Source organism: Dromiciops gliroides, chromosome 1 (assembly GCF_019393635.1).
Source record: "Dromiciops gliroides isolate mDroGli1 chromosome 1, mDroGli1.pri, whole genome shotgun sequence".
NCBI lineage: Eukaryota > Metazoa > Chordata > Mammalia > Microbiotheria > Microbiotheriidae > Dromiciops > Dromiciops gliroides.
In genome coordinates, this window is record NC_057861.1 from 529,658,367 (window position 1) to 529,802,545 (window position 144,179).

The window sequence follows — 144,179 nt, forward strand, 5'->3', positions numbered from 1 at the left end:
ATGGAATATTATTATGCTATAAGAAATGATGAGCAGGAGGAGTTCAGAGAAACCTGGAGGGTCTTGCGTGGGCTGATGATGAGTGAGATGAGCAGAACTGGAAGAACATTGTACACAGTATCATCAACATTGAGTGTTGATCTACTGTGATGGACTATATTCTTCTCACCAATGCAATGGCACAGAAGAATTCCAGGGAACTCGTGATGGAAGAGGATCTCCAAATCCGGGAAAAAATAAAAAAGAACTGTGGAGTATAGATGCTAAATGAGCCATACTATTTCTTTTGTTTTTGTTGCTGTTGTTTTTTTTTTCTATTTTGAGGTTTTCCATCATTGCTCTGATTTTTTTCTCTTATAACATGACTAATGCAGAAATAGGATTAATGTTATTGTGTGTGTGTATATATCTATATATCTATATATCTAAAACCTATATCAGATTACCTGCTGTCTAGGTGAGAGGGGAGGGAGGGGAGGGAGGGAGAAAAATCTGAATTTGTAAAGCTTGTATAAACAAAGGTTGAGAACTATCTTTACATGTAACGGAAAAAAAATAAAATACTTTATTAATTTAAAAAAAATAAAATAAAATTCTAAAAAAAAAGAATTTAAGTTTTTGGCCTATTAAAAGAGTTTCTGGATGTGTGAAAGAAAAGTCAACGATGGAGTACAAAATATTGTATTTATTTAGTCATTTCCACTCTGTTTGACCCCTCTAGTGTAAACCTACATTATCTTATCCCTGCAATACTAGAGCAGGTGTGTAACTGGGGTCCCCCCCACCTTGAATCTCTCCCTACATGAGTCAGTCTCCTGAATCCATGCCAGATTATTTATCCTAAAATGTTATTTGCAATATACCATACTCCTAGTCAAATTTTCCATTTTTCATTGTTTAGAGGTTTAAACACAAACTCCTGGTGTCACATGTACACATCTATCAATGAAAATAACCTTAAACATATTTTTCCAAAGTCATATTTAATGCAGTGTAAAGGTGGATCAGTCATATTGGGCAACAAGCTTGTTTAGTGGATTGGGCAGTTGGCTTAGAATCAGGAAGACTCATCTTCATGGGTTCAAATCTCACCTCAGACACTTACTAGACATGTGAGCCTGGGCTAGCTACTTAACACTGCCTCAGTTCCAAATCTCTAAAATGGGCTGAGAAGGAAATGGCAAACCATTCCAGTACCCTCATGAAGAAAAGACCCAAAAGTGTCAAGAAGAGTTGGACACAACCATAACAACTCAACAATAAAAAAGGTGAAATCAATCCTGTTGTCAGATCTGTGGACCCACATGCTTTGTGACCATTGGCAAGTAATTTATCCAATTTTGCTAAAATTTATTTCTATAAAATGCAGACAATACTTGTTTTATCCTAACTCTTAAGGTTATTATGAGGAAAGTGCCATTGAAGTTTTAAAGGGCTAAGTAAACCTGAGGTACAGTGATGATCAGAATGAAATATCCTTCATGTCCAGGGAAAACTAAATGAAAAAATGCTAATATATACACAGTCCCTTGAGATGCCTGTATTTGTTTCCAGGTTGACCACATACTCACTGTTATCATTAAGAATGATCATCTCAGGGAAGCAAGGTGGCACAGTGGATAAAGCACCAGCCCTGGATTCAGGATGACCTGAGTTCAAATCTGGCCTCAGACACTAGCTATGTGACCTTAGGCAAGTCACTTAACCCTCATTACCCTGCAAAAAATAAAACCAAAACCAAAACCAAATGATCATCATTTCTGTACCTGTCAACTAATGGCATTCTTCTGGTTTTACCTTACCTCCTTCTTTGTTTCATGAATAGTGATCTTGGACTCCTATGACACTCCTTGCACTTGACCTACATTACCTTTTGTTTTTAGTTAATGTTTTGACTTATAAATGTCTTATTTTCATAAGAAGATTATAAGCTCATTAAAAGAAAAGACCATGTATTATTCTTCCTTTAAATCCCCTCCTATGTGTAGCTTAATATCATATTTTAGGTGACTTTCAAAAATGTTACTGATTGATAAATACAAATACAATACTACTGCTAGAGACATAACCAAAATAAATAAAAATAAAATTTATCCCCTGATTATGGTGGGACAGTGGTTCCAACATAATACAAGGAAGACAGCTAGTACACTATCTTTCTTTGGTTCTCAATAAATCAAGGGAAGCATGTCAGTATTGGTGATTGTGTGAAGCAGTCATTCACAGATCAGAATTCTACTTCATGAGAGAAGGGTAGGGTAAGAGAGTAAAGGTAGAGATGTGACATTAAAAAGACAATTAGCAATTTAGAAATTAACAGTTGGTGGCAAAGAATTCGAAATCAAGGGAATCCCCATCAACTGTGGAATGGCTAAAGAAGTTGTGGTATATGAATGTAATGCTTAAGAAATGATGAGCAGGTGGATTTCAAAACAACCTGGACTTACATGAATTGATACTGAGAGAAGTGACCAAAACGAGAACATTGCACACAGTAACTGCAATGTTGTGCTCTGGTCAACTATGATTGACATCTCTTCTCAGTAATACAAAGATCAAAGATAGTTACAAAAGACTCTTGATGGAAAATATTTTCCATATCCAGAGAAAGAACCATGTAGTCTGAATGCAGATCAAAGCATATTACTTACATTTTGTTTGTGGTTTTTTTTCCATGGGTTTTCCCCTTTTGTTCTTCTTTCACAATATGACTAATGTGGAAACAGGTTTAACACGATTGTACATGTGTAACCTATATCGAGTTATTTGCTGTCTTGGGGGAAAGGGATAAAAATTTGAAATTGAAAATCTTATAAAAATGGGTGTTGGGAGGCATCTAGTTGGCACAGTGGATAAAGCAATGGCCCTGGATTCAGGAGTACCTGAGTTCAAATCTGGCCTCAGCCACTTGACTTTTACTAGCTGTGTGACCCTGAGCAAGTCACTTAACCCTCATTGCCCTGTCAAAAAAAAAATAGGGGCAGCTAGGTGGCGCAGTGGATAGAGCACCGGCTCTGGAGTCAGGAGTACCTGAGTTCAAATCCGGCCTCAGACAATACTTACTAGCTGTGTGACCCTGGGCAAGTCACTTAACCCCAATTACCTCACTTAAAAAAAATATAGAACTAAAATATGGATGTTTAAAACTAATAATTAAATAAACAAATGATTAAAAAAGAAATTAACAATTTAGAAAATAAGTAAATTTTATTTTAAAAGAACCCCAAGTTTATACTAATAGATAAAGAAAAAGCTCTTGACTATGAGCAACACTCATTTCTGTTATAAAACAACAAACCTAAAGGAAATATGCATTGAAGGGATGTTTTTTTCATATTTTAACATCCATATATTTGAATACAAGAGGTAACATTACCTGCAGTGGAGAAATACTAAAACTTTCCTACAATTACTTTACTAAAGCAAAGATGTTTATTAGTTCACATAATTTAAAAATTCTATCAGTAAATATAAAAAGTGTAAACAAAATAGAAGACCAAACACTATCAAAGAGAGCATAAAATTATTCCCATTTTTCGGATTGCATTATGGATTAGTTAGGTAATCCCAGTGCTTCAGCTAGGAAACTGAGATACTGCCTACATTAAAATAATGATTTACAAAATAAACCCACAAAATAAAACAACAAAAATTTATATCATATCAGTCTATCTGTCAGTAGACAGAGGAACAATATGGACACAATTACAAAATACTCTTTGTACAAATAAAAACCAGATCTAAGTTATTGGAACAAAGTTAATTATTCATGGCTACACTAAGCCAATATGATAAAATTACAAAGTTACATAAATCAGTTTACTTATTCAGTGCCACCCCAATTACAGTCCAAAAGACTTACTTTATAGAGCTAAAACAACACTAAAAAAATTCATTTGAAGTTCAATTCAATTTCATAATCATTAAATACTTAGATCATGTTAAGAATTAAGCTAAGTGCTACAGATATGAATAAAAAAGAGAGTCTCTTTCCTCAAAGAGCTTACAATATAATTGGGGAAGAAAATACACAAAAGAAGGTGGAAACTGAGGGGGGGAGGTTGGAAGTAGGAGAGAAGGTACCCAGAATAGAAGCATGAGAATGATGGAGTAAAACATAGGGAGTATAACTGTATAACTGTTGGGATAAGGAACAAGAGATCAAGAATGTTCAGAGAATTGATGAAAAGAAAGGAAAGTCACTCAGCCTTATTTCAAACTATTCTACTATAAAACCATATTTGTAAAAACAATGCTTAGTATTCAGTTTAAAAAAGAGAGGTAGTGGGAAAATTAGGGACACAATATACAGAAACAAATGAGCCTGGTGATCATTTTTTGATAAAAACGAATATCTCAGATTTGGGGGCAAGAACTCAGTATTTGACAAAAACTGTTAGAAAAACAATGTAGCAGAAACCAGGCATATATCAATATCTCACATACCATATCAGGAAAAGCTCAAAATGAATCCACGATTAAGACACAAAGAGTGATATCAGGAACAAATTAGAGGAGTATGGACAAATTACTTTTCAGATCTAGGGATAGGGGGAAAGTTCATGATTAAATAAGAGACAGTGAGGTTGACAGAGGGTATGGCTAATATGGAAAAGTTTTGCATATATATATAAACATGTATTTTTAGGTACATAAAAATGCCCATATATGTATACATGCAAATCTGTATATGTATTCTCATATATATATATGTACATATACACACACATACATGCATATACATACACATATGTGTGTGTGTGTGTGTGTGTGTGTGTGTGTATATATATATATATATACATTGTAACTATTGGAATGAAGTCACCTGCTGGAAAGTTACTGTAGGAAAGCTCCACCATGAGGAGAAGGTGTCTGAGGGTAAGTCATGTGGTGAGTTACTTGGCATCAGGACGTGACATTTGCTCGTGGGTACTGTCTATCAAAACTAACAGCCAATCAACTTGAGGAGCCTTCCATTTCTGGGAAGAGGACATGAAGTAGGAAGCTGACGCTGGCAGAGGGGTTCTTCCTGTTTTGGTTCCTGACCTCACCATGGCAGGTCGGATGATGGGGTCTCTTAGAAATAGTTAGATTTTTACCTTTCTCTCTCTCTTCACCAAATTCTTATTCTCCTTAATAAATGCTTAAAAGTCTAACTCTTATTAAAGCTTATAATTTATTGGTGACCACTCATTAGATATTTTATACAGTATAGCTAGAATTTTAGCCCCTTACAGATGGCTGACCATGAAGAGGAAAGCTGAACCTTGATCTTCTGATCTTCCAGTTTGATAAGAATTTTCCCTGATTTCCCATATGCTTGTCTCTTTAAGTTTTAAATTGGCCATTAACTATATACTTTAACTCTTAAGTACTCTTAGCCTCCTGTTTTCAAGCCTTGCTCCCTTTTACGAAATGGACTGGAGTCTGTAGGACCAAAAAAATGTTCTAAATTTTACCTTTCTAAACCTATTCTCCTGGCTTTTCAACCAGGTCAAGATTGGCCTTGTGTTTAAGTTCGGTTCTTATGGGTTCAGTGTTCTATTCCTATTTTAATTTTTATTCTTACTTTTCTTTGAGTTATAGTGAGGAAATTTTTCAATTATAAGAAGGGGACTGATGATATTATAGAAATTAAGAACACTAAGAAATTTGTGAATTACAGAAAGGAGTGGAAGATAGCACATGTTATATCATTCAGGCATTCCCCCTTGAGAAAATAATTGCAGCATGGGATGCTTACAAGCTACTGATTCAGCCAGGCATGACAAAAGCAAGGCTTATCAAACTGTGTTTTAGGTGGCATAAAAAATATTCTAGCTTACTGGAAAACAAATGGTTAGAGAATGGATCTTTTGACTACTTAAGACTGAAAAATTTGCAAATAATCTTGCACTTTGAGTCCCCCCAAAATTTAATTTACTGGGACCTGTGGAATAAAGTCAGCAAGGAGCTTGTGCAGGAGGAGAAGGCAGCTTTTCCAAATTCTAACACTAAGTGTTGCTCTAATTTTGCATGCCTGGAGGCAGGGACCCAGCCTCTAGAAGCCTTTATTCCCCTAGCAGCAGGGGAGGGGAACTCAGGCCTGAGTTCAACAACAAGCCTGATTCTCCTCTCCCTCCTCTAGGGCCACCTCCAACTCCTCCTATGGACATGCCCCTTGATCTTCCTGCCAGGGAAGTCCAGAGATCTTTCTCAGGTCCTGATCTTGTGCATGCACACCCTTCTCTAGCTGCATTTCCAGCAAACAGCCTGCCCCAGCTAAGCTGTGATTCTGACTTGACCTGCTGTGGTTCTCCCAAACCAACCTTAGAAAACCCTTTAAATTCCAGATATGCTTGTTTTGTTCATAATTTTGTTAATCTGCTTTTGTCTTTAATTAGTAACCTTATAAAGCATTTGTATTATGAAAGGACTGACAGAGAAAATAAACAAGAGACACTTAAGCTGAATATAGATGTACAAGACAAGCCTCATCATCATAGTTCAAGACTGCTTCTTTTACCATAGAGGGGTACATATTTTGCAGAAATGTAGAAGTAAGCAGCAAGGTATTAATGACTATTGGGGATTTTAGATATCAGAATCAAAAATGTTCTAAATTCACTCAGAGAAATAATGTCAGAGGTCACATAGGATTTCTATGCTATTACATCTACATTTTGAAATTAATAGTATGGGTTTATTTTCACAGAGATTTTCATGCTGTTGAGATTGTGTTTTATACTTACTTTAATTAAAAAGGGGAAATATTTGTAAAAGCTTTTTACAGTCATTTGATCAAGTTTATATTTTGTACTAATCTTATTAATATTAAGTTCATATTCATTTAGATTTCCCTAGTTTGAATTTCATTGTCTTTTATTCTTCTATGTGTATTTTGTTGTATTCATTTATCTCTATTTTAAAACAATGCAAGATGGTTTGATTTCATAATACAATGTTAACTCTAGGAGTATTGCACTCCCATATTCTAAATTGTTTGTTTTCCAACTGATTATTTGATCAAACTCTATAAGGCATTTCCCTGGCAAATTGTTTGCCATGGCAAGTGTAAATTGATTCTAGAAGTATTATTTTTTTAAAAAGAGGGGAATATTTGCAAAAGATTTCTTTTTTTCTTTTCTCATATTTATGTAATCTAATTTATTATTGCCATAAATAGGGATATATTGTATAATATAACAATATGCTATTTGGGTATTTTAGATATTTAAAAAATTTTAGTTAAAAAGAAAAGTCAGTTCAAATGTTACATAAAGTTTTTTTTATGCTATTGCAACTACATTTTGAACTCAATAATATGGGCTTATTTTTGTAAAGATTTTTATTCTCTTAAGATTGTCTTGTGTTTTAACTTGTATTTAAATATGTTCTGATTTTTCACAAAAGTAATTGTATACTTAGTAAAAAAAGGGATATTATTTGAAATTATTGCATAATTGTATGTTATATTCTGAGTCAAGGTACATTCATATTTTTTGCGATCATTATTATCCTCAATTGTTAAATCCATATGAGACTTGGATTATGGGAATTTATCATTTAAGACATTAATTGCCTTTATTCTGAGTTATCAGATGCCATATGGCCAGGATGCCATCCAAATACAAGAGGACTACATGCAAGAGCGGATATTGAACTGTCGCATGAGGGGAGACATACATAAAGTCAAGGTATGGCTGAGGGAACAGCTATTGATGAACGTTGAGGTTGGTTTCTCTTGGTTTACTTTTTTTCCCACAATATTGTACAGATGGCTGGAAGTTTTCATCCCACCCATCTCATTCTATGCCCCCTCCTATATGCCTGATGCCATGGACATCTCAATCCCATGCATCTGATTAAGTCTGACTCAGTTTCCTCCAATATATTCAGTGGCATGGACATATATCCCATTCACCTATTTTAAGCCTGGCATACTGCATAAGCAGTATATATTGCTCAAGTGTGGGAATGTTCATCTCCCATGATTTCTCTGTTCTTTTATGGTAACCCCCATAATTATCTCAGGTGTCATGATAAATACAGTGTTGGTTTTGGCCTTGACATCTGTTACCAATTATATTAGATTCTTTAATTTCTCATAATGGCATGAGGCTGATTAGGCAGATGATGCAAAATGTGATGAAACAAAGATAAAAATTATTTTTTAAAATTAATATCACAGCAATTGTCTTCTTAATTTATCCTCCACAAGGGGGGACTATAGTCATATTAAGTTTTAGAGAATGTTTCAATTTTTATTATATGTTTCATATATAACAACTAAGACTCTGAATTCCCTTAGACATGTTTTTAAGAACTCTCATTGTTTGATTTGATTATTGACAAAGCTATTTTAAAGATGTGTTAAGCTCAATTTTGTAGGAAATTTTCCTGTCTGATTACCAGCATCCACACATCAACCCCTGAAAAGACTTCCATTCCATGACTACACCCAGAGGATATCCCAAGAATCATCTGAGAAAAGACTTTCAAAGACTTTAAATGAACAGTTTTGTTTTGTTGGGTTTTTTTCCCCTTCTGTTATTATATACACCATTTGTAACATATATTCTCTGCAGAGTCCCTCCCTCTGTAGGCAGTGTCAAAGCAGCAGTTCATGAGGGACTGCCCCTCTGGACAAAATTTCCCCTTTCTTCCTTTTCTGCATTGTTATTGACATATTGTTGGTTAGCATAGGGTATTATATTCTGTTGGGTTTTTTTTTTTTGAGGGGCAATGGGGGTTAAGTGACTTGCCCAGGGTCACACAGGTAGTAAGTGTCAAGTGTCTGAGGCCGGATTTGAACTCAGGTACTTCTGAATCCAGGGCCGGTGCTTTATCCACTGCACCACCTAGCTGCCCCTCTTCTGTTGTTTTTTTACTGTTTCATCAAGCAAACACTATAGTGTTCCTCAAAGAAAGAAAGGGGGGACTGTAATGATTGGAATGATGCCACCTGCTGGAGAGTTACTGTAGGAAAGGTCTGCCATGAGGAGAAGACATCTGAGGGCAAGCCATGTGGTCGGTTCCTTGGCATCAGGAAGTGACGTTTGCTTGTGGGTACTGTCTATCAAAGCTACCAGCCAATCAACTTGAGGAGCCTCCCATTTCTAGGAGGAGGACACAAAGTAGGAAGCAGATGCTGGCAGAGGGATTCTTCCTTTTTTGTTTCCTGACCTCACCATGGACAATTGGATGATGGGGTCTCTTAGAAATAGTTAGATTTTTACCTTTCTCTCTCTCTTCACCAAAATCTTATTCTTAATAAATGCTTAAAAGTCTAAATCTTTCTAAAGCTTACAATCTATTGGTGACCACTCATTAGATATTTTAGACAGTATAGTCAGAATTTTAGTCCCTTACAACATATACATACATATACATACACATACACACACACACACATATAAACTGTAAATAAAAATAAAATGGATTTAAAAACACAAAGGGGTATCATGTTTTGCATGAGAAGGATGACAGTTATACAGATCTTTGAATTTGCTGGAGGCCTTTACAGTTCCTTTGAACTCTGAAGTCACTTCATTATGAGATTTAAGGAAGAAGATGAACACACTTCTTTTTCTACCAGTAGTTGGAAGCTAGTAGTTAATTAGTACCTGAGGCTTCTTATTTGCTTTGGCAGGATGTCTCTAACCCTGGTCACCATCTGGGGTTTGGTCACATTGTGAAGCTTCCCTAGAGACTTCCTCCCATGTATGTGGATGACCAGAGAACATATGGTGGGCATTTCCCCGCTCCCTCCCAAAACTTTTGGTGTTTGCTTGCTATAGCTATGTATTGTAAAGAATTAATTGTTATTTGAGGGTTTTATGCCTCTGTGTGCACTGGCCTGGCGCTCTGCAAACCGCACGGTGCTCCTCTCCCTGGTTGTAGCCGTTGCCAGGGCTCTGGCACCTCACGTCATCACCACTCATCGATGCCTACATGGGCCTGGCAAAATTATAATGATTGGAAGCCTAGTGAGGGCAGTCATGTGACTGTCAGATTGGCCATCCCATTGGCTGGGACTGTGTGGGGTGTTTCTAGGTAGGGGAGAAGGAGAGAGGGCCTTTTTAGATATTTTCTGGGATTTCTGTGAGAATTGGACTTTATTACCTTTTGTGCTGCCATCCATATTTTATTTATTTTTTTTGGTGAGGCAATTGGGGTTAAGTGACTTGTCCAGGGTTACACAGCTAGTAAGTGTTAAGTGTCTGAGGCCGGATTTGAACTCAGATCCTCCTGACTCCAGGGCCAGTGCTCTATCCACTGCGCCACCTAGCTGCCCATGTAGGTGTCAGCGAGTGGTGATGACGTGAGGTGCCAGAGCCCTGGCAACGACTACAACCAGTGGGTGGAGCACTGTGCAGTTTGCGGAGCCCCAGGCCAGTGCGCACAGAGGCATAAAACCCTCAAATAACAATTCTTTACATTATGATAGTGCCTCATTAGTAGAAGCCAATCAGTCATAGATAGCATTCATATAGCATTTAAAGTTTGCAAAGCACTTTGTAGACATTAATTCTTTTGTGTTTCACAAGAAGCCTGTCAGGAATGTATTTTAAATATTATTTTTTTCCCATTTCTCAGATGATAAAGTTAAGGCTCAAAGATGATACATACAGAGCTTGGAGAGACTTTTGCACTCTGAGTCTCTCATTATTGAGGAGTAATGTTACATCCTGTGATGGAAAGCAAATTTTCTATGATTGTAAAGGCCATAGGTAGCAGAACTTGATTTATGCCTGATTAACCTTAGTTCACCTCTTTGTTCACAGTTCCATCACCCATGACTTTCCTATACTCATAAAGCTATTAATTGTCACAGGCAGAATTATCATATTTGGTTCCCAAGCACTAAGTGTACCACTTGGCACATACAGGCACTTGGTAAATAATTGTTGATTATTTCATCTGTACTTTAGGACTCAGTAAAACTTTAACTCTTCTCTGATTTTGTCATAACTATCTCTGATAAGGATTAAAGATGTTTCTTCATTGCCAGTATGTATTTAAATAGCTAAGATTAATTATTATATTCTGAATCTAACTGACCATCACAGGGTACCATGCATTTTTTTCCTACAAAAGTTTAATAAACATAAATTCTGTGATTTCAGAGATGAAGATTTGTATAGAATCCATAAAACTTCCTAGCTTGATCATAGTTTAATTGTTTGTCCCTTTATCTCCACCCCTTGTTTTGCAGCCTATATATTTCTTTCAGAATTTGTTAGGGAATTACAACAGCACTCAAAGTTGAGAACCAAGGGCAAACAAAGAGGAGGACAAGAGAAAAAAGTAAAAAGCTGCCTAGAGAGCATGACAATGGACATCATCCCAAGCTTAAGTGTTGGAACCTGGACACTCCTTGTTCTCTTCCTGACTCTCCTGTTTCTGTAAGTGAGAAGCTCCTTTCCTGCCCCCCCCCACCCCAAACCCCTTTACAATTTATCAGGGGATTAGGGCCAGCTCCACTTTTGACTGTCACAGGACATTTGACAATGACTGGTTTCTAGTTGCTTCTACTCTGCATAATATACATAAGGATATATTGGTTATACAGGATATTTACTGACCTTTTTAATATAAATGAGTTCACATTATTTAGTTAAGAAAATATCAGAAGAAAGCTGTAAACACTTTGATCCAAGGCTCTATTGTCTTTTACCAAAAGAATCAACTTTGAGGATAGTCTGTGGGCATTGCTCCAGTGATTGAAAAGCAAAGAAAACTCCTTAAAGAAACTTGAGTTTATCTCAACTGTTTTTCTTGTTACCTTTCCTATATTGTTTCCTATTATTTTACTTTTCCACAGTTTAAAAGCCATTTCCTTTTCTCCACAAAATTACAGCTCATTTGCTAATACTCATCTTGACCAAAATACTGTAGTCTTTTCTGTCAGCTGTGTTTCTAGAGATTATGTATAACATATTTCTGCAATCTCATTTTCAAAGGCTTTGGGGTAGGGGAATCTACAAAAGGTGAGCAATACTGTTCTCCATCCATCTCTTTTAACTAATCACTCTCCTGGAAAGAGAGGAAACTAGAAAACTGCTTGATGTGGTCATTGATACATATAAAAAATGGAAATTTCTGTGTACAAAAAAATACAAGTAGATAAATTATCTCTGGTGTGGCAATCTACACAAGTTGATGAGACCAAAGGATCTGTTCTGGAAGAGGACATGTAGAGACCTCACTGCAGTTATTGCATTTCCCTAAATTTCATCACTAGTTGTCTTTATTTTTTAAGGCTTCTGATGGCTTCAAGCAGTATCATTTAATTGTGCTCCTTAATATACAAGATTTTTGCACTTATTTTTTGTTTATTCCCTGTTATGTTGTTAGTTTATGACAAAATGGGACAGTGGTCACTGTTAAGTGTTAGTGGAAAAATTCACAGAGGAGCTTCATACATTTTAAAAAAAACTTTTTATTTTTTCCTGCAGCCTCTGAATCACACTAATTATGTCAGGCAACAGAGGATGATATTCATTTGCCCCTTTTGTTCCAGGATTTTCAAAATTCCCTCTAAGTGAATAGTGGAAAATTGATGCTAGTTTTCCATCAGGATTTTAAAAAGTGACTGAATAAAGTTCTATTATATTTGATAATAGGTGATAATTAGTTTAGGCAATTTTGAACTTAATATTTGACCCTAGTTTGTCTCTCAAAAATAAAGAACCAATAACTCTATTTTTATGTGCATAAGAAATGTAAATATTTTAAGTTTATTTCAGTGATACAGTCCTTCTAGAACAATTTCTCCATTAAAAGGTATAATCAATTTTGTGACACTTAAAGTGCATTGGCATATTGCTCTCCAAAATATTTTCTTGATTCTGACATCCCACAAATAATGTATTAGGGTATCTGTCTCTTCATATCCCCATCAAAAGTGGATATGAGCATTGGGGATACTTTTAGAAGGTTTTGCAATGTAGTCTGGTTTAAGGACAATGAATTCAAAGGCATCTACAAATGGAAACACATGAGGTACCTCACCATATTAATACCCTACACAGGAAAGCATTGTGGGATATTTCAGAGGCATAATCACCACAGACTCAACTCTACATGTTCTCCAAGCTGGGTCTGCAATGTCAGGTTGCTTAGAACAAATGAGTGAAGTTATGACTAAAAAAATAAACAAAAAAGATAAGAATTATTAAGAGACCAAGGATATCCAAGAAGTAAACCAAGAAGAGAGTAACTCTCATTCTCTCTCTCAGATTAAATAAATAAATCTAGATTATATATTGATTATATACTATAGATTACATAGGTTATATATTAATGTATGTATGTATATATAAAAGCAAAGCCTTGAAGAAAATCACAGCTTGTCCACAAAACCAATTATAATCCCTAGAAAAAACAATGCAAGAAGGGGGCAGCTAGGTGGCGCAATAGATAAAGCACTGGCCCTGGATTCAGCAGAACCTGAGTTCAAATCCAGCCTCAGACACTGGACACTATCTGTGTGACCCTGGGCAAGTCACTTAACCCCCATTGCCCCACAAAAAGAAAAAAAAAAGAAAAACAATGCAAGAGCTAAAATAATTTATATTAAAATAGTATTATAAATGAATTGAGAATGACAAAGAAAAGAACTGGAAAAGAAATGAGAGATGTAAAGGACACACTTGGAAAGACATTTAACTGTTGTTCATAAAGGGTTGTTATTGTTATTTCTCCTTTGTACTTGAAGAGAACCATGATCCTGAGGTGATATAATGGCATGCAGTGAATAGAATTTTAGTCAGGGAGGTCTGCATAAAGGGTACAAAATCTTGTCCAAGCAACTGCCTCCTTGAAAATTGGAATGTACCAAAAAGAAGATAATGATTCTATGAGACAAGAAGAAATATTAAGATAATGTCAAAAGATTAAAAAAAATAGAAGATATTATAAAGTCTTTCCCATAAAAAAAAAAAACTCTGACTTGGATAATAGATCAAAGATCATTTAAAAATAAGTGGATGAATTTAGTATTTAATTGGGGATTTTAATTTGTGAACTGATCCACCCATTCTGGAGAGCAGTTTGGAAGTATGCCTAAAGGGCTATAAAGCTGTGCATACCCTTTGGTCCAGCAATACCACTATTAGGTTTTTTTTTCAAGGGATATTATGAGAAAGGGAAAAGGACCCACATGTACAAAAATATTTATAGTTACTCTTTTTGTGGTGGCAAGTAATTAGAAATTGAGGGGTTGCCCATCAATTGGGGAATGGCTGAAAAAGTTGTGGTATATGAATGTAAGAATGTGGTAATGTATAATGTGCTGTAAGAAATAATGAGCAGGCAGATTTCAGAGAAACCTGGAAGGACTTGCATGAACTGATGATGAGTGAGATGAGAAGAATCAGGAGAACATTGTACACAGTATCAACAACATTATGTGTTGATCAACAGTGTTAGACTTGATTCTCCTCAGCAATACAATGGTCCAAGATCGTTCCAAAGGTCTCATGATGGAAAATGTTCTCCAAATCCAGAAAAAAAAAAGAACTGTGATTTTTACATGCAGATTGAACCATACTATTTCTACTGTTTTTTGTTGTTGTAGTTTTTCTTTTCTGAAGTTTTTCCTTTTTGCTCTGATTCTTCTCTCATAACATGACTAATGCAGAAATATGTTTAATGTGATTATACATTTATAACCTATATCAGATCACTTGCTCTCTTGGGGAGGGGGGAGGAAGGGGAGGGAGGGAGAAAATTTGAAACTAGAAATCCTATAAAAACAAATCTTGAAAACTCTCTCTAAATGTAACTGAAAAATAATAAAATATTTATATGGACAAAAAAGAATCAGTGGATTAAGACAGAGTCAAGATGGTGGAGAGAGGCCAGGAAGTTTCCTGAGTTCTCCCAAATTTCCATCAGAAACATCATTGAAACAAGTCTCTAAATGGATTCTGGAGCTAAAGGAAAAAAAGAAAGAAAGAGTGAAAATACCTTCTAGCTTAAGGTAACTTAGGAGGACTTCAGAAAAGGTCTGTCTCACTTGGGTAAAAGAAAGTACAACACAGTGCAGAGGGTGTCTGTGCAAGCTGGTGGGAGGCTTTTAGCCACAGCAAAGATCAGCAACTAAGGCCCCTTGGTCCTAGTTCAGCAGGCTAGTGGTATATCAGGCCTATTGGGAGGCCCCCAGCTCCAACACTAAAGGCAATCTGCCAGCCAAAGCATCCCCTACACAACAGATGCAACTAGGCTGGGCCAACCAAGCACAGGGACCAAGGCAAGCCCCTGAGGCTTCAGAGCAGAAAGACAGTGATCAGACCTCTGGCCCCCAGCAAAAGAAACTTGAGAGAGTGCTCCCTGTGCCTAAGAAGCAGAGCTCAACTTAAAAAATCACAAAATAGACTAAAATATGAGTAATAAACAGAAAAGGACCTTCACCATAGAAAGCTACTATTTTTTCCCCTGAAAGATAGTGCCAGTTTTGCTGGATAGTTGATTCTTGGTTTCATTCCAAGTTCCTTTGCCTTCTTGTATATCATATTCCAAGCCAGATATATTTACAAGTGATTTCTACCAAACATTTAAAAAACCAATTAACTCCAATATTATCTAAACTATTTGAAAAAATAGGTGAAGAAATTCTATAAAATTTCTTTTATGAGACAAATATGGTGTTGATAACTAACTAAGGAAGAGTCAAAACAGAGAAAGAACATTATAGACCAATTTCCCTAATGACTATTGATGCAAAATTCTAAATAAAACATTAGCTAAGAGATTACAGCAATTTATCACCAGGATAATATACTATGACCAAGTGGGTTTTAGACCAGGAACGCAGGGTTGTTTCATTATTAGGAAAATTATCAATGTAATTGACAACATCAATAACAAAACTAACCCAAATCATATGATTATCTCAATAGATGCAGAAAAAGCTTTTGACTAAACACAACAGCCATTTCTATCAAAAACACTTGAGAGCATAGGAATAAATGAAGCTTTCTTTAAAATCATAAGCAGTATCAATCTAAAACCAGCAAGCATTATATGTATTGGGGATAAGTTAGAAACATTCTCAATGAGATCAGAGATGAAACAAGAATGACCATTATCACCACTATTATTCAATATTGTACTAGAAATGTTAGCCTTAACAATAAAAGAAAAAAAAATTAATTGAAGAAATTAGAATAGGAAAGCAGGAAACAAAACTATTACTCTTTGCAGGTGATATAATGGTATACTTACCAAATCCTAGAGAAGCAATTACAAAACTACTTGAAACAATTAACAAGTTTAGAAAAATTGCAAGATATAAAATAAACCTAGATAAATCATCAGCATTTCTATATATGACCAACAAAGCTCAGCAGCAAGAGACAGAAATAGAAAGTCCATTTAAAATAACTATAGAAAATATAAAATATTTGGGAGCCCAGACAAATCCAGGAACTCTATGAGCACAATTACAAAACACTTTTCACACAAATAAAATCAGGTCTAAACAAATGCTCATGGATTGGTTGAGCTAATATAATAAAAATGACAATTCTATCCAAATTGATGTACTTATTCAATTCCATACCAGTCAAACTACCAAAAATATTTTATAGAGCTAGAAAAAAATAATAACCAAGTTCATCTGCAAGAACAAAAGGTCAAGAATATCAAGGGAATTGGTGAAAAAAATGGAAATGAAGCTGGCTTAGCTCTATCAGATCTAAACTATATTGTAAAAAGGCAACCATCAGGGGGCAGCTAGGTGGTGGAGTTGATGAAGCTTGGCCTTGGATTCAGGAGGACCTGAGTTCAAATCTGGCCTCAGACACTTGACATTTCCTAGCTGTGTGACCCTGGGCATGTCACTTAACCCTCATTGCTGCACCAAAAAAAAAAAAAAAGGCAACCATCAACATTATTTGGAAGTGGCTAAGAAATAGAGTGGTGGATCAGTGGAATGTTTAGGCACATAAGACACGGTAGTAAAGGAATATAGCAATCTACGGTTTGATAAACCCAAATATTCCAGCTTTGGGGATAAGAACTCACTATTTGGCTAAAACTACTGGGAAAACTAGAAAATAGCATGGCAGAAACTAGGTATAGACCAACACTTACACCACATACTAAATGATTTAGACATAAAGGGTGATACCATAGGTGAATTAGGAGAGGAAGGATTAGTTTACCTGTCAGATCTAGAGAACATTACAAAGTGAAAAGTGGATCATTTTGATTAAAAAGCTATTGCACAAACAAAACCAATGCAACTACAATTAGAATGAAAGCAGAGAATAGGGAAACAATTTTTACAGCCAGTCTTTCTGATAACAGCATCATTAATCAAAAATACAGAGAGGTGAATTAAATTTATAAGAATGCATATCATTCCCAAATTGAGAAATGGTCAAGGATATAAACAGGCAGTTTTCAGATGAAGAAATCAAAGTTATCTATTGCCATATGAAAACATATTCTCAATCATTATTGATTAGAGGAATACAAATCGAAACTACTCTGAGATATCACCTCAGGTTGGTTAATATGAAAAAAAAGGGAAAATGATAAATGTTGGAGAAGATGTAGGAAAATTAGAATAGTAATACATTGTTGGTGGAGTTGTGAAATGACCCAACCATTTTGGAGAACAATTGGGAAATATGTCTGAAGGGCTATAAAAATGTGCATACCCTTTGACTCAGAAATACCACTGTTAGATATGTATACCAAAGAGATCATATAAAAAGGAAAAGAACCCACATGCACAAAAATATTTATAGCTGCTCTTTTTGTAGTGGCAAAGAACTAGAAATTGAGGGGATGCCCATTTTCTGGGGAATGGTTAAACAAGTTGTGGTATATGAATGTGACAGAATACTATTGTGCAACAAGAAATGATGAGTAGGCAGATTTCAGAAAATCCTGGAAAGACCTACATGAACGGAAACTGAGTGAAGTGAGCAGAACCAGGAGAAGATTGTACATCATAACAGTAACATTGTGGCATGATCAACTTTGATAGACTTAGCTCTTCTTAGCAAAACAATGATCCAAGACAATTCCAAAAGACTCATGATGTAAAATGTTCTCCAGCTCTAAAAAACTATGGAGTCTGAATGAAGATCGAAGCACACAATTTTTACTTTGTTGTTATTTTTTCTTTCCTGTGATTTTTCCCTTTTGTTCTGATTCTTCTTTCATAACATGAGTAACATGAAAATAGCTTTAATATGATTGTACATGTATAACCTATATCAGATTGCTTGCTGTTTTGGGGAGGAGGGAGAGAGGAAAATTTTGAAATCAAAATCTTATAAAATGAGTGTTAAAAACAATTTTACATGTAATTAGAAAAGATAAATAGTATTAAGAATTTTAAATAAAATATATCAATGGAATATCTGAAAGTCATCAAAAGGAAAAAAGAACCCAGGAATTATATTTTAGGAAATCAGGAGAGAAAAATTCCCAGATTTCATTCAACTAGAGAGTAAAGTAAAAATTGTAAGAATTCACCAGACGGTTCTGGAAAGAAATGTCTAAATGAATACAATTAGAAATGTCAGCACCAATATGTAAGCGTTCCAAAGTAAAACGAACTATGGTAAACTCTAAAAAAGAAAGAATTTTGGGACTTCCAGGGGCAGAGCCAATATGGCAGAGGAAAGACATTAAAAGCACAGAGCTCCTGACACTATTACCCCCCAAACAGCAAAAAAACAATCCCTGGAACAGCAAACCACACAAAAAGATGGGCTGAAATTATTTTCCAGCCAAAGACAGATTAGAGGTGGCTGTGATGGACTGTGAGTAGAGTTCAAGCCCACAATAATGCTGACACAGTCCCCAGACAGGCTCTGCCAGAGAAACTTACCCCCGAGCTTCCAAATCAGCTTAAGCACCTGCATCTTCTGGAACTAACCTGATGGTCAGGTGAGAGGGCTGAATGCCTGGCTGGGAGGGAAAATTCAGGGGTTTCTGCAGGACCTAAGGAGTAATTTGGCTATCCCACCCCAGCAAGGAACAAGGAAGAAATCTTGAACAGTTGGAAGCCCAGGTTGGGGCAGGAGGTGGGAGAAAGGTTCATCAGAGCTAAGAAACATAGCACAAAAAGTTTTGCTGGCTGCTTAATTAGCAAGTTGACTTGAGGTTATCCTTGGACCAGAGAAACACCTGGGACCCACTGAAGCTTGGGACAATGTAGCTTGGAAATTGGGCCCCACTGTAGGAGGGAGTTAAAATTCAAATAAAAGACAGCAAGATGAGCAAGCAAAGGAAATTGAGAACTATAGAAAATTTCTTTTGTGACAAGGAAGATTGAGGTGCACCCTCAGAAGAGGATAATAACTCCAGGGGCCCTACATCCAAAGCTTCCAAGAAAAAATATGAACTGCTCTCAGGCCATCGAAGCTTTCAAAAGGGACTTTGAAGAGAAAGCATGAGAGATAGAAGGAATATTTAGAGAGGTGGAGAAAAGAATGCAAAGTGAAATAAGAACAATGCAGGAGACCTATGAGAAAAAAGTCATCAGCTTGAAAAGCCAAATGGAAAAGGAGATAAAAAAGCTTCCAAGAAGAAAATAATTGCCTAAGAATTAGGATTGAACAAATGACAGTTAGTGACTTTATGAGAAACCAAGACACAGTAAAGCAAATCCAAATGAATAAAAAAATAGAGAACAATATGAAATTTCTCCTTAGAAAAATGGCTGACTTGAAAATAGATCCAGGAGAGATAATTCAAAAATCATTGGACTACCTGAAAACCATGACCAAAATAAGAGTTTAGACAGTATCTTCCAGGAAATCATCAGGGAAAATTGCGCTGATATTCTAGAATCAGAAGGCAAAATATAAATTGAAAGAATTTGCCAATCACCTCCTTAAAGAGACACCAAAAGGAAAACCTTCAGGACTATTATAGGAAAATTCCAGAGCTCCCAGGTCAAGGAGAAAATATTTTAAGCAGCTAGAAAAAAGGAATTCAAATACTGTGGAGCTACAATAATGATAAAACAAGATCTAGCAGCATCTACATTAAAGGACCAGAGGGCATGAAATATGATCTTCTAGAGGGCAAAGGAACTGGGACTACAGCCAAGAATCACCTACCCAGCAAAACTGTGTATAATCTTTCAGAAGAAAAAAATGGGACTTCATTAAAAAAGAGGACTTTCAGGTATTTGTGATGAAAACACCTGAACTGAATGGAAAATTTGACTTTCAAATACAAGACCCTAGAGAAGCACAAAAAGGTAAATAAGAAAAAGAAATAATGAGGGATATTAAAAGATTAAACTTTTTACATTCCTACATGGGAAGATAATACTTCAAACTCATAAGAACTTTTTCAGTATTAGGTACCTAAAAGGAATACATTTAGACAGGGGACACAGGTCTGAATTGAATATGAAGGGATGAAATCTGTAAAACATTTGTTTTTTGTTTATCCTTGTTTTTTGTGGGGCAGCCAGGGTGGGGTGGCTTATATCTGGGGCTAGATGTGAGATCAAGGACTCCTGGTTCCAGGGCTCATGCTTTGTCCACTGTGCCACCTAGCTAACCCATGAATATATATTTAAAATTGTTTTGAGGGGTAGGAGGAATGTACTGGGGGAGGAGAAAAGGGAGAAGTGGACTGGGGAGAGGTAGCTCACATGAAGGAAACAAGAAAAAGCTTATGGAGGGGACCGGAAGAGCGGGATGGAGTGTTGGAGTGAGTAAATCTTACTATCATGAAAATTGGCTCAAACAGGTAATAACATACATACGCAAGTGGGTATAGTAATATATTTTTGCCCTGAGTGAAAGTGGGAGGGGAAGGAGATAAGTGGGTGGGAGGAGGAGAGGAAGGAAGGGCAGATTGGGGGAGGGAGCAGTAAAAAGCAAACACTTTCAAGGAAGGTGAAGATGTTCTGCATAACTACACATGCATGACATTGAATAGCTTGATTTCATAGGGAGGGTGGAGGAGGGAGGGAGAATGAAAATTTAGAATACAGAATTAGCTCAAAGACCGTAATCTCATCAGAGTAGGCTCAAGGAGGGAATAACACACACCCAATTGCAAGGAGTAATCTATCTAACCCTACAGGATAGTAGGAGGGGAAGAGAATAAGGAGGGAAGGGTGAAAGAAGGGAGGGCAGAGCAGGGAAGCATCAGTCAGAAGTAAAATGCTTTTGAGGAGGAATAAGGTAAAAAGATAGAAAATAGGGTAAATATCATGGGAAAGGAATAGGATAGAGGGAAATAGTTATGATCATTGCTTATAATGGTACCTACTTTGCTGGACTATTATGAAGAAAATACTTTGTCAAGTTTATGGTACTATATAAAGGTTATGATGAACAGGAAACTAGCAGAAAAACCTGGAAAGACCTACATGAACTGAAGCAGAGTGAAATGTACTATATAATGTGTGCTGTATAGTGGAAGATAATCTGCTGAGAAGCACATAGTTATTTTCAGTAATGCAATGATCCAATATAACTCTGATGACTTATGAAAGTTGCAATCCATCTCCAGAGAAAGAACTGATGGTATATGAAAACAGATTGAAACATAATTTTTTGACAGTTCCTTAATCTGAAGTTTTGTTTTTATCTGTTTTCTCTCACAATTTAGCTAATGTGGAGATGTTTACCATGACGACTCATGTATAACTTCTTTTGAATGGACTTCTTGGGTGTGGGGTATGGGAAGGGAAGGAGGAAGAGAAGTTGGAAAACAAAATTTTTAAAAAGATGATGTCAAAATTTGTTTTTACATGTAGTTTGGAAAATTAAATTCTAAACAGAGAAAAAAAAAGAAATTGGGCCAATTAATAACCCTACAATGGCCTCTAAGTGTTCAAGTGAAAGGAAGAGTCAATTACTGTGGCTAATTTCATTGTTGACTTATATTATGAAACTGCCATAGCCACCTCAACCTTCAGCAATCACCACTTTGATCAGTCAGAAGCCATCAACATTGGGGGCAGCTAGGTGGCACAGTGGATAGAGCACCGGCCCTGGAGTCAGGAGTACCTGAGTTCAAATCTGACCTCAGACACTTAACACTTAGTAGCTGTGTGACCCTGGGCAAGTCACTTAACCCCAATTGCTTCACTAAAAAAACAACAACAAAAACCCCCCCAAAAACCCAGAAGCCATCAACATCAAGGTAAGACCTTCCACCAGCAAAAGACAACCACTTAATGAAGGTTCAGATGATGATTAGCATTTTTAGGAACAAAGTAATTTAATTAAAGTATGTATATTTTAGACATAATATTATTGCATACCCAATAAACTATAATATAGCATAAAAAAAGAAAGAATTTCAGTGATGCGTAGCCACAGAAAGGATCTTGTTATATTTTGCAGCTAATATTAAAGAGGAGTAGAGGGTGTTGTATATGGTGTTCCCCTAAACAAATGACATGCACTTAGAACTAAGAATAACTTACTCAGTAAACTGAGTTTGATTATATTGGGAGCAAAAGGATTGATAATGAAATAGAGAACATCAAAGAATTCTTGAATAATAGACTAGATCATAGAAGAAACTTTAAACTGCAAACTTGAGAGAAAATAGATATATAAAAAGGTGAGCAATTGGAAATCAAGTCTTTTATGTATCAAGTGTTTGCATTCTAATTGGGTGAGGGATAGGATGCAATATCTCATAAGATTACTAATAAATGGACAGCACAATTTTTGTCTTTGGTCTTCTCCTCAACTCCAATGTCTTTGTATTTTTCTTTCACTTTACAGATATGAGACCTGGACACACAAGGTCTTTAAGAACCTGGGAATTCCAGGACCAACACCTCTTCCTCTCGTTGGAAATATTCTTTCTTATCACAAAGTGAGTTTCTATGAATTCTCATTTACTGGCTTTGGACAGTGGGAATAGCATTTGCTCATGGCTCAGGAGACTTGGGTACAAATATGAGCTCTGACCCTTATTCCCTATGAAACTTTGGATAAATCATTTTTTCCCTCTAGGTCTCAGTTTCCTTGTCTATAAAATGAGGGGGGTGGTCTCAGCTCAAGGGCTAGGATCTTCTGATCCTTTGTAAGACCTCCTGTTTCACAAATATGTTATTGTGCATTTCTCTTTAAGAGTTAGAGGATGGAGTATACAGAGCCTCTTCATTGGACAAAGGGCTTCATTAACAAGTGTTAGGGAATAAGAGTTTTACACTAAATTCTGCCTGAGTGATTCAGCCATTCATTCAAAGATAATTTACTTTTGAGCCCTGTGCCTTCAGTGCTCTTAGATAGTGACTAGACCTGTGATTTCATAGGCATAAGAATTCCCAGGTGAGTTAACTACTATTACCACTTGATTTTTCCAAAACTTCTGGTCTTAGAGTTACCTACACAACCAGCATGTATGAGAGGTATAACTAGAATCCAGGATTTCTTGGTTTTGAGGCCAGTTTTGAAAGATATCCAACTAACTACATAAAAAGATGTATCTCCATATGTTGACACATAGATAAAAGAGACTGTTTGTAAAGATTTAGATCAGAAGATATGTCATGTACTGGCAAGAAATATGGAATTTAGGGCAGCTAGATGGCACAGTGGATAGAGCACCGGCCCTGGAGTCAGGAGGTCCTGAGTTCAAATCCAGCCTCAGACACTTAACACTTACTAGCTGTGTGACCCTGGACAAGTCACTTAACCCCAATTGCCTCACAAAAAACCAAAACCAAAAACAAACAAAAAAAGAAATATGGAATTGATTCTAAAGACTTGGATTGGTGAGTCAGTGACAACCATTAGGGCAACCACTCACCTTTTCTGTGCTTCAATTTACTAATTATCTGATCAATTATTTTTGAGAATTAAATTAGACTCATTGAATCATGAAATGGATGTGAAATAGCTTCAGAACATGTAAGATAATCTTGAAAGTAAAAGGGATTTGTCAAAGGATTTCATCATCATAGTTATATTAGCAATAATCTTGTAATGAATGTTTAAATAATTTACTTTGAATGATACACTGTGCTAGCCATTAAACCAAAGATTCTTCATATGGGGAATATAAAATTTTGGGATAGCTATTTTTAGAATAATTGGTTTCATTTATATAACTATAGATTTTATTCATTAAATACATCATTTTGAGAGGGGGCCCATAGACTTTCCTAGACTACTAAAAAGGTCTATGACACTTAAAAGTTTAAGAAACTTTGAAATACATAGATTAAAAAAAACAAACATCCTAGATGACCTCGGGGAACCTATTGTCCAGTACAGAGCATGATATCTATTCAGATAATTGTATTATAAGTGAGAATATATTGAGAGCATAAGGGTATAGATGTTATCAACCCATCAGTTATAGGGTTTTTATTAAGTGCTTACTGTATTCTAGGCACTCAGTTACAATACAGTGAACAGAACACTCCCTACTTTAAACTAGCTTTCATAACATAGGGGGGGAAAGCATTTAAGTTAAAATGAAGAGAGCAGGGCAGCTAGGTGGCACAGTGGATGAAGCACCAGCCCTGGATTCAGGGGGACTTGAGTTCAAATTCAGTCACTTGACAATTACTTGCTGTGTGACCCTGCGCAAGTTGCTTAATCCTCATTGCCCTACCAAAAAAAAAAATGAAGAGAGCAAGCATCCTGGAGCAATGTCTTTTGGCTGGAGAGATCAGGAAAGACTTTATGGAAGTGATCACATTTGAGATGGGTTAGATGTCTATAAATACTGATGGGATTAGGAACCATGCCTTTCAAGCAAAATGAAGAAGATAAGAACAATAGCAAAAATTGCAATTCTTTTATATTTAACTTCCTAATGTAAAGCATACTTAACATTATTCATTATTAATCATAAAATTATTTTATTATTCTCTAGTTACATGTAGAGATAGTTTTCAACATTTGTTTTTATAAGATTTCTAGTTCCAATTTTTTCTCCCTCCCTCTCTTCTCTCTCCCCTCCCCAAGACAGTAAGCAATCTGATATAGGTTGTATATGTACAATCTCATTAAACATCATAACTATTTCCCTCCATCCTATTCCCTTTCCATATTTACTCTATTTTCTATCTTCTTTTACCCTATTCCTCCTCAAAAGTGTTTTACTTCTGACTGTCCCCTCCCCTGCTCTGCCCTCCCTTCTTTCACCCTTTCCTCTATCCTCTTCCCCTCCTACTATCCTGTAGGGTTAAAGAGATTACTCCTTGCAATAGGGTGTGTATGTTATTCCCTCCTTGAGTCCACTCTGATGAAATTAAGGTCTTTGAGCTAATTTTGTGTTCTAAATTTTCATTCTCCCTCCTTCCTCAACCCTCCCTATGAAATCAAGCATTTCAATACATCATACTTTTGCAGTTATGCAGAACATCTTCACCTTCCTCAAAAGTATTTTGCTTTTTACTGCTATCTCCTCCAATCTGCCCTTCCCTCCTTCCCCTCCTCTCTAACTCCCCTTATCTCCCTCCCCTACCACTTTCCCTCAGGGCAAAAACATATTACTATACCCACTTGAATATATATGTTTTTCCCTCTTTGAGTCAATTCTGATGAACCTTAGTTCACTCACACCCCCATTCCTTTCCCCGCTTCCCCTCCCCACTATAAGCTTATTTCTTGTTTCCTTCATGTGAACTACCTTTCCCCAGTCCATCTCTCCCCTCCCCCCTCCCCCAGTCTATTACTCCTACCCCTCAACCGTACTTTAAAGATGTCATCATGGCTTAGTTGGGTGGCACAGTGGACAAAGCACCAGCCCTGGATCCAGGAGACCCTGAACCCAAATCCAACCCCAGACTGAATACACCCCACCATGCCTGTCCCCCAAAGAACAAAATATAAATGCTTTACAGATATTATCCCTTCATATTCAGTTTAGAACTGTGTCTTCTGTGAATTACTTACTGAGGAAGTTCTTATGAGTTCGAAGTATTATCTTCCCATGTAGGAATGTAAACAGTTTGATCTTTTAATATCTCTCTCTTTTTCCTGTTTACATTTTTATGCTTCTCCAGGGTCTTGTATTTGAAAGTCAAATTTTCCATTCAGTTCAGGTCTTTTCCTCACAAATGCCTGAAAGTCCTCTTTTTCATTGAAGTCCCATTTTTTCCTCTGAAAGATCATACTCAATTTTGCTGGGTACATGATTCTTGGCTGTAGTCCCAGTTCCTTTGCCCTCTAGAAGATCATATTGCATGCCCTCTGGTCCTTTAATGTAGATGCTGTTAGATCTTGTTTTATCCTTAATGGAACTCCACAGTATTTGAATTCTTTTTTTTCTAGCTGTTTGCAATATTTTCTCCTTGACCTGAGATCTCTGGAATTTGGCTATAATATTCCTGGAGGTTTTCCTTTTGGGGTCTCTTTTAGGAGGTGATTGGTGGATTCTTTCCATTTCTATTTTGCCTTCTGCTTCTCGAATATCAGGGCAATTTCCCCTGACATTCTCTTGGAAGATGCTGTCTATACTCTTATTTTGGTCATGGTTTTCAGGTAGTCCAATGATTTTCAAATTATCTCTCTGTGATCTATTTTCCAGGTCAGTTGTGTTTCCAAGGAGATATTACATATTAACCTCTATTTTTTTATGCATTTGTATTTGCTTTATTGTGTCTTGGTTTCTCATAAAATCACTACCTTCCATTTGTTCAATCCTGGTTCTTAGGCAATAAGTTTCATCAGACAGCTTTTTTATCTCCTTTTCCATTTGTTTTTTCAAGCTGTTGACTTTTTTCTCATGACTCTCCTGCGTTGCTCTTATTTCTCCTTCCATTATTTCCTCCACCTCTGTAAACCTTGCTTCTATCTCTCCTACTTTCTCTTCAAAGTCCCTTTTGAGCATTTCCATGACCTGAGACCAATTCATATTTTTCTTGGAAAGTTTGGTGTAGGGGCCCTGAGTTTGTTATCCTCTTCTGAGGGTGCTCCTCTATCTTCCTTATCGCTAAAGAAACTTTCCATTGTTCTCAACTTTCTTTGATTGCTCATCTTGTCGTTTTTCCCTTGACTTTTAACTCCCTCTTACAGTGGAGCCCTACAATGTCCCAAGCTTTAGAGGGTCCCAGGTGTTTTGGTTTAAGGGAGGGCAGGTTTTCCTCTCACCTGGGCAGTTCTCTGGTCTGATTGTAACCTCAAGCCAACTTGTTAGTTAACCAGCCAGCAGAGTCCTGAGGTGGTTCTGAGCTTTAATAGGCCTGTGCAACTCTCCCACCTGGGCCTCCCACCTCTAAAGAATTCTTCATGGTTCCCTGCTGGGGTGGGATATCTGAATTCCTCTTCAGGTCCTACATACACCCCTGTATTTTCCACCCCCCAGGCCAGCCATTCAGCCCTCTCACCTGATGGTAAGCTTAGTTCTAGGAGACACTGGTGCTGCAGCTCATTCAGAAGCTGGGGGTAAGTTCCCCTTGCACATCATGTTTGGGGTTTGTGTTGGCATGATTGTAGAGTTGGATTTTGCTCACAGCCCAGTATGGCCCCCTTTAATCAGGAAAATCATCTCAGCCATCTTTTTGTTGGTTTTGCCACTCCAGGGCTTGTTTTATTGCTGTTTTGGGGGTAATTGTGTCAGGAGCTCTTTGTGTTTAATGTCTTTACTCCACCATCTTGGTTCTGCCCCTCAAGTCTGTCCCAAATTCTTTAATGTTGAAGCTGCCTTGGTCTGTGCAATCCTGAATGTGACTCCATGATATTTAAATTGTTTCTTTCTGGCTGCCTGCAGTATTTTCTCCTTCATCTGATAATTCTGGAATTTGGTACAATATTCCTTGCAGTTTTCATTTTGGGGACTCTTTCAGGAGGTGATTGGTGGATTCTTTCAATGAGTATTTTATCCTCTCATTCTATAATATCAGGGCAATTCTCCTTGATACTTTCCTGGAACATGGTGTCTAGACTCTTTTTTCTGATTTTGGCTTTCAGGTAGTCCAATAATTCTCAAAAATCACCTCTCCTGGATCTATTTTCCAGGTCAGCTGTCTTTCTGTTGAGGTATTTCACATTTCTTCCATTTTTTTCATTCTTTTGACTTTGTTTGACTGATTCTTGGTGTCTCATGGAGTCATTAGCTCCCATATTCCCAATTCTAATTTTTAAGGCATTGTTTTTTTCAGTAAACTTTAGTACCTCCTTTTCCATTTGACCAATTCCCCCTCTCCCCTTTGGATCAATTGTAGTTTTTAAGGAATTATTTTCTTCAGTCCATTTTTGTGCTTCCTTTTACAAGTTGTTAATTCTTTTTTCAGAATTTTCTTGTGACTTTAATTTCTTCTCATTTCTTTCCCCATTTCTTCATCTACCTCTTATCATTTGATTTTTAAAAATTTTTTTAAGCTCTTCTAAGAAGGCTTTTTGGTCTTGTGACCAATTCATATTCTCCTTTGAGGCTTCACATGTAGGCATTTTGAGAGTATTGTCCTCATCTGAATTTTTATTTTGGTGTTCTCTGTCAACTCAAAAGCGCTCAATGTTAAGGACTCTTTTCTGTTTCTTACTCATGTTGTGGCTTGTTTTTTACTCTTTCTTTCTTTCTTTCTTTCTTTCTTTCTTTCTTTCTTTCTTTCTTTCTTTCTTTCTTTCTCTCTCTCTCTCTCCCTCTCTCTCTCTTTCTCTCTCTCTCTTTCTTTCTTTCTTTCTTTCTTTCTTTCTTTCTTTCTTTCTTTCTTTCTTTCTTTCTTTCTTTCTTTCTTTCTTTCTTTCCCTTCTTTCTTTTTTTTTGACCAGCAATGAGGGTTAAATGATTTGCCCAGGGTCACACAGCTAGTAAGTGTCAAGTGTCCGAGGCCGGATTTGAACTCAGGTTCTTACTGAATCCAGGGCAGGTGCTTTATCCAATACTCCACCTAGTTGCCCCATATATTTTTACTTTTCAAGTTGATGTCTGCTCCTGTGGTAGAGGGGCCACTGTTGCAAGTGTCTTGTGCCGGAGCCAGAGCTTTCTCTTCTGAGGCCTCTGTGGCTTGTGGATTTCTCACCACCCTAGGTTTGCAACCTGTATGGGAATGATTTGGCCTAGTCATGCATGTCCTGTGGATAGTTCTCTAGGTGGCAGTTTGCCCTCTCAGCTGGTGTTGGTGGGTCTCACAACTGGCTTGGTGTACCACCAGCCTGCTGAACCAGGAACATGAGGCCTAATTTGCTGTTCTGTGGCCAAGAACCTCTTGGTGACTTGCTTAGACCCCTTCCATGCTGTTCTGTGCTGAGCTGTGCTATGCTTCCCTTTTGTTCAAGTGAGATCAACATTTCCTGAAGTTTCCTAAATTTTCTGAAGTTGGAAGATTGTGTCTCTCTTTTTGTAGGTTCTGTTATTTCAGAATCTATTTAGAGGCTTAATTTAATGTTGTTTTTGAGTGAAATTAGGGAGGGCTCAGGCAACTTCCTGTCTTCTCTCCGTCATCTTGGCTCAGCCCCCAAAATTATTCATTATTGAGAATTTATGACAATATTCAATTTTAAAACTTTTTTTTGCAGGGTGTGGCAAATTTTGACTTGATGTGTTTTAAAAAATATGGGAAAACCTGGGGGTGAGTATTCTAAGGAATCTTTTAATCATACCTGAACATTTCTATGGAGATCTATTTAATGTTACAGAATTCTAATTCAGGCCCATAGCATCATAACAGCTGCAGCTAGAATGATATTATCCTGGATTCTGTGTGTATCCCTTGTTTTAGTTCATTGATATGATAATATGAATGTTGAACAAATAAGGATATATGATATTTTGTGGCTACCATATAAAGAGCCTGCTGAACAATGCAGATACAAAGACAGAAAAAGAGTTCCTTGCCTGAATGAGCTTCCAGTCTATTGCACAATTAAATATGTAAAAAGAAAGTAATGAAAAAAAAGATTACCAGAAAAGTAGTAACATGTAGTTCAATGAGGGTAACCAATATTTCTTTGAGAATTAATTTTACTTCAAATGACTATAATTGCACTTTCTTTAATTTACTGTGTAAAATCTTATTAATTATGACCAATTAATTTAGACTCAATGAATTTATGATAATTCATATTTAGTAAATGTCATTATTAGTGACTATGAAGTGTTAATAGTGTGATTTTTAGGGGCAGCTATGTGGCACAGCTGATAAAGCAGTGGCCCAGGATTCAGGAGGACCTGAGTTCAAATCCAGCCCCAGACACTTGACACTTACTAGCTGTGTGACTCTGGGCAAGTCACTTAACTCTCATTACCCCACAAAAATGCATGATTTTTAGAAATATTAGAAATTTTATGTGATCCATGATTATACATGCAATTGCAAATTACATAACATCACATTAATCTCACTTAAATTTCTAAGAGTAACCAATGATATACAAGTTATCATTAGTATGGCATTGGATAATCTGTCATTCTGGACACTCTTATTAACTCTCTTAACTTCTAGAGATTTGGGGAAGGGCCCAGAATCCCCTGCAAACCTTAGCTCTTGAACAGTTACACAAAGGTTTTAAATTTAATAGTCAGCAATAAGGCACATGTTCCATAAAAAGGAATATAACTAAATAGTAATGAAAAGTGACCAACAAGAAAACATGGCTTTTATAAACTTTGAGCTCATTCAACCACAAAGAAACTCTAATTCACTGAAAAGTGATTTCATTGGAATTATGTCTGGGCAACTACACCTTGGTACACACATGGTTAGAAGGGATAAGTATATTGGGAGCAAATGTGAATGAGACATATATGTAGAGGGGCACCTACTGTCAATTATCATAGCTGTAAAAATACTTTGCTGATGTCACTGTGGCACTCTATTGGACTCATTCTCTGCCAATCATCTTCTACCACATCTTTTCTTTTTGTATTAAATCTTAATTATTATGGAACACCAAAATTCTAAATTTTATATTAAACTCTCAGGAAGGTAATCTATTGATTGGTCCTTTGAAAGCATGCCATGCTAACACATCTTTTATATTAGCTTCATAATCATTGTCATCCCCTTTAGGTCATTGCACTTGAGGAACAAGTACCCACAATGCTTCATCCTGAATACTTTTTATTATTTTAATCACTTCAATTACTTCCCAGGCCCACTCCAAACCAATTTTCCATTATCATTGATTCTGTGCTTCCAAAAAAACCCTCATTCCATCCTAATCCAACTTCCCTACACACCTGTAAACTTTCTGACCTGTTTGATTTTTACTTCCCTGATTTAATAGAAACATCACTCTAACCTGAAAATACCATATTCCTTAAAATGCTTTCTGCTCCATCTCTTGATCCCTCCAACCCCTTCTCACAGTGTTACAAGATGCAGAAAGCATATTTCTTAGTCATCACTGTTGTTTCCAGATCACTCTTATTTCACTTTACCTCAAATGCTTTCCCCTTTGTTATCTGCTCCCTTCCAAGTAACGTTTCAAACTTTTTCAACGATGTTGGTGCCAGGTTCATCATCTTCCCCTCTTCTCATGCTCTGCTCTTGGGAACAAAAGAACACTTCAGTTTACAGCCTGACCATGCATCTCCTCAACTTCTATAGTTTGAAAAAGCTCCTTCCCCCAACTGTAGCCATCATGTTTATACTTTTGAATGAATAATCTCACAAATACCAAAATCTAGTATAGCAATTCCACAATTTCAACTAGCTTTCTTTTATGTATCCTCCTCACTCCCCCTAAACCTAATAGTCCTCACTCTCATTTTACGTGCTGGTCCTTGAACCATTCCTATTTTTCTTTTCTTCTTTCTCCCCTTGGGTTTATTTGCCTCAGTACTTGCTTTGTATCCTATGTTTTCTACTTTATTTTTTTACTACCTTCCCTTCTAGTATCCATCAAACATTTTTCTTTTACCAGTCTTGGTCAATTTAGGCTGAATTCCAATATCAGGTTCCTCTACTTCTAATACATGAAAAAAGGCCAGTTTCAGCCAACAAAAATTCATGGTACATAACTTTAGCTGGAACCTAGGTAGCACAATGGATAGAGTATCAGGACTTAAATCAGGAAGGCCTATATGTTCAAATTCAGCCTCAGGCATATATTAGCTGTGTGACCCTGAGCAAGTTACTTAATCCTAGTTGCCTCAGTTTCTTCATCTATAAAATGAGATGGAGAAGGACATAGTAAATTATTCTAATATCTTTGCTTAGAAAACCCCAAATGGGGTCATAGGAAATGGACAGTACTGGGGGGTGGAGCCAAGATGGTGGAGGAAAGACTATGACTCTCACTGCTCTCAACAACCCTGTCCACGCGTGGGATAATGCCATAAGATAAAATCACAATTCCATAAGAGAACTCCTGGAGCAGCATAACGCACAAAAAAACAGATTGAGACTATTTTCCAGCCAAAGATGGCTTAATTAGGTGACATTGATCACCTGCTGTTCAGGCTAAGAGAGGAGCACTGTACATGGCACAGAACCAGCCCCAGGCAGGCCTCACCTCCAGAGACTTGGGAATCTTCAGCTTCATATTCTGAAGCTTGGCTCATGGACTGGTGAGGTGGTCCAGTGGTTGGGGGTAATAGCTGTGATCTCTGTTGCATCTGGGGTGAGGTGCCCATGTTCTGAACCAGAAAGCCAACTCAAGTGTTAGCCACCCAGTTGGGGAGGGGCCCAAGCATACCAAGCTTTTGACCATAGAGAATCACATTTCAATCAGACATCTGTTTCCAGGTCAAAGAGAAATGGGGTTGTGGTTACTTACATGCCAGGCAGGTTGAGAAGGATCCCAATAACACCTGGACCACACTGTACCTTGGAACAGTGCACCCTGGAAGCAGTACTTCATGTTAAGAAGGAGTTAAAAGCCAAGAAATAGGTGGTCAAGATGAGTAGGCAGAGAATAGAGCAGACCACAGAAAGTTTCTCTGGTGGGTAGGTAGACCAGAATACACCCTATACACCCTTAGAAGAAAATATCAAAGTTAAAGCTCCTGCATCCAAAGCTTACAAGAAAAATATGAATTTGTCTCAGGCCATGGAAGTGCTAAAAAAGCACTTTGAAGAGAAAGTAAGAGAGATAGAGGGAAGATTTAGAGGAAAAAATGGAAAGAGAAATAAGAGTGATGCAGGAAAGTCATGAGAAAAGTCAACAGCTTGAAAAGTCAAATGGAAAAGGAGATATAAAAGCTCTCTGAAGAAAATAATTGCCTCTAAGTAAATAACATGATCAAAATCATGTTTCCCCAGACCCTCATTAGAGGCAGTAAGCTCTCAGAAATCATAACAGTATACCTCTAAAAAACCCTCCAAATAATTCCATAAGACAAATCTTGGAGCAGCAAAGCCCACAAAAGAATGTCCTGAGATCATTTTCCAACCAAAGACAGCTTAGAAAGTCTGAAGGAGCGGGCTGCTGTCCAAGGGCATGAGTAGTGCCCAACCCCACAGTCATGCTGATAAAGATCCAGTCCTAAGCAGGTTGAGCCAGGGAAAGAGACCACCAAAGCCTCTGAATCAGCTACAGCACCAGTGTCATCTGGAACTAAGCAAATAGTCTGGAGAGAGGGCTTAATGATTGGCAGGGGGAGATTACTGAGGTCTCTACCAGTGCTGAGGCTGAATTGGGATTTTTCACTCCTGTTGGGAACCAGGAAGTAGGCTTGAGTAGCATTGGCCCAGGTTGGGGAGGGGCACAGACTTGTTGGAGGTAACAACTACAGAACAAAAAGTTTTTCTGTCTGGTTGATTAGCAAGTTGGCCTGGGGTTACCTATGGACCAGAGAACAGAATGGGCAAGTGAAGAATGTGCCCCTCCTTATATTATACCACCTGGAACCACCTGAAGCTTGTGATAGCACAGTCTGGAAACAGTAAAGGAGCTAAAAGTCAGGTAAAAGAGAGCTAAGATGAGCATACAGAGAAAGGTGAGGACCATAGAAAGTATTTTAGTGACAAGGAAGATCAACGTGCACCCTCAGAAGAGAATAGAAATGTCAGGGCTCCTACATCCAAAGCTTTTGATACAAATATAAATTGGTCTCAGGCCACAGAGACACTCAAAAATGACTTTGAAGATAAAGTGAGAGAGGTAGAGGAAAAAATAGAAAGAGAAATGAGAGTGATGCAGGGAGGTCATGAAAAAAAGTTAACACCTTGAAACACCAAATTGGCCAAATGGAAAAGGAGGTACAAAAGCTCTCTGAAGAAAATCATTGCTTAAAAATTAGGATTGAGCAAATAGAACCTAATGACTTTATGAGAAATCAAGACACAATAAAACAAATCCAAAGGAATACAAAAATAGAGGGCAATATGGAATATCTCCTTGGAAAAACAGCTGACCTGGAAAATAGATCCAGGTGAGACAATTTGAAAATTATTGGAATACCTGAAAGCCATGATTATGGAAAGAGCTTAGACATTATTTTCCAGGAAATCATCAGGGAAAATGGCCCTGATATTCTAGAACAGAAGGTAAAATAGAAATTGAAAGAATCTACCAATCACCTCCTGAAAGGGATCCCAAAAGGAAAACTCCCAGGAATATTATAGCCAAATTCTAGAGCTCCCAGGTCAAGGAGAAAATATTGTAAGCTGCCAAAAAGAAAGAATTCAAGTATTATAGAGCCCAAATCAGGATAGCACAAGGTCTAGCAGCTTCTACATTAAAGGATCAGAAGGCATGGGATATGATATTCCAGAGGGCAAAAGAATTGGAATTACAACCCAGAATCACCTATCCAGCAAAAGTGAATATAATCTTTCAGAGGAAAAATGGGACTTCAATTAAAAAGAGGACTTTAAGGTATTTGTGATGAAAAGACCTGAACTGAATGGAAAATTTGACTTTCAAATGAAAGACCCTAGAGAAACATAAAAAGGTAAACACAAAATAGAAATCAAGAGGGACATTAAAAGGTTAAACTGTATACATTCGTACATGGGAAGATGATACATCTAACTCATGGGAACTTTCTTAGTATTAGGGCAGATGATGGAAATAGGTTTAGGCAGAGGGTATAGGTCGGAATTGATTACGAAGGGATGATATCTGCAAAGTATTTATTTTTTGTTTGTCTTTTTTTGTGGGGTGTTTGGAGTTGGGTGACATGCCTAGGGTTGTGCAGTGGGTGAGTGTTTTCTGTCTCAGGCTGGATTTGGGCTCAGGTCTTCCTGGGTCCAGGGTGCGTACTTTGTACACTTTGTCACATAGCTGCCCCATGATGACATCTTTAGGGTAGAATTGAGGGGTGAGAGGAATGCACTGGGGGAAGAGGAGAGGAAGAATGAGGTGAAATCCCACATAAAAAAAACAGGAAATGGTTTATGGAGTGTGAGGAGAAATGGGGAGGAGCTGGGCAGTAAATGAACTTTACACTTATCAGAATAGTCTCAAAGACCTTAATTTCATCAGAATTGGCTTAAGGAGGGAATAATAGACATACTCAATTGAGTGGAGTAATCTAACTCTGCAGGAAAATAGGAGGGGAAGGGGATAAGGAGGGAAGTGCAAAAGAAGGGATGGCAGATTGAGGGAGGAGGTAGTCAGAAGCAAATCCTTTTTGAGGAGGGATATGGTGAAAGAAGATAATAGAGTAAATATTATGTGGAAGGGAATAGGATGGAGGGAAACAGTTAACAATAGTAATTCTGAAAAAGAGAAAAGGGAAAATAATTGTACAAAACATATTTATAGTAACTCTTGGTGGAGGCTAAGAATTTGAAATCAAATGAATGTCCATCAATTGGAGAATGACTGAAGAAGCTGATTGTAATGGAATATTATTGTGCTTTAAGAATTGACAAGTAGGATGATTTCAGAAAATAATTGCCTAAGAATTAGGATTGAAAAAATGGAATTTAGTGACTTTATGAGAAACCAAGACACAATAAAGCCAATTCAAATGTATAAAACAATAGAGGGCAATATGAAACATCTCCTTGGAAAAACAGCTGAGCTAGAAAGTACATACAGGATAGATAATTTGAAAATCATTGGACTACCTGAAAACCATGAATAAAACGAGAGTTTAGACAGCATCTTCCAAGAAATAGGGAAAATTGCCCTGATATTCTAGAAGCAGAAAGCAAAATAGAAATTGAAGGAATCCACCAATCACCTCCTGAAAGAGATCACAAAAGGCAAACTTCCATTAACATTATAGTGAAATTCCAGAGATTCCAGGTCAAGGACAAAATATTGCAAGTAGCTAGAAAAAAGGAATTCAACTACTATGGAGCTATAGTAAGGATAAAACAAGATCTAGCAGCATCTACGTTAAAAGACTGGAGGGCCTGGAATATGATATCCCAGAGAGCAAAGGAAGTGGGACTACAACCAAAAATCACCTACTCAACAAAACTGAGTATAATCTTTCAGGAGAAAAATGGGACTTTGATGAAAAAGCAGACTTTCTGGCATTTGTTTTGAAAAGACCTGAACTGAATAGACAATTTGACTTTCAAATACCAGACCCTAGAGAAGCATAAAAATTTAAATAGGAAAAAGAAATCATGAGGGACATTAAAAAGTTAAACTGTTTACATTCCTACATGGGAAGATAATGCTTCTAACTCTTAAGAACTTTCTCCTTATTAGGGCAGCTGAAAGGAATATATACTTAGACAGAAGGCACAGGTGTGAATTGAATATGAAGGGATGATATCTGTAAAGCATTTATTTTTTGTTTATCATTGTTTTTTGTGGGGTAGGCAGGCTGGGGTGGCTTATGTCTGGGACTGTATTTGGGCTCAGGGCTTCCTGGGTCCAAGGCTGGTGCTTTGTTCCCTGTGTCACCTTACTGACCCATGATGACATCTTTAAAATCAAGTTAAGTGGCAAGAGGAATGCACTGGAACAAAGGGAAAGGGAGAGGTGGAAGGTGGTAATGTAACACATAAAAGAAACAAAAAAAGCTTATGGAGTGGAGGGGAAGATGGAGGAGGAGGGGAGTGAGTGAGACTTAGTTTCATCAGAACTGGCTCAAAGAGGGAATAACATACACACTGAAGTGGGTATAGTAATATAATTTTCCCTGAGGGAAATTGGGAGGGGAATGGGAAAAAGGGGGTAGAGGCAAAGGAAGGGAGGGCAGATTGGGGGAGGGGGCGATAAAAAGCAAAACACTTTTTTTATGGGGCAATGAGGGTTAAGTGACTTGCCAAGGGCCACACAGCTAGTAAGTGTCAAGTGTCTGAGGCCGGATTTGAACTCAGGTCCTCCTGAATCCAGGGCTGGTGCTGCAAAACACTTTTGAGGAGGGATAGGATGAAGGAAGATAGAAAATAGAGTAAATATCAAAGGGAGGAAATAGGATGGAGGGTAATGCAGTTAGCAATAGTAACTGTGAAAGAAATGATGAACAGGATGCTATCAGAAGGACATATGAAAAATGCAAACCATCAATAGAGGAAGAACTGATGGTATTAGAATACAGATTGAAGTGTAATTTTTTTTTGTTAGCTCCTCTTTATAAAGTTATTTTGTCTATTCTCTTTCACAACTTGACTAAGGTGAAGATGTTTTGCCTAACTGCACATGTATGACATATTGAATTGCTTGATTGCATAGGGAGGGTTGAAGAGGGAGGAAGGAAGAAAATTTAGAACACAAAGTATTAAAAAATGAGTGAAAAAATTTGTTTTTTTTCTTTTTTTACATGTAATGGGAAAAATTATAAATTAAAAATTAAAAAAAAAGAATTAGACAGTACTAAAATATCTGAATAACACTATTGTATTTTCATTTATTTTGTCAAATGTTTTATAATTTCATTTTAATCTGTTAACAAAAAGTCTTTAAAAAAAGAAAGAAAATATGCCCAAAGTCATGGTATGTAGTTTTTTTTTTTTACCATTTACAATTTACTTTTTTTTTACTATATTAACAATCCCTTATGTGATGTTCTTTTATTTAGTGCTTTAAGGTTTTTATTTTGATTTAAATTTTTTAAAAAAATAATAATTTTAATTTAAACTTTTGATTTCCAAATTCTATGCCTCCTCCCCTCATTTCTCTCCCCCAACCTGAGGTGATAAGCAATTACATATTGGTTATACATGTTCACTTATGTAAAGCATTACCATATTAGTAATTTTGTATAAGAAAACAAATAAAAGAAAAAATGAAAGTAAAAAGTAATATGCCTCAGTTTGTGTTCAATCAATATCAGTTTTCTTTGGAGGTGGATATTATGCTTTATCATATTTTTGGGATTTTCTTGGGTTGTTATATTGCTGTCACTATGCACAACATTCTCCTAGTTCTGCTCACTTTAGTATACATTAGTTCATTTTCAGGCCTTTCTGAAATAGTCCTGTTTGTCATTTCTTATAGCACAAATTATTTCATCACAATTATATACTACAGCTGGTTTAGCCATTTGCCAATTGATGGACATTCTTTTGATTTCCAATTCTTGGCCACCACAAAAAGAGCTGCTATAAAAATTTTCATATAAATATTTCTTTTTCTCTTTTTTTAGGATGTCTTTTGAATATAAACCTAGGAATGGTATTGCTGTATCAAAGTTAGGCATTTCTATAGCCCTTTGGGTATAGATCCTAATTGCTATCCAGAATGTTTGGATCAATTCACAACTCCACCAACAGTGGATTAGCATCACACATTTTCTACATCCTCTCCAATACCCACTGTTTTCCTTGTTTGTTATATTTGCCACTCTGACGGATGTGAGGTGATACCTCAGACTTGTTTTAATTTGCACTTCTCTGATCAATAGTGATTGAGAACATTTTTTTCATATGACTGGAGATAGATTTAATTTCTTCAGCTGCTTATAGATCACTTATGAGTTGGAAAACTCAGATATAAATGTTTTTTATGTTCATAATATTGAGAATTATATTCAGTAGTTTTTCCCCCTCTTGTCTCAGATTCATTCAATTTAATGAAATTTCCAATTCTATCTGTGCAGCTTCTCTTAAATCCCTTTTACATTCCTACTGAAACCATTGCCAACATTAATAGAAATTATTACCTTGCATATAGATGATATGTGTAGCCTTCTGACAAGGTTCTTCCTGCCCATACTCTCTCTTTTACTTTGTCCATATAAAATCATTTATTTTTAAAAACTCTTAATTTATTTTAGCATTCATTAAAAAAAACTGAGTTCTAAATACTCTCCCTCTCTTGAGTTCCTTCCTGACCCATTGAGAAGGTAAGTAATATGATGTCAATTATGCATGTGTCATCATGGGAGGCATATTTCCATATTAGCATGTTGCAAAAAGCAAGAAAATAAAGAAAGTTCTTTCTTTGTGATTGGATGGCATGTTTCATCATGAATGTGTCATTTGGAATTTTCTTGGATCATCTGTATTTATTCATAATGCCAATGGAAGAATGATCTTTGATTTGTATAAATTTGTCTGTGGCTACTCTTCTGGGCAAAAGTCCTTACTGGCTCCCTATTGCTTCCTCAGGAAAATTCAAACTATTGCCTGATATTCAAGATTCTTCCTAGCATGTTACTACTTTATGGCTTATTTCCCATTATTCACCTCGCTACACTTTTTTTTTTCTGTAGCTAAACTGGGGACTCATTCCCTCACAAACACACTTGCCACTCTCATGCCATTGTGATTGCTCAGGTTGTATGCTGTCATTGAAATGTCCTCCAACCTTCCTTTTCCTTCTGAGTCCCTGGCCATTCTTTAAAGCCGAATTCAAAAGTCACTTCCTCAGTGAAACAATTCCCTTTTCCTATTGTATCTCACATTTGCACTTTAATTGATTCTTCTCTAACTGAAACCAACAAAAAAACCCAATAAATAAATTGACTCTTTTTTCTTTTGGTAGGGCAATTGGGGTTAAGTGACTTGCCCAAGGTCACACAGCTAGTAAGTGTTAAGTGTCTGAGGCCAAATTTGAACTCAGGTCCTCCTGAATCCAGGGCTGGTACTCTATCCACTGCGCCACCTAGCTGCCCCCCAATAAATTGACTCTTTAAGGTTTTCATATTACATTAATTATTTCATAAATATACTGTGATGGGTTTTATTTTATATAATTGGTTCACTTCCACATCTCAAATTAGAGATAAAATAAGGCAGTAGTGAGCTGATGGACATCAATTTATAGTTTCCACTTGAAATTTGTTTCCAACAATGTAACTTGGTGACTGATATAATTTGTTCCACTTGGGGGTATAGGTTTTTTGATGGCAGGCAACCTATATTGGCCATCACAGACCCAGAAATCATCAAATCAGTGCTGGTAAAAGAATGCTATTCTGTCTTCACCAATCGTCGGGTAAGTAACAGTGGAAGACAAAGGATAGGAGCAATGGGCAATGCATGCTAAGCACAGTAAGTGCCACAGAGTTTTTAGAGCATCTTATAAACACACTAGCTTCACTGTCAACATTCTTGCATGATAGGGCAGGAAAGATAACCTTACTTAGGGAAGTGCATCGTCCGGGGAAGACAGAAGGCAGGTTTCACTGGATAATGTGAACCCCCATCAGCATCTCTTAGGCCCAAGAAACTTGTGAGTGGTGATGACTCCCCTAGAACTAGACTTGCTTACATTGTAGCTCCCAAGGATGTTATTAAAGGGAAAGGTCACTGTCCAGAACGTGGCTGCTTTCCTTATATCCATGGGCAATAACTATTGTCTAGCTAACTCCAACAGATAGATGGGTACAGGCAACATAGTTCTGGAAGTACCCACTAAGCCTCCTTTTCTGTTTAGGCCAGCCATTTCTAGTCATGACTCTGGGGGGAAATCCTATGGAGGAAATGCTGGCAATTCTCACCAATGTCAATTATCTCACATATGACAGGCCAGCCAGAATAACTAAAGGAATTGATGCCATGAGGAAGAGATAGGAGGTGATATGTAGCAGGCAGGTCAACTTAGCACCACTACCACCACCACCACCACTTCACCTTAGATACTGTGGGAGAGAGTCAGGCTATGGCATCAAAGACTCCTGGGAGTAGCTATGCTTTTAGTCTAGAATTCCCTGCCCTTATCCTGGGAAGCAACCTCTATAGTGATATAGCCTGTAAATTGCATCTGCAAGTTCTACAATCACAACTTTTAAGGACCCAGAAAAGAAAATTCTTGCCATCAAAGTCTATGCTCTGTAAAGAGTATTTTAATAAACTACATTTTTATTAAGTTGGTTCAATAAATGACTATTAAATTAAATGAAAAAAATTAAATGAGTATTACTTCTGCTTCTGCTACATAATACATGAGTGATCTTCCCTTGTCCTTTTTTTCTAGAGGTTTGGTCCAACAGGGCTTTTGGAGAATGCTGTCTCAGAAGCTCAAGATGAAAACTGGAGGAGGATTCGAACAGTGTTGTCTCCCACATTTACAAGTGGAAAACTCAAGGAGGTGTAGCAATGGACTTCTATCAAATTCTACCCAACCGAGTCTAAATGAGATTAAAAAAATAACTTCCAATGATTTTTTCATTTAAAGCCTAAGAAATAGGCCAACAAGTTTGAGCTTCTCTAATATTTTCATCACTACTTTTTGGTGATAAAATGGGGAGAGCACTGTGTCTGGAGTTGGAGAACCTGATCTCCAATCTCACTTCTCATGCATATTCCTTGAGTTCATTAAACTATTTTAGGTAGCAGTTTCTTCATCTTTAAAATGAAGTAGTTTGTCCACATGACCTAGAATGTCTGTTCTTTCTATAGATCTATGATTCTTTACATTCTGAAAGAGAGAAATGAATTTATGAAATGCCACCGTGCTTCATCTGGCTTGGGAAATCTGGTTTGTTCTCGAACTGGGTTTTCCACATGTAACTATTGTCATTTGGCATTTAGATGTTTCCCATCATTAACCACTATGGAGAAGGTTTAGTGAAGAATATGCACAAGGAAGCAGAGAAGAGCAAGCCTGTAACTATGAAAGAGTAAGTATGGGGCAACAGTTGTAAGAATTTGAGAGGCATCATAAGACCCTATTTACCCAAGCCTCTCTCCTGCCATCTTTCCCCATAAATGGAAGCACCCAATTTTAGAGTTATTGTCTTGACTTTTAAATTAACAAAGTAAGTATAAAGGATAACACGATTGGATCTTACCCTGTAAAGCTAAACCCTTTTTTCTTTATCATTTCTTATTCTGCACACTCTTTAATCTGGCTTACAAATTTATCATTCAACTAAACAGTTAAATATATTTTTAAAAAATTCTCTAAAATTACTACTAATGTTCTTTTTTACATTTATAAAAATATTTTAACCTCTTTTCTTAAGCTCTTGCTTTATTTCTTCCAGCAATTGCAATGGAATTGTATCCAATTTTTTTTTTTTACTTTGAGGATTTTCTTATCAATTTTTTAAAGTTATTCTTCTGTTCTGGGTTTATCTTTTGAGTGCCTCTGTCAAAGTAATAACTTTTTATTATAGGATTCTTTTTGTTTCCTTGATCATTTTTTTTCAAAATGCTGACTTTAGACTTTATATTATGCCCATGTTCTACACAATTCTGGATGGTGCTATTGACCATTTTCAACTCTGTCCCATCTACTCTGGGAGCTTATGCAGAAAAAAACAGTCGAAAACCTGGCCAGACCACATTAAAATGTAATCATGTAATATGTATTAAAACAAAAAATATAGTAGAATATTGGTAATATTAACATGTGTTTTTCTAATTTCAATATATGGACCATGAGTATCTTTTTTAATTGTTTAGTGACAGCAGTTTCTTTTGAGTTTGATACCAATGGTTTAAATACTCACTTTTTGTCTTTGCCTAAAGATGAAAAATACAATGCCTGTTCTGAGTATTTTTTTCTTTTTCTTCTCAGGATTTTTGGGGCCTACAGCATGGATATAATCATCAGCACTTCATTTGGTGTCAATATTGACTCACTGAATAACCAGAATGATCCCTTTGCCAGAGAAACCAAGAAGTTATTGAAATTCAATGTTCTAAATCCACTCTTATTTACAACAAGTAAATTGGTTCTTCTGAACAGAAATGAATAATTAAAAATTCAATGGTTCTGACATCCCAGAAGAAAACTCAATGAATTGGTTTATAGATTTAAAGATGGAGGGAAAATTAGAAGCCATCAAGTCTAACCCCTTTAACATAGGAGAGATTATAGAGAGATTATAGCACAATATCAGGGAATTCTGGAGATACAGTTCCTAATTTTTATTTGTTAGAGAGTGAAAGCTTTCAGGGAGCAACTGACCTAAATTCTCAAGGGAATTATTACTGATTGGGTCAGTCATAGGTAGCTTAACAGTAAACCCAGGAGACCAAGGGTGGGCATAGGACACCTAATTTTGAAAAGAGAGTCCCCAATTTTGGCGAGCTTTTCCTTGATAATTGGTGACTTCAAAAAGGAAATGAATAAGCCATATTACAGTTTATAACTCTGGTACCATCTCCCCATCTACACTTTGAATAAAGATGATAGCATGTATCATAAAATGCTACAGTTTCATAAGGATGTTTTTATTATTTTTTCTTCAGCAATCTTTCCATTCCTAATTCCTTTGTTTAAAAAATTGGATATAAGCATATTTCCAAAAGAGTCAATAGACTTCTTAGCAAAAGCAGTTAAAAAAATAAAGGAAGAAGGAAAGAAAAATACACAGAATGTAAGTAGGTCTCTCCAATGTTTAGAATAAGAATATGTGTATATTATAAATGGTTGTATCCTTTATCCTCAGAGTAGAGCAAAAAACATACAGAACAAAACCCCCAACAACTAGTGTTCCATTTCATTTAATGTTCACACTGTATTGGCTTTTATTTAATTTCAGAATTTTTTTTTAAAATAAGTCATGTCTTTATTCTGAAATCATGATAAATAATGTGATCTGCAAGTTATTAAATCTATTAAAAGTCATTTTACAAGACGGAATTTTTTAAATATTTTCTTTAATGCTTTCTTCTGCTTTTACTTTTTCTTGAGGCATTAAGTGCTCGATCTTTATTAATAATCCTTCACTTGTTGAACTACGAAGAAATGCACGTACCACAAAAGATTCACTACTCTGTGGTTTGTGCCTGCAGACATCGGTGATAACCGCTTGAAGATTAGCAGCTATCTCATTAGTTGGCATATCCAGCAATGCTATTTGGGTCTCGAGAAAGTTTTCTCTTTCTTCATCTACCGCAATCTCATATCCAGCTTTAAAGAACTGAAGCATTTCCACAATGTCATGATTGATGGAATTTTGGGAAGGCCTTGGAAATCTTTTTTTTAGTTTCCTTCTTAATGGCTGAAGTGCTGGCATCATTTCTGGAACACTTACATAAAAATCTGCCTGGATCTCATCATCTAAAATCTTCTGAATCAGAGCGGATCCTCCGGCAAACGCGGCTCCATTTTCTTCAGCAATTTTAATGTCTGACTCTTTCTCCGTGAATACCAGAATTTTATTTGTCTTTGAAATAAATGAATATGGGAAATTAAGGACACTGACAAATGGCTCCACCTTTTTCTTCTTCTTCCCCAGTGCCATATCAAGTGTCAAATCAAGATAGACACCCTGCTTTGGGTTAGAGTAGTCCAGAATTTGAAATTTTTTTAGTAAATTAATTGCTTTCTCCACTTCATAAATCTGCCTTGGGAATAAGCGTTTTAAGTAGACATCATCCTCAGGCTCACCCTCCATGTAAGTATATGTCTTTAGTTTTTCTATATCCTCTGTTTTGGCATCTTTAGTTTGCACTTTGGAGCCTTTTTTCTCCTTTTTTGCAGGTTTTGCAGCAACATAATGTCTTTTGGCTGCCTGACCATTTACAACACAATATGCAACAGAGGTATTATATGTGATCCTGGAGAGACACTGCCTCTGGCACTGAAGGAACACTCTCCCGAAGCAGCTCGTGGCCGCCGCCATCTTGACCGACACGCGTGCGCGAGGTCAAAATCAGTCCCCCCTTCCACCAGGACCGGAGGATGAAAGGTTCCGGCCAGAGAGAAGCGGAAGGCGGGGACCGAAAAGAGCCATGGACCAAGTAGGAAGGGCGAGCAGATCCACCCCTCCCCTTCTGTGGTGACGACACTTTCGGTCTTCCTCCTTGGCCCCACCTATTCTTGAGGACTTTGTGTAGCATGAAGAAGAGTTTACTTGAAGGCTTCTAAGCTCACTCTCAGCTCTAATTCTACATATCTATTACTTAATAATTATCAAACCTTGTGGTCTGTGTCTCTTGGAGTACACAGAGAGAAAAGATATTGTCCCAGCTCTCAATGGATTTACAATTTACACTGGGATACAACACATAGCCAATATTATACTTTAAATTAGTATATGATGTGTAGCAGGATTCCCAGGAGGAAGAAAATACATTTCTCTTTTATTTATTGACTCCTAAAGCAGGGTTTGGTAACAATATCAAGAGGTATATAGGAATGGACCCCAAAGTAAGGTTGCTTTCAAAATTGCACATGTATGCTCTTGGACCAAATTTAGAACATTTTTCATTTTCCCATAAAACTCCTACTCAGAGGCCTCTTTATAGAATAGCTATGACACTTAATAATTGATGGAAAAGTACAAGCTATTGTTGACCCTTTCAAGCTACAAAGTCTTCAAGCTTGGGCATGTTGGTTTATTGTATGTGTGCTAACCTAGGACCAATCTAGCTAAGTTTGAAGAGCTGTGTCCATGGCTTAACCACAGTGACATCAATTTCTTTGCCTATAGTGATGCTGGAAAACTAGCAGTGAAGTTATTGTAAGATTGTGATCAATGGTATCAATGATATTATAAACCATTAAAGCATTATCTTTCTATCCTTTCTGTCAGACTTAAGATAATTCATTTCCTGAAATACTTAATAATTGTTAAAAAATATTCTTCAGTGTCTGCTTCCCTGTTATGAGGCTGGTCCAGTGATTGGGATATAATCTTTTAAGGTTTAGGAATCTGATTTTAAGCCCTTATTTTATTCACCTGAGGGTCAGGGTTTTTGGCCCTCCACAGTCCTGTATGGAAGTGCCTTAGGTAAAATTCTAACTCTGCCCCTGAGGTAAAATCACAATGTTTCTAATCATACAAATCTTATTTATCATATAGTAGGGATATTAATTTGCTATGTTCATAAATAATTCATGTGTTCTCCAGTATTTTCTCACTGTTGTTTCTCATTATTTTTCTAGAAGCATGTTGATTTCATTCAGCTTTTGATTGATTCTCAGACTTCTAAAAATTCAGAGATGAACTCTTACAAAGGTAACTTGGGAATGAGGGTACTCACCGATTGGAATCTTGAAGACAGTACATATGGAAGTATGAAAACAATTTCAAATTGCTTAGATGATATGCCACATGGCAATAAAAACTTCAATAATGACAAGGACGAAGTTACAAGGTTTTAAGATTTGTAGAGCTCTTTACACACACACACACACACACACACACACACACACACACACATCTTGCTTCATTTTATCTTCATAACAATTCTTTGTACTTGGTGTCTTTCTTATTTCTATTTTGGAGATGAAGAATCTAAGACTGAGAGTTTAAGAAAATTCCATAGGATCACAGCTAATACAACTTTGAGGTAGGATTTGAACTCAGATCTGAATTACCTCAAAACCAACACTTTATGGTGTCACCTAGCCATCTCAGAAATATACTTGCCATTAGTACGTTGAGTTAAATGAAGACTGTTTTCAAAATTATAGTTGAATTTCTGATGATCAAGTTAGTCTGAAGCCTACTTGGTGACTTTTTCAGCTTATAACTAGGAGAACAATGAGGCATGGTGAGGATGGAAAAATGCATTCTTTTCAAGAGAGAAAATCTGTTTTCTTATGCTAACTGTGCTACTAAGTACTTGTGTGACCATGGGAACATCACTTTAATAGTTGGTTCTTGCTTCTCATAGGTGAAACTAGGTTATTCAGCCACATGTTCTTTCAGGTCTCTCCTAGCTCTAAATCCTAGCATTTTCTTCTGTTCCCTGGCCTTGTTTCTTTGTGCTGAGCTAGTGGGGTAGCTATTCAGCACAGTGAACAGAGCAGCAGTCCTGGAGTCTCCAAGACCTGTGTTCAAATATGGCCTCAGACACTAACTAGCTGCCTGACCCTGGGCAAGTCACTTAACCCTGTTTACTTCAGTTTCCTCATCTTTAAAATGAGCTGGAGATGGCAATGACAAACTACTCCAGTATCTTTGCCAGAAAATGCCAAATGTGGTGAGAAAAAGTTGAATAGGACTGAAAAACAACTGAATAAAACAACACAGGAAAGGAAAAACAGACTATTACGAAATACAAGTTTCTCTTGCAACATAAAACTTGTGGGAAAATGTCTGAAATTGTGTTTTAATTGGCACTATTCTCATTTAAGGATAAGTAAGATATAGTTTCTCTTATCTCATACCTAAGCATTCTTACAAGAACTCATCCTCAGTGAGGCAGCATATTTTAATTCTAGTCTCGGCTTTAGCTACCTATTAGCTCAGTGACATTGGAACAGTCACCTTTCTATTCTGAACCTCAATTGCTTTATCTGAACAATGGAAAGAAACTTTCTTGCAGTAGGAATTTATAGGTAAAATATAACGAGAAGGCATTTGTAAATATCAGTGCTTGTTGTTCTCCTCTGGTTGCCTTCCCTACCTGGAGTGCATCAGAGATAGGATGTTCGGGGCAGCTAGGTGGCACAGTGGATAGAGCACCAGCCCTGGATTCAGGAGGACCTGAGTTCAAATCCGGCCTCAGACACTTAACACTTACTAGCTGTGTGACCCTGGGCAAGTCACTTAACCCCAATTGCCTCACTAAAAAACAAAAAAAACAGAGATAGGATGTTGTGGGGTACCTTGGAAAAAGCATAGTCACTGAAGCCAGCAGAGCAAGGTTAGAATCCCACATCTGACACCTCTGAGACACTGGAGAAATCTTTTAACATCTTTAGGCCTCAGTTTATTAAACTGAAAAATTAAGGCATTGGACTACATGCCTCTTGAGGTCCCTTCCAGTTCTAGACCTGTGATCTCCCTTCAAACATCTCTCCTCTATATTTGCCTCAGTGTATATATAACTACCCTACCATACATGCTTATCCCCTCTCCTCTGGACTACTGGTAGAGCCTTCTAGTATGTTAGTCCTATGACACAGTGTGTTAGAAAGAAGAGAGAATTACCTGAAATCATATGTCACTTTTTCACATCCAGAAACAATTGAGGATGAGGCAGGTGTTTGGAAAGAAGAGAACATATATAGGAAAATTAGATTATACAACCCCCAGGAGACCTTTTGACTGCCTTGTGATGATTGATTTTGGTGGAAAATTCCTAACATATAAATGAATGTATGTTAGATCTTTTCTAGGTATTCTGGAGCTTCAGGTAGATGCCTTTCCTAAATTCTTGTGATATGTCTGAATGATATAACAATAGTATGATTACTTTGAATATAGCCCTTGCCTTTATTTCAGAATTGAGTGATGAGGAAATCCTGGCCCAATGCATTTTCTCTATTTTTTCTGGCTATGAACCCACCAGCTCAGTCCTCTCCTTCCTTTTTTACCACCTGGCCACCCACCCTGAGATCCAGGAGAAACTTCAGCAGGAGATTGATGCAGTTTTGCCCAACAAGGTAAGAGGATGAGAGGAACAGAACTAGTCATATACCCCTCCCAACTAAGTTCTTATTCCCCCACTTGCCTCATCTCCTAGTAGAAGCTTTGTTAAAATCACCTGTGCTGCCTGGTTTTTTGCCCATTATTGAAATACCATTAGTGTTTGAAAAGGCAAAGTTATGTTGAAACCCCTAAGGCTTATACAAAGCTCTTCTTGCAAAGAATAAAATATCTCAACAACTAGTACCAACCCTGGGGAAAATTATGAAAAATTTAATTTGTACTTACTTTACATAGCCATTTCATAGCCCTTCCTCTAGTTAATGGCACTCATTCCCCATCTTTCCTGATACTAAATATCTTGAATTTGGGCCTCCTTTCTACTCCTCACTTAGCTTCTTTCCCTTTCCCTTCTTTCATATTCCCTTTTCTTTTATTTTTCTTTATCATAAAATTATTTTGCTATTTTCTAGTCACATGTAGATATAGTTTTCAACATTTGTTTTTATAAATGTTTAATTCCCAATTTTTCTCCCTTCTTTCTCCCCTCCCAAAGTTAGCAAACAATATGATATAGGTTATATACGTACAATCACATTAAACATATTTCTGCATTAGTTATATTGTGAAAGAAGAATAAGAACAAAAGGGGAAAAACTCTAAAAAAGAAAAAACCAAAAAAGGCATAAACTGTATGGTTCAATCTGCATTCAGATCCCACAGTTATTTTTTTTCTGGATGTTGAGTAGATTTTCCATCATAATTTCTTTTGGAATTATCTTGGATCATTGTATTGCTGAGAAGAGTTGTGTATCACCACAACGTTGTTGATAATGTTTACAATGTTCTCCTTGTTCTGCTTATTTAACTCAGCATCAGTTCACATAAATCTTCCCAGGATTTTCTGAAATCACCCTGCTTATAATTAAAGCACAATAGTATTTCATTACATTCATATACCACAACTTGTTCAGCCATTCCCCAATTGATGGGCATCCCCTCAATTCACAATTCTTTGCCACCACAGAGCAGCTATAAATATTTTTGTACATGTTGGCCCTTTTCCCTTTTTATGATCTTTTTGGGATAAAGACCTTATGGTGCTATTGTTGGGTCAAAGGGTCTGCACAGTTCTGTAGTCCTTTGGGCATACTTCCCAATTGCTCTCCAGCACACATTCCTTTTTCTTGTTCCTTGCTGGTCTTCCCCTTCCCCACACTCCTCTCATCTCCTCTTCTCATATTCTCATTCATTTTCTGATGTAACTGGTAACAGTCACATTCTTGGTATCAGATGATGGAAGATTTCATGAGTGGACATTGGAGTTTTTCCAAATCCAGGAACCTCTTTTTGATGCACCAGGATCATCCTTTTCCATCACCCTTAGAGCAAATTGCATAATAATTACCATGGGAACAGCGAAATAATCATTTCCCTTTGAAGTTAGGAGAAAGACTTGACAGTATATTGAAATAGACCATGCAAGCAGTAATGAGTGACCAAACTACAGTGGTGGTGGTAGTCATAGTGGAGAAGAGAAAAATTCCTAAAAGTAGCCCTGTAGATCTCACTGACCACCTAGCAAACCAAATCTGAGCCTCTATTAAGGTGCTGAGAACAACCAAATGCACATGAGAAAATCAGGACAAATTCTATCTCATAAGATCTTTTATGTATGTTTTAATTTTTTTCCATTATTTTGTAGGTTTCCAGGATTTTTTTCTTTGAATTAGGTGGTGATGACTAAATACTTATTACCCTACACTCCCTCTAAGCCTCATAATATTCTGTAAGTTATATGAAAGTATCAGAATAGAATGATGTGATCAGAGTTTACTTTGGAAATAGATAACTGTGTAAGTTATCTGTTGTAACAGAAGCTGAGAAGGGCTCTCTGCCCCACACCAATTATCTCTTTTTTTTCACTGTCTTTCATTTTTTTCTTTTATTCAAGTTGTCTTTTACAAAATGCATTATATGGAAATCTTTCATATATTTGCATAAGTATAACCTATATTTGATTTCTTACTACCTCAGAAAGGGGGAGGGAAGGGAGGGAAGGTTGGAAAGAATTTGGAACTCAAAAGTTTAAATAAAAATGTGTATTATTAAGGAAAAATAATCAGGTATTGACTAAGAGAGTGGTGCACCAATGGAATAGATTAAATACACAATATACAGTGTTAGGTTACTATAGTAATTTAAGACATTTTCAGAAGAAGAAATCAAAACTATCTAAAATCATAAAAAGGCTTTAAATTAGTATTGATTAGAGAAATGCAAATTGAAACAACTCTGAGGAACCACCTCATATGTATCAGGTTGGCTAACATAACAGAAAAAAATGACAAATGTTGGAGAAGATGTGAAAAAAAAGGGACATTAATGCATTGTTGGAGCAGTTGTAGACTGATTGAATCATTCTGGAGAACAATTTGGGATTACAGCCAAAGAGCTATAAATCTATATAGCCTTTGATACAGCAATACTACTAATAGGCCTGTATCCAAAAGAGATCAAATAAAAAATATTAAAGAAAAAATTAAAAGAACTAATTTAAGGTGGAAATAATATGTAAAGGGGCTAAAATTCTAGCTAGTCTGTCTAAAACATTAAAAAGAGTATTACAAAATATAAACTTGATCATATGACTATAAAAAGCTTTTACAAATATTCTCTTTTTTTAAAAAAAGCTAAGTATAAAACACAATCTCAAAAGCATGAAAATCTCTATGAAAATAAATCCATGCAATCAATTTCAAAATGTAGATGTAATGACATAGACATTAATACTCTGAGTGAATATAGAACACTTTTGATTCTGATATCCAAAATCCCCAATACTCATATCAATACCTTGCTGCTTACTTCTACATTTCTGTACAATATGTAACCTTCCATGGCAAAAGAAGCGGAGTCTTGAACTATGATGATGATGATTGTCGTTTTTATTCAGCTTAAGTTTTTCTTCTTTAACCCCTCTATATTGTCTGTCAGTCTTTTCATAATACAAATACTTTATAAGATTACTAATTAAAGACAGAAGTAGATTAGCAAAATTATGAACAAAACGAGCATATCTGGAATTTTAAGGGTTTTCTAAGGTTGTCTCAGAATCACAGTTCAGCTGGGATAGGGCTGAAAATGCAGGTAGAGAAAGCTGTTCATGTGCAAGATCAGGACCTGAGAAAGGTGGATTAGATCTCGTGACCTCCTGGGCAGGAGAATCAAGGAGAGGAGGGGGAGGAGGTGAGGTCCCTAGAAAAGGGGAGGGAACCACCTCTTCCACATGGTGCATAGCCCAAGAATCAAACTCAGGCCTGATTTCCCCTTCCCCCACTTCTAGGGGATTAAAAGCTTCTAGAGAAGCCTCCAGGCATGCAAAATTAGAGCAACAATTAGTGTTAGAATTTGGAAAAGCTGCAGAAATCAGAGGTTTCTTTGAAAAAGCATGGTTGGGTAAGGGGGGGGATATTTATATTCCCTTGTGTGAGCACTTTGCTGGCTCTTCTAACAAAAATAAAAATAAAAATAGAAAATCCACAAAAACAAAGCATTAACATGATCTTATCTCCCATTTGTCTGGTTAAACAGTCTAAAATCAAAAATAGGGTAATTAGGGAGTTTAAAAGGTCCATTTGAAAAAATTTAAAGGGAAAACAGCCGGTACTTAGCAGTTTAAAGGGACAGGGTAGGGGAAATTTCTTACCCAACTGGAAGATGAGAAGACTGAGGTTCAGCTTTCCTCTTCATGGTCAGCCATCTGTTAAAGGGCTAAAATTCTAACTAGTCTGTCTAAAATCTAATGAGTGGTTGTCAATAAATTATAAGCTTTAGCAAGAGTTAGACTTTTAAGCATTTATTAAGGAGAATAAGAATTTGGTGAAGAGAAAGAGAAAGGCCTAGATTCCTCTATTTATTAAAGGGAGAGCACATTTGTAGCTCCCTTCTCTACCAGAGTCCTCAGGAAAGAGAGCGAGTCAGAGTGCCAGCCTTCCCCTTCTTCCTCCCACAAGCAAATGTCACTTCCTGATGCCAAAGAAAAGACACATGGTCTTGCCCTCAGAGACCTTCACCTCATGGTGGAGCTTTTCTACCGTAAGTCTCCAGCAGGTGGCGTCATTCCAATTGTTACAAATAGAAACTCCCAGTGAGGAACATTCTCTTTCAACGCAAAAAAAAAAAAAAAAATTAATGCAATGCATAGATTTAGAACAACAGTTCTAAAAACAGTTTGGGAATCCCAGAGCCTTTTCAGAGTTCATAAGGTTAGAACTAATTTTTACATGTTCAGTTATGCAAAATCTATGTCCATATTAGCTATGTTATAAAAGAAAACACAGACTAAAAGAACAAGAACAACAAGAATAACAACAGAATACTTCAATTTGCTTTCAAATTCCATTGGTTCATTCTCTGCACATCATAAGTCCTTCAGAATTGTCTTGGATAATTGTGTTGTTCAGAGTAGCTAAGTCTTTCACAGTTGATTGTCATTACAACCCTGTTGTTACCATGTACAAGGCTTTCCTGGTTCTTTTCATTTCATTTTGCATCAGTTCATATAAGTCTTCCCAGGCTTTTCTACTTATCATTTCTTTTTTTTTCTTGCAACAAATATTTATTTTATTTTTCCAGTTACATGTAAGGATAGTTTTCAACACTAATTTTCATAAGATTTAAGGTTCCAAATTTTTCTCCCTCTCTCTGTTTCCTCCCCCCTCCACAAGACAGCAACTAATATGGTATAGGTTATATATGTTCAATCCACAAGTGCTCTTTTTGTAGGTTCTTTCTATGGTAGTGCATAGTATGCTTCATCATTAGCCACCTGGGATTGTCTGGATCATTTCATTGCTGAGAGTAGTTAAGTCATTCACAATTGCTCATAGAACAATACTGCTGTCACTATGCACAATGTCCTCCCAGTTCTGCTCTTTTCACTATACATCAGTTCATATGAGTCTTTCCAGGTTTTTCTGGGATCATCCTGTTTGTCATTTCCTATAGCACAATACCATTGCACTACAATCATATACCACCAACAGCTTCTTCAGTCATTCCTGAATTGATGGACATTACCCTGATTCCCAATTCTTAGCCACCACAAAGAGTTGCTATAAATATTGTTTGTACAATTTTCCCCGTTTTCTCTTTTTCATGATTACTATTGTTAATAGTTTCCCTTCATCCTATTCCCTTCCCCATGATATTTACTCTATTATCTATTTTCTTTCACCCTATCCCTCTTCAAAAGGGATTTGCTCCTGTCTGTCCCCTCCCCCAATCTGCCCTTCCTTCTTTTGCCCCTTTCTCTTTATCCCCTTCCCCTCCTATTTTCCTGAAGGGTTAGATAGATTACTCTACCCAATTGAGTGTATATGTAATTCCTTCCTTGAGCCAATTCTGATGAGATTAAGGTCTTTGAGTCTATTCTGATGAATGTAAAGTTCATTTACTGCCCTGCTCCTCTCCATTTCTCCCCCACCCCACTCCATAAGCCCTTTCCTGTTTCTTTCATGTAGGATTTCACCCCATGCTAACTCTGCCCTTCCCCCTCTCCCAGTGCATTCTTCTCACCCCTCAATTTTACCCTAAAGATGTCATCACAGGGCAGCTAGGTGACACAGTGGACAAAGCATCCTCCTTGGACCCAGGGGGATCCCAGTCAAAACCTGGCCTCAGACACAAGACAATCACCCACTGCATTACCCCAGGTATGTCCCCCAACTCCATTTTTTTTATGGTTCTCTAGGGTCTTGTATTTAAAAGTCAAATTTGCCATTCACTTCATGTCTTTTCATCCTGAATACCTGAAAATCCTCTTTTTTATTGTAGTTCCATTTTTTCCTCTGAAAGATTATTATCAGTTTTTCTGGGTAGGTGATTCTTGGTTGTAATCCCAATTCCTTTGCTATCTGGAATATCATATTCCTTGCCATCCAGTCCTTTAATGTAGAAGCTGCTAGATCTTGTGCTATCCTGACTGGGGCTCCACAGTACTTGAATTCTTTCTTTTTGGCAGCTTGCAATATTTTGTCCTTGACCTGAGAGCCCTGGATTTTTGCTATAATATTCCTGGGAGTTTTCTTTTGGGGATCTCTTTCAGGAGGTGATCGGTGAATTCTTTCAATTTCTATTTTACCTTCTGCTTCTAGAGTATCAGGGCAGTTTTCCCTGACAATTTCTTGGAAGATGATGTCTAAGATCTTTCCTTGATCATGGTTTTCAGGTAGACCAATAATTTTCAAATTCTCTCTCCTGGACCTATTTTCCAAGTCAGCAGTTGTTCCTAGAATATATTTCACATTTCCCTCTATTTTTTATTCATTTGGATTTGCTTTATTGTATCTTGGTTTCTCACAAAGTCACTGACTTCCATTTTTTAAATCCTAATTCTTAGGCAATTATTTTCATCAGAGAGCTTTTCTATTTGGCTTTTCGAGCTATTGACTTTTTTCTCATGTCTTTCCTCCATCACCCTCATTTCTCTTTACATTTTTCCTCTATGTCTCTAACTTTATCTTCAAAGTCCTTTTTGAGCACCTCTATGGCCTGAGAGAAAGTCATATTTTTCTTGGAAGCTTTAGATATAGGAGCCCTGACATTGACATCCTCCTCTAATTGATTGTGCACCTCAATCTTCCTTTTTACTAAAGAAACTTTCTATAGTCATCATTTTTCTCTGTCTGCTCATCTTGCCTTTCTTTTACTTGACTTTTAGCTCCTTAAATAGGGGCACTGTTTCCAGGCTGCACTATCCCAAGCTTCAGGAGGTCCCAGGTGGTATCATTTAAGGAGGAGCAAGTTCTTCATTTTCCTGTCTTGTTTCCTGGTCCATAGATGACCCCAGAACAACTTGCTAATCAACCAGCTTTGTGTTTTGTGGTTGTCAGTTCTGACAAGCTTGTGCCCCTCCCCGACTTGGGCAACTGCTACTCATACCTACCTCCTGGTGCCCAGCAGGGGTGCAAAATCCAAGTTCAGCCTCAGCACCAGCACAGACCCCTGTAATCTGCCCACTGCCAAGGGCTCAGCCTTCTCACCAGACTATGAGGTTAGTTCCAGACAACTCTGGCACTACAGCTGATTCAGAGGCTCTGGAGGGTCTCTTTCTCTGGTGAGGCCTTCCTGGGACTGGATCTGTGTTAGGGTGACTATTGGGCTGGGCTCCACTCCTATCTTAGCACAGCAGCTCCCTCCTTTTGACCTTCCAAATCATCCTTGGTTGCAAAATGATGTCCACACATTCTTACGTCGATTTTGCTGCTCCAGGAATTGTCCTATGGCATTATTCCCAAGTATCTCTTTTAAAATCCACTCTTGCAAATGCATTCCTTTGAATCTATTGTTCAAAAGTACTCTTCAGGTATAAAATACTAAACTGTTATGAAATTCTGCTAGAGCATCCCAACGTTGATGATGATCTGAGAGTATCTGGATAAAAGGTAATCCATTTTGGAAAGAGAAGCAGAGATTTCAAGAAGTGGAAGCTTGTGAGCAACAAAGACAAAGAAGAGCTCTTTTCACGTTTCACATAGATCCAAAGTAAATATAACTGGGGTAGATTTTGTCTCACCCTCGATTTCATAGTTAATCTGGTTTGCTCCAAAGAAGACCTAGAAAACAGAAGAACAAAATTCATATTGGCAATGCTTCCTTTTATGAAGGTTCAAGAATTTTGTCCCAAGCCCAACCAGCTCATTTTTGAAAACATTTATAGAGGTGCAGATCTCAAAACTTTTTCGTCACTTCATTAGCACATTGACAGCTCTTGTGACTCTGAACATTCTACAGGTTCAATAGTAAAATACTTTTGTAGCTTTCTTCCAGAGCATATTACTGTAACATCTGGTGCCCAGATATCCAATGGAGTTATATTCTAAGACCATGTGTGAAAGCAAATGCGGTATGTCCCCTTAGTATTTTTTTTTTAATGTATGAGGTATTTTATTTTTTCCATTACATGTAAAGATAGTTCTCAACTTTTGTTTATACATGCTTTACTATTTCAGATTTTTCTCCCTCCCACCCCTCCCTCCCCCCTCCCCTAGACAGCAGGTAATCTGATATAGGTTATATCTATATATCTCTATACATATACATATAGATATACATATATATACACACACACATATATATACACATAATAACATTAATCCTATTTCTGCATTAATCCTGTTACAAGAGAAAGAATCAGAGCAGTGATGCAAAACCTCAAAATAGAAAGAAGAAAAAAAAAACCAACAGCACCCAAAACAAAAGACATAATATGGTTCAATCAGCATCTATACTCCACAGTTCTTTCTTTCTTTTTTTTTCTTGGATTTGGAGATCCTCTTCTATCATGAGTTCCCTGGAACTCTTCTGTACCATTGCATTGGTGAGAAGAATATAGTCCATCACAGTAGGTCAACACTCAATGTTGATGATACTGTGTACAATGTTCTTCTGGTTCTGCTCAGCTCACTCATCATCAGCTCACGTAAGACCCTCCAGGTTTCTCTGAACTCTTCCTGCTCATCATTTCTTACAGCACAATAGTATTCCATTGTATTCATATACCACAACTTGTCCAGCCATTCCCCAATTGATGGGCACCCCCTCAACTTCCAATTCCTTGCTACCACGTAAAGAGCAGCTATAAATATTTTTGTACATGTGGGTCCCTTTCCCCCTTCCATGATTTCTTTGGGCAAAAGACTTAAAGTGGTATTGCTGGGTCAAAGGGTATGCACAGCTTTATTGCCCTTTGGGCATAATTCCAAATTGCTCTCCAGAATGGTTGGATCAGCTCACAGCTCCACCAACAATGCATTAGTGTTCCAATTTTCCCACAGCCTCTCCAACATTTATTATCTTCCTTTTTTGTCATTTTAGCCAATCTGATAGGTGTCAGGTGGTACCTCAGAGTTGTTTTAATTTGCATCTCTCTAATCATTAGAGATTTAGAGCATTTTTTCATACGGGAATAGATAGCTTTGGTTTCTTCATCAGAAAACTGCCTGTTCATATCCTTTGACCATTTCTCAATTGGGGAATGACTTGGATTCTTATAAATTTGATTTAATTCCCTATATATTTTAGAGATGAGGCCTTTATCAGAAGCACTGGCCTCAAAAATTGTTTCCCAGCTTTCTGCCTCCCTTCCAATTTTGGATGCATTGCTTCTGTTTGTACAAAAAATTTTTAATTTAATGAAATCAAAATCATCCATTTTGCATTTTATAATGTACTCTATCTCTTGTTTGGTCATAAACTGTTTTCCTTTCCAAAGGTCTGATAGGTAGACTATTCCTTTCTCTCCTAATTTACCTATGGTATCACCTCTTATGTCTAAATCATTTATGCATTTTGACCTTATTTTAGTATAAGGTGTAAGATGTTGGTCTATGCCTAATTTCTGCCATACTATCTTCCAGTTTTCCCAGCAGTTTTTGTCAAATACTGAGTGCCTATCCCAGAAGCTGGAGTCTTTGGGTTTATCAAACACTACATTACTAGTGTCATTTACTACTGCATTTCCTGAGCCTAGCCTATTCCATTGATCTACCACTCTATTTTTTAGCCAGTACCAGATAGTTTTGATGACTGCCGCTTTATAGTAAAGCTCCAGGTTTGGTACCGCTAATCCACCTTCCTGTGAATTTTTTTTCATTATTTCCCTGGATATTCTTGATTTTTTGTTTTTCCAGATGAATTTTGTTATTATTTTTTCTAGCTGTATAAAATACTTTTTAGGTAGTCTGATTGGTATGGCACTGAATAAGTAAATTAATTTAGGCAGTATTGTCATTTTTACTATATTAGCTCTGCCTATCCATGAGCAATTGATATCTTTCCAATTATTTAGATCTGATTTGATTTGTGTGAAGAGTGTTTGGTAGTTGTGTTCATAGAGTTCCTGGGTTTGTCTTGGCAAGTAGACTCCCAAGTATTTTATATTATCTACCGTTACTTTAAATGGAATTTCTCTTTCTATCTCTTGCTGCTGGACTTTGTTGGTCATGTATAGAAATGCTGATGATTTATGTGGATTTATTTTATATCCTGCTACTTTGCTAAAGTTGTTAATTGTTTCAAGTAATTTTTGACTTGATTCTCGAGGATTCCTTAAGTATACCATCATATCATCTGCAAAGAGTGATAGTTTTGTTTCCTCCTTGCCTATTCTAATTCCTTTAATTCCCTTCTCTTCTCTGATTGCTAAAGCTAACATTTCTAGAACAATATTAAATAATAGGGGTGATAATGGACATCCCTGTTTCACCCCTGATCTTATTGGGAAGGCCTCTAATTTATCTCCATTGCATATAATACTTGAGGATGGCTTTAGGTAGATACTGTTGATTATTCTAAGGAAAGCTCCACCTATTCCTAAACTCTCTAGTGTTTTTATTAGGAATGGGTGCTGTACTTTGTCAAAAGCTTTCTCTGCATCTATTGAGATAATCATATGATTTTGGTTGGTTTTCTTATTGATGTGGTTGATTATGTTAATAGTTTTCCTAATGTTGAACCAGCCCTGCATTCCTGGTATAAATCCCACCTGGTCATAGTGTATTATCCTGGTGATCACTTGCTGTAATCTCCTTGCTAATATCTTATTTAAGATTTTAGCATCAATATTCATTAGGGAGATTGGTCTATAATTTTCTTTCTCTGTTTTTGCTTTGCCTGGTTTTGGTATCACCACCATATTTGTGTCATAAAATGAATTTGGTAGAACTCCTTCTTCACCTATTTTTCCAAATAATTTGTATAATATTGGAATTAATTGTTCTTTAAATGTTTGGTAAAATTCACCCGTAAACCCATCTGGCCCTGGGGATTTTTTCTTAGGGAGTTCATTAATAGCTTGTTCAATTTCTTTTTCTAATATGGGTTTATTTAAGGATTTTATTTCCTCTTCAGTTAACCTGGGCAGTTTGTATCTTTTTAAATATTCATCCATTTCATTTAGATTGTCAAATTTATTGGCATACAGTTGGGCAAAATATTTCCTAATTATTTCTTTAATTTCTACTTCATTGGTGGTAACATCACCCTTTTCATTTTTGATACTGGTAATTTGGTTTTCTTCTTTCTTTTTTTAAATCAAATTAACCAATATTTTATCTATTTTATTGGTTTTTTCATAAAACCAGCTCTTAGTTTTATTGATTAATTCTACAGTTTTTTTGCTTTCAATCTTATTAATTTCTCCTTTAATTTTCAGGATCTCTAATTTAGTGTCTAATTGGGGATTTCTAATTTGTTCTTTTTCTAGCTTTTTAAGTTGCATGCCCAATTCATTAATCTCCTCTTTCTCTTTTTTATTCATGTAAGCAGTCAGAGCTATAAATTTTCCCCTAAGCACTGCTTTGGCTGCATCCCATAGATTTTGGTATGTTGTCTCATTATTGTCATTCTCTTGGATAAAGTTATTGATTGTTTCTATGATTTCTTGTTTGGCCCATTCATTCTTTAGAATGAAATTATTTAGTTTCCAATTGATTTTCATTCTACTATTCCCTGGCTCTTTCTTACATGTAATTTTTATTGCATCATGATCTGAGAAGGATGCATTTACTATTTCTGCCTTTCTATATTTGACTATGATGTTTTTGTGCCTTAATACATGGTCAATTTTTGAAAATGTGCCATGTACTGCTGAGAAAAAGGTATATTCCTTTCTATCCCCATTCAATTTTCTCCAGACATCTATCATGTCTAACTTTTCTAGTAATCTATTCACCTCTTTCACTTCTTTCTTATTTATTTTTTGGCTAGATTTATCTAATTCTGAGAGGGGGAGATTCAGATCCCCCACTAGTATAGTATTACTGTCTAATTCCTCTTGTAACTCATTTAACTTCTCCTCTAAGAACTTGGATGCTATACCACTTGGCGCATACATATTTAATATTGATATTACTTCATTATCTATAGTACCTTTAAGTAAGATGTAATTTCCTTCCTTATCTCTTTTAATGAGATCTATTTTTGCCTGCACTTTGTCTGAGATAAGGATTGCTACCCCTGCCTTTTTTACTTTAGCTGAGGCATAATATATTCTGCTCCAGCCTTTTACCTTTACTCTGTGTGTATCTCTCTGCTTCAAATGTGTTTCTTGTAAACAGCATATTGTAGGGTTCTGTTTTTTAATCCACTCTGCAATTTGCTTCCATTTTATAGCAGAGTTCATCCCATTCACATTCACAGTTATTATTACTGACTGTCTATTCCCCTCCATTCTATTTACCCCCTTTGTACTTTTCCCCCCTTCTTTCACCCTATTCCTCCTCACCGACGTTTTACTTCTTACCCCTGCCTCCCCCGATCTGCCCTCCCTTTTTATCACCCCCCTCTCTTTTCTTTACCCTTTTCTCCCTTGCTTTTGTCCTCCCTTCTATCAGTCCCCCCCTTTCCCTTCCCCTTTTGTTTCCCTAAAGAATGAGTTAAGTTTCTTTATCCCAATGAACATATATGTTATTCCCTCTGAGTCAAATCTAATGAGAATAGGGTTGAAACCAAGTTCCCCCCTCCTTTCTTTCCCTCTATTGTAATAGGTTTTTTTCCACCTCTTCATATGATATAATTCATCCCATTCCACCTCCCCTTTCCTCTCCTCCCCATAGACTCCCTTTTTATCCCCTTAATTCTTTTGTATCATCACATCAAAGACAATTTATATTTATACCCTCTATATAAAGTCCTTCTCTCTGCCCAAATACATTTACAGTTCTTAAGAGTTATGAGTATTATCTTCCTGTGTAGAGATATAAACAGTTTAACCTAATAGGGTAACTTTTTTTTCCCCTCTGTTTACCTTTTTAAACTTCTCTTGAGTCTTGTATGTTGAGATCAAATTTTCTATTCAGTTCTGGTCTTTTCACCAGGAAAGATTGAAAGTCCCCAATGTCATTAAATGTCCATCTTTTCCCCTGAAAGAAAATGCACATTTTTGCTGGGTAAGAGATTCTCGGCTGCAATCCAAGCTCCTTTGCTTTCCGGAATATCATATTCCAAGCCTTGCGGTCCTTTAATGTTGAAGCTGCCAGGTCCTGAGCAATCCTGACTGTGGCTCCATGATATTTAAATTGCTTCTTTCTGGCTGCTTGGAGTATTTTCTCCTTCACCTGATAATTCTGGAATTTGGCTACAATATTCCTTGGAGTTTTCCTTTTGGGGTCTCTTTCAGGAGGTGATCGGTCGATCTTTCAATGATGATTTTATCCTCTGATTCTATGATATCAGGGCAGTTCTCCTTAATAATTTCCTGGAATATGGTGTCTAGATTCTTTTTCTGGTCATGGCTTTCAGGCAGTCCAATGATTCTCAAATTGTCTCTCCTTGATCTGTTTTCCAGATCAGTTGTCTTTCCAATGAGGTATTTCACATTTTCTTCTATTTTTTCATTTTTTTTATTCTGCTTGACTGATTCTTGGTGTCTCATGGATTCCTTATCTTCCAACTGTCCCACTTTAATTTTTAAGGCATTGTTTTCTTCAGTGAGTTTATGCACCTTTTTTTCCATTTGGCTAAGTGAATTTTTTAAGGTATTGTTTTCTTCAGTGAGATTATGCAGCTTTTTTTCCATTTGGCCAAATGAATTTTTTAAGGCTTTGCTTTCTTCAGCTTCCTTTTCTAAGCTGCTGATTCTTTTTTCATAGTTTTTTTGTTTTGCTTTCATTTCTCTCCCCATTTTTTCTTCTACCTCTTGCAATTGATTTTTAAAATCCTTTTTGAGCTCTTCCAGGAAGGCCTTTTGTTCTTGCGACCAATTCACCTTCCCTTGTGTGGCTTCAGATGTAGCCAATTTGAGGCTATTGTCCTCATCTGAGTTTGTGTTGGCTTCTTCCCTATTGATACAGAAACTCTCAATGGAGAGGGCTCTTTTTTGCTTCTTACTCATTATTGCAGCCTATTTATTTATTCTTTAAGTTGAGGTCTGCTCTGGGGGCACCAGGGTCCCTGTTTTGGGCTTCTTGTGCAGGTGTATAGGTGCTGTGTGACCGGGCTTTTACTCTGAGGCCTTTATGGTGTGTGGAGATCCCCCGCCCTGCACTTCCTGTCTGATTGTGCTCGGCCAGCCAGGCGCCAGACCCCGGCGTCTGATCCCGCTGTTCGTGGCCCTCTCGGCTGGTGCAGGTAGGTTTTTCCACTGTCCTTCTTGGCCACCAGATTTTTGAACCAGGTTCCGGGAGCCTCAGTTGTTTGGCTGTGGCCCGCAGCTCCTGCTGACTTGCCCCGACCCCCTCGGCGCTGGGTTTCTGCCCTGCGCTGGGCCTCCCTTTTGCCTGAGTCAGACCGACCTTTTCCTGAAGTCTTCTAAATTATCTCTGCTTGGAGGACTGTGTCTCTCTGTCTCTTTGCAGGTTCTGTAGTTTCAGAATCCGTCCAGAGGCTTGATTTAATGTTCGTTTTGAGGGAACAGAAGGAGAGCTCAGGCAGCTTGCTGCTTCCTCTCCGCCATCTTGGCTCCGCCCTCCATGTCCCCTTAGTATTTAGGACTTAGTACTTAATATCATTTGCTTCTCTTTGCAGGAAGCAATCACCTATGATGCCCTAGTACAGATGGAGTACCTAGACATGGTGATGCATGAAAATCTCAGAATCTTCCCCATAGGTGGTAGGATTGAAAGATTTGCTAAGAAAAGTATTGAGATCAAGGGACTGATGATTCCTAAAGGAACAGTGGTCATTATCCCACCCTATGTCCTTCATCATGACTCAGAATACTGGCCAGAACCAGAGGAGTTCCGCCCTGAACGGTACATGCTTTTTATTTTTCTAAACAAAGTAAAAGGTTGCTTAATGAGGTCATTTGAGACAATTTGGAGAGAACACTCAAGTGGGAGACAGGATCAGGCTTTGAATATTGGCTTTGTGTCTTGCTTAGTTTGATGACTCGGTTTGTAACTTAAATTGTCACAAAAACCTTGTATAGTGCCTACTGTAGCTATTTTCATAGCTTTGAGATAGCCACATTAGGCATTATTGTCCCTCTTTTATGGATGAAGGAACTGAAGCTTATATCCATTAAGTGACTTGGCATTTGCCCTGCAGCTAAGAAGTGTTAAAACTGGGCTTTAGGGGGCACCTAGGTGGCGCAGTGCATAGAGCACTGGCTCTGGATTCAGGAGGACCTGAGTTCAAATCTGGCCTGAGACCCTTGACACTTACTGGGCAAGTGACCTTGGGCAAGTCACTTAATCCCAATTGCCTCACCAAAAAAACAAACAAAACAAAACTGGGCTTTGTAACTGGGTTATTATTAGAGTTTCCAAGCTGAAAAAGTGAGTCTTTAAACTATATGCCATCCAAGATCCCCCCCAGTTTTAAATTCTATGATATTTGAATCTTTTAATTAGTTCTTTTATAGGTTGTCTATTTCAGGGTCAATGCAAACAATTGTAATTAGTTTGCTGTATCACTTATTTGTAGATATTCTTTAAGCACTTAGGAGTGACTAAATTTTTCAGGGCATATCATCCAGAATACCTGGTGCTACCGTCACAGTCAGAAAGACCCCTGACAAAACCCCTATCTGAAACCACTTTAGGTATATGGCTAAGGACACTAATGATCTCATTTTACACAGTGACTCTTCCAAACATTTTTCTCCCTCCTCAGAACTCCCATTGCTTTTCTTTTTTCCATTGCCTAACCTGAGAAACTTCCCTCATGTTTTACAGAAAAATTTGAGGCCATTCACAGTGAACTCCTTTTTCCCTCTTCCTAATCTCCCATCACTCACATGCCTTTTGTCATTACTCCCTCCTTTACACCTGTATCACATCAAAACGTAACCTTATTCCTGAACACAGCTAACTCCTCTTCTTGTTCAAGTGATCTCATCTCTTCTTTCAGATTGCTCCCTCTGTCATTCCCACTCATACTTATTTTCAATCTATCCCTGTCTACTGACTCATTTCCTCCTGCCTACAAATCTGCCCATGTTTTTTTTAAATATCTTGAATATATCTTCACTTGATTATTCCCTCCCTACTATTATTCTATTTCTCTTCTTTCCATTCTGGCTAATTTTCTTAAAAAGTTACAGTAAAATAAAAATGTACAAAATTTATCTGTGATAGGTACCTCCCCTTTTTCTTCTTTCAACCTCTTCTTCTTTGGACTTTGAAGACTTATTTTAAAATTTTTATTATTATTTACTTGTTGTTCAGTAATGACTTACTCTTCATGACCTCCATTAGGGTTTTGTTGGCAGAGATACTGGAGTGGTTTGCCACTTACTTTCCCAGTTCATTTTAGAATAAGGAAATGGAGGCAAATATGGCCCAGGGTCACACAACTAGTAACAGTCCAAACTCAGATTTGAACTGTAAGAATTATTTTAACTTACTGACTGGGCCCTAATCTGTTGACTTTTGACTGGATGGCTTGCTGACTGCTATTAATTGTCTAAGCCAGTCTGTTAGGGCCATTTAAAAAATCCCACACTGCTTCTCAGACTGATAAGAAAAAAATGATTAAAATGCCTCTTTTAATTAAAGCAAATATAGGGTTTATTTAGGTGAATAAAGTTAGAGTTAAATGTAGAAACAAGGATAACAAAATGAAACTATGACCTGACTTCATTCTGGTGGTCTCTCTTGCCTAAGGGTATACTGGCCACTGCCACTATGGCCTGCAGCAATGCCTCGCTCAAACTGGTTCTCCTTCAATTCTCTCCAACTTGCTCAGTCCTGTGCTTCTTCTTCTTCCTTTTTTTTGCGGGGCAATGGGGGTTAAGTGACTTGCCCAGGGTCACACAGTTAGTAAGTGTCAAGTGTCTGAGACTGGATTTGAACTCAGGTACTCCTGAATCCAGGGCTGATGCTTTATCCACTGTGCCATCTAGCTGCCCCCAGTCCTGTGCTTCTTCTAACTCAAAAGCCCCTGTTTCACTGCTCCGCTCCATTCTTCTAACTCCAAGCCCCCTTCATTTTGTTGACCCCCCTGAAAAACCCCTTAGCACCCTCGTTTCTTGGGCGTCTCTCTACCTTCTCACTAGGTCTTTCTTCATCTTCCCTGTCTGCTGTAGTGATGACCCCTGAACAGCCCCTAACTCCGTACTGTTGGGAACCGCCCAGCATCTCTTTTTATTAACCTTCTCTCTCAGGTGAAACTCTGGCAGGTCTCCCCAGGGCTGCCCAAGCCCCGTGCTGCCCGCGCCGAGAGCTGGGGGCTAGGCAAAGCAAACCCCAGTGTCTCTCCAGTTTTTCGTGCGCCTCTTCCCTGTGTGCACAGGCTGCTCCGTGCCTTTCCTGGGGCTTTTCCTTCGCACAGCTTAGCCTTGCTCAGAGGCCCCCCTCTCCCGGCTGAAGTGGAGGGGGAAGGGCAGCTCTGCTCAGGCAGCCTGGGGCCAATTTTAACACCCACAGAACTCAGGTCATTGCCTCCAGTTTGGATTCTCTAACCACTGCACCACTCAGCAGCCCAAAAAAATCTGTTGAAATTTCTGCCTTTCAAGCCCACCTTGGGATTTTTAAAAAAATGACAAATAACAGATAGAGCAACTTAATATGAAAGCATTGCTCTGAAGTCAGACAAGTATTACTTTTGATGTCACTATCTTAAGGCAGATATATTGATGTCTGAATTTTTTTGTCTCTTTTTAATTTTTTTCATTAACGTTTAAAATTTCATTTCCAAATTCTTTCCCTCCATATGACCCTTTCCCCACCCATAGAAAAGGCAAGCAATATGATGAATTTTATATGTGAAGTCATGCAAAAGTGTATCCATTTTAACCTTATGCAAAAAATAAGAAAAATCAAATGAAAAGCAATATGCTTCAATCTGCACTAAGAATTCATAATTCTTTATTTAATTTATTTTTTGAACTAGATATATTTAGTTTTGGGAGAGGCATACTGAAAATCCCCAATAGTACAATTTTACTATTTCCTCCTCCTTTAACTTTACCTTTAAGAATTTTAATGTGTTTCCATGTAGTGCATCTATATTTAGTGTTGCTATTATTTCATTCTTTGTGGTACCTTTTGACAAAATGTAGTTTATTTCTTTTTAAAAAAATTTTTTTTAATTTAATTTTTAATTTTTTTTACATATAAGGTATTTTATTTTTTCCGTTACATATAAAGATAGTTCTCAACTTTTGTTTATACAAGCTTTACAATTTCAGATTTTTCTCCCTCCCTCCCCTCCCTCCCCCCTCCCCTAGACAGCAGGTAATCTGATATAGGTTATATCTATATATCTATATACATATACATATACATATATATATCCATAATAACATTAATCCTATTTCTGCATTAATCCTGTTATAAGAGAAAAAATCAGGGCAGTAATGCAAAACCTCAAAATAGAAAAAAAAAACAACAGCACCCAAAACAAAAGAAATAGTATGGTTCAATCAGCATCTATACTCCATAGTTCTTTTTTTTTTTTTCTTGGATTTGGAGATCCTCTTCTATCATGAGTTCCCTGGAACTCTTCTGTACCATTGCATTGGTGAGAAGAATATAGTCCATCACAGTAGGTCAACACTCAATGTTGATGATACTGTGTACAATGTTCTTCTAGTTCTGCTCATCTCATTCATCATCAGCCCACGCAAGACCCTCCAGGTTTTTCTGAACTCCTCCTGCTCATCAGTTTTTTTCTTTTAATTAGGTAAAGTTTTGCTTTTCATTTGTCTGAGATCATGATCATTATCTCTGCCTACTTTACTTCAACTGAAGCATAACAGATTCTGCTATAGTCATTTTTGTTTAATCTATGTGTGTTTCTTTCTGTTTCAAGTGTGTTTCCTATAAACAACACATTGCTGGATTTGGCTTTCTAATGTATTCACCAACTGCTTCCATGTTGTGTGTAAATTTATTTGATTTACATTCACAGTTATGATTGATAACTGTATGTTGCTCCTTACCTCCTCCTCCTCCTCCTCCTTCTTCTTCTCCTTCTTCTTCTCCTCCTCCTCCTCCTCTTTCTTGTCCTCCTTTTCCTTCTTCTCCTTCTCCTCTTCTTCCTCCTCCTCCTCTTCCTCTCCTTTCTTATCCTTCTTATCCTCCTCCTCCTTATTCTTCTTCTTCCTTTTTCAAAAATATTATCTCCAAAAAAAAAAAATGTTATCTCCTCTGATGCTGCTCCCACTATAGTGCAGTACCTTATCATGTCATCTGGATTATTATAATAGCCTGATGTGAGTCTACCTGCCTCAGCTTTCTCCCCACATCAATCCAGTCTCCATTCTGCCATGAAAGTGATGTTTCTGAAGTTCAGGGATGATTATGGAACCCCCATCCTCAATAAACTCTAGTGATTCCCTTGTGCCTCCAGGAGCAAATACAAAATGCTCTATTTGGCATTCAACATACTTCTTACCCTAGCCTCCTAATATCTATCCAATCCTTTCCCACCTTGCTCCCTGTCACCTACACTTTGATCCAGTTTCACTGGTCTCCTGGATATTTCACAAAGAAGTCAATCCATTTCAGCTCCAAGCTCCTTCCCTGTTTCCCATGCCTGCAATGTTTATCTTTGTCTGTTTTGACTAATGATCACCCTACCTTCCTTTAAATCCCAATTCAAATCTGAACTTCTATAGGAAACCTTCCTTAACCACTCTTAATTCCAGTGCCTTCCCTCTGTTATTTCCTATTTATCCTGTATGTATCTTGCATTTTATATATTTCTTTGCATATTGACTTCACCACTAGTAGATTATAAGGTCCTTGAGGGCAACATATATCCTTGACTTCTTTACATATCTCCAGCACGTAGCACAGATCCTGGCACATAGAAGGTACTAAGTAAATCTTTATTGATTGATACATCAATTCCAGAGGCAGATTCATTGTTCTGATAAGTCTTGGATTTTCTTTTTTTCATTTGATTTAACTCTTTTCTCCTGCCATTTTGAAAAAAAAAACACAGATTCAGCAAGGAAAACAGGGAGAGCATCAACCCCTATGTGTACCTGCCCTTTGGTGCTGGTCTCCGAAACTGCCTTGGGATTAGATTTGTACTTACGAGTATGAAAGTTGCTACTTGCCGACTCCTGCAGGAATTTTCCTTTAGAACTTGTAAAGAGACACAGATGAGGAGTAGCATCTTTTCTTTCAATTCCTAGGATGGGGTTTTTATCAAGAGGATTTTATTTTATTTTATTTTTATTTTTTGTAGGGCAATGAGGGTTAAATGACTTGCCCAGGGTCAAGTGTCTGAGGCCAGTTTTGAACTCAGGTCCTCCTGAATCCAGGGCCGCTGCTTTATCCACTGCGTCACCTAGCTGTCCCCAATGATTTTATTTTTAAAGTTAAAAATGTCCTATGCCACACGGATGAATTTAATTCAACACAATTTTCCTATTTATTGTGAGCAGCCTATTAAAATTGTTGCCATTTAAAATATGGAACTATACAGAAGTCCAAAAGAAAAATAATAAAAGTATTATTGGCTTCATGATTAATTTGATTTAACTATCATAGCAATAATATGAAATTCTTGGTTACAAACTATGGTTTTTGAACACCAAAGTATAGCAGACCTTTTTCATTTCTTTATTTTATAAGAGAAAAATAGGCAGTGTTAAAGGTGATGGAAGTGAATAAAATCTCTTAATTTCAGCAAGACTTTTTATCAGCAAGACTTTTGATTCTATCTTAGACTAGGGTTAAAATCCAAGTACATAGTTAATGTGTATTTCTTATATTTTGTGATGATCTCTGATGTCAAACCTACACTGGTGTTGTATTACAATCATATTAATCTAACCCTCCTTTGCATGGCATTCTAGCTAGTTTTTCTTCATTTGTATGATCTTCTTTTCCATATCATAAATATTGGTAACCACTTCACTTCCCACCCCGCATTGTTTGGCAATGGCTATTTATTGAAATGGTAATTGTTCTTATTGTTTCAGATTCCTCTGAAGCTGAGCAATGAGCCATTCCTTGCACCACTTGTACCCATTGTCCTGCAGCGTGTAAAAAGGACCAAGAATGCAAACCAACACTAGCCATCCTCTATCTCCTTCTATCACCCCCATCTACAGCCTACTATGGTCTAAAGCCACTGAATCCTAGGAGTTCAAAAGTAACTTGATTTACCTTGTGAACCAAAGAAAGAAATTGTTTTTCATCAGCAGAGATTGAGTAGTTAGGTATTGCAGATAGTCTCTTGGAGATTTCTCTGTCTGAGGGCTAATATTTAATGTTCTGAGGTGTAAAGTGTCACAAACTCTGATCCAGCTGATCATGTTGCAAAAGTAATGACCCATAGTAGATTAGTACTACTTGATAATTCTAGGCTATAGTCTTTCAATAGATGAACATAGAGAAAACCATGAATTGAGTATCTGTTCATTATTTTTACTAACAATAGTCTTTAATGATTACAGTTATACTGAAAATAGTAATGTTGGGAGCAAGTTTCTTTTGTAATATTCTGCATTTAATTGAAGCATACTTTTTTTTTTTACTTTCTGTTTTTTTTTCCATTTTTCCCCATTTCTGTCTTCTTTCACAAAATTACTACCATGGTAATATAATTTGCATGACTGAACATGTATAACTTATATCAAATTGCTTCTTTCCTTTGGGAGGGGGAAAGTAAGGGAGGGAGAAAGGAAATTTGCAATGCAAAAGTTAAAAAAAATCCTGAATGTTAAAAATTGCCTTTATTTCTAACTGGAGAAAAAACAAAACATAATTTCTTTAATATTCTTCATTGGACAACTATGCTTCTGCAAATCACTGAAGACATTTCTGGAAAACTCTTGTTTGATGTCTAGTATCCTTTAATATCATATCAATATCATTTAGTTTGATGGGCAATGTCTTGGTTTTGATTACCTTAAATTTTTTTTGGCCAATTTCTGATCAGAACAGTTATACGGATATTGATTTAACCATTCATAGCTTGATATGTCAATAAATAGGTCAGCTCTTTTTTCCTTTTCCATTCTTTCCACAAACATTTGAGTATAAGCACTGACAAAAACCTTGGGTTTACTTGGTTCAAGTTCAGTACTGAAGATTCCTTAAAAGTCACATTCTTTTGGTTGTGTTCCCATTCAGGGTTTCACCCAAGAACATCAGAATTTGTCTCCTTTCTTATTGTCACTGCAAATGGTAAAAAGACCTTCAGTCAATATTTAAGTTAACAATTAAGTTAACAATTTATCAAATACAGAATAGGCTTTCTTTCAGGTGACAAAAAAATTAAAAGAAAACATTTATACCCAAGCTTGTAAATAGTCAAAACAGCTCTCCTAAAATAAGTGGTTGGCACCCATTTCACTGAAGGATATGTTGTGGTTGAGGTACAATCAAAACAGGAAAAGAGGGGGCAGCTAGGTGGTGCAGTGGATAAAGCACCAGCCCTGGATTCAGGAGGACCTGAGTTCAAATCCAGCCTCAGACACTTGACACTTAGTAGCTGTGTGACCCTGGGCAAGTCACTTAACCCTCATTTACCCCACAAAAAAACAAACAAAACAAAAAAAAAACCACAGGAAAAGATTTGGGGCCACTTGAACGCCAAGCCTGGTCAAAGTTTATTCCTGCTTACACAATCATTCTGTACAAGGCCAGTTCAATAAAATTCTGTTATTTTTAATCTCCCTCTTACGCAATAAATTTAAGTCCTTGTCCTATTAAAAAAGGGCTTTGAATATTTGAAAGAAAAGTCAATGATGGACGTTAACAGTGTTGGGAGAAAGACTAGATGTTCTTCCAACTTCCACATTCTAAGATGTTTGACACTTTTTATTTCACCAGAGTAATCAATTTTTCTTTCGTAATTTTTCTAGTATTTATTTAATCATTGCCATTCTATTTGACCACTCTAGTGGAAACCTACATTATTTTATCCCCACATTGCTACAGTACTGGAGTAGGTGTGTAAATGGGGTTCCTCCCTTGAATCTCTCCCTACATGAGTCAGTCTTCTGGATTCATACTAGATTATTATTCCTAAAATGTTATTTTTGCAAGGTACCATTCTCCTAGTCAAATTTCCATTCTTTTCATTTTCTAGAGCATTAAATACAAAATCCTGGTATCGCATGTACATATATATCACTAAAAATAAAAATTTTCCAAGTAAAATTTAATGTGGTGTAAAGTAGAAAACATATTGGGCAACTAGGTTGCATAGTGGATAGGGCACTTGTCTTGGAATCAGGAAAATTCATCTTTATAGATTTAAATTTGACCTCAGATACTTACTTGTTATGTGACCCTGGGCAAATCACTTAAGGTTATTTGTCTCAGTTCTTAGCCTGCAAAATTGACTGAGAAGGAAACGGCAAACCATTTCAGTTCCCTCATCAAGAAAATTCCAAATGAGGTCACGAAGAGCTGGATACAACTGTAACAATTTAACAACAACAAAAAAGGTGAAATTAATACTGTCATCAAATTTATGGGCCCATGTGCTTTGGGACCATTGGCAAGTAATTTAACCAGTCTTGCCTCAATTTTCTCTTCTGTAAAATGGAGACAATACTTGTTTTGGCATAACACTTAAGGTTATTATGAGCAAAACACCGCTTAAGCTTTAAAATGCTAAATAAATGAGTGATGATGATAATCAGAATGAAGTATTCTTCATGTCCAGGGAGAAGTGAATTTAAATAGGCTGTTATGTACACAATCTCTTGAGATCCCCTTGCTTGTTTCCAGGTTGACCACATACTCACTGTTTTCCTCACTGGGAATGATCATCCATCATCTCTTTATCTATCCAATTGATGATATTCTTCTAGGTGTACCTTCAATCCTTCCTTGTTCATTGAAGCCCGAGTGATCTCAGACTTCTATGGTACTTGTGTGATCTTCTGTTCATTTGACCCACATTGCCTTTTGTTTTACTTAATTTCTTGATGTATAAAGGACTTATTTCCATAAGCAGACTATATGCTCCTCAAAACCAAAGACTATGTGTTATTCTTGGTTTTTTTTTTTTTTTTTCAGGGCAATGAGGATTAAGTGACTTGCCCAGAATCACACAGCTAGTGACTGTGTCAAGGGTCTGAGGCTGGATTTGAACTCAGGTTCTCCTGAATCCAGGGCCAGTGTTTTATCCATTGTGCTACCTAGCTGTCCATACATGTTATTCTTCATTTAAATCTTTGACTATGTCTAGCCTAGTATCATATTTTCAGTTGGCTTTCAAAAATTTTCATTGATTGATAAATATAAATGCAGCACTATTGCTAGAAACATAAGTAAGCCATATAAAAATAAAATCCATGTCCTGATCATGGTGGGAAAGTGGTTCTAACACTGTATGAGGAGGATATATAGTAATATATTGTTCTTTAGTTCTCAGTAAATTAATGAAAGCATGTAAATATTGGTGTTAGGCAGTTATTCACAGATAGGAATTCCACTTCATGGGAGATGGGTAAGGCAAGACAGAGCTAGAGCGAGAGAGCGAGAGAGCGAGAGAGAGAGAGAGAGAGAGAGAGAGAGAGATTGAGAGAGAGAAAAAAGTTGGAGATGCAGTATGAAGAAGGCAATTAGCATTTAAGAAATTAAAAATTGTTGGCAAAGAATTGGAAATTGAAGGAATCACAATCAATGGGGAAATCTCTAAAGAAGTTGTGATATATGAATGTAATGGAATACTATTGTGCTAAAAGAAATGATGAGCTGGTGGATTTAAAAAAAAAAAAATCAGAGAGAGACCTACATGGACTGATGCTGAGTCAAGTGAGCAGAACTAGGAGAACATTGATGATAGTAAAAGCAACTTTGTGTGATGGTCAACTATGACCTAGCAGTATTGCTGAGAAAATGATCCAATGATCCAAGACAATTCCAAAATACTTATGATGTAAAATGCCATCTACATCTAGAGAAAGAACTATGGAGTCTGTATGCAGATTGAAGCATATTATTTTCTCTTTGATTTTTTGTTTTTCATGGTTTCCCCTTTTTGTTCTGTTTTTCCTTTCACATCATGACTAATATGAAAACATATTTAATATGATTGCACTCACAATAACATATCAAACTGTATGTTGTCTTGGAGAAGAGGGATGGAAAAAATATGAAATTCAAAAGCTTATATAAATCAATCTTGAAAACTTCAAAATAAATAAATGGTTAAAAAAGAAATGAACAATTAAGAAAATGAGTAAGTGTTATTTTAAAAAAACCCAGGGGCAGCTAGAGGGTGCAGTGGATAGAGCATTGGCCCTGGAGTCAGGAGGACCTGAGTTAAAATCTGGCCTCAGACACTTAACACTTACTAGCTGTGTGACCCTGGGCAAGTCACTTTACCCCAATTGCCTCACCAAAACCAAAACCAAACAAAACAAAAAAAAACCAATCAGAATTGTGTTAATATACAAAGAAAAAACCCTTGACTGTGAGCGACACTCATTTCTGTTGTAAAACAACAAACCTAAAAGAAATATGCATTGAAGGGTCATTTTATAATATTTTAATATCCATATATTTATAGCCATGAGGTAACATAACTTTTAGTGGGGAAATATTAAAACTTTCCTTAAATTAGATGACTAAAGCAAAGATACTTATTTGTTCACGTAATTTAAAAAATTCTGGCAATACACATAAGAAAAGTTGAACAAAATAGGTCAAACATTGACAAAAAGAACATGAAATTTTGCCATTTTTAGACTGCTAACATAGGCAATCATAGAGCATCAGCTAAGAAACTAATTGAGATACTTCCTACATTAAATTAGTTAAATTAAATTAATGGTTGTTTACAAAATAAATCCACAAAAATATAATATTTCTTCATTATAATAACAAATACTAGGAGGAAACAAAAGAAATCAAATTCACTAAAAATCTTCTAAGATATCGAAAAAACCTTGAAGTCTAATTACAAAAACTGTCTAGACTAATGTAACACTCTCTGGAAGATTTAGCCATTTTTCAAAGGGAATTTCCTTTTGAGCCCTGTGACCTCAGTGCTCTAGGGAAGGGCTTCTTAAACTTTTCTCAGTCATGACCCTTTTTCACCAGAGAAATGGTTACATGACACCAGGTATATAGATGTATAAAATAGGTATACAAATCAAACACTTACTGCCAAGTTTTTCATGACCCTAACATTCAGTTACCTGACCCCATATGGAATTGTGACCCACAGTTTAAAAACTCCTGCTCTAAGGGATAATGACCAGACCTGGGATTTCACAGGCATAAGAAATCCCAGGTGTTATTACCACCTGATTTCCCCCACAACTTATAGTCTTAGAGAGTTACCTCCAATATTGATCAATTATCTTTCCCAGGGTCACACAACCAGCATGTACGAGAGGCAGAACTTGAACCTAACATGTCTTGATTTTGAATCCAGTTTTGAAAGATCTCTATGCCTTTCAACTGACTACATAGAATGATTTATCTCCAGATGTTTATGCTTAGGTAAGAAAGACTGAATGTGAAGTTTTAGGTCAGAAAATATGCCATGTACTAACAGAAAGAATGAATAGATTTCAAAGACCTGGAATTATGAGTCAGTGGCTGAGCCAAGGCAACAAGACAGCTTTTTTGTGCTTCAGTTTACTAATTATCTCATCAAGTTGTTGTGAGAATCAAATGAGATTCATTGACTCATGAAATAGCTTCAGAAAGTGTAAGCTACTATTAAAATTAAAAGTGATTTGTCAAATAATCTCATCATCACAATTATGTTAACAAAAATCTTTTAATGAACATTTAGTAATCATTTACCTTGAGTGATACACAGTGCTGGGCATTAAAAAAAAGGATTTTTCACATGGGAAATATAAGTTATTGGATAACTATTTTTTGAAAAGTTTAGTTTCTTTTGAATTTTCTGTATCTTATGTATTTAAAACATCATCTTGAGAAGGGGTCCATGGGCTTTTCTAGACTACTAAAATGGTCTATGAAACTTGTGATGATTAAAAATATGAGAAACATTGTATCTGGGTATTTTAATAATTTTACTAATACGGATGGTGAGTTACTAATAAAATGAGATCTATGGCCATCTCTTAGCCCAAAGACCCCTTCAACATGGTTTGGTCTTGTTCATATAACTTTCCCACTATAGGAGGTCCATCACACAAATTTAATTGATCAGCATCATTTGGAGGTGGGTTATATTAAAATGAGGTTGGGGGATATGTGACTCAAGTAAAGATGACATCAGGGAGAAATGTAAAGATCTCCACCCAGGTTGATAGCAGCACAATGGTTTCCACCTAGCATTGGTTCATGCAGGCCGAACCTCATCAGTAAGGTCCTTCAGCTTATATTGACAAAATTATCTGCCTCCATCTTAAGCTCCTTTTTTTTTAGCTTTGGTTTGGGTTTCGGTTGACCTAGGTGAGATGTGATGAAATCTCTCAGGTAGACCTTGCATTTGAGTGGGGGGAAGATAGGGCTTGAGTAAGAAAGGGAGATCATTGGGTTCCCCAAGATGTTGATTATTAATAATTATTTCTCACAAACTTAAAAGGTTAAGAATCCCTACACTAGGGGAATACAAAGGTACCAAAATCCATGGTAAATGACATCAAGGAAACTATTATCCAGTAGAGAACGTGGCATATATTGACATATATATATATATATATATATATATATATATATATATATATTATATATATATATATATATATATATAATAGATGAGAATATAGTGAGAGCATAAGAGCATAAGAGTCTATCAAGCTATCAATTATAAAGTTTTTATTAAGTGCCTACTATGTTCTAGCACTGGCTTAGAAATACAATTACTAGAATAATCCCTATGTTAAACAGACTGTCATAGTATAGGGAACAGGCAGTAGAGTTAAAATCAAGAGAGCACGGCTCTTGGAGAAATCTCCTGTAGGAGAGATCAGAAAAGACTTCATCAAAGTGTTCACATTTGAGCTGAGTCAGATTTCAACAAGTAGAGAAGGGAGTAGACAACATATCCTCCAGGCAAAATGAAAAGCATAACAACGATTGTAAAAAATACAATTATTTTATATTTCACTTCCTAATATAAGGCGCATTTCACATTTTTCATGATTCAGAATTCATGATAATATATTAATATGTTTTTGCAGGGTTTTGCAAATTTTGATGTGATGTGTTTTAAAAAATATGGGAAAACTTGGGGGTAAGTATTCTAAGGAATCTTTCCATTTTATCTACATAGTTCTGTGGTCAGTCACCCCTAGCTCACCATTCAACACAAATACATTTGTGAAGGTAGAGGTATTGGGGATCTGTTTAATGCCACATAATTCTAATTCAGGCCCATAGCACCACAAGATATGTACCTAGTATGATATCACCCTGCTTCATGGATTCTGTTCATACTTCCTTGTTTTAGTTCAGTGCTATGATACTGTGAATACTGAATAAATAAGGAAACATTATATTAAAAGCCTACCTTTTAACGGTCTGCTGAGCAATACAGATACGAAGACAGAACTCAAAAAAGATTCCCTGCCCTGAAGGAGTTTGCAGTCTATTCTACAATTCAACATCTAAAAAGAATGGTAATAAAAAAGATGATCAGAGAAGTAGTAACATATAGGGCAATGAAGGTAACCAGCATTTCTTTGAGAATTAATTTTACTTCAAAAAAACTATTCCTCTACTTTATTTTCTAAAGTATTATTTATTCTGACGCATCAATTTTCACCCAATGAATTTATGATAATTCATAATTGGAAAATATCATTCTTAATAAATATACAGAGTTAAACAATCATGATGTTTTTATATATTTTACAAATTTTGTGTGATAAATGATTATATATGAAACTGCAAATTACATAATATCACATTAACTCTTCTCACTTTGATTTCCATGAATAATCAGTGATATACTGGTTAACATTTGTATGGTACCTGATACCCTTTCAATCTGGACCATTAGCTATTCCAGATTCTAGAGATTTGGGTAAGGGGCCTAGCATCCTCTCCAGATCTTAGTTCTTGAGCAGTAACACAACAGATTTACATTTACTAGTCAGCCAGAAGACACACTGTCCATAAAAAGCGAATATAACTAAATATCAGTGAAAATTAATCAATAGGAGGCAGCTAGGTGGCACAGTGGATAAAGCACTAGCCCTGGATTCACGAGGACCTGAGTTCAAATCTGGCCTCAGACACTTGACACACTAACGAGCTGTGTGACCCTGGGCAAGTCACTTAACCCCCATTGCCCCATAAAAAAAAGGCAAAAAAAAAAAAAGAAAATTAACCAATAGAACATGGCCTCTATAAACTTTGAGCTTATTGTTCCACCACCAAATGCAAAGTCAATGAGAAGAAGGGACTTTAATTAGAATTCTGTCTGGGCAACTACACATTGGTACAAATGTGGGGATAAGTATATGAGGAGCACATGTGAATGAAACATATATGTAGAGGGATAACACATATCTGTAGAGCAGTATATTTGCCAATATCCTTTGATGATGCCATTGTGCTACTCTATTAGACTTATTCTCTGCCAATTATCTTCTACCACATCTTCTCTCCTTGTGTTAAATCTTAGTTACATTGAAACACCAAAATTATAAATTCTATCTTAAACTTTCAAGAAAGCAATCTATTGATTGGTCTTGTGAAAGCATGCCATGCTAACACATCTGTTATATTATCTTCATAGTCATGGTCATTTGTCCTCATCACTTTAGATGCAAGTACCAACAATGCTTCATCCTGAATACTTTCCCTTATTCTAATCACTCCAATTAGTTCCCGAGGTCCACTGTAAACCAATTTTCCATCACCAATTGATTCTGTGCTTCAAAGAACACTCATCCTATCCTTAACCAACTTCCCTACACACCTGGAAACTTTTGGACCATCTTGATTTCTCGTTCCTTGATTTAATAGAAACCTCACCCTAACCAGAAAATACTGTAGCCTTAAAGTGCTTTCTTCTGTCTCCTACTCTCTTCAACCCCTACTCAAGGGGTTAGGAGATGGAGAAGCCATATTCCTTAGTCATCACTGTTGTTTCCATAGCATTCTTCTTCCATTATCCCCCAAACACTTTCTGCTTTGTTATCTGTTCACCTTAAGTAAATTTCCCAACTTTTTCAATGACATTGGTGCCAGGTTCACCAACTTTTTCTCTACTCATGTTCTGCTTTTGGGAACAAAATAATATTTCAGTTCACAGCCTGACCATGCAACTCCTAACCTATACAATTCAAAAACATTCTTCTCCCTCCTGCAACCAGCAAGTTAAAACTTTTGAATGAATAATCTCACAAAACCCAAAATCTAGAATTGCAATTTCACAGTTTCACCAACTCATTTCTGTCTATGTGTCCTGTGTAATTTAAATTTCTAAATGTGGGTTCTAATTTGTCCCCCAAGTTTTTTTGGGGGAAACTGACTAAAATCACTGATAAATGAATTTAGGTTTTTTAAGGGTTTATTGAAAGATAGTAAAAGAAAGAGAAAGATTGAGAACAGATTTCCTATAACCTGGCGATCCTAAACTTCCTAAGCCGCAACCTCTGAAGTCAACTGTCACTATGCTGATCACTCGCAGCCAAAGAGGCCCAGCTCTCTTGACAGTGTCCACTTCCTCCTTCCTGTTCCCCTCCCAGAAATGTTCACATCTACTTTTTTTTTTCTTTTTTTTTTTTTTTTTTTTTTTGCGGGGCAATGGGGGTTAAGTGACTTGCCCAGGGTCACACAGCTAGTAAGTGTCAAGTGTCTGAGGCCTGATTTGAACTCAGGTACTCCTGAATCCAGGGCCGGTGCTTTATCCACTGCGCCACCTAGCTACCCCCTCACATCTACTTTTTAAAAAAAATTAAAAGTAAGGGGCAGGTAGGTGGCACAGTGGATAAAGCACCGGCCCTGGATTCAGGAGTACCTGGGTTCAAATCCGGCCTCAGACACTTGACACTTACTAGCTGTGTGACCCTGGGCAAGTCACTTAACCCCCATTGCCCTGCCAAAAGAAAAAAAAATTTTATTATTATCCAGTTACACGTAGATGTAGAGATAGTCTTCCACATTTGTTTATATAAGATTTCCAATTTCCAATTTTTCTCTCTCCCCCCTCCTAGACAACAGGTAATCTGGTATAGGTTTATATATATAAAATTAAGCATATTTCTGCATGAGTCATGTTATAAAAGAAGAATCAGAGCAAAAAGGAAAAACCACAAAAAAGAAAAACAACAGCACCATAAACAAAGGAAATAGTATGGTCCAATCGGCATCCATATTCCACAGTTCCTTTTTTCCCCCCTGGATTTGGAGAGCCTTTTCCATCATGAGTCCTTTGGAACTTTCTTGTACCATTGTATTGATGAGAAGAATTAAGTCTATCACAGTTGATCAACACATAATGTTGATAATACTGCATATAATATTTTTCTGGTTCTGTTCATCTCACTCATCATCAATTCATGCAAGTCTGAACTCTTCCTGCTCATTGTTTCTTACAGCACAATAGAATTCCATTTCATTCATATTCCACAATTTGTTCAGCCATTCCCCAATTGATGGGAAGCCCCTCAATTTCCAATTCCTTGCCACCACAAAAAGAGCAGCTATAAATATTTTTGTACATGTGGGTCCTTTTCCATTTTTTATGATCCCTTTGGGAAAAAAACAAAACAAAACAAAAGTGGTATTGCTGGGTCAAAGCATATGCACAGCTTTATAGCCCTTTAGGCATAGTTCCAAATTGCTCTCCAGAATGGTTGTTATCAGTTCACAGCTCCACCAACAATGGATTAGTGTTCCAATTTTTCCCCAACTTCTCCAACATTTATTATTTTCCTTTTTTGTCATATTAGCCAATCAGATAGGTGTCAGGTGGTACCTCAGAATTGTTTTTATTTGCATCTCTCTAATCAATAGTGATTTAGAGCATTTTTTCATATGGGAATAGATAGCCTTGATTTCTTCATCAGAAAACTGCTTGTTCACATCCTTTGATCATTTCTCAATTGGGGAATGACTTGGATTCTTATAAATTTGATTTAGTTCCCTATATATTTTAGAAATGAGGCCTTTATAAGAAGTACTGGCTATAAAAATTGTTTCCCAGCTTTCTGCATCCCTTCTAATTTTGGATGCATTGCTTCTGTTTGTACAAAACCTTTTTAATTTAATGTAATCAAAATCATCTATTTTGTATTTCATAATATTCTCTATGTCTTGTTTGGTCATAAACTGTTCTCTTTTCCAATGGTCTGAAAGGTAGACTATTCCTTCTTCTCCTAATTTACCTATGGTATCACCTCTTATGTCTAAATCATGTATCCATTTTGACCTTATTTTAGTATAAGGTGTAAGATGTTGGTCTATGCCTAATTTCTGCCATACTATCTTCCAGTTTTCCCAGCAGTTTTTGTCAAATACTGAATTCCTATTCCAGAAGCTGGAGTCTTTCGGTTTATCAAACAGTACATTACTAATGTCATTTACTACTGTCTCCTGTGCCTTGCCTATTCCATTGATCCTCCACTCTATTTCTTAGCCAGTACCAGATAGTTTTGATGACTGCTACTTTATAGTAGAGCTTCAGATTTGGTACAGCTAATCCACCTTCCTGTGAAATTTTTCATTATTTCACTTGATGTTCTTGACTTTTGTTTTTCCAGATGAATTTTGTTTTTTATTTTTTCTAGCTCTATAAAATAATTTTTAGATAGTCTGGTATGGCACTGAATAAGTAAATTAATTTAGGTAGAATTGTCATTTTTATTATATTAGCTCTGCCTATCCATGAGCAATTGATATCTTTCCAATTATTTAGATCTGATTTGATTTGTGTGAAAAGTGTTTTGTAATTGTGTTCATAGAGTTCCTGGGTTTGTCTTGGCAAGTAGACTCCCAAGTATTTTATATTATCTACCGTTAATTTAAATGGAATTTCTCTTTCTATCTCTTGCTGCTGTACTTTGTTGGTCATGTATAGAAATGCTGATGATTTATGTGGATTTATTTTATATCCTGCTACTTTGCTAAAGTTGTTAATTGTTTCAAGTAATTTTTGACTTGATTCTCGAGGATTCCTTAAGTATACCATCATATCATCTGCAAAGAGTGATAGTTTTGTTTCCTCCTTGCCTATTCTAATTCCTTTAATTCCTTTTTCTTCTCTGATTGCTAAAGCTAACATTTCTTGTACAATATTAAATAATAGAGGTGATAATGGACATCCCTGTTTCACCCCTGATCTTATTGGGAAGGCCTCTAACTTATTTCCATTACATATAATGCTTGCTGATGGTTTTAGGTAGATACTACTTATTTTTTTAAGGAAAGTTCCTCCTATTTCTAAGCTCTCTAGTGTTTTTATTAGGAATGGGTGCTGTATTTTGTCAAAAGCTTTCTCTGCATCTTTTGAGATAATCATATGATTTTGGTTATTTTTCTTATTGATATGGTTGATTATGTTAATAGTTTTCCTCATGTTGAACCAGCCCTGCATTCCTGGTATAAATCCCACCTGATCATAGTGTATTATCCTGGTGATCACTTGCTGTAATCTCCTTGCTAATATCTTATTTGTGATTTTAGCATCAATATTCATTAGGGAAATTAGTCTATAATTTTCTTTCTCAGTTTCTGCTCTACCTGATTTTGGTATAACCACCATATTTGTGTCATAAAATGAATTTGGTAGAACTCCTTCTTCACCTATTTTCCCAAATAATTTGTATAATATTGGAATTAATTGTTCTTTAAATGTTTGGTAGAATTCACCCGTAAACCCATCTGGCCCTCGGGATTTTTTTCTTAGAAAGTTCATTAATGGCTTGCTCAACTTCTTTTTCTAATATGGGCTTATGTAAGGATTTTATTTCCTCTTCAGTTAACCTGGGCAATTTGTAATTTTGTAAATATTTATCCATTTCATTGAGATTGTTAAATTTATTAGCATACAGTTGGGCAAAATAGTTCCTAATTATTGCTTTAATTTCCACTTCATTTGTGGTAAAATCACCCCTTTCATTTTTCATACTGGTAATTTGGTTTTTCTTTCCTTCTTTCTTTCTTTCTTTCTTTTGGTGAGGCAATTGGTGTTCAGTGACTTGCCCAGGGTCACACAGCTAGTAAGTGTCAAGTGTCTGAGGCCAGATTTGAACTCCAGTCCTCCTGAATCCAGGCCCAGTGCTTTATTCACTGCACCACCTAGCTGCCCCTCTTCTTTCTTTTTTTTAAATTAATTAACTAGTGGTTTATATATTTTATTGGTTTTTTCATAAAACCAGCTCTTAGTTTTATTGATTAATTCTATAGATTTCTTGCTTTCAATTTTATTAATTTCTCCTTTAATTTTCAGGCTTTCTAGTTTAGTATTTAATTGGGGATTTCTAATTTTTTCTTTTTCTAGCTTTTTAAGTTGCTTGCCCAATTCATTGATCTCCTCTTTCTCTTTTTTATTCATGTAAGCAGTCAGAGCTATAAATTTTTCCCTAAGCACTGCTTTGGCTGTATCCCATAGATTTTGGTATGTTGTCTCATTATTGTCATTCTCTTGGATAAAGTTATTGATTGTTTTGATGACTTGTTGTTTGACCCACTCATTCTAAAGAATGAAATTATTTAGTTTCCAATTGATTTTCAGTCTACTTTTCCGTGTCTCTTTCTTACATGTAATTTTTATTGCATCATGATCTGAGAAGGATGCATTTACTATTTCTGCCTTTCTATATTTGACTATGATGTTTTTGTGCCTTAATACATGGTCAATTTTTGAAAATGTGCCATGTCCTGCTGAGAAAAAAGTATATTCCTTTCTATCCCTATTCAGTTTTCTCCAGACATCTATTATGTCTAACTTTCTAGTATTCTATTTACCTCTTTCACTTCTTATTTATTTTGTGGTTAGATTTATCTAATTCTGAGAGGGGAAGATTCATATCCCCGACTAGTATAGTATCACTATTTCCTCTTGTAACTCATTTAACTTCTCCTCTAAGAATTTGGATGCTATACCACTTGGTGCATATATGTTTAATATTGAAATTACTTCATTAACTATATAGTACATTTTAGCAAGATGTAGTTTCCTTCCTTATATTTTTAATGAGATCTATTTTTGCCTTTGCTTTGTCTGAGATAAGGATTGCTACCCCTACTTTTTTTACTTAACTGAAGCATAATATATTCTGATCCAGCCTTTACTTTGCGTGTATCTCTCTGCTTCAAATGTGTTTCTTGTAAATAGCATATTGTAGGATTCTGGTTTTTAATCCACTCTGCAATTCACTTACGTTTAATAGCAGAGTTCATCCCATTCACATTCACAGTCATTATTACTGACTTTCTATTCCCCTCCATTCTATTTGCCCCCTTTTTATTTTCCCCGCTTTTTTCACCCTATTCCTCCTCACCAATATCTTGCTTCTTACCCCTGCCTCCCCCAATCTGCCCTCGCTTTTTATCATCCCTCTCCATTTTATTTATCCTTTTCTCTCTTGCTTTTGCCCTCCCTTCTATCAGTCCCCCCTTTCCCCTTACTCTTTTACTTTCCTAAAGAATAAGCTAAGTTTCTTTATCTAAATGAACGTATATGTTATTCCTTCTTTGAATCAAATGTAGTGAGAGTAGGGATGAAACAATGTTCGCCCCTCCCTTCTTTCCCTCTATTGTAATAGGTTTTTTCACCTCTTCATAAGATGTAATTCACCCCATTTCACCTCCCCTTTCCTCTTCTCCCCATAAACTCCCTCTTTAAACCCTTAATTTTTTTTATATCATCACATCAAAGACAGTTTATATTTATACCCTCTGTGTATAATCCTTCTGTCTGCCCAAATACATATACAGTTCTCAAGAGTTATAAGTATTATCTTCCCATGTAGGGATGTAAACAGTTTAACATTATTGAGTAAATTTTCCCCTCTGTTTACCTTTTTAAACTTCTCTTGAGTCTTGTATGTTAAGATCAAATTTTCTCTTCAGATCTGTTCTTTTCATCAGGAAACCTTGAAATTCCCCAATGCCATTGAATGTCCACCTTTTCCCCTGAAAGAGAATCTTCAGTTTTGCTGGGTAATAATTTCTTGGCTGCAATCCAAGCTCCTTTGCCTTCTGGAATATCATATTCCAAGCCTTGCAATCCATTAATGTTGAAGCTAGCAGGTCCTGAGCAATCCTGACTGTGGCTCCATGATATTTAAATTGCTTCTTTCTGGCTGCTTGGAGTATTTTCTCCTTCACCTGATAATTCTGGAATTTGGCTACAATATTCCTTGGAGTTTTCCTTTTGGCGTCTCTTTCAGGAGGTGATCCATGGCTTCTTTCAATAATGATTTTATCCTCTGATTCTATATTATCAGGGCAGTTCTCCTTAATAATTTCCTGGAATATGGTGTCTACACTCTTTTTCTGGTCATGGCTTTCAGGCAGTAAAGTGATTCTCAAATTGTCTCTCCTGGATCTGTTTTCCAGATCAGTTGTCTTTCCAATGAGGTATTTCACATTTTCTTCTATTTTTTCATTCTTTTGATTCTGCTTGACTGATTCTTGGTGTCTCATGGATTCCTTTTCTTCCAGCTGTCCAATTTTAATTTTTATGGCATTGTTTTCTTCAGTGAGATCATGCACGTTTTTTTTTCCATTTGGCCAGATGAATTTTTTTAAGGAATTCTTTTCTTCAGTCAATCTTTGTGTTTCTGTTTCCAAACTGATGATTCTTCTTTCATAATTTTCTTGTGTTGCTTTCATTTGTCTCCCCATTTCTCTCAATTGATTTTTCAAATCCTTTTTGAGCTCTTCCAAGAAGGCTTTTTGAGACCAATTCATCTTCCCTCTTGAGGCTTCACATGTAGGCAATTTGGGAGTATTGTCCTCATCTGAGTTTGTGTTTGCTTCTTCCCTGTCCTTACAGAAGCTCTCAATGGTGAGAGCTCTTTTTTGTTTCTTACTTATACTGCAGCTTATTTTTTGTTTTAAGTTGAGGTCTGGTCTGGGAGCACCAGGGTCCCTGTTTTAAGCTTCTTGTGCTGGGGTATAGGGGCTTTCTACACTGAGCCCTCTATGGTTTGTGGATTTCTCACTGCCCTGGGCTTACTGGCTGCTCACTGGGATTGGTAGGCCTGGTCGGGCTTGTCCTATGGGTGGCTGTCCAGCTGGCAACCTGCCCTCCTGGCTGGTGTAGGTGGGTTTCGCCACTGTCCTGCTGTGCTGCCAGCTTGTTGAGCCAGTATCCAGGGGCCTCAGTTGCTCGGCTGTGGCCCACAACTTCCTGCTGACTTGCCCAGACCCCCTTCGCATTCCACAGAGGTGGTGGGCTGTGCCTCCCTTTTGTCCCAGTGAGACCAACCTTTCCTGAAGTCTTCTAAATTATCTCTGGTTGGAAGACTGAACCTCTCTGTCTCTTTGCAGGTTCTGTAGTTTCAGAATCCATCTAGAGGCTTGATTTAATGTTCTTTGTGAGGAAACAGAAGGAGAGCTCAAGGGATTTGCTGGCTACTCTCTGCTATCTTAGCTCTGCCCCCTCATATCTACTTTTGACAAAATTCCTTCCTGACTCCCTATTGCCTCATAAGTAAAATTTAAAAAACAAAACAAAACCTACTACCTGATATTCAAGATTCTTTCCAGCATGTTTCCATCTTATTTTCCCAGTCTGATTTCCTATTACCCTTCTCTATACACTATTCTGGATGTGAGGCAAACTTTGCCTCACAAACATACTTGCCACTCTCATGGCACTGTGACTGCTCAGCCTGTTTGCTGTCATTGAAATGCCCTCCTCCCTTCCTTTTCCTACTGCATTTCTGACCCTTCTCTAAAGCCCAATTCAAAGGTCACCTCCTCAATGAAATTATTCCCTTTTTCCATCATACCATACTTTGTCTTATACTTCTTTAACTAACAATAGAAATGACGACAATAATACAATTTGAGCCTGAGAAGAAACAGACTTCTGCTAGACCAAGGCACTATCATCCAGTTGGAAAACTGCTGCTTCAGTTGCAGAACTGTAGGCTTCCTTTCAGTCTGAGATTCCTTCATATTAGTCTAAAAACTAGAGCTAAGGACAAACTCTGTTTCTGGGGTCTGTGGTGCATTTTCTGGGGTTGTTGCTTGCTTCTGAACTTTCCCTTTGGTGTATAGGACCTGTGACTGATCTCCATATTTGAGTCCTGGTCCCTTCCATAGTCTACACTGGATCTATGACCTAGAAAATGTTTGAAGTGGCAACCTTACAGATAGGACCTGTTTCAATTCCCTGCAAGAGGTCACATTGCCCCAGTATCTGTTTAATACTTTTTTATTTGCCTTAGGCTTAGTCTCTGATTGCTGGAATGTTCCATAGGGTTCTCTTCTGGTCATTATCTAAAGACCTTTATATGTCTCCCTGTGCCAATCTTGGCTAGATCCATTGTTTTTCTATTTCTTGGATTCCCCAATCCTTAGCCAGTCTGGTGCATTTTTTAGACTAATTTTGGGGTTGAGAGAACTCTCTGTGCTTCTTATTTCCCTGCCATATTAACTCCATCTCTAATACTGCTCTCTTAACTGTCAAATTAATGGCCTCTCATTGATTTTTAATCCTTGTTGAACCCATTGATGCATTTGACACTGTGGACCACCTTTTATTTCTGGATGCTCTCTATTTTTCTGTTGTTTATGATTTTTCTCTTTTTTGGTCCTCCTCCTATCTTTCTGACCATTCTTTCTCAACCTCTTTTGTTGGATAGCCATCAATGGAACACTTACTAATTGTGGCTTAGTCAGTCAAGAAAAAATCTATTAGTTATTTAATTTTAAAAGAAAAACATGAAAATTACATCCTATTTAAAATAACCCTAGGTAGTATAAAATACCTGGGAATACACCTGCCAAAACTAACCCAGGAACTATATGAACAAAACTATAAAAAAACCTTTTTATACAAATAAAATCAGATTTAAGTAATTAGAGAAATATAAATTGTTCAAGGATAGAAAGGAACAATTTTACCCAAAGTAATTTACATATTTAGTGCCATCCCAATTAAATTGTTAAAATATTTTACTACAGTAGGTAAAATAACAAAATCAATTTGGAAGAATAAAAAGTAAAAAATATCAAAGGAACTAATAAAAATGGAAAGGAAGGAGGTTTAGAAGGTTTATAATATTTAACTATATTATATTAAACTATATTATAAAGTATTGATTATTAAAACTTTCTTACTGGCTAAGAAATCATAAGGCAGATCAATGGAATAGAGTAGACATACAATTTATAGCAGCAAATAAATATATTAACCTTGCCTTTGACAACTCTAAAGACTCAAGATTTGGGGATAAAAATCATTATTTGGTAAATATTGTAGGGAAAACTGGAAAATAGCATAGCAGAAATTGGGCATAGACCAATATCTTACACCATTTACAGAGATAAGGCTAAAATAGATACATGACTTAGATATAAAGAGAGATATACCAAGAAAATTTCAAGAACTTGAAACATAATATTTATCAGACTTATGGATAGTTGAACGATTTATGAATAAATAAGAGACAAAGAGCAGAGTTAGGTACAAAATGGAGAATTTTTATTACATTAAGTTAAAAAAGTTTTCATACAAATAAAAAAAACTGTAGCCAAGATCATAAGGAAAGCAGAAAATTAGGAAAAAAGTTTTTGTAGACAGTTTTTCAGGCAGAGGTCTCATATCTTATATATATATATATATATATATATATATATATATATATATATATATATAAAACTTTGTCAAATATATAAGAACATTAGTCATTCCCAATTAATAGCTGGTGAGAAACTATGAGCAGAGAATTTTCTGAATAAGAAGTAAAAAAATTTATAGTTAAATGAAAAATGTTCCAATCATTATGTCTTAGTATCTTCTTTAAATTGTCTTTTATTTAAACTATCACTGTCCTCATTTCTTAAAACCTTTGGTTTTAAATCACCTCACCATACTAGTCATTGTACGACATTTACCGCCAGATTATCAATGTCCTTTTCCAAATGTGATTTCCAGAACTTTGGACAAAATATCATAGGTATGGTCTGACCAAGGCCTGGTGTACCAGGACCATTATTTCCTTCATTCTGGATAATAAGGCCTTGCCTCCTGCACTGTAAGAGCTTATTCAGTTTCTAAATCTTTATTTATTAGAGAAATTCAAATTAAAACAATTTTGATATATCATTTTATACCTATCTAATTGGCTAAAATGATTAAGGGGAAAGTAACATATGTTGGATGTAGATGTGGAAAAATTGGGACATGAATTAATTTTTGGTGAAATTGTGAACTGGTCTAAACATTTGGAAAACACATTGGAATTATCCCCAAAGATTTATTAAGCTGCCTATGCCTTTTGAACCAGAAATACCACTACTAGGTCTAACTCCAAAGATGATTATGGATAAAAGAAAAGAACCTATATGTTCTAAAATATTTATGGCAGGTCTCTTTGTGGTGGCAGAGAATTGGAAATTGTGGGGAATACCATCATTTGGGGAATGATTGAACAAGGTGTAGCATATGATTGTGATGGAATACTACTGTGCTATAAGAAATTATGAACTTGATGATCTTAGTAAAACATGGATAGGCTGGCACAAAATAGTGAAGAGGGAAGTGAGCAGAGCCAAGAGAACATTGAATACAGGAATAGCAATATTGTTTTATGAACAAGTTTGAATGACTAAGCCATTTTGACTATTATAAATATCTGAATTAAATACAAAGGACATATGAAGGAAGATGCTATTTATATCCAGAGAAAGAACTAATAAATAAAATTGTGTATAGATTTTACACAGACACACATATATAATACATATTTGTTTCTAATGGTGATCACATCTAGGGTAGGGGAAAGGAAAGCAAAGGAAAAATTAAATTTACATGATAACTTTATTATATATTTAAAAGGGCTAGGAAGTTGTCCATACTAAATTTGCAATTTCATGTGCAAGCTTCTTCTTTTTTATAATACCATGTTATGGAAATGCTTGTTATATTCCATAAATAAACATTTGAAAGAACAAAGAAAAAACATGAAGGTAAGAGTGGGAATGATAGTATAGCTAATTAGAAGATAGAAAAACATGGGGTTAAAGGTATTATTATTACTATTAGTACCTTCACCTATGTGGCCACCTTCCATTACTTCTGTATTTGTCTTGTAGGTATGTATTTATGTATGTATATACTCCTTATTTGAATAGAAACTTCTTGTGTCTAGGAAATATTTTTGCATTTTCTCATATACCCAGTGCCTAGAATAGTGCTTAGCCCATAATAAGCATTTAGTAAATGATAGGTTAAAAGCCTATGTATGTATGGGATATAGAGCATATTTCCACTGTGGGGAGGAAAATGTACCCCTGGTTAAATGAAGGAACAACCTTTTCCAAGAGTTGAGGAAAAGGATCTAATAATACCAATCAGCACTTCTATGCATTTTGTTCCACGAATGTCCATATCATTCATTTCATTTCATTCATTCATTTATATAATACTTTTTAGACTTCTGTGTAATCGATGAGGGAGAATCATCACTTTTCTGAAAATATCTCGCCTAGTAGATGCTACTGACCATTTTCAACTCTGACTCTTATACCCTGTTGGTTTGAACATAGAACATAATTGGAAACCTTGCTAGACTACATTAAAATATAATTGGGAAATATATAATAAAATTTAAAATGTAATAGAACAAAAATAATAGTACTATGTGTTTTTCTAATTTCAATATACCCTGAGGTATCCTTTGGAATGTTTTAGTAACTCCAGTTTCTACTGAGTTTGACACCACTGGTTTAGATACTCATTTCATGTCTTTGCTTGGAGATGAAAGATGTAGTGCATGTTCTGAGGATTTTTTTTCTTTTTTGCTTTCTCTTTTCAGGATTTTTGGGGCCTACAGCATGGATGTGATCACCAGCATTTCATCTGGAGTCAATATTGATTCATCGAATAACCAGAATAATCCCTTTGTGAGAGAAATCAGGTTTAGGCAACTTCCATAGGATCACAGCTGGTAAAACTTTGAAGTAGGATTTGAACTCAGATCTGACTTACCTCTAAGTCCAATGTTCTATGGTATTACCTCGCCATCTTTTTTTTTCTTTTCAGGGCAATGAGGGTTAAGTGACTTTCCTAGGGTCACACAGTTAGTAAGTGTCAAGTGTCTGAGGCTGGATTTGAACTCAGGTCCTCCTGAATCCAGGGCTGGTGCTTTATCCACTGTGCCACCTAGCTGCCCCCTAGCCATCTTTAAAATGGTGGTTGACTTCTGTAGGATGATCCAAATGGAGGCAATTTTAAAGATTATTCTAAGATACACGTTTCTCTTGCAATTTAAAACTTGTGGTCAAACTTGTCAAATTTTATTTATACTCATTTACTCATTTAACCATAAGTAAGCTCATATGTTATACATAAGAATTCTTTTTTTTGCAGGGCAATGTGCATCAAGTGACTTGCCCAGGGTCACACAGCTAGTAAGTGTCAAGTGTCTGAGGTTGGATTTGAACTCAGATCCTCCCAAATTCAGGGCTGGTGCTTTATCCACTGTGCCACCCAGCTGCCTTTGTACTTAAGCATTCTTATACAAACTCAGCCTCAGGGAAGCAGTATATTTTAATGGAAGGGGGATTGAAATTGGGAGTCAGAAGACCATATTCTAATCTCAGCTTTAGCCATGTATTAGCTCAGTGACTATGGAACAACCATCTTGCTGCTCTGAACCTCAATTGCTTTATCTGAAGAATGGAGTGATACATTCTTGCACTAGAGATTTCATAGGCTTGTTTTGGTGGTCAAATGAAATAATGTATATATACATATGCGTATAAATTTCTATAAAATATAAACACTAGGAACTATATATATGTAATCAATGTTTATTATTCCCTTCTGGATGCCTTTCCTTAATGGAGCCCATCAAAGATAGGATATAGTGGGGTAAGAGTGAGATTACAGATATTATCACAGCAGGAAAGACCAAGGAGGAATGCTTGGCATGAGTGCAGCATTTGTCTGATCACAGTGCAACACCACGAGTTTGGGTTTTGTTTTGGCTGCTGGCACTCGCTCCATCTCTACTAAGCGTGTCCAGACTATTCAACAACTCTCTGCTCTCTCTACTAAAAAGCAGCTAAGGGCCATTCTGGGAGCAGCTGGATATTGCATTTGGCCCTCACACCTAAGTTCTCCCCAAGACTCCTCCAAATACCTTCAAATAAGACAATTCCTAGAGCAGCAGAACCAACAAAAGAACAGGGTAAAATAACTTTCAAACCAAAGACAACTTACAGGTCAGCTGGAAAGGTCTGTTGCCCAGGGATATGAATTTTCAACTTTGAATCCCAAGGACTGAGTACAGCACCTGGCACATATAGGCACTTAACAAATGCTTGTTGACTGTTTTATTTGTACTTTAGACCTCCATAAAACTTTAACTCCACTTTGGTTTTGTCACCACTATTTCTGATAAGGGTTAAGGATGCTTATATCATTACCATTGTGTATTTAAAATGGCTAAGGTTAATTATTGTTTTCTGTATTTAACTGACCAAGACAGGTTACTAGCATGAATTTCCCCCCTACATTAGGTCAATAAAAATGAACCCTGAGACTTTAGAGATGAAGATTTGTATAGGGTCCACAAAACTTCCCAGCTGGATGACAATTTCATTGGCTATCCCTTTAACTCCACCCCTTCTTTTACAGCCTATATATTCTTTTCAGAATTTGTCAGGGAATTACGACAGCCCTCAAAGTTGAGAACTAAGGGGCAAACAGAGAGGAGGAAAAGAAAAAGAAGTAAAAAGCTGTTTAGAAAGCATGACAATGAACATCATCCCAAGCTTAAGTGGTGGAACCTGGACAGTCCTTATTCTCTTCCTGACTCTCCTGTTTCTGTAAGTGAGAACCTCCTATCTCTCCCCTCTTACAATTTTGTTTTGTGGTAAGGATAAACACTTTTTCACTTTTATTTGCATATTGATGTCACAATTACTGCCATGCCATAAAAGCTTTTGTTTCTTCAGTTTCTTTTGGGATAGATTTTTCTTTTGAGCAACCTCCTCTTCTGGTTTAGGAACATTTTGTTCCTTTTTGGTCAGTATCATCTCAATATGGCAAGGGGAACTCATGTACGGGTTGATTCGAGCATGAGCCCTGTAAGTATGCTGTTGCATTTTGGGAGCTTTGTTAACCTCGATATGCTCAGTGACAAGAGAATCCACATCCAAACCTGTCAGTTCATCACTACTTTCCTCATTTTTAAGCATATGCAGCAAGAACTCAGCACTATTTTGGGACCAATGACCCTGTTTCCAACCCCACTGCTTAGCCTGGGCACATGTGCCAACTCCACCATTGTATAAACAGAAGGGAACACATTGTTTCTTCAATGTGACATCTTTCAAATACTTGGTAGCTTTTCAGATACGCATGTCCTTGATAGCTTGGGGGTGTTTCATGGGTATTCTTGAATTGGACCTGGAGATTTGAACCCCTTGACTTGCATGATTTTGTGGGGTTCTCTGGATCAAGAGAGTACCTCACCATTTTAAATGATTAACTAGGATGACTCAAGGGAAGGGCACCTCTTACCTTTTTTTTTTAAGGAATTGGGGCTAGCTCCTTTGTGACTGCCACAGGAAATTTCACAATTACTGGTTTTTAGTAGCTTCTGCTCATTGCATAATGTACTTAAGGGTAAATTTGTTATTTAGGCTTTCTGAAACTGAAAATGAAGATCATTCTTTTTTAAATAAATGGATTGACATAGTTTGTTAGAAAAAGTACCAAAGGAAATCTTGATCCAAGGCTCCATTGTTTTTCCCCAAAAGAATAGACTTTGAGGATATTTTTAGGCATTGGTAAAGTGATAGAAAAGCAAAGAAAACTCCTTAAATACACGTGAGTTCATGACACCTGTTTTTCTTTTTACCTTTCCAATTTTGCTCCCTATTATTTTACTATTCCACAGTTTAAAATATATTTCCTTATGTTCCCCAAATTATGGCCTATTTGATGATACTCATCTTGAGCAAAACACTGTAGTCTTTTTTAATAACTGGTATATGGGATTCTTTATGACATATTTATGCATTATCTGGTTTTTTTTTGGTGGGGCAATGTACATTAAGTGACTTTCCCAGGGTCATACCACTGGTAAGTGTCAAGTGTCTGAGGCCGGATTTTAACTCAGGTCCTCCTGAATCCAGGGCTGGTGCTCTGTCCACTGTGCCATCTAGCTGCCCCTCATGCATTATCTTTTTCAAAGGCTTTGGGGTGGGAGTGTCTACAAAAGGTGAGCATTCCTGTCCTGTTCCATCCATCTATTTTAAATAATCACTGTCCTAGAAAGGCAGGGAACTAGAAAATCGGTTAGCATCATTGATATATATCAAATATGGAAGCTTTTCTGCATGAAAAAAGAAGTTGATAAATTATTTCTAGTGTTGCAATCCACACAAACTGATAAGATCCAAGGAAGTGTACTGACAAGAAAACAGGTAGAGACCCAACTAAACCTCAGCCTTTACTGTTTTTATTTTTTTTAAGACTTATGATGGGTTCAAAAACTATCATTTAGTTATACTCTATAGGATAAAAATGTTTTGCCCTTTGTTCTTCATTTTTCCCCTGGTATGTTGGTTAGTTTGCCACAAAAGGAAGCAGTGGTCACTGCTAAATCTTACAGGAGAATTCACAGAAGAGTTTTGTAAATTTTTCTTTTCTTCTTTTCCTGTAGACTCTGAATCACTCTAATTTAGTCAAGCAGTAGAAGTTGAGATTCCTATGTCCCTTTTGTTCTAGTTTTTTAAAAAGACCCTATAAGTGAAAGAGGGAATGTGGTGCTAATTCTCCACATGGATATAAAAAATGACCACTCTGGAAGAAATGAAGTTGTTACTGAATTGGGAGATAGTTTAATATCATAATCCAAATATCCAGGCTTCTTTCTTAGAGCTATCAAGAGACACTAGAAGGTCACAGAACGAGGGAAATATGAACATTAGGTGACATGAAATTCTTCTGCATTCATGCCCAAATAACAGAAACACTGATGGCTTAGGAAGTACCTAGCAAACTGGAATGATAATGGACTCTGGCATGAAAGAACCTAAATTCAGATCCCTCTCTTGATGCTCACTTACCTGCATGATATGGGCCAAGGATCTTAAATAGCTGAGTCACAGTTTCTTCATTCATATAATGAGGAGACTTTGAAGATGTTCCCTAAAGCTTACTAAGACTCTAGATTTATGATTCTATCATTCTAAGTCCCATATTGGAAGTCAGAACTGCTAAAGTGTGCTGCTTTGAGCCATTGCTGGCTGAGGGTAATGATGTACTACTGTGTTTATAGGAACAGAGGATATGAGATCTAGAAAGGACCTTGGTGATTATCTACTACAACTCTCTGATTTTTCTCCCTCATTTGACAGATAAGAAATGAGTTTAAGACAAGAAAAGTAGCCTGCCAAACAATGCAACACAACACAAATATTATATAAAGTAAGATAGTATGGTATGGTATATTTATGGAACATACTACTTTGAGGGTATAATCAGCTAATGAATATGCTAAGCAAAAAATAAGAAAAACTATGCCCTAGATGAGGAAATAATGTCAAAATTTGATATATAGATGATGAATGGTGTATCATCCAAGTTCCTTCAAAAATTATTAGAAACTTTATTTTGAAGTCAAAACTTAATCAGTTGAGCCTTTAAAATACTAGTCATAATCTTATCCCACACTCCAGCGCATATTGAATTAGAATCAGGTGAAGTAACATATAAATAATAAGGAAAGAAAATATATAGTTCCCATCTAGTCTTTTTAAAATTTAAAAATTTTTGGTTTTTAAAATTTTTATTTTTTTTATCCAGTCTTGATAGAAACTTTTATCATATTTTAGCCCATGTTCTTTTCTTTGTTTCTTCTTTTTATCTCTTTTATGTAGGTGAAATTACTGTGTAAGGCTGTAGCCATTCTGGTTTTGCTGATTTTGCTCTATCTTATCTCATAAAGGTCCTTCCTTATTTGCTTGTGTATATTAACAGTAATTATTTTGGGAGCTTCTATTATATTTGAATATGATAATGTGACATAATTAGTTTAGCCAATTTTGAACTTAGTATTTGAATCCAATTTTGGTTTTAAAAATAAAGAACAATATATATTTTAATGTGTATACAATTTTTAAAATAATTAAGTTTATTTTTGTGCTACTATCCTGGTAGAGGAATTGCTCAATTAAAAAGTATATTCAATTTTGCGACATAATATATCAGCTCATTGCTTTCCAAAATATTTTTTTGACCCTGAAGTCCCACCAACAATGTATTAGGCTACCTGATTTCTTATAACCCCAGCAAAAGTGGATATGACTGTTGTGGATATAATTACAAGGTTCTGCAATTTATTCTGGTTTAGGACAATGAATTCAAAGGTATCTGCAAATGGACACACAAGATGTACCTCAACATCTACTGTCTTGATTTGGTTTCTGTTACTGAACATCCTCCTTATCAGTGTCAAATAGCTTTAGCAAACTTGTCACTGTATTCCTTACAAAAGTCTTTGTGGACCTACAAAAGCATATTGGATAGTTACATGATGAACTTGATGGGCTGCAGCAAATAATGAAAGGAGGAAGATAGGAATTAAGAAATGAAAGAATTAAGGAAGGAAAGAAAGTAGAAAGGAAATATGGAAATAAGAAAGAAAGAATTTTTCAAGCATATACTATTTTGCAGGTACTGTGGCACATACGTTTTTTTTTTTTAAGTAATTAACATTTGTATTTATAGTCCTGAGGTCTAGCCTCCATCCCTCCTTCCATCCCTCTTCTTCCCCCTTGCTGAGGTGACAAGCAATCAGGTATAGGCTATACATGTATGATCATATAAAACATTACTATATCAGTCATCTTGCACAAAAAACCTGAACAAAAGAAAGTGAAAAATAACATGCTTCAGTCTGAGTTCCATCGATATCAGTTCTTTCTTTGGAGGTGGATAGTATGTTACATTGTCTTGTTTCGAATAGGCAAATCATTCACAGTTCTTCATCAAACAATATTGCTCTTTCTGTGCACAACCTTCTCTTGGTTCTGCTCACTTTACTATATATTAGTTCATACAAGTCTTTCCAGGCCTTTCTGAAATTATCCTGCTTGTCATTTCTTATAGCACAATAATATCCCTGTGGCACATCCTTTAGCAATATACTCATTTGATCCTCACAACAATCCTGAAATGTAGGTACCATTATTATCCCCATTTCACAGCTGAGGAAATTGAGGCAAACAGATGTTATGTAACTTGCTGAGAACCACACATCCACTTAATGTTGAAAGCTGTATTTGAACTAAGTTTCCTCACGTTAGATCCAGTGTTCTATCCACCAGGCCACCAAGCTCTGAAGAAGTAGTTGTAGAAGAATATCATGAAAAAGCTATTTCACATCTCCTTCCACTCTACCACAATTACTGATTTTTTTATATGTGAGTGCATAAATCATCTTTGTAATTATCTGTGAACATGTTAAAGAGATAGATCCAAGAGGAAGGGGTGTTCAATAGTGACAAAGGCTATAGAGAGGTAAAGAACTCAGAAAACTGAGAAAAAAAAATCACTGAATTTGATTTCACAATTAAGAGATGATTATTGCCATTGGAGGAAGCAATTCAAAAATGTAAATCAACTTAGACTAGCCAAGAGTGGATCACAGATTCAGTCCCCAGCCCAGTGGGGGAACTTGAAAAGGGAGTCTGAAATCAGTATCCAAAACTCTGAAGTAGGTCTTTAGCACATGGACACCTAGAGATACTTTTGAACTCAGCTCAATCCCAGGCTAGCAAATTAGGACTTGGGAAAAAGCGCTTACCAGTAACTCAGTGTGCAAGGCCCCCAGGGGAATATACTTAGTGCCCCATACAGAAAAGCAGTGGGGGAGACTCCAGAGGGAATATCATTACAGACTCAACTCCAAAAGGTCTCCAAGGTAGGTCTACAATTCCAGGTTGTCTAGAACTAAGTGAAAGAATAAGTTTAGAACCTCCTGGGCAGAGCCAAGATGGTGGGGGAAAGACATTAAACACACAAAGATCCTGACACAATTGCCCCCAAAACACCAATAAAATAAGCCCTAGAGCAGCAAAACCCACAAAAGACGCTGAGATTTTTTTCCAGATTAGAGGGGGCTGTACTGGGCTGCGAGCAGAATCCAACACAGACCCCAAACATAGTTTGCAAGGGGCACCTACCCCCAGCATCCAAATCAGCATAAGCACCAAAGTCTTCAGGAACTAAGCTTACCATCAGGTGAGAGGGCTGAACTGCTGGTCCAGGGGCTGCAAAACACAGGGGTATCTGTGGGACCTGAGGAGGAGTTCAGGTATCCCACCCAAGCAGGGAACCAGGAAGAAATCTTGAGCAGAAGGATGCCCAGTTGGGGAAGGGTTGCAGGCTCATCAAAGCTGAAAACCACCACAGCATTCTGCTGTTGCAAGTTGGCTTCAGGTTACCTTCGGACCAGAGAACAGGCCAGGCAAGAGAAAACCCTGACCTCCCTCAACACCTGGGACTCTCTAAAGCTTGACACAGTATAGCTTGCAAGTAGGGCCTCACCATAAGAGAGAGCTAAAAGTCAAGTAAAAAATGGATAGATTAGCAAGCAAAGAAAGTTGAAAACAATAGGAAGATTCTTTAGCAACAAAGAAGATCAAGGGACACCCTCAGAAGAGGATAACAACCTCAGGGGCCCTACATTCAAAGTTTCCAAGAAAAATATGAATTGGTCTCAGGCCATGGAAGCACTAAAAAGGGACTTTGAAGAGAAAGTAGGAGAGAGAGAATCAAGGTTTGCAGAAGTGGAGGAAAAGAAGATGGGGTGTCCTATGTCTCAGGCCGTATTTGAGCTCAGGGCCTCCTGGGTCCAGGGCTGGTGCTTTGTCCACTGTGCCACCTAGCTAACCCATGATGACATCTTTAAATAGGGTTTGAGGGGTAGGAGTAATAGACTGGGAGAGGGGGAAGGGGAGAGAGTCTGGGGACAGGCAGTTCATATGAAGGAAACAAGAAAAAAGCTTATGGAGGGGAGGGGAAGAAGGGGAAGGAGTGGGGGAATAAGTGAACCTTAATATCATCAAAATTGGCTCAAAGAGGGAATAACATACATACTCAAGTGGTTATAGTAATATATTTTTGCCCTAAGGAAACATGGGAGGGAGATAAGGGGTGGGAGGGGGGAGAAGAGGGGAAGGAGGGAAGGGCACATTAGGGGAGAGAGCAGTAAAAAATAGAAAACTTTTGAGGAAGGTGAAAGAAGGGAGGACAGAGTAGGGGTGGGGGAGTCAGAAGTAAAACACTTTTGAGGAAGAAAGAGGTAAAAGAAGATAAAAAATAGAGTAAATATAATGGGAAGGGAATAGGATGGGGGAAATAGTTATGCTCATCGATTATAATGGCAAAACATATGATACCTACTTTGCTGGACTATTATGAAGAAAATTCTTTGTCAAATGTAAGGTACTATATACAGGTTATGATTAACAGGATACTATCAGAAAAACCTGGAAAGACCTACATGAACTGAAGCAGAGTGAAATATACTGTATACAAAATAACAGCAATAGTGTAGGATGATCTGCTGGGAAGCATGTTGTTATTTTCATCAAGGCAATGATCCAATATAACCCTGATGGACTTATGAAAATTGCAACCAATCTACAGAGAAAGAACTGATGTTATCTGAAAACAAATGGAAACACATTAAAAAATTTTTTTTCTTTGACAATTCCTTAATCTGAAGTTTTGTTTTTTTTAACTGTTTTCTCTCACAACCAAGCTAATGTGGGAATGTTTTCCATGACTACTCATATGTAACTTATTTTGAATTGATTGAGTTCTTGTGAATGGGGTTTGGGAAGGGAAGGAGGAAGAGAAGTTGGAACACAAAGTTTTAAAAAATTGATGTCAAAATTTGTTTTTATATATATTTTGGAAAATTAAAATCTATAAAAATAAAAAAAATGACTTTAAAAACAAACAAACAAAAATGTTAAGAATTTTTAAGAGACCAAGGATATCCAAGTGGTAAACAAGAAGAAAATAATTCTCTCTTTCTCTTTCTCTGTCTCTGTCTCTCTTTATATACATACATATAGTATACACACATATATACACCATATATTCATGTCTGTGTGTATATATACACGCATATACATATATGCATGCAAAGCCTTGAAGAAAATGACAACTTGCCCGGAAAACCAATTACAATCCCAGAGGAAAAAATGCAATAGCTAAAAGAATATAAATCAAAATGCTATAGAGAAAAGAATTGTAAAAGAAATGAGAGGTGTGGAAGAAACAGTTGGAAAGAGAATTAAGTGGTGGTCAGAAATGGTACAAAATCTTAGCCAAGTAAATGACTCCTTGCAAATTAGAATGGACCAAACAGAAGATAATGATTCTATGAGATAAGAAGAAATATTAAAATTAATGTTAAAATATAAAAATTATTGAAAAATAGAAGATAATTTAAGGTCTTTCATATAAAAAACTGACCTGGATAACAGCTCAAGGAGAAATCATTTAGGAATCAATGGAGTGGGCAGTAGATAGGTGGCACAGTGGATAAAGCACCAGCCCTGGCTTCAGGAGGACCTGAGTTCAAATCCAGCCTCAGACACTTGACACTAGCTGTGTGACCTTAGGCAAGTCACTTAACCCTCATTTCCCTGAAGAAAAAAAATATCCAGGAATCAATGGAGTACCTGAAAGCCATGATCAGAAAAAAAGAGCCCAGGAGTTATATTTTAGGAAACCAGGAGAAAAAAATTCCCAGATTTCATTCAACTAGAACACAAAGTAAAAAATGCAAAAATTCACCAGACAGTTCTGAAAAGAGATGTCTAAATGAAAATCCCTAGCAATGTTAGCACCAATATTCAAGGATTCCAAAGTAAAGAAAACTAATGCAAATATTAAGAAAGCAATATCAGTAATGAGTAGCCACAGACAAGTCCTTGTAAGATTTAGCCACTAACATTAAGGAGGAGTAGAGAGTGTGGTATTTGGTATTCCCCAAAGCCAATGACATACTCTTTGAATTAAGAATAACTTACCCAGTAAAACGGAGTTTAATTATAGTGGGGGGGAAAGGGACTGATGATGAAATACAAAACTTCCAAGGATTTTTGAAGAACAGAGGAGATTAAAATAGAAACTTTGCAGTACAAACTAGAGAGTAAAGAGATATATAAAAAGGTGAGCAATTGAAAAAGACTAAAGCCTTTTAGCACAGAAGTGTTTGCATTTTAATTGGGTGAGGGATAGGATGCAGTATCTCATAAGCACTATAGTGACAGATGAGGTCATAGAAGGGCCAAATAAGATTGAAACCTTGGAAGTAATTTGTGTAATGTTTTGGTCATCTTCAAGGAGAAAGGAAAGGGAAGAGGGAAAAATATATTGGTGTTGGGGCCAAATTTGATATAGGGATAGTTAATTCAGTGGCTCTCCTTAATATTGGGGTTCAGAAAATAATGAGGAACCTCTAGGTCTGAAACTCCATCCCCTCCGAACTGCCTTTTTGGATATTTCTCCCAGGCCAATAAGAAACGAGCTTAACAGCCTCTTTTCCATGAAAGAATCAGGTTTTATTAATGAGAATAAAATGCACAGCATAGGTGAAATTAATAGTCAAAGACAAGGGAAAAGGGAAAAAGAAAAATGGATAATCCCCCTAACTATAACAAAAAGCCTATATAATCCCCAAACTTGCTTCCAGTTCAGCTAATTTCAAAGAGGCAGGCTTATTAACTCACCACCGGGGGTCCACAACTTCAATGGGAAACAGCTTTGCAGTCAGGGCCCATAGGACAAAACTGCCAGGTAAAACCTCTCTCTTGTCTGTTCCCACCAGTTCACCCCATAGGAAAGACACTGACACAGGAAAGAAACTGAGCTCCCCCCAACAAGCATTTACTCTCCCTCCCCCAAAAGGGGAGGTCCTTCAAACTGCCTGTGGAGAGTGGTTTCTCCTGCTGACATCACCAGCATATGTCACTCAGGACAGGCAAGGTGTGGCTCATCCCAATCAGTCTGCCAAATTCCATTATTTTACCACAATGGGGAAGAAAAGAAGAATGGAGGGGATATAGCCCATAATTAGAGGTCAATGTAGAAATTCAAACAAATGAAGAAGGATGGGGGAAGGCTATGATTTGAATCTTTCTTTAAACTGAATGCAGAGCAAAGTGAGCAGAATCAGGAGAAAAACTAATCTTATAATATTTTTAATATGATTACTTAAAAAAATGTAAGAACTCTGATCCTCATGATGATTAACTATAATTCCAAAGGATTGGTGATTTTGAATGCTGTCCATCTCCTAACAGTGTTGATGAACTAGCTATTCAGAGGGAGATATGAACTTTTGTATATGTACAATGTGGTAATGTGTTTTACATGACTTTAGTTGTTATAGACATTTTGTTTTCCTTTATTTCATTGTATGTGTGTGTGCATGTGTTTGTATGTGTGATGAGGATAGAGGGAGAGTGAGCCAATGGTTGTTAATATAAGCCTACTATTTTCTTTCTTGAATTTATTTATTTTTTATCATAAAAGTATTTTATTATTTTCTAGTTACATGTAGAGATAGTTGTCAACATTTGTTTTTATAAGATTTCTGGTGTCAAATTTTTCTCCCTCCCTCCTCTCTCTCCCCCTCCTAAACACAGCAAGCAATCTGATATAGGTTATATATGTACAATTACATTAAACATATTTCTGCATTAGTCATGGTGTGAATGAAAAAACCCGAGCAAAAATGAAACAAAAAAAAGTAGAAATAGTATGGTTCAATCTGCATCTAGATTCCACAGTTCTTTTTGTCTGGATTTGGAGAGCATTTTATATCATGAGTCCTTTGGAACTATCTTGGACCATTGTATTGCTGAGAAGAGTCAAGTCTATTACAGTTGTTCAACACATAATGTTGTTGATCCTTTGTGCAATGTTCTCCTGGTTCTGCTCATCTCACTCAGCATCAGTTCATATAAGTCCTTCCAGGTTTTTCTGAAATCCGCATGCTCATTGTTTCTTACAGCATGATAGCTCATTGTTTCTTACATTCATATACCACAACTTGTATAGCCATTCCCCAATTGATGGCCATCCTCTCAATTTCCAATTCCTTGCCACCACAAAAAGAGCAGCTATAAATATTTTTGTCCATGTGGGTCCTTTTCCCTTTTTCATAATGATATCTTTGAGGAAAAGACCTAAGAGTTAACCTATTTTAAAAAAAAGTGAAGCCAGGGCCTAAGAGGATACTGAAAGGTGAGGGTGGAAGTCTAGGTAAAAGTGAAGTTTAAGATTATGGAAAATAAGTTGTGGAGAGAAAGGAAACTATAACATAAAGTCTAATAAAAACAATTTAGAATCAATTACCATAGAAGTGGGATACTTGGGGTGATAATGAGATCAAGGTTGTTATTATCCGTATATGTGACTGATGGGAGATAAAGGAATAGGACATGGGAGTTGAGATTAAGGAATAGGGAGACCATGGTGCTTTGCTGAACTGGTTGAATATTGATTTCACATGGCATAAGGGTAGGGTCATATTTCAGATAAAGAGTGAGCCAGTGTCTGAACTTCTTGAAAAAATAGAATTGTAATCCAGTATATAACTGCTGTCAGAATTGGATTGGGTAAAATATCTGGAAAGAGTGAAACTCAAAGGAGGATAAGATGCTAAGTGATAACAGAGGAAGGGTCTAGGAGTGGTAATAAGGAGCAAGGAAAGAATATATTGACTACTCTCTCAGGAGGAGTGAAAAGCATGACAATCCAGGAAACAAAGGGAAATATGTTGACAATAGAATCCAGATCCAAAAGACACAATGGAAGAGATGGAGATAGCTGGATTGATACCTGAGAGGGTAGCAATATGATATGTAGAGATAAGAGAATGGGAATTAGTGGCAAGGAAGGTAGGTGATTTTAGTTTAGTCTTGTGGAAACTCTATCAAATGGAAGAGTAAGTAGTAGCAATACAGTAGTCACAAAAAACTAGTATCAAGGAGGGAGAGATATTAGGAATAGTATAAAAAGCTTTTCTTGCATATAAGGTCCTAACAGTAAGATGTGTGGTTTCTAAGTCTTTGGTCATGGACTGGATTATTAAACTGAGTGAAATATATTGGAAACTGTGATTGTGGTATCTAGTGTTCTGCTTCTAAAAAGGAATGGTTTGGTGTCTGGAGCACACGAGTTGGCTTCGGTCCTGGAGAGTAGACCTTAATGTCTGAGACTCATATCCAGAACTATCTTGGTCATATGTAAGGTGCATTGACCTTGGACTGGGTCCAATCGAACAACAGAGACTTGGTTTTCATCCCAGCACAATAGAATTAAGCTGCGGTACTAATGGAATGACTCCAGACAGAGGCAGATTACATTCCAACAGCAGTGCTAATGATGGTTTACTTGAGCCTTGCCAAATATGGGTACACCTAATATGTTGTCTAAGACCTTACTGAATCTCATGTCTCATCATGTTTGTGGGAGCCATGAAGTATCTCTGGAAGTGCCATAGTGGCATGTGGGTCTGAATGAACCAAGCCTTAACTCAGAATTACCTTTATAGCTCCCCCCTTTCCGATTACTGTACCATTTATGTCTTTGGTCTTTTCCTTGACTCTAATATATTTGTATTTTTCTTTCACTTTACAGATATGGGACCTGGACACACAAGGTCTTTAAGGACCTGGGCATTCCGGGACCAATACCTCTTCCTCTCTTTGGCAATTTTCTTTCTTATTCCAAAGTGAGTTTCTATGAGTTCTCCTTTACTGCCTTTGGACAGCAGGAAGAACATTTGCTTAAAGCTCAGGAGACTTGGGTACAAATACCAGCCTTGATGCCTATTACCTATGTGACCTTGGACAAATCGGTTATTATCCCTAGGCCTCAGTTTCCTCATCTGTAAAATGAGAGGCTTGGACTCCCAGCTGAAGGTCTAGGGTCTTCTGATCCTTTTTAGGACCTCAGATTCCCCAAAGATAAGTTATAGTGCACTTCTCCTTGAATGTTATGGGACAGAGTGTATATTAATATTCAGATCTACTTTTCATTGGACAAAGGGCTTCATTAACAAGTGTTAGGGACTGAAAGTTTGACGCTAAATTCTGCTTGAGTGCTTTAATACTCTCTGGAAGATTTAGCCATTTATTCAAAGGGAATTTCCTTTTGAGTCCTGTGACAACAATGCTCTAAGAGATAGTGACTAGACCTGTGATTTCACAAGTATAAGAATTCCCAGCTGAGTTAGCTGCTTTTCCCCTCAGATTTTTCCTACAACTTATAGTCTGAGAGTTACTGAAAGTATTGATTAATTACCTTCCTAGTGTCACACAACCAGCAGGTAGGAGAGGTAGAACTTGAATCCAGGACTTCTTGTTTTTGAGGCCAGTTTTGAAAGATCTCTATGCTTTTTTTTCTGATAAAAGTATTTTATTTTTTTCCAGTTACATGTAAAGATAGTTCTCAACATTTGTTTATACAAGCTTTCCAATTTCAGATTTTTCTCCCTCCCTCCCCTTACTCCCCCATTCCCCTAGATAGCAGGTAATCTGATATAGGTTTTATATATATATATAACATTAAACTTGTTTCTGCATTAGTCATAAGAGAAGAATCAGAGCAATGAGGAAAAACCTCAAAATAGAAAAACAATACCACCAAAAACAAAAGAAATAGAATGGTTCAATCCTCATCTATACTCTACAGTTTTTTTTCCTCTGGATTTGGATATACCCTTCCATCATGAGTCCCCTGAAATTCTCCTGTACCATTGCATTGGTGAGAAGAATCTAGTCCATCACAGTAGATCAACACACAATGTTGATGATACTGTGTACAATGTTCTTCTGATTCTGCTCATCTCACTCATCATCAGTTCATGGAAGTCCTTCCAGGTTTCTATGAACTCTTCCTGCTCATCGTTTCTTACAACACAATAGAATTCCATTACATTCATATACCATACCACAACTTGTTCAGCCATTCAGCAATTGATGGGCAACCGCTCAATTTCCAATTCCTTGTCACCACAAAAAGAGCAGCTATAAATATTTTTGTACATGTAGGTCCTATTCCCTTTTTATAATCTCTTTGGGAGAAAGACCCAAAAGTGGTATTTCTGGGCCAAAGGGTATGCACAGCTTTATAGCCCCTTGGGCATAATTCCAGATTGCTCTCCAGAATGGTTGGATCAGTTCACAGTTCCACCAACAAAGCATCAGTGTTCCAATTTTCCCATAGCTTCTCCAACATTTATTATTTTCCTTTTTGATCATATTAGCCAATCTGATAGGTGTCAGGTGGTATCTCAGAGTTTTTTTTAATTTGCATCTCTCTAATCATTAGTGATTTAGAGCATTTTTTCATATGGGAATAGATAGCCTTGATTTCTTCATCAGAAAACTGCCTGTTCATATCCTTTGACCGTTTCTTAATTGGGGAATGACTTGGATTCATATAAATTTGATTTAATTCCCTATATATTTTAGAAATGAGGCCTTTATCAGAAGTACTGGCCATAAAAATTGTTTCCCAGCTTTCTGCATCCTTTCTAATTTTGGATGCATTGCTTCAGTTTGTATAAAAACTTCTTAATTTAATATAATCAAAATCATCCATTTTGCATTTCATTAATAAATTTTATTAATTTTGCCTTTAATTTTCAGGATCTCTCATTTAGTATCTAATCGGGGATTTAAAATTTATTCTTTTTCTAGTTTTTCAAGTTGGATGCCCAATTCATTGATCTCCTCTTTCTATTTTTTATTCATGTAAGCAGTTAGAGTTATAAATTTTCCCCTAAGCACTGCTTTGGCTGCATCCCCTAGATTTTGGTATGTTGTCTCATTATTGTCATTCTCTTGGATAAAGTTATTAATTGTTTCTATGATTTTTTGTTTGACCTATTCATTCTTTAGAATGGAATTATTTAGTTTCCAGTTGATTTTCAGTCTACTTTTCCATGGCTCTTTCTTACATGTAATTTTTATTGCATCATGATCTGAGAAGGATGCATTTACTATTTCTGCCTTTCTACATTTGACTATGATGTTTTTGTGCCCTAATACATGGAAAATCTTTGAAAATATGCCATGTCCTGCTGAGAAAAGAGTATATTCCTTTCTATCCCCATTCAATTTTCTCCAGACATCTGTCATGTCTAACTTTTCTAGTATTCTATTCACCTCTTTCACTTATTTCTTATTTGTTTTTCAGCTAGATTTATCTAATTCTGAGAAGGGAAGATTCAGATCCCCACTAGTATAGTATTACTGTCTAATTCCTCTTGTAACTCATTTAACTTCTCTAAGAATTTGGATGCTAAACTACTTGGCACATACATATTTAATATTGATATTGCTTCATTATCTATAGTGCCTTTTAGCAAGATGTAGTTTCCTTCCTTATCTCTTATAATGAGATCTATTTTTGCCTTTGCTTTGTCTGTGATAAGGATTGCTACCCCTGATTTTTTGACTTTAGCTGAACCATAATATATTGTGCTCCAGCCTTTTACCTTTACTCTGTGTGTATCTCTCTGCTTCAAATGTGTTTCTTGTAAACAGCATATTGTAGGATTCTGTTTTTTAATCCACTCTGCAATTCGCTTCCGTTTTAAAGCAGAGTTCATCCCATTCACATTCACAATTATTACTGTCTATTCCCCCCCATTCTATTTACCCGCTTTGTACTTTCCCCCCTTTCTTTCACCCTATTCCTCCTCACCAACGTTTTGCTTCTTGCCCCTGCCTCCCCCAATCTGCCCTCCCTTTTTGTCACCCCCTCCCTTTTCTTTACCCTTTTCTTTTTTTAAGGCATTGTTTTCTTCAGTGAGGTTATGCACCTTTTTTTTTTTTTCCATTTGGCCAGATGAATTTTTTAAGGAGTTGTTTTTTTTCAGTCAATCTTTGTGCTTCCTTTTCCAAGCTCCTGGTTCTGTTTGCATAATTTTCTTGTGTTGCTTTCATTTCTCTCAATTGATTTTTAAAATCCTTCTTGAGTTACTCCCAGAAGGCTTTTTGTTTTTCAGACCAATTCATATTCCCTCTTGAGGATTCACATGTAGGCAATTTGGGAGTATTGTTCTTATCTGAATTTGTGTTTGCCTCTTCCCTGTCAACACAGAAGCTCTCAATGGTGAGAGCTCTTTTTTATTTCTTACTCATTATTTTTTATCTTTTTAAAATTGAGGTCTCCTCTGGGGGCACCAGGGTCCCTGTTTCAAGCTTCTTGTTCTGGGATATAGGGGCTATTTCACTGGCTCTTTACACTGAGGCTTCTATGGCATGTAGTTTTTTCACTGCCCTGGACTTCCTGTCTGAGCACGTTGGGCTCAGTAGACATTGCCCTGGACTTCCTGTCTGAGCACGTTGGGCTCAGTAGACATTGCCCTGGACTTCCTGTCTGAGTTTGCTGGGATCAGTAGACCTTCTGGCACCTGTCTTGTGGGTGTCCCTCCAGCTGGCAGCCTGCCCTCTCGGCTGGTGCAGGTGGGTTTCACCACTGTTATGCTGTGCCACCAGCTTGTTGTGCCATGATCCAAGGGCCCCAGTTGCTCGGATGTGTCCCACAGCTTCCTGCTGATTTGCCCTGACCCTCTCCTGCAAGCTGTGCTGTGGTGAGCTGAGCCTCCCTTTTGCCCAAGTGAGACCGAACTTTCCTGAAGTCTTCTAAATTATCTCTGTCTCTTTGCACGTTCCGTAGTTTCAGAATCCATTTAGAGGCTTGATTTAATGTTCTTTTTGAGGGAACAGAAGGAGAGCTCATGTGATTTGCTGGCTACTCTCTGCCATCTTGGCTTTGCCCCCCCCCTATGCTTTTTTTTTCTTGTAAAATATTTATTATGAGAGAAAAATATATGGCCAGAAGATAGAATCATTAGGGAGACTGTCTCACTGAGTAAGAGAAAAGCTGGTCACTTTATATGTTTACAAACAAAGAAAGCTGTCAAAACAACTGGGAGGGGAATGCAAAGCAACTGGAAGTAAATGCAAAGCAACTGGTAGGGGCAAAACAACTGGGAAGGAAAACAACTGAGAAGGATTGCCTGGAGTATGAATATCACCCATCCACATCAATGTATCCTTGCAGACCAGGGTCTTTGTGCTCACCCACACCACATTCCTTTTTTTCCCTTAGGAAAGTTTTATGCATTCCTTGGGGAGGGGGGAGGATTTTCAGATTCCTTGGGGTCCCTTGTCCCACTACTTTCCTCTCTCTCTTATTTCTGGGAAGAAAGGGACAAAGGACCATTTTTTATAGCTTCTTAAAGAATGAAAAATGGGATGTAGAGATGTCCCTATTGATTTAGGAGAGATATTCAGAAAGTGTAAGTTACCATTGAAAGTAAAAGGGTTTTGTCAAAGGATTTCATCATCATAATTATATTAGTTATAATCTTGTAATGGATATTTGTTAATCATTTGCTTTGATACGTTGTGCTAGGTTTAAATAAAGAATTCTTCATATGGAAAAGTAAGGTTTTTGGATAAGTATTTTTAGAAAAATTGGTTTTATTTGTAAAGCTATGGATTTTATGCATTTACACACATCTTTTTGAGAAGGGGTCCATAGGTTTTTCTAGAACACTAAAAAGTTTTACGATACTTAAAAGTTTAAGAACAATTGAAATGCAAAGACAAAAAATCCAATGTAGATGACCTCAGTAGAGAAAATGATATATAATGAGATAGCCGTATTATAAGTGAGAATATAGTGAGAGCATAAGCATATAGAATGTAACAATCCATCAATCATAGGGTTTTTCTTCAGTGTCTACTGTGTTCTAGGCACTGAGTTACAAATGCATTGAATAGAACAGTGCTTACGTTAAACTGGCTTTCATATCATAGAAAAAAAAATCATTTGAGTTAAAATCAAGATAGCAAGGATCCTGAAACAATTTCTTTCTGTTGGAGTAATCAGGAAAGACTTCATGGAAGTGATCATATTTCATCAGATGTTAACAAATGGAGTTGAGATTGGACGATATGCCCTCCAGGCAAAATGAAGAAGATAAAAATAACAAAAATGCAATTATTTAATATTTAATTTCCTCACATAAAATATAATTTACATTATTCATTATTGAGAATTCATGACGATATCTGATTTAAAAATTTTTTTTTTGCAGGGTGTGGTAAATTTTGACATGATATGTTTTAAAAAATATGGGAAAACCTGGGGGTGAGTATTCTAAGGAATCTTTCCATTATACCTACACATTTCTATGGTTAGTCATTCAAGAGCTTTCCATTCAACCCCAATAGATTTGTGTAGGAAGAGGTATTAGAGATCGATTTAATGTTGCAGAATTCTTATTCAGGCCCATAACATCATAACAGTTGCAGTTAGTATGCTATTACCCTGGGTCATGGATTCTGTGTATACCCACTTGTTTTTGTTCAGTGCTATGAAAAAGTGAATGTTGAACAAAGAAGGATATATTGTATTACAGGGCTATGATATAAAAAGCTTGCTGAACAATGCAGATACAAAGACAGAAAAAGTTCTTGCCCCAAAGGAGCTTCCAGGATATTCTACAATTCAACATGTAAAAAGAAATAGTAATAAAAAAAGATGATCAGAGATGTAGTAACATATAGGGTGATGAAGATAACCAATATTTCTTTGAGAATTATTTTTACTACAAAAGACTATAATTGTATTTTCTTTAATTTCCTGTGTAAAATCTTATTAATTCTGACCAATTATTTTCAGTCCAATGAATTTGGGATAATTTGTATTTAGTAAACATCATTCTTGGTGATTACAAAGAGTTAACCAATAGTGAGATTTTGAGAAATATTAGAAATTTTGTGTGTTATATGATTATATATGAAAAGGGAAATTACATAATATCACATTAATCTCACTTTAATTTCCATGAGTAACCAATGATAGACAGGTTAACATTGGTATGGCACCTGATACCTTGTCATTCTGCACCCTCCTATTAGCTCCCCTGGGTTCTAAAGATTTGGAAAGGGACCCAGAATACTCTCCAAATCTTAGATCTTGAGCACTAAAACAAACATTTTACACTTCCTAGTGTAAGGGGCTAAAATTCTAGCTAGTCTGTATAAAATATCTAATGAGTGGTTGACAATAAAGTAGAAGCTTTAGCAAGAGTTAGAATTTTAAGCATTTATTAAGGAGAATAAGAATTTGTTGAAGAGAAAGAGAAAGGCCTAGATTCATCTATCTATTAAAGGGAGAGAGCATTCCTAGCTCTGGTCACCACCAGAGTTCACACAAAAGAGAGAGAGAGAGAGAGAGAGAGAGAGAGAGAGAGAGAGAGAGAGAGAGAGAGAGAGAGAGAGAGAGAGCCTTGTCCACAAGCCAACGTCACTTCCTGATGCATCATTCCAATTGTTACAGTCCCCTCTTTGTTTCGTTGGAAAACCCGAATAGGTTTGCTCAATGAAACAGCCAAATATAACAGAATATAATGTCCTATGCTAACTAACAATATGTTAATATCAGTATAGAAAAGGGAGAGTGGAACATTTTGTTCAGAGGGGCAGTCCCTCATGAACCGGTGCTTTGACATTGGCCTGCAGAGGGAGGGCCTCTGCAGAGAGTACATATTACAGATGGTGTATATAATAACAGAAGGAAAAAAGAAAAATAACAAAACAAAACTGTTCATTTAAAGTCTCTGAAAGTCTTTTCTCAGATGTCCTCTGGGTGTCATCATGGAATGGCAGTCTTTTCAGGGGTTGATGTGTGGATACTGGTAATCAGACAGGAAAATTTCTTACAAAAATAGCTTTGTCAATAATCAAATCAAGTAATGAGAGTTCTCAAAAACATGTCTAAGGGAATTCAGAATCTTAGTTGTTATACGTGAAACATAATTAAAATAAAAATTGAAAATTCTCTAAAACTTAATATTACTATAGTCCCCTCCTGTGGAGGGTAAATTGAGAAGACAATTTCTGCAATATTAATTTTTTAAAAAATAATTTTTATCTTTGTTTCATCACTTTTTGCATCATCTGCCTAATTATCTTCATGCCATTATGAGAAATTTAAAAATCTAATATAATTGGTAACAGATGTCAAGGCCAAATTCAACACTGTATTTATCATGACAGCTGAGATAATTACTGGGGTTACCATAAAAGAACAGAAAAATGATGGGATATGAGCATACCCACACTTGATCAATATATATTGCCCATGCAGTATGCCAAGCTTAAAATAGGTAGATGGAATATATGTCCATGCCACCGAACATATTGGAGGAAACTGAGTCAGATTTAATCAGATGCATGGGATTGAGATGTCCATGGCATCAGGCATATAGGAGGGGACATAGAAGCCAGGTGAAGAATGAGATGGGTGGGATGAAAACTTCCAGCCATCTGTACAATATTGTGGGAAAAAAGTAAACCAAGAGAAACCAACCTCAACATTCGTCAATAGCTGTTCCCTCAGCCGTACCTTGACTTCGTGTATGTCTCCCCTCATGTGACAGTTCAATGTCTGCTCTTGCATGTAGTCCTCTTGTATTTGGATGGCATCCTGGCCATATGGCATCTGATAACTCAGAATAAAGGCAATTAATGTCTTAAATGATAAATTCCCATAATCCAAATCTCATATGGATTTAAAAGTTGAGGAAAATAAATGATCACAAAAAATGTGAATGTACCTTGACTCAGAATATAAAATACAATTATGCAATAATTTCAAATAATACCCCCTTTTCTTTTTACTAAGTATACAATTACTTTTGTGAAAAATTGGAACATATTTAAATACATGTTAAAACACAACACAATGTTTTTTAAAAAAAGAAAACTTTTACAAATGTTCCCCTCTTTTTTTTGGAATATGCTAATCAAAAATAATACTTCTAGAATCAATTTACACTTGCCATGGCAACCAATTTGCCAGGGAAATGCTTTATAGAGTTTGATCAAATAATCAGTTGAGAGAAAAAAAATAACAAAAACAAACAACTCAGAATATGGGAGCACAATACTCCCAGAATTAAAATTGTATTATGAAATCAAAATCATCTTGCATTGTTTCAAATTTAGATAGATGAATGAATAGAAGAAAATACACATGGAAGAATAAAGGACAATGAACTTCAAACTAGGAAAATCTAAATGAATATGAACTTAACATTAATAAGAAAATTGCAAAATATAAACTTGATCACATGACTATAAAAAGCTTTTATAAATATTCCCTTTTAAAAAAAAAAAACTAAGTATAAAACACAATATCAAAAGCATGAAAATCTCTATGAAAATACACCCATGCCATTAATTTCAAAATTTAGATGTAATAGCATAGGGATCCTATGGAACCTCTAACTGACATTATTTCTCTGAGTGAATTTAGAACACTTTTGATTCTGATATCTAAAATCCCCAATACTCATATCAATACATTGCTGCTTACTTCCACATTTCTGCAAAATATGTCTTCTTGAAATGTGATGATTGTCATTTTTATTCAGCTTAAATTTTTCTTCTTTAACCTCTCTATAATGTCTGTTGGTCCTTTCATAATACAAATGGTTTATATAGTTACTAATTAAAGACAAAAGCAGATTAACAAAAGAAGCATATCTGGGATTTAAAGGGTTTTCTTAGGTCCAGTCAGAATCACAGCCAGGCTGGGGAAGGGCTGAGTCTGAAGGAACAGGAGGAGGTGGGGTCCCTAGAGAAGGGGAGGGGACCACCTCTCCCATGTGGTTCACAGCTGGGGATTTGAACTCAGGCCTGATTTCCCCTTCCCCCACTGCTAGGGGATTAAAGGCTTCTAGAGGGTGGGTCATGGCCTCCAGGCATGCAAAATTAGAGAACCTCTTATAATTAGAATTTGAAAAAAATGCAGGAGTCAGAGGTTTCTCTGAAAAAGCATGGTTGAGAGAGGAGGAGATTTTTATATTCTCTTGTGTGAGCACCTTGCTTGCTCTTCTAACAAAAATAAAAATAGAAAATCCACAAAAACAAAGCATTAACACAATCTTATCCCCCATTTGTCTGGTTAAACAGACTAAAATCAGGAACAGGGTACTTAGAGAGTTTAAAAGATCCATTTGAAAATTTAAATAGAAAACAGTGGTACTTTAGCAGTAGTTTAAATTTAAAGGGACAGGGTAGGGGAAATTTCTTACCCAACCAGAAAATCAGAAGATGGAGATTCAGCTTTCCTCTTCGTGATCAGCCATCTGTAGGGGGCTAAAATTTTAGCTGGTCTGTCTAAAATATCTAATGAGTGGTTGCCAATAAAGTATAAGCTTTAGTAAGAATTAGACTTTTAAACATTTATTAAGGAGAATAAGAATTTGGTGAAGAGAAAGAGAAAAAGCCTAGATTCATCTATCTATTAAAAGGAGAGAACATTCCTAGCTCTGCTCTCTGCCAGAGTCCACACAAAAGAGAGAGAGAAAGAGAGCCTCGCCTACTCTTCCTCCCACAAGCCAACATCACTTCCTGACGCCAAAGAAAAGCTGCATGGCCTTGCCCTCAGAGGCCTTCTCCTCATGGCAGGGTTTTGCTACAGTAAGTCTCCAGCAGGTGGCATCATTCCAATCATTACACTAGTCAGCCCTAAGGCACATGGTCCATAAAAGGGAATATAACTAAATAGCAATGAAGAGTATTCAATAACAGAACATGGCCTCATAAACTTTGAACTCAGCCACTCACAAATTTAATATTCAAATTCAATAAGAAGAGAACATCATTGGAATTATTCATGGGAAATGACACATTGGTATACATGTGTGAAGGGATAAGTATATAGTGAGCAAAAGTGTAGTTGCAGCTAGGTGGTACAGTGGATAAAGCACTGGCCCTGGACTCAGGAGGACCTGAGTTCAAATCCAGCCTCAGACACTTGACACTTACTAGCTTTGTGACCCTGGGTAAGTCATTTAACCCTCATTTCCTCACAAAAACAAAAACAAAACAAAAGTGAACAAGACATACATGTATAGGGGCATTTCAGGTCAGCAAACTGCATAGCTGCCAAAATCCTTTGTTGATGTCATTGTGGTGCTCTGTTGGACTTATTCTCTGCCAATCATCTTCTACTATATCTTCTTTCCTTGCATTAAATGTTAATTACTTTGCAACACCAAGATACTATATTCTATCTTAAACTCTCATGAGGATAATCTATTGATGGGGCATGTGAAACCATGCCATGCTAACATGTCTCTTATATTATCTCCAAATCATGGTCATCTATCCTCATCACTTTAGGTGCAAGTACTCACCATGCTTCATTCTGAATACTTTACCTTATTCTAATCACTTAAATAACTTTCTGGGCCCACTCCAACCCAATTTTCTATCAACTATCGATTCTGTGCTTCAAAAAACCTTCATCTTATCCTTAACCAACTTCCCTACCTACCTGTATACCTCTCAACCAGCTTGATTTCTACTTCCTTGATTCAATAGAAACCTCACCCTAACCTGAAAATACCATATCTCTCAAAATGCTTTCTGCTCTGTCTTCTGCTTCCTCCACCTCCTACTCACAGGTTTAGAAGATGGAGAAGCTATATTTCTGAGTCATCACTGTTGTTTTCAAATCATTTTTCTTCCACTGTTCCCTCAATACTTCCCCCTTTGTTATCTGCTCATCTCTAAGTAACTTTCCCAATTTATTGAATGACCTTGGTGCTGAGTTCACCATTTTCTACTCTACTCATGCTCTTCTCTTGGGAATCAAAAGAATATTTCAGTTTACATCCTAACCATACAACTCCTTAACTTCTATAGTTCAAAAAAGTTCCTTCTCCCACTTGCAGCTAGGATATTTACACATTTTAACTAATAATCTCAGAAATACAAAAACCTAGACTTGAAATTCTGCAATTTCACCACCACCTCATTTGCTTTTATATGTCCCACTCACTCTCACTAAAACCAATATTCCTAAATATCATATGGTCTTTTACAAATTCTTATTTTCCTGTTCTGCTTTCTCCCCTTGGGTTTTATTTGCTTCAGTGCTTGCTTTTGACCCTATTGTTTTTTTTTATAATACTAAACATTTTTATTTTGTTTTGAGTTCCAAATTCTATCACTTCTTCCCTCCCTCCCTTCCCCTCTCCCTGAGGTGGTAAAATCATATATAGATTTATGCATATACAATTATGTAAAACATTATCATATTAGTAATTTTCTATAAGAAAACTTGAATAAAAGAAAAATGTAAGAAAATGAAAAATTTCATGCTTTAGTTTGTGGTCAATTAACATCAGTTTTTACTTTGGAGCTGGATAGTATGACTTGTCAATAGTTTTTGGGATTGTTTTGAATCATTGTATTGTTGATAATAGTTGTCATTAACATTTTTTCATTAAAGAATATTACTGTCTGTTTGGATAACTTTCTCCAGTTTTTTTTTTCAGTTCAGTAGACATGAGTTTGTACAAGTATTTCTAGACCTTTCTGATATCATCCTTCTTTTCATTTCTTATAGCACAATAATATTCCATCACCATCATATACCACAGCTTGTTTAACCATTCCCTAATTGATGGGCATTCCTTTGACTTCCAATTCTTAGCAACCACAAAAAGAACTGCTATAAATATTTTTGTACAAATATATCTTTTATGTTTTGAGGTATTTCTTTGGGATATAAACCTAGCTGTGATATTGCTGGATCAAAGTTTATACACAGTTCTATAGCCCTTTGAGAATAGTTCCAAATTTCTCTCCAAAATGTTTGAATCTTTTCACAATTCCACCAACAGTGGATTATTATCCCAGCTTTCCCACTTCCCCTAGTAATCCAATAGTCTCTGTTTTTGTTATATTTGCCACACTGATAGGTGCGAGGTGATGCCTCAGTGTTGTTTAATTTTTATTCCTCTGATCAATAGTGATGTAAATAATTTTTATGTGATTATAAATAGCTTTGATTTTTTTTTGTCTGAAAACTGCCTGTTCATATCCTTTGACCATTTATCAGTTGGGGAATGCCTTATATTTTTATAAATTTGAATCAGTTCTCTTTATAATTGAGAAATAAGGCCTTTGTCAAAGATAGTTCTTTCAAAAATTCTTTTCCAGTTTTCTGCTTTACTTATAATCTCAGTTGCATTGGTTTTGTTTGTGCAAAATGTTTTTAATTTTATATTCTTCCTCTGTCCACAAATCTGACAGATAAACTAATACATACTCTCTTAATTTACTAATGATATCATCCTTTATGTGTAAATCATGTACCTATTTTGACCTTATTTTAGTGTAAGGTGTGAGATATTGGTCTATACCTAGTTTCTACCATACCCCTGAAACACTTTCCTTTCACCTGTCCCACCTTACAAACCCTCATTTTAGGCTGAATCCCAATATCATAATCCTTTACTTCTATTATAGGGCAAAATACTATTCATAGGGAAATTGGGTCAGTTTCACCCCCTAGAAATTCAGGGTACATAATGTTAGGTAAAACCTAGGTGGTACAGTGGATAGAATATCAGGCCTGCAATCAGGAAGATCTGCATTCAAATTCAGCCTTGGACATTTACTAGCTGTGTGACCCTGAGCAAGTCACTTAATCCTAATTGTTTCATTTTTCTCATTTGTAAAACTAGATGGAGAAGAACTTAGGAAACTATTTCAGCATCTTTGCCTAGAAAGCTCCAAATGGGTCATAAAGAATTGGATAGGACTAAAATGACTGAACATCAATATAATATTTTCATTTATTTTGTTAACCATTTTATAATTTCATTTTAGTCTGGTAACAAAGAATTTTAAAGTTGCTTGTAAATCACGTATCAGTTTGAAGCCTTTGATCTAAATGTTTTTTTTTAATTTTCATAATTTTGAGGGTTATAGTCAATAATTTTTTTCCTTCTTATCATTGATTCATTCAATTTCCTGAAATTTTGAATTCTATCTTTGCAGCATCTCTTATATTCCTTTTACATTCCTATTTCCACCACTGTGAATACTAGTACATGCCTTTTATTACCACGCATGTAGACTTTAAAGCCCAATTCAAAGGTCACCCCCTGAATGAACCTATTCCCTTTTCCCATCATATCTCACATAGCACTTTGTTTTTTACTTCTCTAATGATAAGAACAAAAAATAATAAATACAATTTACTCTTTAAGATTTTAAAATTATTTTATCTATCTTATTTGATCATCCCCACAGTCTTCCAAGGTTGGTTCTAGACTTACCCTCATTTTACAGGTGAAGAAACTGAGTCTAAGAGAGATTTATGATTTGCATGGGGTGACAGAGCATGGAATTATCTGAGGCAGAATTCTACTTAAATTCACCAAATATTTCATAAATATACTTTGATAAGTTTAATTTTATATTCTTTTAGTTCACTTCCAAATCTCAAATTAGAGAACATAAGGCAACAGTGGGTTTATATGGCAATCAATGTATAGTTTACACTTGCAACCTCTGTTTCCAATAGTGTAACTAGTTGACTGATGTAATATGTTCGATTTGGGAATTTAGGATTTTTGATGGCAGACAACCTGTTTTAGCCATCACGGACCCAGAGATCATCAAATCAGTCATGGTAAAAGAATGCTATTCTGTCTTCACCAATCGTCGGGTAAGTAACATTAGAAGAATAATGCTGGAAGCAATGGAGAAAACATGCTAAGCATATTAAGTGCCACAGAGTTTTTAAATCTTCTATAAACACTAGCTTCATTGCTGATATTCTTACAGAATACAGGGCAGGCAAGACAGCCACACTGAGGGAAATGCATATTCAGGGGTAGACAGAAGGAAGCTTTGGCTGGGTAATGTGAACCCCCATCAACATCTCTCAGGCCCCCCAAATTTGGGAGTGGCAATGACTCCTCAACAACTAGACTTGCTTGTAATGCAGCCCCCAGGGGCTTTTTTTTTAAAAGGGAAAAGTCACTATGGAGAATGTGCCTGCTTTCTTTGTCTCCAACAGACAGATGGGCACAGGCAACATAATTCTGGAAGTACCCACCAAGCCTCCTTTTCTGCTTTTGGCCATGCTCCTCAGGGGAAATCCTATGGAGGAGGTGCTGGCAATCCCTACCAGTTGTCAAACAATTATTTCACATCTGACAGGTTAGCCTGAATAACAAAAGCAACTGATACCATGACGAAGAGATAGGAGGTGATGTGTAGCAGGCAGGCCATGTTACCAACACTACGACCAACCCCCATGCCTCCTCAATCCCCCAACCATCACCATCTTCACCATCACTTCACCTCAGATACTGTGGGGGACAGCCTAGGAGATGGCATCAGAGACCCCTGGCAAGATCAATATTGCTAGCTTTGTGTTCCCAGCCCTTATACTGGGAAGCAACTTTAGTAGTGATGAAGCCTGGAAACTGCATCTGCAGGTACAACAATCACAGCTTTTAAGGATACAGAAAAGAAAAGAAAATTCTTGCCATCAAAGATCATTCTCTATAAAGGCATTTAACAAACTCTACATTTTTACAAAGAGGTAGTTTATTACACTGAAAAGTGTAATGATTCTGCCACTTAATACATGAGTGGTTTTCCCTTGTCCTTTTTTTTCTAGAGGTTTGGTCCAACAGGGATTTTGGAAAGTGCTCTCTCAATTGCTCAAGATGACCAATGGAGGAGGATTCGAACAGTGTTGTCTCCAGCATTTACAAGTGGAAAACTCAAGGAGGTGAAGTAATAGATATTGGTCAAATTCTACAAAACTGAGTCAAAGGGAGATTAAAAACATAACTTCCAATGATTTTCCATTTAAAGCCAACATTTAATAGGCCAACAAGTTTGAGCCTTCTCTAATATTTCATTTACTATTTTTTGGTGATAAAATGGAGAGAGCACTGTGTCTGGAGTTAGAGAGCCTGATCTCCAAACTCCCAGTATGCATCAGCAATGCATATTTCTTGAGTAAACATTGGTAAGTCACTGAACTATCATAGACTGTAGTTTCCTCATCTTTAAAATGAAATAGTCTATAAGATCTAGAATATCTGTTCTTTCTATAGATCTATGATTCTTTACATTCTAAAAGACAGAAATGAATTTTTGAAATGCCATTGTGCTTCTTCTGGTTTGGGAAATCTGGTTTGTTCTGGAATTGGGTTTTCCACATGTAACTTTTCATTTGACATTTAGATGTTTCCCATCATTAACCACTATGGAGATGTTTTAGTGAAGAACATGCACAAAGAAGCAGAGAAGAGCAAGCTTGTAAGTCTGAAAGAGTAAGTATGGGGCAACAGTTGCAGGAATTTGAGAAGCATTAGAAGACCCTATTTGCCCAAGTCTGTCTCCTGTCATCTTTCCCCATAAATGGAAGCACCCAATTTTAGAGTTATTGTCTTGACTTTTAAATTAGCAAAGCAAGTGGAAAGGGCAACATGATTGGGTTTTTCCCTCCAAGCCTAAACCTATTGAGAAAATCTTTCATACCTGATGATTTTCCTTTGACTCGTTTTAAAAATCTTTTCTTATTTTTGAACCCTCTGTGGTCTGGCTTCCAAATTTAGCATTCAACACAACTTTTAAAAAGTTAAAAAAAATTTCTCTAAATTACTACTGATCTTTTTTACATTTATAAAAAAATTCAGAATTCTTTTCTTTGACTCTTCCAGAAATCATAATGGAATTTGTACCCATTTTTTTTTTACTTTGAGGCTTTGCTTATATATTTTTTGGAATTATTCTCATCTTCTGGGTTTGTCTTTTGAGTATCTCTCTCACAATAATAGCTTTTTATTATGGGATTATTTTCGTTATATTTTCCATGTTTTCAAAATCTTGATGTTAGACTTTATGTTACATCCATGTTCTATACAATTCTGGAGGGATTATCTTGGTTGGGTGTGTGGCAGCTTTCTTGGGGGTATTGTTTGTTTTGTTATTCCATGCTCTAAAGTGCAACTGATGCTCAGAACTTATAAATTTTGGTTGTTCCATGTGGTGTTAACCAGGGTAAAGCCTGATAATTTCCTTCCCCTTTCCCTTTGCTCTGCGAGGTCTGAGTTCTGTAGGTTACTAACCTATATTTGGGTCTCAGTAGCTATAGACTGCTGCTGGCCTGATGCACTATCATCCAATTTGAAAACTGCTGGTTGAAAGTGACAGACCTGTAGGTTTCCCTTCATTCTGAGATGATTTTTCAGTAGGCTTTAGGTTGGTCTAACATCTGGAGCTGAAGACAACCTCTTTTCTTGGGGTCTGAGTCACAATGTCTGGGGTTGTTTGTTGCTTCTGAACTTCCCCCTTGCTTGATAGGGCCTGTGATTTATCCTCATATTTGGATGCTTGTCCCTTCCACAGTCAACTGCAGATCTGTAACCCACAAAAGTGTAGGAAGTATCAATTTACCAACTGGCACCTGTTCCCCTGCATGGGTTTACTGTGGCCATTATTTGTTTAATACTTTTTATTTCCTTTGGTCAAAGTGTCTGGTTTCTGGAATGTTCCATAGGGCTGATTTCTCGCCAGTATCCAGGGACCTTTATCTGGTCCCTGGCCAACCTGGGCTAGACTCATTGTTTTTTCTTTTTCTTGGATTTCCCAAGAATTATGCATTATGATGCATTTTCTAGACTAGTTTGAGGTGGAGAGAACTCTGTGCTTCCTGCTTCTCCTCCATCTTCATTTCTATTACTCCTCATTTAATTGTCAAATCAATGACTTGTTGATTTTAATCCTTGTTAATCCCATTGGAGCATCTGAAGCTGTTGACCACCTTTCTGTTTGGATGTTCTGTGGTCTCTGTTTTGTGCTTCTGCTCTGCTTTCTATCATTCTGATCATTCTTTCTCTACCTCTTTTTGGGGATGTTCATCCATGGAAAAATTGTGACTTAGTCAGTCAAAAATAATCTCTTAAGTGGTTTAATTTATTAAGAAAAACATGAAGATTAGAGTGGAAATGATAGTGGAGGTAATCTGAAGGCAAGAGAAGAACATGGAGTTAAAGGTACATGTGTTAGTGCCTTTTATGAGGCTACTTTCATTTTCTGTATTTATCTTGTTGATCTTGATACATGTGTATATATGTCTTTTTATTTTTGGGGTATGTATGTACACATATGTATTTATATAATCCCTGTTTAAATATAAACTTTTTGAGGCCACAGGATATTTTTGCATTTTTCTCATAGCTTCTATGCCTAGAATAGTGCCTGGCACATAGTAAGCATTTAGTAAATAATAGGTTACAAATTGAGTGTAGAGAGTATTCACATTGTAAGGAGGAAAATGTACTCCTGGTTAATTGAGGGAAACCTGAGCTTTCCCCACAGTTTAGGAATAGGTAGTGCCAGGCATTTTGTCCCATGAATGTCCACACTATAATTCATTCATCCATCCATTCATCCATTTCTCCATCCATCCATCCATCCATCCATTCATTCATTCAATCATTTATAAATTTTTTTGACTTCTAAGTAGTTGATAAGGAATAGTCGACACTTTTCTGAAAATTCCTGAGTAGGTGCTACTGACCATTTTCCATTCTGTCCCATATACCTTGGGATGCTTGGACAGAGAACACAGTTTGCAAACCTGGCCAGACCATATCAAAATGTCATTGGGAAATATGACATAAAATAAAATGTATAGTAGAACATTGGTAATATTAACATGTGATTTTTCTAATTTCAATATATGGCCCACATGTATCCTTTTGAATGGTTTAGTGACAGTAGTTTCTATTGAGTTTGAAAACACTGGTTTAGATACTCACTTCATGTCTTTGCTTAGAGATGAAAGATTCATTTCATGTTCTGAATATTTTTTCTTTTGTTTTTTTCTTCTCAGCATTTTTGGGGCCTACAGCATGGATGTGATTACCAGCACTTCATTTGGTGTCAACATTGATTCCTTGAATAACCAGAATGATCCCTTTGCCAGAGAAAGCAAGAAATTAATGAAATTCAATATTCTGGACCCATTCTCACTTACAATAAGTATGTCAGTTCTTCTGAACAGAAATGAATAATTAAAAATTCAGTGTTTCTGACATCCCTATCCCTGAAGATAACTCAATGAATTGGCTCATGGATCTAGAGATGGAGGGAAATGTAGAAGAAATCAAGTCTAACCACTTTATTTAAAAGAGGATTAATATGGTACATAGAGAGATTACAGCACAATCTCAGAAATTCTCAAGATGCAGTTCTTGCTTTCCATCAGTTTGTGAGGGAAGGCTTTCACAGAGCAACTGACCTAAATCCCCAAGGGAATTATTTCTTGATTGGGTCAGTCATAGGTAGCTTAACAGTTAATGCAGAAGGTCAGGGATGATCACAGGACACCTGATTTTGGAGGGAGATTTCCTGCTGCCTGTGGGGATTTTCATTGACCCCACAGTGTTTCATAGACAATTGGTGACCTCAAAAATAAATTAGTAAGCCACATTACAATTTTTACCTCTAGTACCATCTACCCATCTACATTCTGAATAAAGGTGATAGGGAAATGTACAGTTTCCAAAGATTTTTTGTTATTTTTCTTCAGGGCTCTTTCCATTCCTTGATCCTTTGTATAAAAAATTGGATCTAAGCTTATTTCCAAAAGAGTCAATCAACTTCTTAGCAAAAGCAATTAAAAAAATAAAGGAAGAACGAAAGAAAAATACACAGAAGGTAAGTAGATTTTTCCAAAGTTTAGAATAAAAATACATGTACGTTATAAATGGTTGTATTCTTTATCCTCAGAGCAGAACAAAAACAAAACAAAAAAACCCCAATAACTTGTGTTCCATTTCACTTCATGTTCATGTGTGTTCACTATATAAATTTTTATTCAATTTTGATTATCGGATATTTTTAAGACTTTTTGTAACATGAAGAAGTGTTACTTTGTGGCCTCTAAGGTCACTCCCAGCTCTAATTCTTTGCTCCTATAATTTACTATTTAACAGACCTTGTCATCTGTGTCTCTGGGAGTACATACAGAGAAAAGACATTTTTCCAGCTCTCAACTGATTTCTCTATAACCTCATAGGTAGGATAAGATGCATACCCAAAATAATACTGCAAATTATTATATGATATGTGTGGAGACCAATTTTTAATTGGGGAGTGTGAGCTAAGCGGCTCGCCACAATATTGGGGCAAGGAAGGAGACCGGCAGCCTCCCTCAAAATAGAACAGGATTTATTTTAACAAGAACGAAGTTAAAAAAAAAAAAACAAACACAAATAGGATCAGTAGGATCAAGGGAAAGGAAATAAAATGGGGAAAGAGAAATTATACAACCTGAAAAAATACCACCACCCAGGAATCAGCTTAGAATACGCAGCAGAACTCCTGTCGACTTCCAGCATCCAGCTAGAATGCCCAATTCTCCTCCCCCAATTCCAGAAAACCCCACACAGCCCCAGCCAATGGGATGGCCCCTCTGACAGTCACATGACTGCCCTCACTAGGCTTCCAATCATTATAATTTTGCCAGGCCCATGTAGGCGTCAGCAAGTGGTGATGACGTGAGTTGCCAGTGTCATGGCAAAGGCTACAACCAGTGGGTGGAGCACTGTGAGGTTTGCAGAGCCCCGGGCCAGTGTGCACTGAGGCATTAAAACCTCAAATAACAATTAATTCTTTACATATGTATCAAGACACTCAGGAAGGAGAAAATACCTTTCTCTTTTATTTATAGACTCCAAAAACAGTCCTTGGTAACAATAGCAAGGGCTATTTAAGAATGGTTAAAAAAATAATAATTGTGCCAGTAAGGTTCTATTCAAAATTGTCCATATGGGCTCTTGTCCCAAATTTGGAACATTTTTCATTTTCCCACAAAACTCCTACTTTGAGGTATTTTTATGGAGTAGGTATGACCCATAATTCTTTATTTGGGGGGTGGTGGTGGATAATGAGGGTTACGTGACTAGCCCTTAAGTGTCAAGTGTCTGAAGCAGGATTTGAATTCAGGTCCTCCTGAATCCTGGAGCAGTGCTTTATCCACTGTACCAACTACCTTCTCCCATGACCCTTAATTCTTGAAGGTGAGGCCTGAAAAGCATAAGCTTTTGTTGAGCCTTGCAAGTTACACAGTCTTCAAGCTTGGGAATGTTGGTTCATTGTATGTTTGCTGACCTAGGACCAATCTAGCTGAGTTTGAAGAGCTGTGCCCATGGCTTGACCACAATGAGATCAATTTCTTAGCCTATAGTGATCCTAGAAAACCAGCCATTAAGTTTTTGTAAGATTCTGAATTAGTGCTATCCACATCAATGATATACAAACCTAAAGAAAAAGACATATAAACCTTTGAAGCACTATATTTCTATCCTTTCTGTCAGATGTAAGAGAAGTCATTTCCTGGAATACTTAATAATTTTTAAAATATTTTTCCTTGCCTGGTGATTAGCAAATAATCTTTTAAGGTTTAGGAATCTGGTTTTTTTTCTTTCTTTTTTTTTTTTTTGGTGAGGCAATTGGGGTTAAGTGACTTGCCCATGGTCACACAGCCAGTAAGTGTTAAGTGTCTGAGGCCAGATTTGAACTCAGGTCCTCCTGACTCCAGGGCCGGTGCTCTATCCACTGCGCCATCTAGTTCCCCCAGGAATCTGATTTTAAACCCTTATTTTAATCACCTGACGGTCAGGCACTTTGGCCCTCCATAGTCCTCTTTTGAAGTGCCTGTGGTAGAATTCTAACTCAGCCCCTGAGCTGAAGCTTCAATGTCTCTAATAATTCAGATCTTCAATTCTTTTTCTTTTATATATATATATATATATACACACACACACACACACACACACACACACACACATATATATTTTGGTGAGGCAATTGGGGTTAAGTGACTTGCCCAGGGTCACACAGCCAGTAAGTGTTAAGTGTCTGAGGTTGGATTTGAACTCAGGTCCTCTTGACTCCAGGGCCAGTGCTCTATCCACTGTGCCATCTAGCTACCCCTTCAATTATTTTTCATACAGTAGAGATATTAATTTGCTGTGCTCATAGCTAATTTCTGTGTTTTCTATTATTTTTCTAGAACCGGGTAGATTTCCTTCAGCTTTTGATGGATTCTCAGACTTCTAAAAATTCAGAGACACACTCTTACAAAGGTAAGTTAGGAACGAGGGTACTCACAGATTGGAATCTTGAAGACAGTCCATGTGGAAGTATCCAAAAATTTCAAATTGCTTACGTGATATGCCAAATGGCAATAAAAACATCAATGATGACAAAGATGATGTTATAGGGTTTTAAAATTTTCAGAGCACTTCTTTTTCTCTGTCTCTCTGTCTCTCTCTCCTCTCTCTCTCTTTATATATATATATATATATATATATATATATATATATATATATATATATATATATACATATATCTATCTATCTCTATATATATCACTTCATTTTATCTTTGTATTCAATCTATGTACTTGGTGTCTTTCTTATTTCTGTTTTAGATATGAGGAATCTAAAACAAGATTATAGCTAGTAAAATTTAAGGTAGGATTTGAACTCAAATCTGATTTACCTCAAGGTCCAAAACTTTATGGTGTCACCTAGCTATCTCAGAATGATTCTTGTTATCAGTAGATTGTGCTAAATGTAGAAAAATTTCAAAATTATAGGTGAATTTGTAATGATCAAGTTAGTCTAAAGCCTCCTTGGTGATGCTAATGTTACTTCTTCATCTCATATAACTAGGAAAACAATGAGACATGGTGAGGAGGGGAAAATGCAATTTTTAAGAGAAAAAAATCTATTTTCTTATGTTACCTGTGCTACTAAGTACTTGTTTGACCTTGGGTACATCACTTCAATGGTCTGGTCTTGCTTCTCATAGATAAAACCAGGATATTGGGCCAGATGTTCTCTCATGTCTCTCCTAGCTCTAAATTCTAGCATTTTCCTCTGTTCCCTGGCCTTGTTTCTTTGTTCTGAGCTAGTGGGATAGCTAGTCAGCACAATGAACAGAGCAGCAGTCATAGAGTCTGCAAGACCTGAGTTAAAATGTTGCCTCAGACAATAACTAATTGTGTAATCCTAGGCAAGTCACTTAGCCCTGTTTGCCTCAGTTTCCTCATCTTTAAAATGAGCTGGAAAAGGAAATGACAAAACATTACAGCATCATTGCCAGCAAAAATGCCAAATGTGGTCAGAAAAAGTTGGACAGGACTGAAAAACAACTAAACAAAATAGCACAGGAAAAGAAAAAGAGACTATTCTGAGATAAAAGTTTCTGTTGCAATATAAAACATGTGGGTAAATGTCTGAAATTGCGTTTTAATTAGCACTATTCTCATTTAAGGATAAGTAGGATATAGTTTCTATCTCATACCTAAGCATTCTTATGAAAACTCATCCTCAGAAAAGCACCATATTTTAATTGTAATCTCATCTTCAGTGACCTATGAGCTCAGTGACTTTGGAACAGTCACCTTCTTCCTCTGAACATCAATTGCTTTATTTGGAGAATGAGGAGAAACATTCTCGCAATAGCAATTTCACAGGCTTTTTATGGTGTTAAAACATAATAATGTATGTAAAATATAAAGACTAGGCACTATGTAAATGTCATCAATCTTTATTGTTACCTTCTGAATGCTTTCCCTAAATAGAGCCAATAAGAGATAAGATGTAGTAGGGTACCTTGAGAAGAGCATGCTCTCTGAAGTTTGGGACCTAGGTTTGAATCCTACCTTTGGCCACTTTAGGCCTCATTTTTCTGAACTGAAAAATCAAGATATTGAACTACATAACTTGAGGTCTCTTCCAGTACTAGATCTGTGATCTACCTTCCAACATCTCTCCCCTATATTTTCTTCACTCTATGCACAACCACCCTACCATAGGCACTTTGACCCTCTCCTCTTGATTATTGCTAGAGCATTCCACTGTGACAGTCTCATGACACATTGTGTTCGAAAGAAGAGATAATTCCCCTAAATAACATGTCACTTTTATTACATCCAGAAACAACAATTGAGGATTAGGCAGGTATACAGAAAGAACATAACAGATACAGGAAAATTATAATGAAGAACCCCCAAAAGTCTTTACCTTTTCTCTGCCTTGTGATTTTGGTGGATTAATTCTATCATATCAATGAATGCATTTCAGATCTTTTCTAGGTATTCTGGAGAGTCAGGTAGATGCCTTTCCTAGGTTCTTGTGATATGTCTGAATGACATAACAAAGGTATGATGACTTTAATATCTCTCTTGCCTTTATTTCAGAATTAAGTGATGAAGAAATCCTGGCCCAGTGCATTATATTTCTTTTTGCTGGCTATGAACCCACCAGCTCAGTCATCTCCTTCCTTTTTTACAACCTGGCCACCCACCCTGAGATCCAGGAGAAACTTCAGCAGGAGATAGATGCAGTTTTGCCCAACAAGGTAAGAGGATGAGACAAACAGAGCTATTCACATACCCCTCCCAACTAACTACTTATTCACCCATGTAAGGGCCTAATATTGGGGTAGGAAAGGAGATTAACAGCCTCTTTCAAAAAAAAAACCACAAGGTTTATTAAAAGCAACAAATTTAAACACAAGTAAGGTTAATAGAACTAGGGACAATGAAAAAGGAAATAGGGGAAGGAAAAAAAAAACCAAAACTACAACCCACAAACTCACTAGTACCCAGAAACAGCAGTTTCAAAGAGAATCAGCTGCACAGTGTCCCTCTCCCTCTCTCACTTGGATGGAAGTGCACTCTCCTCCCTTCTCTCTCCTAGCAGCCCCCTCTCCTGTAGGAAACAGGTCTGGCCATACACACAGCCACAAGCTAATTGGCTGGCAGCTCTGATTGACAGAAATAGCAAGCGTCTATACAGAGATGAGTTCCGGATGCTGAAGACCACCTGACCTGTCTTCACCTGGCTTCCTGTCATTATAATTTGGCCAGGTCCATGCAGCCTTGTGGGAGACCAATGTGAGTCCAGTGTGCATGGGTGTGTGTGCCAGGGCCTCCAATCCCAGCCAAAGATAGGGTCACAGAAACTCCAAATCACAACCAATTCCTCACACCCACTTACCATATCTCCGAGTAGAAGCTTTGTCAAAATCACCTATGCTGGCTGGTTATTTCCAATTGTTGAAACGTCATCAGGATGTCAAACAGTTAAGGTGTCTTGCGATCCCATAGGTTTGCATAAAGCTCTTTTTGCAAAGAATGAAATATTTCAGCAACTATTGCAAAAAAATTGGGAAAAATTCTGAAAAATGTCATTGGTCCTTAGTTGACATAGTCATTTCATAGACTATCCTCTAGTTAGTGGCATTCATTTCTCATCTCTTCTGATACTAAATATCTTTGTGATTTTGGTTATCCTCCCTATTCTTCACTTAGTCCCTTTCCCTTTCTCTTCTTTCATATTCCCTTTTCTTATCCCTTGCTTGTCTTCCCCTTCTCCACTATCCTCTTGTCAGTTTCTCACTCATTTTCTTTTTTTTTAATAAAAGTATTTTATTATTTTCCAGTTAGATGTAGAAATAGTTTTCAACATTTGTTTATATAAGATTTCAAATTTCAAATTTTTCTCCCTCTCTCCCCTCCCTATGCCCCTCCCCTAGACAGCAGGCAATCTGATATACGTTATATATACATAATAACATTAAACATATTTCTGCATTAGTCATGTTATACGAGAAGGATCAAAGCAGAAAGGAAAAACCTCAAATCAGAAAACCAGCAACATCAAAAACAAAAGAAATAGTATGGTCCAATCAGCATCTATATTCCACATTTCCTTTTTTTTTTTTCTGGATTTGGAGAGCCTTTTCCAACATGAGTCCTTTGGAACATTCTTGTACCATTGTATTGGTGAGAAGAATCTAGTCTATCACAGTTGATCAACACATAATGTTGATGATACTACGTATAATGTTCTTCTGGTTCTGTTCACCTCACTCAACATCAGTTCATGCAAGTCCTTCCAGGTTTCTCTAAACTCCACCTGCTCATTGTTTCTTACAGCACAATAGAATACCATTACATTCATATACCACAAGTTGTTCAGCCATTCCCTAATTGATGGATATCCCCTCGATTTCCAATTCCTTGCCACCACAAAAAGAGCAGCTATAAATATTTTTGTACATGTGGGTCCTTTTCCCTTTTTTTTGATCTCTTTGGGAAAAAGACCCAAAAGTGGTATTGCTGGGTCAAAGGGTATGCACAGCTTTATAGCCCTCTGGGCATAATTCCAAATTGCTCTCCAGAATGGTTGGATCACTTCACAGCTTCACCAACAATGCATTAGTGTTCCAATTTTTCCCCAACTTCTCCAACATTTATTATTTTCCTTTTTTGTCATATTAGCCAGTCTGGTAGGTGTCAGGTGGTACCTTGGAGTTGTTTTAATTTGCATCTCTCTAATCAATAGGGATTTAGAGCATTTTTTCATATGGGAATAGATAGCCTTGATTTCTTTATCAGAAAACTGCCTGTTCATATCCTTTGACCATTTCTCAATTGGGGAATGACTTGGATTCATATAAATTTGATTTAGTTCCCTATATATTTTAGAAATGAGGCCTTTATCAGAGGTACTGGCCATAAAAATTGTTTCCCAGCTTTCTGCATCCCTTCTAATTTTGGATGCATTGCTTCTGTTTATACAAAACCTTTTTAATTTAATGTAATCGAAATCATCCATTTTGCATTTCATAGTATTCTCTATCTCTTCTTTGTTCATAAACTGCTCTCCTTTCCAAAGATCTGAAAGGTAGACTATTCCTTTTTCTCCTAATTTACCTATGGTATCCCCTCTTATGTCTAAATCATATGCCCATTTTGACCTTATTTTAGTATAAGGTGTCAGATATTTTTGTCAAATACTGAATTCCTATTCCAGAAGCTGGGGTCTTTGGGTTTATCAAACAGTACATTACTAATGGCATTTACTACTGTGTCTCCTGTGCCTAGCCTATTCCATTGGTCCTCCACTCTATTTCTTAGCCAGTACAAGATAGTTTTGATAACTGCTGCTTTATAGTAAAGCTCCAGGCTTGGTACCGCTAACCCACCTTCCTGTGAATTTTTTTTCACTATTTCCCTTGATATTCTTGACTTTTTGTTTTTCCAGATGAATTTTGTTATTATTTTTTCTAGCTCTACAAAGTAATTTTTAGGTAGTCTGATTGGTATGGCACTGAATAAGTACATTAATTTAGTTAGAACTGACATTTTTATTATATTAGCTCGGCCTATCCATGAGCAATTGATATCTTTCCAATCATTTAAATCTGATTTGATTTATGTGAAAAGTGTTTTGTAATTGTGTTCATAGAGTTCCTGGGTTTGTCTTGGCAAGTAGACTCCCAAGTATTTTATATTATCTACCGTTAATTTAAATGGAATTTCTCTTTCTATCTCTTGCTGCTGTACTTTGTTGGTCATGTATAGAAATGCTGATGATTTATGTGGATTTATTTTATATCCTGCTAATTTGCTAAAGTTGTTAATTGTTTCAAGCAATTTTTGAGTTGATTCTCTAGGACTCTCTAAGTATACCATCATATCATCTGCAAAGAGTGATAGTTTTGTTCCTCCTTGCCTATTCTAATTCCTTTTTCTTCTCTGATTGCTAAAGCTAACATTTCTAGTACAATATTAAATAATAAAGGTGATAATAGACATCCCTGTTTCACCCCTGATCTTATTGAGAAGGCCTCTAACTTAACTCCATTACATATAATGCTTGAGGATGGTTTTAGGTAGATGCTGCTTATTATTTTAAGGAAAGCTCCACCTATTCCTAAGCTCTCTAGTGTTTTTATTAGGAATGGGTGTTGTATTTTGTCAAAAGCTTTCTCCACATCTATTGAGATAATCATATGATTTTGGTTGGTTTTCTTATTGATGTGGTTGATTATGTTGATAGTTATCCTAATGTTGAACCAGCCCTGCATTCCTGGTATAAATCCCACCTGATCATAGTGTATTATCCTGGTGATCACTTGCTGTAATTTCCTTGCTAATATCTTATTTAAGATTTTAGCATCAATATTCATTAGGGAAATTGGTCTATAATTTTCTTTCTCTGTTTTTGCTTTGCCTGATTTTGGTATCACCACCATATTTGTATCATAAAACGAATTTGGTAGAACTTCTTCTTCATCTATTTTTCCAAATAATTTGTATAATATTGGAATTAATTGTTCTTTAAATGTTTGGTAGAATTCACCTGTAAACCCATCTGGCCCTGGGGATTTTTCCTTTGGGAGTTCATTAATGGCTTGTTCAACTTCATTTTCTAATATGGGTGTATTTAAGGATTTTATTTCCTCTTCAGTTAAACTGGGCAGTTTCTATTTTTGTAAATATTTATCCATTTCATTGAGATTGTTAAATTTATTGGCATACATTTGGGCAAAATAGTTCCTAAATATTGCTTTAATTTCCACTTCATTGGTGGTAAGATCACCCTTTTCATTTTTGACACTGGTAATTTGGTTTTCATCTTTCTTTTTTTTTAATCAAATCAACCAGTGGTTTATCTATTTTATTGTTTTTTCATAACAATGAGCTCTTAGTTTTATTGATTAATTCTATAATTTTCTTGCTTTCAATTTTATTAACTTCTTTAATTTTCAGGATTTCTAATTTAGTATTTAATTGGGGATTTCTAATTTGTTTTTTTTCTAGCTTTTCAAGTTGTGTGCCCAATTCATTGATCTCTTTCTCTTTTTTATTCATATAAGCAGTCAGAGCTATAAAATTTCCCCTAAGCACTGCTTTGGCTGCCTCCCATAGATTTTGGTATGTTGTCTCATTATTGTCATTCTCTTGGATAAAGTTATTGATTGTTTCTATGATTTGTTGTTTGGCCCACTCATTTTTTAGAATGAAAGTATTTAGTTTGCAACTGATTTTCAGTTTACCTTTCCATGGCTCTTTGTTACATACAATTTTTATTGCATCATGATCTGAGAAGGATGCATTTACTGTTTCTGATTTTCTCCATTTGATTATGATGTTTTTGTGCCCTAATACATGGAAAATCTTTGAAAATGTGCCATGTACTGCTGAGAAAATGGTATATTCTTTTCTATCTCCATTCAATTTTTTCCAGACATCTATCATGTCTAACTTTTCTAGTATTCTATTCACCTCTTTCACTTCTTTCTTGTTTATTTTGTGCCTAGATCTAACTCTGAGAGGGGAAGATTCAGATCCCCCAGTAGGATAGTATTATTGTCTATTTCCTCTTGTAATTCATTTAACTTCTCCTCTAAGAATTTGGATGCTATACCACTTGGTGCATACATGTTTAATATTGATATTGCTTTATTATCTATAGTGTCTTTTAGCAAGATGTAGTTTCCTTCCTTATCACTTTTAATTAGATCTATTTTTGCATTTGCTTTGTCTGAGATAAGGATTGCTACCCCTGCTTTTTTTTACTTTAGCTGATGCATAATACATTCTGCTCCAGCCTTTTGCCTTTACTATGTGTGTATCTCTCTGCTTCAGATGTGTTTCTTGTAAACAGCATATTGTAGGATTCTGGCTTTTAATCCACTCTGCAATTCACCTCCATTTTATGGGAGAGCTCACCCCATTCACATTCACGGTTACAATTATTAACTGTTTATTTCCCTGCATCTTCTTTCCCCCTTTGTACTCTTTTCCCCTTTCTTTCCTCCTATTCCACTTGACCAATGTTTTGCTTCTGACCACTGCCTCCCTCAATCTGCCCTCCCGTTTATCAGCTTCCCTTCTTTTTCTGCCCCCTTTCCCCCCACTTTTGCCCTCCCTTCTATCAATACCCCCCCTTTTCCCCTTTCCCTTTTGTTTCCTTAAAGAGTTAGCTAAGTTTCTTCATACAAATGGGAGTGTATTTTATTACCTTCCTGAACCAAGTCTGATGAGAGTAAGCTTGCAACAATGCCTACCCCTCCCTTCTTTCCCTCTGTTTTAATGGGTTCTTTTTGTGCCTCTTCCTTTGATAAAATTAACCACATTCCACCTCTCCCTTTCCATTCTCCCCCTAGTTTTCTTTTCTTCTGTCCCTTAAGTTTCTTTATATCATCACATCAAAGTTGATTTAATAACAATACCTTTACAGAGATACAGATCTCAAGAGTTAAAAGTATTATCCTCCCTCATATGGACTCAAGCAGTTCAACATCATTGAACAACCCTTTTCTCCCCCTTGTTTACCTCTTTATATTTCTCTAGAGTCTTGTATTTGGAGATCAAATTTTCTGTTCATTTCTAGTCTTTTTATCAGGAAGCCTTGGAAGTTCCCTAGTTCATTGAATGTCCATCTTTTCCTCTGAAAGAGAATGATCAGTTTTGCTGGGTAGTTGATCCTGGGTTGTAATCCAAACTCCTTTGCCTTCCTCTATATCATATTTTAAGCCCTGTGATCCTTTAATGTTGAAGCTGCCAGGTCTTGAGCAATCCTGACTGTGGCTCCAAGGTATTTAAATGGTTTCTTTCGCAAGGCAATGATTATCCTATTTGGTCTAAGAGTGATGGAAAAAGGTGATCTTATTGCATCAAAAAGAAGTTCCTGAGTATGTAAAAACTCCAGTGTTCACTCATGAAATCTTCCACCTTTTGAAACCAAGAAAATGACTGTTATCAGTCACATTAGAAAATGAGTGAGACAGTAGCAACAACTCTGTGTGATGATCAACTGTGACAGACTTAGCTCTTATCAGCCATACAATGATCTAAGACAATGTCAAAAGACTCTTGAACGAAAATGCTCTCCATATCCAGTTTTCATGTGTATCTAAAGTAAACTTAACTGAGGTAAATTTTGTCTCACCCTAGATCTCATAGTTAGCCTGGTTTGTGCCAAAAGAAGATCTGGAAGAACAAGATTCATCTTAGCAAAACTTCCTTTTATGGAGGTTCAAGAGTTTTGTTACAGGCTCAAAAGGGGTTATTTTATAAAACATTTATACAGATGCAAATCTCATTTTGACAGAGCTCAGAAGTTGTGATTCACTTTATTAGCACATCGACAACTACAGTGATTCTCAACATTCCATTGGTTCAAGAGTAAAAACACCTCTGTTGCTTTCTTCCTGAAAGTAGTGCTGTAACATCTGGTGACCAGATGTCCAATGGAATTAGTATAGGTTCATTCTAAGACTGAATGAAAGCAAATGTGGTATGTTACCTCAGCATTTAGAACTGACTACTTAGAACTGTTTGTTCTCTCTGTAGGAAGCAGTCACGTATGATGCCCTACTACAGATGGACTACCTAGACATGGTAATAAATGAAAATCTCAGGCTGTTCCCCATAAGCGGAAGGATAGAAAGGGTTGCTAAGAAAACTGTTGAAATCAATGGACTTACAATTCCAAAAGGGACAGTGGTGATGACTCCAGTTTTTGTCCTTCATCGTGACCCAGAACACTGGCCAGAACCAGAGGAATTCTGCCCTGAAAGGTACATGAATTTTTCATCTTCTAAACAATGGTAAAGATTGTTAAATGTGGTCATTCGAGACAGTTTGGAGAGAACACTGAATTGGGAGATAGGATCAGAGTTTGAATCCTGGATTTGTCTTGTTTAGTTTGGTAACTCTTGGCTTGTAACTTAAACTCTCACAACAACCCTATATAATCCCTACTGCAGCTATTTCCATAGCTTAGAGATAGGCATTGTCCCCACTTTTTTTATCGAAGAAGGATCTGAATCTTTTATATATTAAATTATTTGGCATTAGCCCTACAGCTAAGAAGTGTCAGAATTGTGCTTGAATTATTAGTCATTGTTAGAGTTTCCAAGCAGAAAAATGAGTGTTTAAACTGTTTGCCATCTGAGATCTCTTCCAGCTTTAAAATCTGTAATATGTGACTCTTTTAATTAATTATTGTATAAGTTGACTTATAGGTCAATGCAAACATGTGTAGCTATCTTTATGTATCATTTATTTGTAGATTTTTTTTTTTAGTGAGACAATTGGAGTTAAGTGACTTGCCCAGGGTCACACAGCTAGTAAGTGTTAAGTGTCTGAGGCCAGATTTGAACTCAGGTACTCCTGACTCCAGGGTCGGTGCTTTATCCACTGTGCCACCTAGCCACCCCATAGATTTTCTTTAAGACCTTAGATGTGATTAATTTTTTAGGGCATATCAGACAGAGGATATAGTGCTACACAGAGTCAGGAATTCCTGAATTCAAAGCGCATATCTGATACCATTTACCTATATGGCTAAGGGCACTAATAATTCTATTCTATACAGTGACTCTTCCAAACATTTTCATCCCTCCTTAAACCTCCTATTGCCTTTCCTCTTCCAACTCTGAGCTGAGAACTTTCCCTTATGTTTTACAGAAAAAATTGATGCTGTTTTCATTGATCTCTTCCCCCCCCCCTTATATCCCATTGCTCATATTTCTTCTGCCACTAACTCCTCCTTACTCTTGTATCACATGATTAAGTAACATTATTCCTGACCAAGGCTAACTCCTCTACTTGTTCAAGTATTCCCATCTCTTCTTTTTTTCTCCTAAGTAATACTTATTTAATTTTTCAAATGACACTTTTATAGAATCTTTTTTTTCTATTTTATAATTAGGGTTCAATCTTTTTTGTGGCATAAATAAGTCCCATTTTTAGGCTCACAACATTAAATATCATGCTTCTGATAAAATACTTTATTTAAGGCTTCTGGTAGGCAAGGGACTCCAGTGACCCAGTGGATTGTGGAGAAGATAAATAGCTCCTGGCACATAGGAAGGACTTAATAAATGCTTATTCTGCCATCTAAAGATTATAAAAATAGAGTTCCATTAAAGGCTTTTGGTGGAATCCTCAATTCCAGGAATGGGTTTTAGGCTCAGCACATAGAATAATCAATAAACTTCAAGCTGATTCTAATGATGTGCACAGCCTCTAGTCCAAAGGTCATTCCTGGAACTGACAGGTCCCTCCTTTTCCTGGGACTGTCCAGATAAATTCCAAATAGGTATTGACTATAATGGTTTACCCTTTAGTGTAGGGCAGGGGTCAGAAGGAAGGTGGAGGGTATGTTGAAAGGTTCTTGATTATCTTCAGCCTTTTTATGCCTCTCTATGATCTTGCATTTAAAAGTCAAAATTTTGTATTCAGCTCAGGTCTTTTCATCAAGAATGCCTGAATAAAAAGGTAAAAAATGGATTTCCATTTTTCTCCCTGAAGGATTATAATCAGTTTTGCTGGGTAGGTGATTCTTGGTTGTAATTCCAATTCCTTCACCCTCCAGAATATCATCTTCTATGCCCTCTGATCCTTTAAAGTAGAACACGCCAGATCTTGTGTTATCTTGATTGTGGCTCCACAGTACTTGAATTGTTTCTTTCTGGCTGCTTGCAATATTTTCTCCTTGACCTGGGAGTTCTAGAATTTGGCTATAATATTCCTGTATGTTTTCATTTTGGGATGTCTTTCAGGAAGTGATTGGTGGGTTCTTTCAATTTCTATTTTTCCTTCTGGTTCTAGAATATCAGGGCAATTTCCCCTGACAATCTCTTGGAAGATTATGTCTAAGCTCTTTTTTTGATCATGGTTTTCAGGTAGTCCCATAATTTTCAAATTATCTCTCCTGGATCTATTTTCCAGGTCAGCTGATTTTCCAAGGAGATATTTCATACTGCCCTCTATTTTTTTTATTCATTTGGATTTGCTTTATGATGATTTCTCATAAAGTAATTAGCTTCCACTTGTTCAATCCTAATTATTATTATTATTTTATTTTTGGTGAGACAATTGGGGTTAAGTGACTTGCTCAGGGTCACACAGCTAGTGAATGTCAAATGTCTGAGGCCAGATTTTAACTCAGGTTCTTCTGAATCCAAGGTCAGTGCTCTATCTTTAATTAATTCATTTAGAATTTTCCCCAAGTTACATGTAAATACAAAATTTTACATTGATTCTTAAAACTTTGTTTTCTAAATTCTCTTCCTCTCTCTCCCCACCACCCCCTAAGAACTCAAGCAATTCAATGTAAGGTATTCATATGGAGTCATGCAAAACATTTTCACCTTAGTCAGGTTGTGAAAGAAAACAGATGTAAAAAACTTTAGAAAGAGGAACCAGTAAAAAAATATATACTTCAATCTGTATTCATCTACCATCAGTTTTTTCTCTGTAGATGGATGGCATTTTTCCTAAGTCCTTCTCATAGCATCCTGCTCATCATTTCTTATAGCACAATAGTGTTCCATCCTAATCTCAAGCCACACTTTCTTCAGTCATTCCCCAATTTATGTGCACCACCCCAGTTTTGAATTTATTTTTTATAAAAATATCTCTTTTAGGATACCAATCTATTAGTAATATTGATAGGTCAAAGAGTATGCATGGTTTTATAGCCCTTTGGCCATAGTTCCAAATTGCTCTACAGAATGTTTGACTCAGTTTACAACTTTACCAAGAGTGTATTAATGTCTCATTTCCCCCATATCCCCTACAACATTTGTCATTTTCCTCTGCTGTCCTATTATACAATCTAATAGGTATGAGTTGGTAACCAGAATTGTTTTGACCTGAATCTCTCAAATCAGTACTCTCTTACTTTATATTCAAAAGCCTTTTTGAGCCCTTCTAAGGCCTGAGACCAATTCATATTTTTCTTAGAAGCTTTGGATGTAGGAGCTTTGACTTTGTTATCTTCTTTTGAGGGTGTATTTTGATCTTCCTTGTCACCATAGAAACTTTCTAGGGTCAGCAATTTTTCCTGTTTGTTCATTTTCCTAGCCTACTTAATGACTTTTAACTCTTTCTTAAAGTGGATCATTGCTTCCAGTGAGGAGGGGGCACTGTGCCAAGCTTTAGGCAATTTGAGCAGCTCTTCTCTGAGATATTTCTAGGAATTTATAATTTCTAAGTTTTTCCAAGGTTGTATGATTTAAGGAGATGTATGGTTACTACTCCCCTGGCCTGTGATCTGGTCTGCAAGCAATAACAGGCATGCTTTTCCTGCTCTACTGTAGCCAAAAGCTCTGGTGTGCTTGTGCTCCTCCCCTACCTGGGATCACCAACCTGGATGTGAGTATGGGCAAACCAACATACTCCTGCTTGAGTGCTAGCAAAGAGACCCATGTAATCTTCCTCCAGGCAACTGCTCAATCCCTTTATCATCTGTGGGCTGAGTTTTAGAAGTAGTTGCTGCCACTGCTGATTCAGAGGCTCCTGAAGCCTGCTTCTGGTTTTTTGGGGCTGGGTCTGCATAGGCACAGCCTTGCAGGGCTGTGCTCCACTCTCACCTGGTACAACAGACCTTTACTGCAGACCTTCTAAATGATTTAACTAGAAAATGATTTAATCCTGTCCTTTTTGGGGTTCTGCTCCTCCAGGAATTGTCTTACGGCATTATTTGAAGGTATTTGGAAGGGTCTTGGGGATAGCTCAGCAAGTCACTGCCTTTCCTCCAACATCTTGGCCCTATCTCTCCTAACTGATTGCTCCCTTTGTCATCCTCACTCATACTTATTTTAAATCCATCTCAGTCTACTGACTCATTGCCTACTGCCTACAAACACATCTATGTTTCCTCTATGCTGATTAAATCTTCACTTGATCTTTCGCCCCCTGCAATTCTATATCTCCTCTGTCCTTTTTAGCTAACTTCCTCAAAGAGGTTACATTAATATAAAAAGGTACAAAAAGTATCATCAATAGCTGCCTCAACTTTCTCCCCTTTCAATCTGTTCTTCTTGTTTGGACTTTAATGACCGATTTAAAATCTTTTGCTATTGTTTTCTTCTCATTATTTATCTCCGATTTACTCTTCATGATCCCCTTTAATTTTCTTACCAGAGATGCTTGAGTGGTTTGCCACTTACTTCCCAAGCTCATTTTACAATTAGGAAATGGAAGCAAAAACAATTATTTGGCTAGCCCAGGGTCATATAGCTAGTAAGTATCTGAGGCTGGATTTGAACTCAGATCACAGACTTTGGGCTGGGCTCTCTATTCACTGTGATACCTAGCAGTCCATAAAAGTCTTTAGTCTGATTGAAATGTGGTTTCAGTAAGAGATCAATTGTCTCATTGCTTACATTTCTTAGCAATCCAAGGTTTAGAACTGCTACATCATAAATAATATTGATATTAGAACAGGTTGTTGAGAGTTTGTTGCTATTTATGCCTTTCAAGCCCAATTTTGGATTTTTAAAAATAACAATTAACATATAGTCCATGTTGATAAGAAAGCATTGTTCTGGGAAGCAGAGCCAAGATGGCAGAGGAAAGGCAGTAAGTGCCTCGGAGCTCCTCACAGAAGCACTCCAAAAAACTCCAAATAATAACATAAGACAATTCCTGGAGCAGCAGAACCCACAAAAGGGTGGACTGAGAGGATTTTCCAGCCAAAGATGGCTTAGAAGTTCTGAAAACTACCTGTTCACATCCTTTGACATTTTGTCAATAGGGTATTGCTCTTGGTTGTGTGTGCATGTGGGTTTTTATGAATTTTGCTCAACTCCCTATATATTTGAGAATTGAGTCCTTTTTTTAGAGGAACTTGCTATAAAATCCTTTCCTTGCCCAGTTTTTTGTTCTCCTTCAGATTTTGGCTGAATTTGTTTTGTTTGTAAAAAAAACTTTTAAATTTCATATGACCCAAATCATTCATTTTGCTTTCTAGAAAGCTCCCAGTCTTTTGTTTGATAATACCCCCCCCTTATCCATAGGTCTGAAAAGTATTTTTTCCTATACTCCCCTGATTTGCTTATGATATCACCCTTTGTGCCTAAAGCATGCACCCATTTTTTTCATTATCTGGCTAGACAATGTGCAATGTTTATATATGCCTAGTTTCTGTCAGGCTGATTTGCAATTGTCCCAGCAGTTTTTGTTGGTTAATGAGTTCCTGCTCCCAAATTTTAGATCTTTGGGTTTGCAAACACTGGACCATTGTGGTCATTCAATTATACTGTGTACTTAATCTATTTCCTTAATTAACCACTCTATTTATTATTTAGTACTAGATTGTTTTCATGATTACTGCTTTGTAGTATAGTTTGAAAGTTACTACACCCTGCTTATTTCCTTTACTTTTCACTAGTGATTCCCTTGATATTATTGAACTTTTCTTCTTCCAGATGAATTTTGTTCTTTTTTTCACCAAGTGCCATAATATACATGTTATGTATATGTATACACACATGTATATGTACATATATGCACATATGTGTGTACATATATATTTACTAGTTTCATATGGCACTAAATAAGTAAAATAATTTAGATACAATTGTCATTTTTATGATGTTGTTTTGGTCTACTCATAAGCAGTTGATATTTCTCCAATTGTTTAGAGATACTTTTATTTATGTGAAAAGTCTTTTGTATTTAACCACCTTACATTCTTGGTATAAGTCCTACATGGTCACAGTACTCTCTGTGATATATTACTGTGATCTCCATACTACTATTTAAATATTTATTTAAAAGGTTTTGCATAAAGATTCATTAGGGAACTTTTTCAACTGTTTTCATTCTCTGTGTTTGCTTTTTTTTTTTTTTTTTGGTTTAGGCATCAAAATTGTCTTAGTGTTACCAAAAGAATTTTGTAGAATTGCTTCTTTATCTGATTTTAAAAATATCTGTCTACTTAAGTCTTTCTAGTTTTTGCTAAAATCTGTCTGCTCATCACTTCTTATAGCACAATAGTATTCCATTGCATTCATATGCCACAACTTGTTCAGCCATTCCCCTTGTTCAGTCAATTGATGAGCATTCCCCTGATTTCCAATTCTTTGCCACCACAAAGAGAGCTGCTATAAGTTTTTTGTACATGTGTGGCCTTTTTCCTTTTCTATGATCTCTTTGGGATACAGGCCTAAGTAGTGCTATTACTGGGTCAAAGGGTATGCACAGTCCCATAGCCCTTTCTGCATAGTTCCAAATTGCTCTCCAGAATGGTAAGATCAGCTTAAAACTCCACCAACAGTGTTCCTAATACCTTTCTACTCTCTTTCTATTTTACTTTCTGTCATCTACACTTTGATCCTGTTTCATTGGTCTTCTTGATGTTTCCCACAGAAGACACTCTATCTCAGCTCCAAGCTCCTTCTTTGTTCCCCATGCCTGGAATGTTTACCTTCCTCTGCTCTGAGTACTGACCTCTGTAGTTTCCTTTAAGGCCCAATTAAAATCTGACTCTCTACAGGAAGTCTTTCTCAGTTCTTCTTAATTCCAGTGTCTTCCCTCTATTAATTATTTACTATTAATCCTGTACATAGCTTGCATTGTATATATTTCTTTGCATATTGACTTTCCATTAGTTTTTAAGTTCCTAGAGGGCAGAGAAAGTATTTTGCCTCTTTGTGTATCTCCTGCACTTACCACAATTCCTGGCACATAGAAGACACTAAATAAATGTTTATTGATTGATCTATCTATCTCTTCCAGAGTCAGATTTGTTGTTCTTCTCACAATTCTTGGATCTTGTTTTGTCCACTCACCTCTTATCTTCTGCCATTTTGGAACAAAACAGGTTCAGCAAGGAAAACAGGGAGAGCATCAACCCCTATGTATACCTGCCCTTTGGTGTTGGTCCCCGAAACTGTATTGGGATGAGATTTGCACTTATGAGTATGAAAGTTGCTATTAGCCGACTCCTGCAAGAATTTTCCTTCAGAACTTGTAAAGAGACACAGGTGAAAAGCCACATCTTTTCTTTTAATACCTGGGATCTTTGAATGAAGATGATTTTCTTTTCTTTTGCTTTCTTTCTTTCTTTCTTTCTTTCTTTCTTTCTTTCTTTCTTTCTTTCTTTCTTTCTTTCTTTCTTTCTTTCTTTTATTTTTTGGCGGGGCAATGAGGGTTAAGTGACTTTCCCAGGGTCACACGGCTATTAACTGTCAAGTGTCTGAGGCCTGATTTGAACTCAGGTCCTTCTGAATCCAGGGCGGGTTGTTTAACCACTGTGCCACCTAGTTGCCCCCGATTTTACCACATGGACAAATTTAATTCAACACAATTTGCCTATTTATTGTGAGCAGGCTATTAAAACTAAGTTACCATTATTAATATGGAAATATGCAGAAGGCCAAGAGACTAACAATGAAAGTGATTTTGGTTAAATAATTTGATTTGATTATAATAACAATGACAATAATACAAAATTCTTGGTTGTAAACAACATGGTTTTTGAAAACCAAAGTATAGGAGACCCTTTTAATTCCTTTGTTTTATGAGACAAAAAAAAATGCTGTGTTAAAATTCATGGAAGTGAAAAAAAATCTCTTAATTTCACCATAATTTTTTATTCTACTTTATAGGAGACCGGTATTAATAAAATCTGAGTATATAATTAATATATATGTATTATATTATGTGATAGTCCCTGAGGTTAAAGCTCCATAGTGTTTCTGTTACAATCATATCACTCTAACGCTCCTTTCCATGACATTCTAGCTAGTTTTTTTTTCATTTGCATAATCTTCTTTTCCATAATTTATCATAAAAATTTGTAACCACTTCTCTTTTTCTCCATTGTTTGGCAATGTTCATTTATTTTACTCTAATTATTCTTCTTTATTGTTTTAGGTTCCTGTAAAGTTGAACAGACACTCACTCCTTTCTCCAGCTGTACCCATTTATCTGCAGCCTGTAAGAAGGAGCAAGAAGGCAAACCAACATTAGCAATCCTCCATCTACTTCTACTCACCTCCTAGTGTCTAAAACCACTGAATCCTAGGAGTTAAAAAGTAATTTGATTTACATTTTCAACAAAAGAAAGAAACAGAATTTTTTCCCTAAAATCTGCCAACAATGAGTAATTAGCTGTTAGAAATGGTCTTTTGGAAATCTCTATGTCTGAGGGCTATTATTTAATGTTCAGTAGTGTAAAGTGTCACATACCCTGATCCAGCTGATCATGGTGTAAAATGACTTACTCCAAATAGATTTGTGCCACTTGATATTACTAGTAGTAGGCCTCCACCAGTCGTGGACAACCATGGATCAGCGCCTTGAAGAGCCGCAGGCCACAGTGTGGCTGTGCAGTCTGATGTGGGAGCCGCAGCTCCTGAGTGACTTATAACCAGTAACTGCCGCATTCCGTGTTGTATCTACCCCATGGGGAGTAGCTGGAGTCTCCTCTCCATGCACTGGTCTGGGCGATAAATATGAAAAACAAGCTGTTGCCCATGCAGCAGGTTTTCCCTCTCCGCAACATTGGTGGATACAAAGGAGAGGCAGAGCCAATACAGTTTGGCACCAGTGCCGCTGCAGGAGTTGCCAGAAGGACGTGATGTCCAACATCCAACTACCTATAGGACTCCGACTCCTGATTTTTTTCTTGGGGTTAACTCCCGAAGCCTTTCCCACAGATGGGTATAACCGCAAGGCAGTGGAGGTTTAAAATAAGGGTTTCCTTCCCCTAGGCGGATTTGAGACCCACCTGCCCGAAGAGACTGGTTTTAAGGCGCCAGTGACTTGCATTCGCCCCTTCTCCTGTTAGTGGAAACAGTTCCGCCATGAGAAGGCCAGGACTTGGGCTTCGGTTGTCAAAGGCTATATGAGACGCATGCTATTGGAGCATTTTATAGAGAGTGGGAGCTTATCCCCACTCCTACCACAGCATGATATTACTAGGCTATAGTTATTCAATGTAGAAACATAGAGAAAACCATTGATTAAATATCTGTTCGTTATTTTTATCAACAATAGTCCTTGACAATTATAATTATACTGAATACAGTCAAATGGGGGGGGCATCTATTTTTCAATTTCTGTTTTTTCCCCCCATTTTCCCCTTTGGTTCTGCGTTTTCTTTCATGACATATCTACTATAGTAATATTTTTTCCATTACTTTACATGTATAACCTACATTAAATTACTTCCTGTCTTG

General features: G+C 36.7%; 3 protein-coding genes across 5 annotated transcripts; 2 read left to right on the forward strand and 1 right to left on the reverse strand.

Moving 5' to 3' along the window:
- The first annotated feature begins 11,216 nt into the window (after nt 1–11,216).
- Nucleotides 11,217–69,832, forward strand: LOC122746559 (cytochrome P450 3A8-like). The gene is made up of 13 exons (XM_043992271.1): nt 11,217–11,387; nt 22,719–22,812; nt 29,415–29,467; nt 40,034–40,133; nt 41,115–41,228; nt 41,672–41,760; nt 42,663–42,811; nt 43,340–43,467; nt 45,984–46,056; nt 48,274–48,434; nt 62,947–63,173; nt 68,314–68,476; nt 69,302–69,832. Exons 1-13 carry the CDS (start codon nt 11,311–11,313, stop codon nt 69,395–69,397), a joined length of 1,524 nt encoding a protein of 507 aa, XP_043848206.1. The 5' UTR covers nt 11,217–11,310; the 3' UTR covers nt 69,398–69,832.
- Nucleotides 43,721–44,842, reverse strand: LOC122746556 (39S ribosomal protein L1, mitochondrial-like). The gene has a single exon (XM_043992256.1). The coding sequence runs from the start codon at nt 44,716–44,718 to the stop codon at nt 43,738–43,740; it is 981 nt and encodes a 326-aa protein (XP_043848191.1). The 5' UTR covers nt 44,719–44,842; the 3' UTR covers nt 43,721–43,737.
- A 22,189-nt stretch (nt 69,833–92,021) lies between the features above and the next one.
- LOC122746534 (cytochrome P450 3A24-like) lies at nt 92,022–143,567 on the forward strand. Of its 3 annotated transcripts, XM_043992215.1 has the most exons (13): nt 92,033–92,240; nt 104,095–104,188; nt 109,577–109,629; nt 117,921–118,020; nt 118,984–119,097; nt 119,559–119,647; nt 122,215–122,363; nt 122,914–123,041; nt 125,401–125,473; nt 127,597–127,757; nt 134,551–134,777; nt 141,818–141,980; nt 142,873–143,567. In XM_043992215.1, exons 1-13 carry the CDS (start codon nt 92,164–92,166, stop codon nt 142,966–142,968), a joined length of 1,524 nt encoding a protein of 507 aa, XP_043848150.1. In that variant the 5' UTR covers nt 92,033–92,163; the 3' UTR covers nt 142,969–143,567. The 3 variants fall into 3 exon arrangements, with proteins under 3 accessions (XP_043848168.1, XP_043848150.1, XP_043848158.1); XM_043992233.1 differs by lacking the exon at nt 141,818–141,980 and having other exon boundaries at nt 92,022–92,240; XM_043992223.1 differs by lacking the exons at nt 92,033–92,240; nt 104,095–104,188; nt 109,577–109,629; nt 117,921–118,020 and adding an exon at nt 118,113–118,798.
- Nucleotides 143,568–144,179: the final 612 nt, after the last annotated feature.

Coding starts and splice junctions, on each gene's coding strand:
- LOC122746534 (XM_043992215.1), top strand. CDS start 92,164: ATGACAATGAACATCATCCCAAGCTTAAGTGGTGGAACCTGGACAGTC. Junction 104,189..109,576: donor ATTTTCTTTCTTATTCCAAA/GTGAGTTTCTAT, acceptor TTTTTTTTGCAG/GGTGTGGTAAATTTTGACAT. Junction 123,042..125,400: donor GAAAGAAAAATACACAGAAG/GTAAGTAGATTT, acceptor TTATTTTTCTAG/AACCGGGTAGATTTCCTTCA.
- LOC122746556 (XM_043992256.1), bottom strand. CDS start 44,718: ATGGCGGCGGCCACGAGCTGCTTCGGGAGAGTGTTCCTTCAGTGCCAG.
- LOC122746559 (XM_043992271.1), top strand. CDS start 11,311: ATGACAATGGACATCATCCCAAGCTTAAGTGTTGGAACCTGGACACTC. Junction 63,174..68,313: donor GAGGAGTTCCGCCCTGAACG/GTACATGCTTTT, acceptor AAAAAAACACAG/ATTCAGCAAGGAAAACAGGG. Junction 68,477..69,301: donor GAACTTGTAAAGAGACACAG/ATGAGGAGTAGC, acceptor TTATTGTTTCAG/ATTCCTCTGAAGCTGAGCAA.